This window comes from Poeciliopsis prolifica, unplaced genomic scaffold, assembly GCF_027474105.1.
Source record: "Poeciliopsis prolifica strain line A6 unplaced genomic scaffold, Auburn_PproV2 SCAFFOLD037, whole genome shotgun sequence".
In the NCBI taxonomy this organism is placed as follows: Eukaryota; Metazoa; Chordata; class Actinopteri; order Cyprinodontiformes; family Poeciliidae; genus Poeciliopsis; species Poeciliopsis prolifica.
The window spans coordinates 3,512,458-3,641,543 of record NW_026562412.1 but is presented as its reverse complement, the minus strand read 5'-3'; the positions used below and the strand labels follow the sequence as shown (position 1 = coordinate 3,641,543).

Genomic DNA, 129,086 nt, shown 5'->3' with positions numbered 1-129,086 from the left:
ATTGTAAATTATTTGTCATAATTGTGAAATGTTTAACATACATTTTAAATCTAGAGATTTTTTTTAGCTGAATTTGTGCATTTTTTCTGTCTCTAATCTGACAGATGCGTCTCTGAGGAAAATCTCCTCAGACCTCTCTTTTGGCAGTCGTCCCTGCAGCCTCGATTTAAACCCATCTGGATGTTACTTTACCCTGACCCGCAATCCGAAAGTCAGAATGATGAAATTCCAACCTGTCACTTACATAAGCAGCCGGCACAGGAAACCCATCAGGTTGCAGCCTGCTCTGTTCTGTCAGCACAGATAAGCTTCTCTCCCCATCAGGCCTGCGTGTGGCATGCATTGGTGCATGCAATATACACAAACAGCACTCATCTTAAAAGGTTCACTATTTTGCATTAAAGTATAAGATCTTTTTCTGAATTTCTGGGCTTATTTCCCTGCAGCAGAACTGCTGTAAATGTGTCAGGTCTTACACTCACACAAGCCTCTTTGTGACTAATTTGGTGGAATCCTTAGGATTATCGTCCATTTGGAAATCCCATTTTTCGCCTGCTAGATATTTTGAGATTTTTCACAGACTTCACTGTTTTCACTCTGACTTTTAGACATTACCAATTTTTCCTCACTTTTGTGTGAGGAAAAATTACCCAAAGGTGAGGAATTAAGACTAAACACTTAAGTTTTCTTAATTTTCATTCCAAAGATACATCACTTGTCCCTATTTTTTCTTGCCTTCAGTGTAATGACCTCTTCCTTCCTGAATGGCTTTTCCGCCTAATTTGGAACATGACTTGGAAAAGTGCACCACTTTTCCAGTGGCAGCTTTTTCTCAAGGTTTTTGCTCTTATTCTCAGGTTGGATCAGAGATTTATAACCAAAATTCATTCATCTCATCTGGTTCCTGGACAGTGTTTCCATAATATTTAGATTTTCATGTAATTGTTTGAATGCATAAAACAGCATTTAGGTAATTCTAACTAATCTAAAGATTTGAGTTCATTTTGATGTTTGTGTTTTCATAAAATGTGTGTAAATATCTTGGATTCAACTGTAAATTCCATGTAAATGCTAATGCTTCTTATGAAAAATGATATAATCATCGTAATGTAACATCATAAACCCTCACTTCCAACGAAAAGCTTTCAGAAGTGGGTAATAATATTAATTCTTTTATCAAACCCCTCCCTTTACCAAACAATCAGCTGAGAAAGGGATTTAATGGGCCAGCATTACAGTTTAAGACCTGCTAAATCTTTGTGGCTGATGCAGCTTTTACAGCTTGCTCCTTCTGGCATCTTGTTACGTCAAAGAGCTTTTTTCTGCTGACCATGTCCTGCAAGCTGCTGTGAAATGCTGCAAGGTGACCCAAATAGTCCTGAGACTTTCCCTTTCTCAAGCAATGCATGTGAAATTTAACCCTTCATGTTTGTCTTCTCCAAACATATTGACCTGAAACAAGATTCTCCCCCTCCACCCCCACACATTCAAGTCATTTAGTTAATTTATTTATTAATAAATTGTATCAATTTGCCAACAAATAGTCTTTCAAAAGATGAGCTTGAGAGGAGTCTTTTAATAATTGTGCAGAAATTTATAGTTGCAAACTAAACAAAGCAGGAACCCAAAGCAGAACATGAATTAACATTTTATCATAAAGCTTTTTTCATCAAAAACAGATGATGCTGAAGTGTGAAGCTCTAATTGTATTCACATAGTCATTAATAACTGAGGAAAAAAGCTATAGCTTTTAATCATACCATAAGAATATCACACATATTATAAAGCAATAAATAACTGGTATGCATAAGTAAACATGAATTATTCAAACGTTCAAGTGCTAAACATCATAAAGGTGGTTTTGAGCCTGTGGCTAGTCAGTGTTGATGTGAGTAAAGGGCTAAACACGCTAGAGCTGTGCTAACAGTTTCCAAATTCTTCAAAGTAAATGCTAGCCACAGGTTCAAAATGGAAATATTGCAATATTTCCATTTCCAGTGTTCAGAAAAAATACAAAAACACCCAACAATCAACATTACATTCATTCTGCAAGTGGGTCCCGAGATCTTTGGATGTTGTGTTTTGTTTAGTTTTTTCCATTCAGAAAATAAAAAGTGCAATTCCACATCAAAGAATGACTGAGTTATTTAGTCCCACTCAGGTTAAAAAAAGAAAGATCGTTCCCTGTCAACATGCATATGTGGGCCCTATAGAAAGTTTGCTTAGACTGAGTTGTGAGTCTGAACCCACTTGGAACCAGAGGCCATAAAATTCAGGCCCCCATGTGGGACTTAATAAAGAAAATCCACATTGATTCCAATATTCTTTTACAACAAAACATTAAAATGAAGTCAGTGTGTAACCTGGATACAATCCCACCTTTGACCCATTGTTCAGTCAATTTCTCCCCCTATGGGGCCCATATGTAAATGTTGTCTGGCTGTTTGTGTCAGTACCATCCTTTCTGTAAACACCAAAATAGAAATATCTCAAACAGCAAATCAGGCTAACTGTATGTACAGGTAGCTCTATATATACAGGAGCATAAATACATGTTTCAGACTTCTTTATTCAATAAAACCTTTCTACAATAATGTTTGGTATAGATGTGCACAAAGCCAGAAAGTTTTTTTTTTTCTTTTACTTTGGGCATGTGTAATGCTTCGCTAAATGGCGTTAATCAACATTCAAGGAGAAAGACGTCGTGGCTATCAGTAGGTCAAGAGAAACTTTTGGTCTGAGCAAGTTTCTTTGAATGAAGAGGCACTCCAGCTATTTCTCACAACAGTTCTCATGTTAAAACCACAAGTAACTTTTAAATTCTCTCTTATGCAGTCTTTGCTTCATATAGAAAAGTGAAGTGCAGTGGAGAATGTGAGTAACTTCCTGGTTCAAACTAATGAGGACAACCAGGCTACTTGTATACAAATCATCAGAACATTTCATCACTGCATCGAACACTGAAAAACTCTTTCAGCCAAACATCCCTGTAAGTATTTGAATGGCATCTGAGTTGCCAGATAAGATTTCTCACAGGTTACAGAGAAATTCTGAAATAGGTTTTATAAAAGGCAATTCTGGGGAAAAAAGTAGGACCCATGTAGATAATTGATTTTCTTTGTATTCATTTTGGACTAAGCGATAGCATGCATAGCATGTCCAACAGGATTGCCAATAAAAATGTATTTAAACGGTCCGTCCAACCAGAGTAAAACCCATAATAGGCAGACATGCACATGTTGGCTGGGATGCAGAACCAATTGATTTTTTTTAGCTGTTTTTGTCGTCATAAAACACATAACTAATTAAAATAAATACAAAATTTTGCTGTGTCATTGTTTTAAAATATCAGTCAGGATGGAAATACTTGTATCTTTTACTGTTGTTCTGAAAAAGTCTCAGATCTGCAATATGAATAAATTGTTTGACAGAATGCTCCTTTAAGTGTTTCCAAGCAACACAGACAAACTCCATTTTTAAGCCCTTCAAGTCAAAATTAGCAATGACCCAAATCCAGCTCCTACTGAAGTGAACCAGCCTCATGGAGTGAGTCTTCACATCCTTCAAATGCATCATAGGTTTCTTAGAAATGCATTTTGTCAAACACAGGCAACCTGGTCTCCCGTTAGTGTCTTCCTCTGTTATTCTTTACTCTATAAAAGTACATACAATGGATGCTTCTAATACATCCATTAAATCTGTGCAAGCAAGCAAAAAAAATCACAAACAGAGTGAATCATTTAGCGAAAGTGATGATACAATCAAAGTTTGTGTCTCCCTGCTGCTGGTTCTTTGTAACAAAGCACCATCAGGGATTGTGTTGTTGTAGAAAAAAGGGTGTTTGTCGGGACATTTTACCCTGACAAACAAACAGTGAACCTTGACTGAGTGTGGATCACTACCATAACCTGTTAATGCCCAAACGAGACATCCCTGATGTAATTAATACCTGTGCAGATCAAAGGAGAGAAACACAATGCAAAAAGTCATTAATCCAAAGACAAAACCATACATAGAAATTAAAATATATATATATTATGGGACAAATGTGTTGCGCTTAACAGATAATGCTGCAACATGATGTGAATAAACCCTTGAATAAATTGTTCAAACCTGCAATTACCACTATAATTTCATATCAGCGAGGTCTTTGTGCACTTAGAGTTATATTTGCGTTCTAATAAGCAAACCTGTAGCTCATAACATCGTCTTTTGTTCTTCATTAAGACAGCAGAGATAGCATAGCTAAGATTTACAAGCTGATGCATGCATGAGTAACTCAAATATAACCCCCGATCATCAGAAGCGGATATGATAATAATAATAATAATAAATCTTGATGTTTATCATTTGTTTTACTAAATCCCTGCCACAGTAGTGTAATCAGAGCTCTCAGCTGGATACATTCTGCATTTTTGTGGAAGAGGATTTAGGATGGAGGGATAAATGGCTGCTAGGTGACAGGATAAAAAGAGGCCACAGGTGGAAGTGTCCCAGCATGATTTGTTTCCCCTTATTAACTGTCTTTTCTTAATGCTGCTATGACAGTGGGATGAGCAGTCTCAGAGAAGCCAAGGCACTTTTTTTTCCCCCAGTCATTTCCCACAGTTACATTTTCTATTTCTGCATCTGTCTGCATCAGTTTTATGTAACAGTGCAGCAAACGTCTCATCTTACCTTCCTGTCCTTCACTTCGCCCTTAATGAGCTGCAGAGGCAGATAGTTCAGCGATCTACACTGTTGTGTTGCCACTTCTTCAATAAGCTTACCGGTTAAAGCCTCCTCACTGCTGCAGAAGTTAAAGTGCAGCAGAACCTCCTGACAGGAGAGCAGAGTGAAGCTCACCTCCCACATCCCCCTGACTTATCTGTGCATCATGAATTTGACATGAATCTCTCAAAAGCAAGCACTGACAATAACTGCAAGCAGCAAACAATCTGTGAGAACAACTAGGACACAACGACACTGGTGCCAGCTATAGCCAGGGAGTTTTTCCCAGAAATCTGCTGAACCGGAAGCTCCTCACTGGCCTCTGTGATGTCTAGGCACTCTAAGCCCTGAGGGACCAGCCTCAGGATTCAAGAGCAGTAAGGTGGAGAGCAGCCGTGTCACTGAGAGCTAATGGATGGAGCTCCATCCCTCACTATTTAATGTAAAGCACATTTCTAATGTCATGTGTGAAATGCAAGTATCTGACGTCTTATTTGAGCTTCACAGGCCAGGGGAGGCACGTGCGCAGTCCGAGCATGGAGGAAAACACGATGGTGGGTCGATGCTTCTTGAACTTCAAGCCTTTCTTCACCCGCTGGGTGTTCTCCGCCACGTACAGCTCACCCTGCTGGGCCGCTCCGGTTATCCGCGACACCAGCTCCCCGTGAACCACCACCTGCTGCTCGGAGCGCACAAACATCTCCCTGAGCTCCTCCAGCCGCCGCTCCATCTCCCGGATGACCCGCTGCCGCTCCTCCACCTCCAGCAGGCGCCGCCGCGCCGCCTCGAACTCCATGCTGGAGCTGGGGGTCACCAGTTTGGAGGAGGGCGCCGTGGCAGCAGTGGACGGGGGATCGGAACCGGCCAGGAGAGCCCCCGTCACCCTCCGAAAGTCTCCCATGGAGATGGACCGCCTGGTTGCTGGAGACGCCAGAGCCAGGAGAGCAGAGGCGGACACGGACGGAGGCATGGCGGGCAGAGGAAGAGGGGAGGAGGAGGACGGTGATGGAGACGATGAGCCCGACAGATGGAGATCAGGATGCGAGTCCGTCCCTTTAAAAGCTGCTGCCTCGTCCTCAGCCGAGCTTTCATCGGGGCTCTCTGGGTTTGCTCGCCGTCCTCTCACAGCCTTGGCGCCGTTTTTCCCTCCATCTTTGCTGATTTTCCTCTCCATCCTCCCGTTTCAGGCGAAAGAGCAGCAGAGACGTGCAGCGATGCAGCCCAGGAAGCGCTCCATTCATCAACAAGACATCAGATCGTGCAGCCTCTGCGTCCGAGTTGTTGTGCTGTGGAGGGGGCTTGCTGGCATTTCATTGGCTCCTGAATTTCTGAGCATGTCAGCTGGTGATTGGCCAGCCTTCCTCCGGGCTGCTGATGCTGGCAGGCTGAGTGTCCTCAGTCTGACTCTCCCTCGTCATCCTCCTGAGCTCCGCTGTCAGAATCTGACTTCAGTGTCCTTCTGACATGATGTCTCTTCCCTTCTGTTCTCTCAGCCTCTCTGTTGCCATCCTGCACACCAGGTGGTGCCTCCATTTTCCTCTCTTGCCCGAACGGTTGCCCATAGCAACCCAGTCTCGACATCAGCAGCCAAGAGCAGGAGGGAGGGGTGATGCTCCACTTAATCTCTCCCTCAATCAGTTGATTACACAGCATTACTGCTCATTGCCACTACTCCATCATGCTCAACAAAAAGCAGCCTCGCTTTCACTAAAAGAGTATAAAAGAATCATCTCAAACGAATAAAATGACTAAAACCCCATCTATGTTAACATTTTAACAGAATTGCACCATGTTCACCTAAACATGCTGCAGAGTTTTTGTTTGATCTGCTGCTTTATGTAACATCAGGATAATCTACATCAAAGTGTCTGGATGTGAACTTGAGCTGCTCAGATCAGGCTCCAGCTCGTTACATCATCTTCACTAAATTCATTTTTCAATTTACTGCCATAGGCTCTAAAAGCTGACCTGACCTTCAGTCTAGACATATTGACTGATTTGGCTGTAGGACACAGATGATGAATTAAGCAAGACAAAGCTCAGGTTCACAAAAAAACAAAAACAAAAGACTAATAAGAGGGGAAACGGCGCTGTGTTTTAAACCATGAATGTTTTTAATAAATGTCTTCTTTCAAGGTGAAGGGAAACAGATGAAGCTTTCAGCAGGTCAGAGGTGGGTGTGCATGTGTCTTCATGGACTCAGCTCTTTGCTTTTATCTCAGGATCAGCGATGCATTAGTCAGAGCTGCAGCTGCTCTCTTCTTGCTTTTAGCTTCACTAGAGTGACGAAGGAGCATTACAGAAAACAGCAAAAAATAGATGAGGCAAAGAAAGAGGCGAGGATGGACTGTGAGCATCTGAATGTACAGGAGGAAGAAATAAACTGGAAGAAAACACATACAGTAATGCAGAAACACATAAAATCAATTCAAATTTAATGCAATTGAAGCTTTTCATTCATTTTACAAATGCTTTGTTTTAAATGTTTTTATTTCAGGCCAAGGTGGCTGCACAGCACCGAGGAGTTAATAAATTAATGGCAATAGTTCAATAAAAATGATGAACACAAACCCGTATCAGAACCTTCCAGATTTAACTGCAGAACCTTTTATTATCCAGCATGATGTGCTGAACCTTCAGAATAAAAGCGTTTTGTAACCTTAAAGTATTCTTCTCTCTTGACGTCTAGCCTAGATGGAAGTCAGCATAGCAAAGTATATCTCATATAAACAATCTTATTTTGCTAACTTCTAAATATAGGAAAGATTCTAAAGTAATCCATAATTTATAATATCTTTAAACATAGATAAAGGCTTTATATCCTGCACTTTCTTCAACCACTAGCCAAACAGAGCTTAGAATGATTAACGTAATTTCCAAACTACTGAGCACACCCGAACACAAACTGCACTAATAACTTTGAAAAGAAAAAAATGTTAACATTTATAAGCTGCACTTTTCTGAAAGCTTCAGGTGTCATAAAATATTTATGCAGAAAGATTTCTTTAACTTTTAATGAAACACATAGACATGCACACACTTATTTTCTGAACACTGCCTGCAACACGCCTGCTGCAAAAGACAAAAATAAATAAAAAAAGAAGAAATACAGTAGTCCACAAGTAAAAATCATTGAGCACTGACTTCATCTTTTGGAGCATAAATTTAAACTCCCTGGAGAGCAGCAAACCTTTTTCAAGAGTAGAACTTGACCTGTTTAGATTTTACTGTAAAATTTCTATTTCCTACTTGCACAACCATCAAATTTTCTCTTGTAAAAGAGAAACTTTTACAACATTTCTTTTTCTGCTTTGTTTTTTACTTTCACATTGCAAGTCAATAAAGATGAATTAATAAAGCTCATAACTGATCATATTACAGAAATTAACTCTCATCAGCTTCTACCAGGTCAAAAATCTGTGTTAAGAATCCGTTTTCCTGCAAACCGCTGAAAGCTCCAGGAAAAACAATTACATGGTACATTTTCCATGATAAAGTGCAATTACTCTCATGTGCCAAATCCTTCTAAAAATACAATTATCTCCATCCCGTCTCACAAATCTCCCATTTATCCCCTCCTAACTAAAACTGACACAAAAGCCTCCGCTCCTCAAACCAAACTCTCTGTTCCCGATTGCTTTAATCTGTCATGTGTTTGTAAGTTGAGCATGCACGTGTGGGCATTAAAGTACTTTTTGCATTATCTGGTCCATCTCTGGCTCACACTGTTTTTTTCTTCTCTGTTGTCCATCTGAAACATCAGAAATGTGCTGCAGAGTACTTAGCAGTCTTGTAGTGAGTCTGTTACATAATCCAGTTTGATAAATAAGTAAGAAGCCTTCAGGGAAGAGGATAAGAAGAAGCGTAGCAGGAATATAGATACCAGATCAACTTATTTTTATTAATTCAACATATACGGTGCCTATACTATTCCTGTTTTGTTACATTGCAACTGTAAACGACTGTATTTTATTGGGAATTGTGAAGTGGATGGTAAATTGTACATCATTTCTGAATTAACAAAGTTGGACGTCTACCACAGAAGTTTAGTTGTCATGCTATGTGTAACAAGTAACTTGTTATATATCACAGGAATCTAGTTTGGGTACTGCAGGGACAAAAAAGTACTAGATGAGGTTTAGCTACACAGCGTTGTAATGTTTGTGCAGGTAAAGATGAATTATGGATAACAATTGCCAAGACTATAAACCTAATAAATTATCAAATAACTGTGTGCTGCAGTGGGATATCAAGCATAAATATTCAGCTTTATGTAGAGCATGTTGGAATCTTAACTTACATCAGCAAGAGAAAAATGTTTTAACTGGTGAGACGTCATTAAACAACGATAATGTCCTGAAGTTTTCCTTCAACAGCTTACAGCTTAACTGATAAGCTGGTAGGAAAACAGACAGTAATGATGAACAAAGGAGACAAGACAAGCAAAAAAATTAATTAATGCACCACTTTCCTATTCTTCCTGAAATGGCAGACAAACAATAGTGTTCCTGTTTTACTGCCCTGTAATCAATATCAGTTCTCTGTTCCTGCTGCAGCAGCAGGCTGAGTCAGTCAGCCTGCATGCACGTGTGTGAGTGGGAGCAGGCGTAAAAGAGCTGGAAGTCATTCATTGCAGTGCGAGTTACTGGCACAATGACGTCAGTGCTCAGAGAGCAGGGCCCAGCGGAGGCATATAAAGTGAGCATTGCTGTCTGAGGACAGACACAGGCATTTATTTCACAAAATGCCGCCTTACGTCTGCTCAGCACAAACGATTTCAAAACGCTCTATAGGAGCCCCAGCAATATGAGCAGCAGTTACTCAGATGCAGGTTACATAAGGAACTGCTGCTGTGCATACAGAGCAGGTAGAAATGAAAGCTAAAATACAGTGAAAACATGCTGAAAACATTATTATTACAAACTGCTTCCACTGTGCAAAAACAATGATTTTACACGATTCTACTCTAAACAACTGTGGGAGAATCCTAAAAACTCATCAGTAAGCTTAATAAATGATAAAACCACTCAAGGTGCTTTACAGTAAAGTCATGTTTGCTCATCCACACTCACAAGTAAGCACACATTCATACACTGATACACACAGCAAAAAGCAAATTGGGGTTAAGTGCCTTGCCAACAGGCACATCGACATCAAACTGGAGACAAACCTAAAACTTTTGGATTGCAAAATGACTTATCTTCCCACTGAGCCGCTATTTAATTAAACTAAATGTAACTGAGTTTGACGTCAACACAGTAGTTTCAGTTTTTGAAAGTTCTCTGTTCATCAAGAATTTGTTCAACCTCAAAAGCCTGGATTTTCAAAATTCAAGCACTGCCCTTTGTCTCCCTCTAGTGGTCATCAATGGAAAGACAGTTTGGCTCCTAAAAAATTACTAAAAAATACATAACTATTATATTTTAAGGCCTCTATCCAGATAGAGGCCTTAAAATATAAACATGAAATCATATCTTCAGATTTGGAATATATCTTGCTATCAGGATTATTTTAGTTTAATCCATTTTTTTACCTTACATTTTTCACATTGCAACCATAAAATTGTAAATTTCAGGCTACAAAACAAAACAAAAAACAAACAAAAAAATACTCCAAGGGTGCAGCGGTCATCCATGACAGGAACACTTCATATTTCTTAAAAGAAACTATGCTTTTTTTTTCTATGTGGAAATAAAGTAGATTTAAAGATAAAATAACAAAATAACCAAGTCACACAGTTTGTCATAGCAACTCTGCTTTTAATATTATAAGATATAAAAATCTTCATCTTTATCATACAATAACATGATCCCACAATGCCATCAGTCAAAACAATTTGCCAAACAAGAATTAGAACAGAACTTTGATCCCTTTTGAGGTAAGACAGCTTGTTCTTAACATATCTGGCCTTACAGGTCTGTCATTTAAAATCACATCATAATGCAAGACAGTCTCACCTGCAGGCACCGAGCTGAGAGCATGACCTGACACAGGAAGTAATTCAGGAAAGATCGACAGATTACTGATTTATTGTGATGAAAGTGGTAAAACGAAAAAAAAAAAAGAAAAAAGAATGAAATTCAAATATGATAAATGGAAAAGGTAAGGAGAAGGAGTGTTTGGCTTTAATAACCAGTTGTGTTTGAATGAATGAAGTGTGTCCCTTTTACATTCTTATAACATAAGTAGAGACCTGTAGGCTGTGATCTGCTCAGCATGTCTTTCACTATTTTAAACCATTTTGTTTCTTGAGACAAAGAGCAAAATAAAAAAAGCCAAAACACAAAAAAACAACAAAAGCAGCCAACACAATAAACAGATTTCAATATGCATTTTCCAAGAAACAGTAGAATAAACGAGAAACCAAAGCATTGAACAGATTTCAACATGCCACATTGTTCCGTGGGCAGATTTTCTTTCACAGAAAGCCAACTATTTCACTAGTTTATAGTCATAAAAATAGAAGACTTTTTTTAACCAAGCAGAGAGGGAAAGCGGCAAAACAAAGAAGCCACATGACATCTTCACATCACCATGCACATGACTCTGCAGACAGAACTGACACACACTGCAAGTCATGCAATTCACACTGACTCAAACACACACACAAACACACACACACCCACGCCGTCTGTAAAACCAAACAAATTGAGATCAACATCAACCAAAACATTTCGCAGAATCCACGATATTCTGGTTGAACCAGAGCCCCGCCAAAAAATACTTAACATTTTAATTCTGCTTTTTGAAGAAAAACAAACAAAAATAAACATTGTACAGCAGTTGGACAATACTGTGGCTCTGTGCTGTCGGCACATCGATTAGGCAGCACAACAAGGGATATAAAGCTTCAAAAGAAGAAGTAAAGCAGACAACTGAACAGGCCGACAGACAAGCGTGCAGCAGGAACTAATTACAGCAATGATCAGGAGAGAAAACTTTCATCGGCTGCATCCGCTCTGTCGCTGGTCATGCAAACGCGTTATTCCCAAAACGCCCCGCCTCCCCCGATGTTAAACACCCACCCCCACGCGTCCTCATTCACCATCCAGATCTTTTACCACTCCGAATCCACGGGCTCCCAGCAGCCGACGAGCCCACACACACGGAGGCGACAGTGAGAGCAGGACAACGTGATGTCACGAGACGAGGGCAGGACCACAGTCGGTGTTCCTTGGCTGGTTTTTGGCGGCTGGACGCTACGTCCCAGAGCAAGCTGACTGGGCTGGTTTGGAGCATTTGTAGTTGGTTTTAAGGATCAGGCTCCATTGAGCGGGATGGCTGGTTTTTTATTTATTATTTTTCTTATTTTTAAGTCGCTACAGGGAGGTGGAGGGCAGCTTCTTGACACGCCGCTGGGCGAGGAAGGAACTCTCGATGGGTTTGAGCTCTGGAGTGGGCTGGGAGTTCTTCAGGGCGGAGTAGGTGGCTGCCATCGCACCCTGAAAACAGTGGAGAGGTTACTAATGTTCTAAATGTGGGAATCAGATCTAAATCTATAATGTTCTGTTTGATAAACAAATACATAGAGAAGCACTAGTTCCACATATTTTTACTCCAGTAGAAGTAAAACGTAACCTCCAAGAAATTATCCAAAGTATTTGGTAAAATGTCTACTCAAATACCGAGTGACTGATCAAACCTAATTTATTTAGTCATTAAAAATTACACCATCCGACAGACCAAAATGTGAAGTTATATGAAAATATAACATCACATTTTACAGATGTGAAGTTATATTTCACATCTGAAAATGATGTGAAATATAAAGATGATAATGAAAATAATTCATATAAATAAATACAAAATTATAAAACCAGACAAAAGAAATGTTTTTCCAAATATTTTTGGGACTTATGAAACTTAACTGCAGATATGCATCAGTTTCTGGTGAATTTTTGGCTAAAACATGTTTGGTCTTCATTCAGAGAAGTTACTCAGTGGGTAGAGAATTCAGAAATTTTACTCAAGAGTATAAATACGTCAAAATTAGTACAGTGCAGTAAAAAGACTACTAAAAGTACATTTATTCCAAAACATTGGTCAAATAAATGCAACTGAGTAAATGTAACCACTTGCTATCCAATTCTGTTGATAAGTAGGATCAATTGGAGTGCATGCATGATTGAATAGAAATACTTTTTGCACCATAAAGAGCTGAAATGCTGCTGTGAATTGGAGCTACAAAAATAAACTGAACTGAATTGCTGTGGAAGTTTAAATGTAGGCAAAGCACTGAGTTGTTACCTTGACCAGTTTGGGGTCCTGATGAGGGAGCTGGCTGTTGGGCAGCTTGTCCCTCTGGACGATCCAGGGGTGTCTGAGGACCTGCTTAGCAGTCAGTCTCTGGTGCGGATCCACATGGAGCATCTTGGACACAAGGTCCTGGAAGAGTCCAAACAGATTGAGAATGGGCACTGCAGAGACTGAAATGTGCGACCAAATGTTTGAGGTCTGAACTCTACCTTGGCAGCATCAGACACAGTGTCCCAGTTCCCTCCAGCCAGGCTGAAGTGACCACTTCCTATCCTACTCAGGATCTCGTTAGGAGTGTCCTCCGGCCCGTTGGCAAACGGAGTGAAGCTGGTGGAAGTAAGAAAAAAAGGCAGGGTGAATAAAAAGAGCTGCAAAAGTAGAGAAAAACCGAGACAATAGAGTACTCACCCAGCCAGCATGGTGTACAGTAAGACTCCCAGACTCCAGATGTCACATCCTTCATCGTAGCCTTGACGCTTCAACACCTGGAAGCCCATATCATCATGCATCACAATTCAGATAAACCGCATTTAAAGGGCATGTTGTAGGTGTGATTCGCTCACTTCAGGAGCTACAAAGTTAGCGGTGTAGCACGGGGTCATCAGCAGGCCGTTGTTGGCGCGTAGCTGCTTCGCAAAGCCAAAGTCGCAAATCCTGATGGACTCAGGATTTCCTGATTCGTCAACGTAGAGGATGTTGCTGGGCTTCAGGTCTCTGTGCACGACCTGGAAAATAAGAGGATACAAGAGTGGAGAAATAATAATAATAATTTTAAAAAGCAGAGGAGAGACAGAAGGCAAGCTACAGAGGTCCAACTCAGCAGAATGGTTTACTCAAATTGATCATTTATCGTACTGATTTACATTATTGTGCATTTACTTAACAGCTTTTTATTTTTATTTTCTTTCTTTATTTCATTTTGGTTGAATTTGAGCCCTGACTCAGTGTGACTGGACGTAAAGGTCAGCTGTCAGGCCAGGCTCACCCCCTGGGAGTGGAGGTACTCCACAGTCTTTGTGATGGTATGAAGCACAGCGCTGGCCTCCCGCTCTGAGAAAGACTTCTGCTTCAGGATCCGATCCAGCAGCTCTCCGCCGCGCATCAGCTCCGTCACCATGAACACCTGCTTCCCATTGTCATACACCTGAAACAATAAGCAACAAGGTTTCACACACCAAGAAGATCTCCACTTTTAAAAAGGAGTAAGAGCATCGGGTGTTGATTTAGACCCACGTCTTTCAGTGTTATGATGTTGGGGTGCTGTCCATATCGAAGCAGGATCTCTATTTCCTCCGACGGATCTGTGCTGGTCTTGTCAATCACCTGAAGTAAACATTTACAGAATAAGATTCATCTTTTAGCAAACAGAAAAACATTTGGATCACATTCTTCTACTTTAGTTTAGTTTTGATGTGCTGTTAAAGGATAGGTATGAATCTGTTCATACCTTGACAGCATACTCGGTGTTGGTGGCTTTGTGGATGCAGCGCTTGCAGACGGAGAAGGAGCCCATGCCGATGTCCTCCTTGAGGACGTACCCATCGCTGAACAGAAGGTTTTTCCCGTGCAGCTGCTGCAGAGAGAGAGATGAAGCTTGAAGAGCAGCGGAGGAGTGACAGGCTGACAGAGCTGACAAGGGCGGAGGACGTTGATGGATCTGAGGAAGAGGTTTTTTTTTGGTAGCTACTCCAGCTGCTGCTCTGAACCCACTGCCTGCTGCTAATTAGTATTCATCAGGGATTAACTGATTATTATTAAAAATTATTAATTCTGCATCCAAGCACCAGGGTCTAAAATATTGATTTTAAAATATTAAAACTACAGTAATTGTTAAACAAATATTTTGGAAATGTATACAATAGATTTGCAGGAGAGGAATAAAACAAAAAAAAATATAGTTAAAAGCATAATTTTCCTTTAACATCACAATAATTTATTAGTTACTCTATTGCATGGAATTGAAATAAAGTATACTTGAAAACAGAGGACTGGGACTACTTTCTGTTCTAGTTTAGAATAGAAATACATTAAATTATTGTCCCGTAGAGGAAAAATTTTTGCAAGAGACCATATTTTAAGCTTCTTTCAAACACAGAATAAAGGAGAAGTTTGTTAATTTATTTGCAGAAGTGATGCACAACAGCACCAAAAATATAGTTTCATGTAATTTTTTCCCCAAAGTTAAGCACTTTTTAAGGCTGGTAACATCTATGCAGCCATGTTTAGATTGCTATTTTGTTTCATCACTATTTTAGCTGGAGAAGTTGGGATTCAGTTCAGGTAAAATATACAGACATTTATTTCTGCCATCTCTATCTGGGGGCAGAACGGTTCTGCAGGCATGTTGGCATCTCTACTTTTAGACAAAATATTCACCAAAGCTGTTCACTCATTCTTTCTCATGATTTCTCTCACAGCGTCACACAACGCTGAATAAAAATGTGTTTTTCCTGCTGACAGCTGACCTGGACTACTGGGTGTGGCGGCGGCTGCGGCGGCACTGCTGAGCCTTCCTCCTCCAACAGAGTGGATGCAACAAAGCTGAAGCCTCTGAACAGCTGGTGAGCTCCAGCACTGGGTGGCACACCAGGAGAGTCTGGAACATGATACGAACTCCGTCAAATAAAATTTATTACTTTACAGGCTGCCGCATCATGCTACAACTAAGTTCTGACCTTTGGGAGTGCGGGAAGTGAACTCTGAGTCGAAGTAGAAGGTGTCGTCTGGGCGGGCGACAGCTGGCCTGAACGGAGGCTTTACTTCCCTTCGGAAGAGTTTCTGAGGAGAATTGATATTTTTTGTTACCTCTGCTGATTGGAGAACCATTTTTAAAAATCTATGTGCAATTTAAATGTCCTCAGGAGCACAAACACTCACATTCCAGTCTATAGTGGAGAAGAAGCCGTGCCGCTTTATCTCCTCTGCACCGTCAGCGCCCGAGCCTAGAAGCACAACAGAACATTTTCGCAGCATCAAGCGACTGCAAATACAGATCTAAATAACCCTTTTCTCAAACTGTGTCAGAATTTCTGCCTTTGGTGAAAACCATGTTCTTGATCAACTAACCCAGTCTGTTGGCAGGATTTCTTTTGAACAAAGCCCTGAGCAGAGACTGGGCTTCTGCACTCAGGAACTGAGGCATTCCTAGGCGTGCCCTGCAGGAGAGAAGCATACGGAACAGCTTTAATTATTGCACTCGGAGGCGGACTGACAGTATGTGACAAAAGAACTGGTGCACAAATATTCCCGTCAACTGATTTTACTCACTTCAATATAAGATTCATTGTTTCTTTGCGGTCCTTCCCTTGAAACGGCAGAGATCCTGTCAGCATCTCAAACTAGCAGAAGAAACTTTCAGTCAGCATACATGAAGAAACGTTTAGAAAACAAAAAAAAACTTAAACACGTTTTTAATAACCCCAAGAACAATCTCTTTCAGTCTCCTCACCATCAGAACCCCAAACGACCACCAGTCAGCGCTGTGAATGTGGCCCTGCCTGTTTACAACCTCTGGTGCCATGTATTCGACAGTACCACAGAACGAATACGCCTTCTTCTCATGATCGATGGCCTCTTTGCACAAGCCAAAATCTGGAGTAAACAAAACAATTTTCATAACATTAATATGCTGCACAATGTAACTGATTAACAGCTGCATCTCAATGAATTAGAATATCTTCAGAAAGTTTCAATAATTAAATAATTTATTATTTTTCGAAATAATTCATTTCAATAAAGAGAAATATATATCTGACGGTTTTAATTTAGATTAAAACGCATTTTTCCAGACATAAAAAAAGGTTTAAAGATATGTTGGCCTAGTCAAAGATACGTCTGTGCCGTGTATGTCACTTCTTCAAAGCTTGATGGCAGCAGAACCCAGACTGACAATAAGATAAAGTGTAATAGTTAACAATGGAAACTGCATGCTGATAAATTTCCCACTGTACTGTGACTCCTGAAGGTCAGTGAGAGGAAAAGGAGCAGACAGGAGACTCACCTGTGAGTTTGATATGCCCTTCCTCATCCAGAAGGATACTAAAAACAACACACACAATAACCAGAATTAAAATGAGACGTTCAAAAACTGAGAAGAAAACAACTACAGAGGGAATAAGAAACACATCACTTAACAACTTGACAAGAATTGGTTTGGAAAGTTGTATACAGACAGGCCCCGATTTATCAAATATTAATAACGTAGAAAAATGTTTAGTGACATTTCTACACTTGATCTGGGATTTCTGAGTGAGCATAATGACATGCACAAATCCCATGCCAGGTCTCAGATCATGTATTTGGGTTTATGCCAAGGTGGACCAATAATGGAGGAGAGAAAAATCAACATGTGAAAATATTAGTTCACATACATATGCATAAATATGCCAGATAACAGGGGATGTGTTCACTGAGGGACATTTTTAATCAATGATTCTTAGTTTCCTTCAAAGATGAGAGAAGCTGGCTGCATAAATATTCAATAGGCTGGGCAAAGTTAAGTCACAGAAAATAATAAAGTAGCACTATGCTTACTTATTAGACAGGACTGAGAATAATTTAGTCTCAAATAGGATTTCAAGCTCAACTGCATCGTTACCAATGCAGTTGAGCAACGATGGGAATTTAGGCATTACAGCAAAACAAACACAAGTTTACAACAAATAAGAAAAAAAAAATCTTTATATAATGAATTTAAGTGTGATTAAGGTGTAGGGTCTGACAAGAGAAAGCGATCAGAAGTAGCATCGGTCATTATGTCTGAAAAGAGTTCTGTAAAGTTTGAATGAATATGAGTCTTGATAGGATCTCACTATTAAAAAAAGAGATGATTGCATGCCTACATTCCACTGGATGCTATTAAGATATTGCACAACATTTGCATAACCACTATTTGTGAGAAGAACTCCATCTCTGGTGCTTTTCAGTGTTAGTGATGTAATCATTTAAAAATTTGAGAGAAATTTGATTATAATTTTCCATCCATCCAGGTCCCACATTCTGTGTGGGAGGCCCCCGAAACTGAATAAAAAGAGCTGCAGTCTATGAACAATGATCGTTTAAAAAATTTGAACACTCAACTGATTGTAAATCATTAAAAATTTTATTCAGATCTCTCAAAAGTTAGATAATTTCTCTTAGATCCAGAGGCATCAAATTACAAAGTTGAAAAGAATGAAAAATCTCAGTTAGAAAGCAATAAAACGATTCATTCTGGTTTGACAAAAATACTAAAACTTCAAAGCCCTCTGGTGCCACATCAATGTTTAAATACTTCAATTTTCTAGAAAAGTCTGAAAACCGTAAAAGTACATGACATTTTTATTAGTGTGGATGTTTTGTCTGCTGGTTTGATGCAGAGAGTTTCTGCTTTTTGAGATGTTGCACTTACTTTTCAGGTTTGAGGTCTCTGTAAATGATGCCTAAGCTGTGAAGGTGGTCCAGTCCTAAAGCGAGCTCTGCTAGATAAAACTTCACATCCTCTTCTGTGAACATCACCTGGCGGCCACGAGACAGGAAGAACGTCACAAGAGAGGAACAGTACAAGGAAATGCTCAAAACGTATCAGCTGGATTCGCTAATGATTGAATAAAATCCCCTTTGGAAATAATTCTCAAGTTTCTCTCACCTCTTTAGAGAGTCTGGTGAAAAGATCTCCGCCTCGGAGGAAATCCAGGATCAAATACAACTTCCCTTCAGTCTGAAATGCTACAAAAGAACCCATTTTGTGGAAGAAAAACAAAAGTTAAGACTCCAGCTACGGTCCTCTGAGTCCTGAATGACCACTGGAGGCAGTGCTTCAAGCAAAGCACGATCACAACAAAGTCACCTGTGACCTTCCAGTGACCCAGGTGGCTCTACCGCCAGCAGGGGGTCCACAGGCACTGTCTACAGTGTCAATTTGGCTATTTGAGGGTTAAATATTTATAAATACACTCAGATAGTGGTGAAGAGGTGGAGGAACTCTGAAAAATAGTTGTTTTACACTGACATAATTTACAGGCCTGTACAGTAATGTCACGGATTATTATTATCAAAATCTGTGACCAGTGTGATTCTGGCTATTGGAGAGTTAAATACTGTAATAAGTGTGATATGACTATAATGAAGAGGTGGAAGAAACATCAAAATTTGTGTTCAAAACCACCCAAGCACTTGGAATCATTTCCTAATCGTTTAACAATTCATTAAACGGACACAGTTGGTTTACATATTTTAATATCACAGGTATTCTGTTCGATGGCCAGTCAAACAGTTTACAGAGTCAAATAGTTTATATTTTTCCTGTCAGTGCGATGACAGTAAAAGATCCGTGAAGTTCACAATCCCAGCTGTTTATCAGTATTTACGCAGATACTTTTCTTCTCGCTGATCTTCAAGACGTATCTGTGGTCTATCGCCCTCTACCGTCACAGAAAATGATTTTGATGCGACACCTGTTGTCAGGTGCAAGCGGACAGCATCATACTGCCGAGAAGCATGACCAGCCCGCCAAAAAACAGAACACCAGCAGAGAACATTGTGTTGTAGCCGACCCCATAGATGCTAACGGACTCAGCGGGAGGATAAACGCTGCTGGCTTTTAAGTTAAATAAACCACAACAATCAATGCAGCAAACTAAAGCGAACAGTAAATTACTGACATGGCAAAAAAAACAAAAACAAAACAAGATTGATCATCCAGTGCTTGAATCACAGCCTCTAGTGGTCAGTAATTATAACATCAAGGTTCAACAGTTACAGTGTCTTTAGTTTGGCTCACCGTAGTGCAGCTTGACAACAAATGGGTGGTTGACATCTGCAAGGATGTCCCTCTCCATCTTGGTCCTCACACGGTCTCTGACTGAAAGGAAGGAAGAAGAGTTCAGTGCATTCATAGTTTTAATACTTGATGCATGACTTGACAATGGGATACATTGGAAGACTAACAAGCAATAAACCCATTTGAAAGAAAATACATTTAACTAAGACTGTGTTCATCACAGTGCGAGCATTTAATACATACTGAAATTCAACACCACTGAAGTGCGAATCAGCACTATCGACTGTATTTTCTGCACATATTTCTATTTATGTATGATTAACATTATGAATTATAAATGTGTTTCAAGGGTCATTATTATTATGAGCAAATTGTATCTAAAACAAAACCCCAACACATTATTCTTGTTTTTAGCAAGCAATTATTTGGGGGAGATTTCCAAACTGACATAAAACACGAAACAATTAGTGTCAGAGTTAAAAAATATTTAGTTCCAACTGTTTTCAGTATTTATGCCTTTACCCTGAAACAAAATGTACTGAAGCTTTTCTTTTGAATTTGTTGGTGACTGTGAGAATCGTCTGCTTTGCATGTTGTTTATACAACTGATGAGACCACACCACCTGTGAAAAACCCACAGAAAGTTCATGTGGGCGGGGCAGGGTGGTGGTGGTCTTTGCTCAGTCACTAGTATGTGACTAACAGGAAAAGTAGATAACCTCTTACAAGAAAATGTGGCAAAAACCCACAACAACAAAAAAGGCATTCCACTGAAACCCATGTGAAACCTTTTCCTGTAGCTTGGGAAAGTACATCTCTGAATGATCAAACACTAAAATTAAAAAAAAAATTTTGCAAACATCTGTACCTTTAAGAGTTGCCTTCTTTAGGACCTTCATGGCATACAGCTGGTTGGCATCTGGTGGGGTCACCTTTCGTACAAGAAACACCTAAAAACACCAAGATGTTGGATGTTAAATGTTACATCTAATATTTGAAGTTAAGAAAGCAGCAAACAGGCATACAGAGGGGAGGTGAGTCATTACCTTGCCGAAGGATCCCTGTCCCAAAACCTTAAGCAGCTCAAACTGAGAGGCGTCAGCTTTCTCCGAGCCCTCTTTGACCACATGGGTGATGTTGATCTCCTTGATGTCTCCATCTTCCTAAAAAGAGAAAAGCCCAGGACTATAAAATTGGAGCTCTTTGCAACGTGCAGAAAAATGTGAGATGAGTTGATGTTTCCACATAAGTTTGTCTCTTGGTGTAAGTAGAACTACATCAAAATAAAACTTCTCAGAAAGAGGAAGCGACATTTAACAGAGAAACGTGCGGATCAGTGTGACAGATAACAGCCGGCAGCTTCTCGTCACTGACGCCGTCTTTGTGGAAAGCATGAAGCCTGCGATGCTAAATGGAAATGCACAGCCGATAGCAAAAAGGGAACAGTTGTGGTTCATCGTTTGTTTTTCTGACAAGCTGCTTAACCTTGGCGTCAACCTCTCGATCAAAGACCTTTGGAGGCAGGTCTGACAGGGCGGAGGGCCGCTGACTAAACACCAGCAGAAAGTCATCAAAGCATCAAAAGCAAAACAAGTTTGTGTCTTGTTTGTTTCTCAGCAAGCAACAATAAATCTACAATAAGGAAGCTTACCATCTAAATCTATTTACTCCAGCAATTAAATGTAAAATATCTAATTCAAGTATAGATTCATTGCAAAGAGCAAATGAACAACTTACAACACTGAAATGTTATGCTATGGACTTCACAAACTGACTGTTGTCCAGAAGATTTCACATAAGTAGAATAAGCCACAGAAAGTACATTTTCAAGAAGTTGGTGTTTTCTCATGGGACCCTGTCCTGCCATAGTGATGGGAAGTGAAGAGGAAGGAAAAAAACACGGCAGAAAAAAAACGTAAAATCAACAGAAATGTCCGTAGCCTGGAGAGGACAGGGACACAAAGTCCATTCAAAAGTCAGAGAGAAATTCACAATCAGAGTTTCATCAAAGCCAAACAAAGTGTTTTACAGCAGTTCATGATTCATGCAAAAGGAGCCACAACCAATTACTGAGTGCATTAACTATATAGTACATGGTCAAAGTTTTTGTTTTTTTGAAGATATTTAAATTTATTTATTTTTTATCAATGTAAAACTTTATGTAAAGTCTGAATCTTCTGATACACTTGATTTTTCATTATCTGTCAACCAGAATCACCAAAACTAACAGTAATAAACCTTTAAAATGCATCACTGTGTGTGTGTGTGTGTGGGTGGGTGGGTGGGTGGGTGGGTGGCTACGCGTGCGTGCGTGCGTGTGTGTGTGCGTGCGTGAGGAGTCTATAAAATAGATTTGAATTTTGAATTGCATTGCTAACAATATATTTTCATGATATTGTCATTTGTTAAATACTGTAGGCTTTGAATGCACGATTAAAAAAACAAGCCTAATTATTGCCTGCAAATGGAAGTGGAGAGTAAATGGTTAGTAATTAGTGGAGGTGGAAGAACTTCCAGTTGAAACAAAGTAATTAACAGGGTCACAACTAGCACAACTTTATGAAGATTATATTAAGCTCTGGTTCTAAATTAGGAACAAGTATCAATTTTAAAAGATTAAAACCGTTCATATAATTGTCGATTATCTCAAGCATAAAGCAATCGTTTATCAAGCATGAATTTAAAGCGTTAAAGATGGAAACATTCGACAGCTAGCGACCACTGTAGCTTGGAAATGTATTTGACAACAGGAAACCAGAATGGGTTGAACACCTCGGCGTTTCACCTCGTTTCTGATCAGATACTGATAACATGCAATGCTGCAAATAACAATAAATTAAACTTTACAAAGAGGTCATGACTTTACCGTCCACTCATTCCTGGGTTCAGGTGGGAGGTCAGTGGCAGCTGCAGCTGTGGATCTGCAGCTGCTGCAGTGAGCAGGGCTGCCAGTCAGGGACTTGCTCTTTCTGAACGGGTAAAGGGACAGCATGCGGCTCAGCTTGAACTTTCTCTTCTCCTTTTCCATCTCAGCATTTTCCAAGCTGTTGTGTAATCCTTCCCTCATCCATCACACAAAAAGCACTGCACTAACTCACACAACTCATCTCAAACTTCTCATCAGAGGACAAGCACACTTCAAACTCCTGTGTACTCATGTCAGGGGCTACACTGCAGGCTGCAGGTAAAAAACAAAAACCAACAAATAAAAAAAAAAAAAGAGAGTAATCTCCCCGCCTTCAGCCTTTATCTACTTTCCTGTAGCAGGGGTATCCTGCTATGATGTTTAGAAATCTTCTTCTTCTCTCCCATCATATCTCCTGTTGTGCCTTTCTGTCTGATTAGCGTTGTGTCCTCACAGCTGAAGTGAAAGGCAACTAAACAGAGCAGGAAGGAAGAAGCCTGCAGTTATTCTCACAGTCCTGCACCCAACTTGTGGAACGCAAACATCTGTGTCAGAGAGAGAGAGCGAAAAATGCACGAGGTGTAGATCTCACCACAAAGGCAATGAAAGAGAGGCGAAAAAACAAGAGAAGTACAAATAAAAAAGTAAGCGAAATATCTGCAAATCAGATGGGCTAAATTTAATTTGACGTGTTTATTTATGACTTCCTATTTAAAAGGTATATTTGTGTCCTTTCCCATAATTCAACACAGCAGAGGTAGGAGGCGGCAGAGAGAGGGTGATGTGAGCTCACAGTCTGCACAGCCAGTCACTTAAAAACAAGTCTTCTTACTCTCCTGCTCCTCCCTAACCTGCTTTCTTCATTGCTTCTAATATAGCTGCATCTCAGTTAATTAGAAATGTAATTTGTTTTATTAACTGAATAAAAAAAAAATCTAACTCATGTAGATGTATTACATAAACAGATTGAACCTCTTATTTCTGCTTATGATGATTACAGAGGTGGATAATTAATTACATTTACTGTTTCACTTCAGTAGCATTTTGTTTTACTTTTAATTGAGTAAAATTATAATGAAGTATTATAATTTTGACTTGAGTAACAAAAAGTTGGTTTTCTTCACACAGTGAGAAACTTTATAAAATGAAAATAAAGCATGTTAATCAAAAATTCACCAGCCACAGACATAAGCCTACATAAAGTCTGGTGAAATGTTTGTTTTTTGCTTTTAATTGTTGCAAAACAGAAACAATACACTTTTTCTAACTCTGACTCATTGGCCTTGATCTAGGTAATTTTCTATTAACATAATTCAGAAAACATTTAGACTGTTTTTCCATTTATACTGAAATCTATTGTTTGGATTTGAGTGTGAACTAAGTTTTCATTAAGGTTTACTTATATATTGAATCAAAATGTTTATTTCTTTTTAGGTTACATGTTTTTGTCATATAGCAAACATGAAACAGTACTACTTCTTTCTTCAAATGCTTCTTTCAAGGCCAAAAGGCAAAAATCAACCATATCTGCTGTTTATTTCAATATTATCAAAGTTATCAATATTTTGAATTTCAAACAATAAACTGCAGAGGGTCCAGCAGACCCACAAACATTGGCTGAGAAACAAAAATATGAACCATTTAACAATTTTACTCATGCTTTACTGTTCTGATGGTCAGTGTAGCATGTTGGAGCAGCAGCGTATCTGCAGCCGTTAGAAGGCCAGCTCTGTGCTGTGATCGGCCCTGGACTCAAAGCAGGTGATGGACGACATCAGTGTTGGACAAAGTGTCCTACTCCAGGCATGAAGCTATGAGCTTCATTGCTGCATCCTCAGTGTGGAGATCCTTCCTCCCTGCAATCATCACTCTTCCCAAACTCAGTGTTTACATCCCTGCTGGTATTTGCGATTTTTAGCAAATAGCAATATAGACTAATATATACCTGTGTTTCAGTCTGAGTGCCTGTCTGAGCATCCAGCTAAAGAACATGACGGTGAATCAGGAAGGCTTAGTAGCAACATGTCTCTTTGTGGACTTGGACAAACAGGACTTAAATCAAAAAAGAAAACTTAGATTCACTTAGAGATTCTTTTTTGCCACAAATCAAGGTGAGGTGCAAAAGAAAGAAAATTACAACACATTCAATCTCTGAGGGTCTTTGAGAAATAATGATTGCTGGAAGGACATCCAATTCAGATTGTGAATAGCAAAAACTAGTGAACTACATAAAGTTGAAGTCAGACACAGATGATGCAGAGAATGAGTCAACATTTCTCTGACTGGTCAGTTTCAGAGTAGGCCCTCTGCAATGCAGTGTATGCAATAAAAACTTCAAGTATGTTTTTATTATTTCTGATTAGTGGATTAAACATCCTGAGGGCAGAGGAATGAACAAAGTGTGTGAAGTGGATGAAAAGCTGCAGAAACATTGCAGTGAGGTAAGAGCTGCGTTCAGACATTGGTGAGAGCTTACCTGGTCTCTAATATTGGCAAACTCCCTCTCTATCCAGGTGATCTGAGACTGGTTCTATAAGAAGTGATTTAACGCAGCAGTTAGCAGCAGTTACAGGAAGCTTCACAACACAGGCTTCCTCTCATTTACAGACACACTAATGAAAACTTTTGCACAAACACACAGTCACACTGGGGTGGAAGGAAGTGATGGAGGGCACAAGGGCTGTAAGATCAGCAACAGGAAACTTCTCTTCCCTCCCTGTTCTCACTTCCTCTTTTCTTGAACCAATCTCACTTCCTTCCTGCTTAATACCTTCAACACGCTAGAGCTCAGCTTCCCGGTACAACATGTCGGACCAGCCGCATGTTAACAGCAGGATCTTGACAGGGGTCTAAAACCAGGTTCCTGTGTGGTTTTATGGACTTTAATCGTACGGTGTAAACCAAAGAGTTGGTGTGTTTCCGAATTATCAGAAACTCCTGAACAAGACCGAAAGGAGGGAAGTCTCTGTTTTTTCTAATCAAAGAGGCAGAATATCATCTCATTCAGATGGAAATCCTCACAAGCGACCACAGACAAAACACCCCCCCCCGCTCTCCTCCTAAAAATATCACACCTCACACACAGCTGCCTGAAGCTTTGGGCACCCACACGCTCACACACACATGCACACACACACAGATTTCTCATCAGATGAAGGTTATCAATAAGTCCACTCGGAAAGAAAAAGTGACCACTTGCCTCCTGGTTGTGAGGTTTGGTGCGAAATATGAACCTCCACATGTCTGGGTCCTGATATGTCCATGTCACAGATGCTGTCACTAGTGACTAGCGCTCGACTATCTTACGCATACGCAGCCTTTGTGTCAGCTAACCCTTTCTGTATGCAATACCACAACAGATAAAATCGTCACGCACACTAAAATGGGAAGTTATAAAAGCGGGCAAGAGCAGCAGACTGATTTGTTGGGGCCAGTGAGGGAGGAACAGCAATAAGTATTTTATCTCGAATTATAATTATTTTTTTTTTTAGGACTAATGAAGCATAGACAAAAAGCGACAAAGCCAATTTCTCAGTTTAAAAAACATAAGTTCACAGAAGTGATGAAAAAGAAGAACATCATGTAGGTCAGACTAAATCTACGGAAAGTGATCGTTCTGTTCAAGTTTCCTTCCTTATTCTCTCCATTTCACCTCGACTAACAGATCAAATGAAGTTATTTGGTACCAAGGCAAGAGAATAATCAGATGGAGCTCTTTTGCCCTCATCATTTGCAACAATTACTCATGGAGTCCCACAGGGTTTGGTGCTTAGACCATTTAGTTTTACCTTGCAAATACTCGATTTATTTGACCCCTTTAGGAAATTCAGTTCAAAAGGTTGATTCATATCTTGGCCCCAGTCTACATACTGCAATGAGTTATCATCCAGATGTACTAAAAGCTCCTTGAGTAATCTTCAGCTCATCCAAAATGCTGCAAATAAATTCAAGACGTTATGTTTCTCTAATGTTCTATAATGTTGGGATACACTGAACTTTACTGGTTCCCAATAAATTTAACATTGAACTCATCATGCATCCTCCATCTTCCTGAAAAAGCTCAGAGTGCAGGTCTACTTGTGGTTCGGCTTTCAGGGCCCTTTATGGTGTTACTTGCAGAGTTAAGACACTTTCAATGTTTAAAGTTAGAATAAAATATTTTCTTTATGAAAATAATTTACTTGAGAGTTTTAATATCTGAATTCTTGGCAAAATATTTGAATCAGATTTTAATTTTAAGCTAAACTTTTACAGAAGAATTGTATTCTTTGTTCACTTTTCCTTGTGTAATATTCAATCTAAATGCTTGTAAGAAAGGGACAACAGAGATAAATATTGATTAATCAATTTTAGTAATCAGCCAGTCGACTGACAGAAAGTGGATGTATTAAATGGAAATGCGAGTGACAGACGTGGTGCAATGCTCTCTGTGCAACACAAGGGGCCAGTGCAGGTTTGCAGCCAATCCAGCGGACAGTGCACCAAACCAGGATCTGAGGTTTAGCCAAGTAGGGGCATGCTTACCCGTACATTGCAAACCCATGGCTCATCCCAATCCCAGAATTGCCTTTGACATCAGCAAACAGAAAGTGGGACATAAAGAATGACAGATCGGAAGTATGTGGGTGATTATGCAAGCCAAAGTGCCAAACCAATGACCCGTCACAATGGAAAAGGTCAGACAGGGATATGGCCCTCAGCAACATCTTAAAAAATTTTTTTTTTAAATTGACTACTTGATTTAATTAGCTCATTTTGATTGTGAAGTGCAAAAAAGGAAGTCAGACAAATACAAAAATAGGTCTGAGAGCTGCTCTGTCTGATAATCACAAGACGATGATGGAATATGCGCCTCTTCAAGAAGCTGCTCCTCCTTCCTGGAAAAAAACAGGAGCACCTGCAGCCTTTCAAATACATGACAGCTCTGACTCCTCCAACAGACACAAGCATGCTGGGAAAAAGATGGCGTGAAGGAAGAGTGTCTGCAGAACAGGACACTGAAGTTTAGACATCCAACCCAGACAGCCATGGTTCAGTCTCATTGCTATGAAAATAAATCTCTCTCACCACTCTTTGTAAAAGGAAACACACACACACACACACACACACACACACCACACACACACACACACACACAAGCATAACAGAGAGAGAAGGTGGTTAAAATGCTGAGAGTAAAACTCAGACAACTGAACGTACTGCAGGTGCTATGAACTATTCCAAGATCATATCATTTTCCTTTTTATATTCATGCAATTAATCTTTAGAAGCTGCAATTAATATTTTAAAAAATCAAGGTCTTTGTAATATTATAGAAAAAAAAAATATCAAAACAGAATAAAGGAGCTATCAGAAGAGTTATTTAATGCTGATCAAATTACCCATAAACCATCTTGTCACTTAAATTTTATAACATTGTGTTGAGAAAAAAAAATGTGACGCTTTATTTAGCATCTATATATCAAAATGAAATGATTTCAGCCTCATTGATTTTTTTCCATTCAGTCGTGTCCAACAGCATCGCTCATTCAGGGAAAATTTCAGCTACTTTTAAGGTAACCAGTCTGAGTGTTACTGGGAATGGGGCCAAGATACAAAACTCTCAGCAGAGCTGAACTGCAATTACTGTAAACTTTTATCAGTGATGCTGGTGTTAGTTTGAAGCAACATTGAGTGTTTAAAAGGCAATAAGTAACGAGATAAAACTCTTGAAGGTTATTTTATATTCATCCATTCAGGAAGAGCAGCAGCTCTTCTGAGCTTCTCACCCTGAGAGAACAGACGCACTGCAGCTTTTGAGATCCAACATAGATAAAGAAAATGCATTTTGCTTCTCGCTGCTCACTCAAATTTAAATATGATCCACATTTTCAGTTGAAGAATGAGAATATTTTATACTTTCTTCGACTGAATTATCAGACATCCTGCAACTATTTTCTATATTGTGTTGGCAGAAATGAACTGCAGTTTAAAGTAGGTACTCACTTGCACAAGAAGTTTTTATTAGGAAACTGTGCTGCTTGGTACAGTCATAACATTGATGCAAATTTAAAAAAATACTCATAGCGTAAGCACTGTTAAAGTGAAACTCACTTCACTTTTACTTTCAAATAATGCATGAGGACATGCAAATAGCCTGTCAGTAAATTCAACTGAGCATTTTACAACTTACTTTCCCATTATAAACCTTACTTTCCCATTATAAACCTGCTTTTATGTCACTTCGTAAAACTGGAGTCAATCCAAAACGCCACAGAAATCCTCCAGGGTTCCCAGTTGCACAGTTAATCAGGGAGTATCTGGAACCATTTCGTCTAAAGGAGCATTAAACATCACAGTCCACTAATTACCACACTACCTTCATATAAAGGGTTAACCTATACTTTAAATATTTGCAATTTCTAATACCCTGAGGTGTTTGTGACTATGAGGGTCCCTGAATAAATATTTTGTATTTAAAAGGAAACTACAAGTCCACAGCATGCCTAACCAAACATAATTATATGAGACTTTCTGGAGCTCTGAAACAGGTTTTGTGTTTTTGTTCCTTTGTGTCAAAGTAGGAAAGTCCAGACATGCCCACACAGAAGATCCCACATCTGTCAGGTGGGAGACAAAAATGTCTCCTTCTGTTTCATCCTGTTTTCTTTACACAGATGGTTGAACAAAGTGACCTCTCTTATTTATATACAGGAGCATCTTAATAAAACTGAATATCATCAGAAAATTTTTTTATTTCAGTTGCTCAAGTGAAAAAAATAAAACTCAATTGATTACACATATTAATTTATGCAAATAGTTTTCAAACAACTGAAATCAAACATTTAGATAACATCCTGATTTAACGTGGTGCACATCTTAATGCTTTTATATTCTCTTTTCGATTTGCAAAATGTTTCCATTTGTGATTCCTCACTTTTTTTTCTTTCCCCTGCTTTAGTTCTCTTGCTCTTGTTTCACCCCCAGGCAGCACCTGTTCCCTCAGCACAGCCTGACCAGGCCGACACACAAACACAAAGATGTTTCAGGGGGGAAGCTGGCAGGACTGTTGAGCCAGATGGGCTTTCACCAGGTCCCCATGTAATCCTCAAACATGTCAAGCTTTGGTACTTCAATTCCAGTTCCAAGAAACTCGCCGAATAAAATGTATACATGTAGAAAACCAAAGTCCTGTTTCAGGATGACAGATTACTTAAAGGCTTGCAAAGAGCACAGAGGCCTAATCCGCGGCTCTTAACCTGATTATTCCGTCTTTACCAGTGTGCCTGCTGTTATCTATAGAAAGACAGAAGACAAGAGTGCTGTTGTTATTACGGCCTTCAGGAAACTTACAAAACTTGGCAAATCAAAATGAATGTTTAAAAAAAATCCCAAATCTGGACGATATTGTTATATAATGGTTTGCATATCATGGATGCCATTGCATTTGCTCATTCTTCAGCGGACGGTGCCATCTGTCACATCTTCTCCCACAGCAAAACACAAAAATAAACGCATATAGGCCTAATCAGTCAAAACTAATTACATGAGCAAGAGGACGGTAGAAGGTACAGGAAGAGTCCCAGAGGTGGTGTGGGATTAGCAGGGAAGCTACAGGAAATCCTGTGTTGGCATCTGTATTATTAATAGAAGCAGGAAGGATGGCAGTAAGATGACAGGCAGCTCAGCCTGCTGACAAGGGTCCTAATGGCCTCAGATGAAATGCAACAAACAGAAATGACAGGAAGAAGCATAAAACAGCAGACATAATAAGAGCATGGTGCTGCTGATACAAACAATGAGGTCACCAGGTGTTAAAGCAGAGCTGGCTGATTGCAGAGGTAACTCGTAGTTCTCTAGCTTGTTGCATGCAGAGAAACACCTGCAGGTACACCGTGGGCACGATTATTATAAAACTTTTTTAGGGATTAGTTTTATTCTGAAATGACTACAGTGCTCTAAATTTAATCCAAAAATGTTGATAAACATCAAACCTGAATATTTAAAGAAGTAAAAGTGACTCGATGACGTGAACATTCTCTCAGGACATATAGTTAACAGTGAATAAAAAACACAGTTTTCCAATTTTTTTCTACATTTACAATAAACTTTTCTTAACTTTCAGTCTCTAGGAGTGCAGAAAGTTCAGTTTAGTCTCTCATTGTGCTATGTAAATATCTACACACTGTTTGGGAGATATTTTTCAATCTATTCAGTTTTCTACATTTTCCAGCAAGACTTTTGAACCATTATGTCACAGTATTTGTTGCAGAACTACATTGTGCTGCATGTTTTGAAAAGTGTCTTTACATAAACAGTTTGGCATTGTTTTTGCCATCCATGTCTTGGTGGACATGATATCCAAGTTCATTCAGAGTCATTTCTGCACTGCTGAATAGTCCAATCTCTGCTATGGAACTACAAAAATGGCCGACCTCGAGAGGGGGTGGGGTGAAATGCCTCAGTTGCATTTAAAGAGACGGCACCAAAATCAGATGTGCTCAGATGAAGTTCAGAACAGGGGTACAAGAAAAAAAAATAAAATTCAGTATTTTAGGACTACATTTGAATAATTTAACTGTGAAGTGGAAGGATCAAAAACTATGATATGTTCACTTTAAAGCTTAGTACGACATAAAGTTCAACTGATGACACTTTAAGGGAATGCTGTATGGTTTTCATATTATTTTGGAATATGAAGTGTCTGAATAAAATCCTACACTTCCTGTCCTGCAAATGTCTATGCAGTTACGGCAAAAGGGGTCAAAGGTTTCCTACCCTTGGGTGTGACACTCAAAACTGCTGAGAAACAGAAAAAGAGCAAACAGGGATCGGGAGCAACACAGTAACAGGAACCTACAAAAGAAATACGAATATAAAAAATTAAGACGTGAAAGAGTAAAGCATCAACATGATCTGCATCACTGAGATCTATGAATGATGAGATGAAATGGTTGCAGCATTTCCTTCAATCAAACTTAAGAGAGAAAATCGTGACGCTATGGCAACTGCACTCTCTCTCTGTCTCCCGTCTGCCAGTTTCCTCTTTACAAGGCAGGAGGTGATACACGAGACAAGGCCGTACACACAGAGGGAACCTTTTTCACTTGCTGCTTCCAGGTAACATGCGCCAGCCTCCGTTTTCACAAATAGAGTGCTCATGTATCGCCTCACTCTTCTTCAGTGTGGAGTAAAATGCCAAACCTTCTTCACGCCATGCAGCAGAACAGAGCTTTCCATATTTATACAGAGGCTAATATATTATGATGGCCTTTATTAGGCTGGTGGGAGGTGTTAATATCAGAGATCCTTCTGAGTGCACGCACTTATCTATAATACAAAGCACGCAGACAGGCCGGGTGATTAATCATCACGGCGTGAGGAGAACCCGAGTGTCTGCACTTCTCTAAGCAGAGACATCTATGAATGAAAGGCCGTTGTAAAGTTGATCCATAAAGATCAATAAGAATCCCGATAGTGAGAGTCTGCCTATTAGAGTGACTGTAAATCTCTTTGATCCAGGAAGAGCGAGTCAGAACCAGGGCTTAGAGACGCCGACTGTACAGTAACCATGACGACCAGGCCAACAGCAACTACGAATGGTCAGAAGGAGGAGATTAAGAGGATGGATGGGACGATATATCCCCCAACTGAGGGGGTCGAGCCGCGTCGTTTTTAATCAAATACAGAAAAAAGAAACAGGAGCAGCTTTAAATCGATGCAGACATATTCTGTTACATATATCTCTCTGAGGAAGAGAATTTGTATTAATTCAGCATCAACTCATTTGTCAGACATGTGTGACTTTTGTATATGCATGTATTTATCTCTGTATGTTACATCGACATCACAGTAGAGTGAAATATACACAAAAGGCCAGAGGCTGAGACACCTTGAGTCAGACTCTACTGCCACATCTGTTAAAAGTAAAATCATAAAAATGGATGCGATAGTTGCACTTCGAAAATCAGGAAACTAGTTCCATATATGGAAGACAAAATGTTATCTGGATGCACAGCGAGCAAGACAAAATAAAATACATGAAATGAATGGTGAGATACTGAGTAGAAGTAGTTTCAGCAACAAAGGACAAGAATGTTCTCAGCACTTTTGCTACAAATGTCATCAATGTGGGGAGCGTGGATGAGTAAAGAAGTGAAGAATGGAGTTCATCTCGTTTTTCTGCCAGGAAAAGGATTACGAAACAACAGTAATCTGTAGTTTGCAGCTGACTGAACAGCAGGAAAAGTTTCTGCAAGTAGTTTGAGTGAGAGTTATCAACCAGACAATCAACTTCAGAGATTTTCAGACATGGAGTTTAGCTGGGAGGAAAGTTTCTTTTATACTGGTGCTTACTTTCTTCTTGTGACTGAAAATATTTATTGATGCCTGAAAATAACGGTAAATCAATAACTGCTGTCCACAAACCATTCTTGCTTCAGCTGCAGCTTTTCTTTTCTTTGTGCCAAAGCCAAATGAAAGTAAGAATGTTAAACTACGGTCAGCTTGTATACATTTTTATTCCCTCACATGAGCAGCAAAAGCTTAAGCAAACTTATTATGGGTGAATAACATGTCGTAATAATCACAGTGTTTGATTATTATGACAAAAGTCAAATCTACATTATTTTAGTCAAGTCCTCATAAAATACAGACTGTTTATGTAAAAAATGTGAATTAAACAATCGCTACATACATTGCTGATGTGAAACAGTTATTCTGGTTTATATTTTACTTTTACTTTTCAACGGAAAAGGAAAAGTTTTTAAAATAATTATTCCAATTCTTGAGGAGACTATTTATTCAACAGTTTCATCACAATTTAAAATGAAGCACAAACTTCTCAAATCCTCAGTCTAACTTTTACAGTTTCTTGCACAAATGTAAACTTCTGAAATGATCTAAAAAGCAACAGATTGAGAGACAAAACGTCAGTTTTAACAGCATCCTGTAGAAACTGCAGATCAGATTTCTGGATCATTGGCAAGTAAAGGGAGCAGTTTTACTTTGTACAAAAGGATCTGAAGATTTAGAGCTCCCTTTTATCAAAGAGGCAGGCTGGGTAATTGGACAATAAACCATATCTCCCCGGCCCTGTGTGTGTATGCAAGAGTGTGTGTCCATCAGGAATCTAGAACTCCTAAACAGCTACTGCCATTAAAGCTGGGTTTACTGAGGACAAGCTTAAAACACAAATACTTTGAATAGAAATATAAATTCTGGTTTACTGTTGTTGAGCTCTGCGGCATATTTAAAAAAAAAAAAACATGCAACACTTGCGTCCCTCCTGGGTCTGCAGGGGAATTGTAAACTGGGCTGTTGGTGTTGCAAAGAAGAGAGCCATTTTAATTTACACTGGCGAGTTTCAATTAACCTGCCGCATAAACACAACTCTGACTCAGCCGGTAAGACGTGATTCACGGTGCGTAGCTGCAGGTGTGCGAGCCGCCGTAGTAGATTTCTCCCAATTGTTCTTGAAAGATTACATTGAGAGCATTTATGCGCGTAAGTCCAACGTCCGACTTGCGTAATGAGTCCGATTTTCTATTGAGAACTTTTGTTAACCAGACTGAAGTTCATACATAATTGATTACCTTCAAATATTCACAAGAAGCTAATGATTCTCTCAACACCGTTCAGTCAGACGCCCTTATGTCAGACATCTTTTTCTGTGAGACTATAAAAGACCTTGTTGAAAATAAGAGAGAAGAATCAAACAAAAAGATCTTTTGGAGGTGGCCTTGCTTGAGTAAATAACTTTATTTTTTATAAAAGTGAGCAAAGTTTGGCTCAGAAACTTGGAAATAACATCAGCAAGAACAGTTTAATCGTCAAGGACACCTGCTCACCAAAGTGTTAAATACCCCACGCTTATCTGGACTGTAAGACATAATGATGAATAAGGCTTTAGAGGAGAGTGCTGATGAAAGATAGGGTGTGAGGCAGAATAAGGGCATCTTCAAGCCTCAGCGGCTTTTATCATTTGGTTATGTTCATGTGTGCATCATCAGAGTTCCCTGGCTGTCATCATCCAGCAATCTCCTCCAAGTCCACTTACAAAGCAGTAACTGGGAGGTCTGGTTGTTAATTGTCTGCCTGCTGGAGTAATAATCGAATGAGCCAGACCATGCAGAATTTGAAACTGACGCATTCAATCCCATTACTGCGTGTAATGTTAGAAGATTGAGCGACCAACAGGGAGAGATTAACGTAAAACAGATTGAGGAAAAGAGACTGAGCAAACGTGCAAAGTCATAAAAACACTGCTCAAAATTTCAGTCAAAAATTGTTTGCAGAGCAGGCAACTTCCAAAAAGCTCTAAAGCGTCTAACAAACGTTAGCAACTGGGTAAAACTTAAAACATCAGTCCACACCTCCAGCGACAAAACATTTCTCAATAGCTGAGGGACCAGACCTTCTGTATGAAGCAAAGCGCAGAACAACTGTCTGGTTTTTACCGGGATAAACAATAAAACACAGTCGTCTACTTAAACCGACAGGCCTGTGGCAATTCTAGAGGAGCTGCAGATATCCAGAGCCAGAGTTGATCATGCATCATTTGTCTACTTTAAATTTATACACTACTTTGTGTTGCTCCATCAATGAAACAGAGTTGAGTGTGTAACATGATGAAACTGCCGTCTTTCATCATGTGTTTCGCAGGGACAGAAATAAATAATAAATGAGGCTTTTTTGTGCCACATGCTGACAAAAACAATGATGGGTAATCTCAATGTGTCACTGACATTATTACAAATCTGAGGCTGAAAACCAGAATCAGCAGCCGCACTTCATATTTCAGGCTGTATTGTCATTTGGGGAGCTTTCACACAGCTAAACGTCATCCGCTGCAGTTTCATAAAGTGTAGTTCACTTTCTGAAATGTAATGTGTTCCAGATAAACATTGGCACCAGATAAGGAACATCACTCTGCAGTGTGCAAAAACAAAAAGGTTTGAGGTACATTTTTTTTCTCCTTTGACATTTCAAGTCTTTATCAGTATTGCTCACGCACAGTACATCTGCTGCTCCAAGTTGTGCACATCAACATTTTCAATCATTTTTAGCTCAGCTAAGCAAATTAAATACTAAAAAGAATAGAACATATTTTTACATGCTGCTTTAACTAAATATGACCAACTACTTCCATCTGCTTCTCTTTAAATCATAAAAAGTCAGTTGCTTTGAACCAACCAGTCTCGCTTTTCATCCAAACCGTCTTCCTGAAGCTTATCAGCTCGCAGACGAACAGCTTCAGCGTCGCGCTGTGAGATGAGCTTTCAGGATGTGGCGCTGCTGCTTCAGAGGCGGCCATCTTTAAACCGCTGATCTTTAAAGATGATGTTGGAGCACAGCACCGTTAACTAGTTATGCAACCCAACCACAGTTAATTATCATCTCTGTGCTTTTCTAAAAGACAATATGAAAGTTCCTGCAACTGTTGGTGTCTCTTATCATTATGCTGCGAGAATAGATTAGATGTTTAAAGCTTAATATGTTATCTTCCTAGTGTGGTAACTGTAGGAAGGAACAGCAGTAAAAAAAAAAAACCTTTGATTGGTAAAACATGTTAGAAATTTCTCATAATTCTGGCCTGCAAACAAAAATATTCGTAGTAATCCAAAATCACCTAAAAGAGGATCTGAAATCAGATGGACAGGATGTAGAACCCAAAATTATCCAAACCTCAGGCAGATTTAGCCCCAACATGTTTATTCTGACTAAGATTTGGAGTTTCCCAGCAGGTTTGTATCTGACAAAGCATCTGTGCAGCTGAACATTAGGGTGATGGCAAGGAGAGCTTCCCAACTTCCAAAGACTTGGAGCTCATCACTGAGGATCAGCTGTCTAAAAATCAACTGAAACATGCAAAAAAAGAGAATTGTTTAATTGCTGTAATGCAAATGTTCACTATGATATTTCCACTGATTACTGCAGTTGATGAATAATTGCTTTTTAAAAATTTGATTCAATGAAAATAATTTTAAATCATTTTTATCATATTTACTTATTATTTTCCCAACACTTCTGTCCATAATTGTGAGAACAAGAATAAGCAAAGCATTAGTGTCTTTTAAAATAATAGATTTTCTGATATCCAACTATTTTATTTAATGGCTTGTTGGCATAATTCTGACTGATGTAGTTTATGACCCACTTATCTGAACTACAGGGAGCACAAAGCCTGGTGGAAACAACATAATCATGTTCAAACGGCTCATTTGTGTGAGTCAGGTATGTGTCAGAAAGCAACTCTGCAACACAGAGGATGAGCTGATTAGCAAACAAATAAATGAAATATTCATTCTTCAGAGGCACACTCAGCACACTGACTGATTTATCCAGGCCACGTTCGTGTTAATGTGGAGCCGGAGGCGGCCCTTCCCTGAGGTGTCCAACCACAAACTGGGGACCAAGAACATGCAAACCAGATGTGTCTCCAGGTCAAAGCTACATAAAAAAATTGAAAGTCCTACTCCACTATAGCAGCCAGGGTGTGTATTTCTGCTTGCATGTCGTGTACAAGCAGGGTCGCCACTCAGCAGACGCCACGGTGCTGACTCAAACTCGCAACAAGGATAACAGACTAAGGTTTTATTTAAATCCATGCAAATGTTCACAGAGTTCAGGATGTCAAAGTAGCAAGAGAAAAACAAACTATATTTGCTTGTGTGGGCTCTGACTAGACAAGAGGTTTTAACATCCTGGAGAGCTACAATCAGTTTTAGATGGCTCTGTTCACTCTGCTGCTGCAGTGGAATGTGAAGTGTTAAGCTCGACGGTGCTCCAAGGCGTGTGCAAACCTTGTTAATACAGGCCTCCGCTCACTCGGGATCATGGCCAAGAAGATACCGACATAATGCATTACTCCTCTGGCAAGAACCCCTGCTCTTTTCTCAATTTCCAGGATGGTTGGCTTTTTTACCTAGAAAATGTTTCACTCTTTCCAGCTTTGAAAAAGGTTTGAGGACGGTGTGAAGATCAGGAAGCAGCTCTCCAACCATCATCATCATCATCATTCCTTCTGTATTGTAGTTGCTTAACCTTTATTGAGCTCAGGAGGGCCAGTGGAGCATGCATGCCCTTTTCCAGTAATATCCTGCTGCACAGTCATCCACTTATTCATACTGACATGTTAAAGGTGTTGTGTGAAAACGTGTTCCTCAATTCTCGATTGTAAATTCTGCAGCTGGAGGGGAATTTGTTGCTCAAGTATAGAAAAAATAACTTTAAATCAGAATAATAGTGTTTGTGGGGATGAACTGTTCTTATCACTAATATAAGCAACTTTTTCCATGTGAAGTTGTTCAAAGTCAGCCGTGCTTATGTAACCAAATTCAAGTCACGGCCTGCATGTGCAAAGAGATCCAGGAATTTAGTCAAAACTTGGCAAACAAGAGCACAGAAACAGATGGTCGAGGAATGAAATTTAAGACAAAATATTTTAAAAATATGTTTGACAAGATTAAATATTTTTTGCCAAAAAGCGTCATCGCACAATTCACATTTATCGCATCTAACATTTTAGGCACCAGCTGGATCTGGAAATAAGAGATATGCCAAGAAAGGAAAGAATGTCAATATCTCAGTAGAGACTGCAACGTTCTGATAGAAAACAGTGTTTTATCAATGTTTTTCTTTCATTGAGTGATGAATTGCATAAACTCTGACTGCAACTTTTGCCACATTTGTTCATGTAAGCAAAGTCCACTGCGGAGAAACAGTGGAAACCTTTTCAGCGTCTTCAGCTTTTTCGTCAACTCTATGGCCACAACAAGAAAAATCGCTACAGAAAAATACAAATTAATTCAGCATTGATTTGAAGTTTTCTATGCTTTCAAACTCATTAGGAGTAGATTAGTTCAGTATTTTACTATTTTTAGGAGGTAATATCTTGAAATAGTTGAAAATGCAATTAGGGATAAAAAGACCAGAATGTCACGCAATAATGATTCTTACTGATCAGAAATCATTTCTGAAAGCTAATCTCTTTGTAAGGAGCTGATGTGTCACCTCTGGTGATCCGAGAAGGAATCGGGGAATTTTACTGGCTGATTTAAATTTGGATTCTTTAACCCCATTCCTCTTGTTTCCTCGTCTGTCTGTGACCGATGGTAAACATCCCACTGATTGCAGAAGCACTTTGGTTTCCCAGTGCAATCCATTGCATGTTAATCATACACCAGCTAAAACCACAGCTTCGGGTTCATCTAATTAAAGGTGCAGCTGCAAACAGCACAACATGTAGGTATGACTGGGCACATCCAAGCTTTGGAAGGATGCCTGAGCTAAAAAAGGACACATCCTGGGTGTGTGATTACCGAAACAGACCAAAAAAAATTTTAAAAAAGGAAGAAATGGAACTAAAACACAACTTTAAAAATACATGATTAGACACCCAAACTACTTTACTAGATGGAGCATTGTCACTGAATGCACCATCACCAGGCAGCTCTAAAATGCAACAAATTCACTATTCTAAGAGTTGGCACAAATAATGTCAACACAACCGTTTAATGATCCATTTAAGTGTTCATTTATGACTAAAATGTAGGCGTTGCTGACTTCATTACCAGCTGCACAAAAGAAACTGCTGACAGGGTTAAAGGTCAGTTTAAGTACGGAGAGAAAATCTGTTCGTCAATAAGTTTGGTCTGAGTTCGATTAAGGAGAGTTAGTGTTCAGGATGGATCCTGTATGCTCTCACATACGGCAACAAGAAATATTCACCAACCAACACAGCTGTTCTGTAATGCTAGCTGTGCTAATAGCTAACATAAGCAGGTTTAAAGTGTAAATTCTGTAATAATTGCATAACCTTTTGAAAACGCAAGATAAAATCCTTTTTCTTTATACAGGAAGGTTTGAGAAATGTTTTCAATGCCGCTGTATTGTCTTATATTAGTTTTCTTAAAGAGAAAAGAAAAATGGCTAAAATTGACATCAGCAGGTTAAAGAGAAATTGCCCAGTCTGTAAAAGCTGGATCTCCATTACAAACATAAATCATATGGTAGCTGAAAAGATGTAGTTGATGTAAAAATATAGCATGCTTCAGGAAATGCCTGAATCCAAACCACATGATTATTGCACAACTGCTGGGTTTGCGTAGCCAGTTTAGCCCATTAAGGCTGGTTAAAGAATAACAGTTAGCATTTTTGAGGTCACCTCGGATTTGAGAGGGTTAAGTTGGTAGAATGCATCTCGTAAAAGATGAAAAATGCAAACAGTCCCTGCAGGAAAGCATGTAAAAAGAGGCTGATGTAAGAAATGAACTGAGAGCGTAAAAAAGGAGGACTTTGGGGCCATTTTCTCTCTATCTGTGTGTCCATGCAGAGATCCTTTCAATAAATTTACCTGAGTGAAAGACATCAGAATAGCAGCACTGCAGTGTTCCTGGAAAGAATAATGTTCCAACAACAGAAAACAGCGTAGACAGGTCGGGGCAGCTCTTTCAAGGCAGCTGACAACATTTCACATTTTGGAAATTCTGATTTTCTTGTAATCATTTCCCTATTTGGTCCAGGAGTTTCCCTGCACTGCACCAAGAAAGGTGATAACAACTGATTGATGGAGTAAAAGGTTCCTGGAGAGCTCAGTTATACAGCACTATGCAAACATGTATTTAAAGAAGTTTCTTAAAAAGGCTTATTTAAGCAAAGAAATTTAAGGTTCCAAAGTAGTTTATCCATTCCTGAAGGAATTGCACCCAGCAGCTTTTATTTTTTTATTTGCTCAGTAGCATCACTCCCTACATTGCGGTTCTGGATGAGGAGTTTTTGAGTTATACAGCTGCTGAAAAACTACAAGAAAATACCTTTTTTTTATTATTTGATATAAATGTAGAAAATACAAGGTGATACGTTGGATTAAAGAAATGAGAACAAAATCACAGAACTGACAAAGAAAAAGAAACAGAAGGTATTGTGTTTTAAAGAATAAGTATTATTCTTTCTCTCTTGCTACTTTGTTTTGCACATTCAGCCCAAAACCGAAACTCAGTGGAGGGAGTGTAGGTGCCTTCCTTCCTGGGAACGCCTTGTGATCCACATGAATGAGTGCAGAATGTCTGGCATTCCCGTCTGGAACTTTAGCCACTGTGATTCGGTCTTCAATAAGCAAGAAGCAATACATAGATGGATAGATCTATGACTGTCAGATAAGATGACTGAACATGTTTTAAGCCAGGGTTGTTTAAAGTGTGACCCAGGGGACATTTGTGGTCCTAAAAGTGATGTTGTGCAGACCTTGAACACAAAATTGGTTTTCCAGTTTAAAGTTGGACTTTTTGCTAAAGAAAATAATCTTGGTTAAACTCGGCTTAATGGAGAAAGATGTTTTATGAAGAACAAGAGAGATACATCCCGCTCTTCTCACTGAGATTGCAAAAAATCCAGACAAAGTCATAAGAAAACACTTAGTACTTAGGATGTTGCAGATATTTATGTTTTGTACAGAAATCAGACTTCTTTATTTTATTAGAATATTGTGTTTTGTCTATTGTTGGAAAAATGCTTGCAAAAATATAAATTCATATATGGCATTTTTAATTCAAATAGAAAGAAATATGAACATTTTGTGGCTTTCATTAGGAGCGTTTTGGGCCATGTGGGGAAATGTTTGAACTCTGCTTTTTAAGCAGTTGATTCAGGCTTAAAACTTAAATAATAAATGTCCTAAGTAGGTCTTAAATGTGCTAAGTGTTTATTTTCTGCAACTGGCACATTTGCCAGTTGCTTCCTGAACATTATGGAATCCAAACAAACAAATACATTTCATAGACAAAATTATTACAACTGTAAATTTACAAATAATACACTTGTAAATTTATTAGCAGCAATATAACACTGTGGGACGTAAACCAGGCGGTTGTACATTCTGTACCAGAGAATACACCAGATGTTCTTACTGGTGCTGTAACTGAAAAACAAACAAAATAACCACAGAACAAACCTTTGCTCGCTGGTCTGTGTTGCATCATGAAGGGCAACTTCTTTATGACATGGTTGAGTGTTTTATGATTCCACTGGAATTAAAGCTCTGTATTGAATGAGTCTATCTCTGTATTATGTGAACATAATTTCTGAAACAGGAGGGTCATAAAAAGGCCACGTAAATCAAGTGCAAGACCAGAGCTGTGGAAGTAAAGACAGCAGTTGCCATGCCTACAACATGCATGTGAAAAACAGAGTCTTGCATTTACATAAGCTACAAGGCTGCATGGCTTGCACCTTCCTATTTCCTGATTTACCAGGCCAGAGAGCAGTCTATAGTAACCGGAGGTTACAAAGCTGCTCTGCGAACTGCAGTACCAACCCACACATTGTCTCTGTAGCTAAAGACATTATTTAAGTGAAGCACTTTAAATCACAGCTCAGTCGTTACGATAAAAACTGCATTCCCCTCGCCACCCCACCATCCTCTCTCTTCTTACTCTCTAGACAGCTACGTCACTCCCGGTTTTGCTCTGCAGTGCCCTTTAGTGCCTCGGCCACTGAAGCACAAATACCACTCACTCAGCACCAGAGCTGCAGTGAAAAAGCCATTATCTACATTAGGGAGCAGAAAAATGTCACCGACACCAGTGGAAAAGGCATTACCTTGCACAGCTTGCTGCCCTCAGGCCTAGAAGGTTGGAGTTCACAGTGAAGTGCAAACCGCATAGAAATGGGACAGAAAGAGTACAAACAAACAGAACATGCTTTGTCCTGCAGCGGTGCGCTCCTGCAGATAAAAAAACCATTTACTGGAAATTAATTTGAGTTGCGCTGCAAACCTCAGATGCAACTTTTACTGTTATTTAGCACATAAATAAAACAACCAATTTCACTGCTTCCACTTTTATCTTTACAGCGTATGACAGCTATACGCTGCAGTGGTCCGAACACAGAAATTCATTTAAATTTCAATTATAACCAGGCTGGCTTTTGTGAGAATAGCTCCTGCTTGCATTAACAAAAGCACTGAGGCATTATTACAACACTTTGAGGTGAGACTCTAGTCTTATGTTGCAATTTGTGGTAATCAAGCATGAGGCCTCAATCACTTCCTTCATTACTGGTCACTGTAAACACCAGCCTTCTGTAAAGCTCCACAGGGTAATTTCTCTAACTACTTCAGATTAGGAGTCCATTCTGTTAGTTCTCTCAGAATGATGGAGAGAATCTGTCATTTTGGACTGTTTTCCAATATTATTCTGAAAGCACTTCTATGAATTAGGAAAGATTTAAAAATAAACCTCCTTATTAGGAGAATTGTTGTGGTTTCACATGAAAGCTACCATAAAGCAAACATGTATTTTTTTTGTGCAAAGGAGATTATCTGGAATCAACAATAGAGCCAGATGGTAAGATGCTTTGTGAATTATTGGTTTAAAAAAAATTCTGATCTTTTAACAGACTGGTGTATTTTTAAAAGGACAGAAACCAAACAGTTGATTGGCTCTCCACAAAGCTTTATGCTTACAAGATTAACTGCATCATATGCAACAGAGAGCCAGTTTAGTATCATGCAAGTAGTCAAACTATTCTCCATTTAATTGTTTTTGCAGCAGAAAATAAACTATATTGACATTAAAAAGTGGAATATTTGCAAAATATTCAATTTCGCCAGCAAAATTAAATAAAGCTTTAGTTGTAATCTTTCTGTGATCCAAGATTTAATAAGTTTACAATCTGACACAGTTCGTGTCAAACCCAATAAAATATGTAGGTTGCTGCTCTGGTCAGACGAGACCAAAACGCAACTTCTTCACCTACATACATAATGCTATATATTGATGAACATGGTGGTGGCGGCATCATGCTATGGAGATTCTGGTAATCTGGTTAGAGCTTAAAGGAACGTACGGAGAAAAATGCCAAACAATCCTGAAATAAACCTGTAAGATTTGAAAGTATAATAACGTGTCAGAATGGCCCAGTCAAAGTTCAAAACAAAATCCCATTGAGAATTTGAAGCAGGGCATGAAAACTGTTCATGTTTATTGATGCTTTCCATCAATCTGAACTTTATCAGTCTGTTTTTGCAAAGATAATAAACATCCACAATTATTTCCTATAACCACTTGAATTGCAGCTTGATATAAAGTAAAATACACTTTGTAAGATGAAATGGTGAAGCACACCATACTTAAACAGATGCTTTTTATTTCTCCTTAAAATAATCATTTAAAATAATGCAAAATAATTAATAATTTCTTACTTTTAAAGTGTCAAATTTTGATTTTATGGCCGTACACAAGGTTTAAATAGAGCAGCTATATTTACCTGCAAGCAACAAATCAAGATAATTATGTGCATCTGTAAATTCACAAACAGGTTTTCCTCAATGACTGAAGTGGAGAACATTATGCATTTAATTTGGTGAAGCACAATTGACTTCCAGGCTCATCAGACAGACAGACAATGCACATCACATCCTGTCAGAGTGCAAATCTCTCCAGCTTCGACACATTTTCAGCTTCAAAAGAAACTGAAGCAAAACCAGATGCTTGAAGACAGAAAATGAGAGATCAGAGTTTCAGTTTATCTTGTATTTAGTAGATAATTTAATACTTTTAGTCTTTTTATTGTGTTGTTTTTCCACTTTTAGCATCTCCTTCCTGCCCTTTACACTGCAATCTTTTGTTGATTTTGACTAGCCTTTGCATTGCTGATAGAAAAATTAATCCCTCACAAAAATGGTAAAACAAACAAAAATCAGGCAAAATTTTCCAAAACATCTACTTCTGTCACAGCTCTCCCTATGTTTGAGATTACATCTTCCTTGTTTCAGCTTAGTGGATCAATGCATCATCAAGGGCAATGGGCCTGATGTGATCTGATGCTAGAAATAGGACAAAGGCCTCACTTTTCCTTTGAGAGCAAATCACTGCAATCCTGGCCTCCTGCCAGGGAGTAAATTGCTGGGTAATATCATCCCACTGTGGCGAGACTGCTCCACTGAGGTTACCGAGTACTGCTGTCGGGTCACACTGTCAGAACCTCTCACCAGAATCAATTTGTTAACTATTGTACAGTCACATCAGGATGTATACAGCTATGCCAAAAAACAGAGGTATATGTTTGGATTTTTGGAAACCAGATAAAACAATACACATTGGAAGGAAAGTTCAGATAATTTATGCTCTATATTTAATATGTGATCTCATTTTAATTTATAAAGAACATCCCAAAGTCTCACAGGAGCAGCATCTTCTGGAAAGAAAAAAACAATTTTTTTTCTTACTAAAGAAAGTCATGTTTGCAAGGTCTAACTTCCAGTTCATAATCTGGGTTGAATAATCTGGGGCACAATCTATTTTCGCTAGTCTCAAACTGCAGTTGAGGGATGACAGCTGACCTTCAGCTAAGCGTTGAACTCATCTCACACTTTTGATGTCATGAAGCGGCAGACAGGATGAAGCTAGCTCACTAGCTCTGCAGCATCTTGGACCTGGACCACAGAGCTAACCTCACTGGCCTTAAAAATCCTCAAACACAGACTCACTGCACTGTGATGCTCCAGAAACATCAGTTGGATCACCAAGGACTGACTCTGCTGCCCTCTGTGCTCTCCTGCAAAAGTTGCTGCTCTCTCTCCACCATCAGGTCAGGTATCTCCCTTGGCTGAAGTAGATAACAGCAGCCATTATCAGATTCCTAGCATTTAAGTAGGAGCTTGATATTGATCGCTGCAGCGCCTGGTTACAACTGCCCTCCTAGCGTGGTGTCTGGGGACAAGGTCTTCTGATACGCACACACACCTCAACAGCAACACCATCATTAATCCCAGCATCATATTCTGATTATAAACTTGAACTGATTACAAAAACATCTAACAACGATTGACACAAATTTAACTCCAATGACCAGAATTTTTTATGTTTTGTCAAGTTATAACCAAAACCTTTAATGTATTTTATTAAAGGGGAGGCATTATGCATTAGTTTTAGCTTTACATCATGTTAAAAGGTTACTCCATCATCAAAAACATACCTGGAGTGTTGATTTGATTCTGTTACGCATGTTTGAGAAATCCTTGAGTCTCCCATGGGAACCATTTGAGGGTGTCTAACACTTACTCTCACAAAGCACCGCCCATTTCCACAAAGCTCCTCCAGACTAGCGGCAGCAGCAATTAGCAAACACCTGGTGGAACTGTGTTTCTACCTTGTTCATCAAATAAATATGTAACATATGCAGCATTTTTGTAACAACTGGAGATAACGTGATAGAGCCATTTTATAGCACAAACTGCCTGGAAAATACATGATATTACAAGTTTAAGACAAGCCATTCTAACACACAATTGTGTTTTTTCCTAAACCATACCATTATAAGCTTTGGCTGAGTGTTTGTGTTCACTTTCCTGCTGCTTGGTGACATTTTTCCAGCCTCAAACAGGTTTTCCCTCCAAGATTGCATCTAAGTTGATCTATTTTTTCACCTGCTCTGAAAAGCTTCCCATTTGTTGTGTTCCTTTGTCTTCAAGATGCTGTTTATTCTCAGATTCGTCTAATTCTTCTGAGTTCCCTACTTTTGAGTGCACTGGAGTAGCCTTCAGAGTTTCACCAACTCAAAATTAATCAAACATTTTTATTAAGAGAAATAAATGGTCCATGATAACCAAATAAAAAAAACAATTTCAGAAAATTATTTTAAAAAACAACTACAAAATAAATATGTTTATGAAGCAAGAAAGCATGCTCACATGCAAAAGAACCATAGAAACTCTGCATACTGCACTTCTTTCTAATGCTGCGCTGGAAAATACATCTGTTTACTAGTTACTCCTGCTTTCTATTTACAGATAGATCAGCTTTATTTTACCATCAGATTTTACCATCTTTGCCCATTCTGGTCCCTTTTCAAAGAAACGCCGTCTTAAATCTGCTCTCAGCCGGAGCACATTGTTCTGAGCTGAAAGAAGAAACTACATGCTCTTACAACACTTGTCCCTAAAGAACCAGGCCAGATAAAAGGAGATGCTACATGAGAAGGAACATTTCCTGGTCCTCTGCCACATGATAGGAAAGTAACAGAGAGGAGGAAACAGGATCGTGTTTCAGGCCTGAACAAAGAAACGCAGAGCGGGAGGGGAGGGTGGCTGACGCAGTGATTTTGAGGGAGTGTTTTTGGATGTACCAGCCTGTGGGTATTTTTGTTGATATATAAGCATATCCGATGGCGACAGGCACTATTTGCATTGCTAATGCTTTCTTGTTTTGACATAGACAAATTACTGTATAGAGTGGCCAGACATTAAACGTGGCCGGCCAATAAACTCAACAAGCTGTCATTGCAAATCTTACTAAAATAAACCAGCTGAGAGATGATTCACAGAGCACAACTCTCTCTGTTTGACCTAAACCCCAAAAATTACTCAGAATTTACATTAACAGATAAATTCTGATTTAATTTCATGTTCAGATGTTAAGGGCTGTGAATAATTTGCTTATTTGTTGGATATTTAACTATAATGTGAACATTTAACATTTGTTTTCTTACCTCCAAAAACACGTTGTTTTTACCCTCACTGTAACTAAATGAATTTAAGTATTTTTAATGATCTTGGTTGGAATTAACCCTGAGAATATTTCTTAAAACATTAAGTTAGTATCAAGATTTTGGCATCTTCTCTGCATTACAAGCTGATATTGTATTTTTCTGCTTATATCCAAAGTATAAGAGACAAAACAAGGACTTATTTCCCTACAAATAAATAATTCATCACCCATCACTCTAGACATCCAGACATACAAATGTGGATTGGAAAAAGCAAAAACAGAAACATCTTAAAATGACCACATCTGGTCAACAGAAGCAGTGCTGTCATCTGATACGTCTTTAAGCCTAAGAGTCAGAGGGAAAGTGAAATTCAACACGATTTGATTGTGATAACTAGTAAAATTGGTTGCATTCTGCATGTTAAAGTCTCTTAAAGAGTCACATCCATGTGCTGTTTTTTCTGTCTTTGCTGTGTCTCTGTTTGTGTCTCTGTTCCACAGATGTCACCTACCTTGACAGCAGCTGTGACTCCGTCCTCAGTCGTGCTCTGCCCGTTCTGTCAAAGAAAGCAGACGTGAGAAGAATCAGTGTGTTTGTCAGAGCATGAATCACACGAGTGTGCAAAAATACTAGAGAGGGGGCAAGAAGGAGATACTAGGGAATATTTACAAGACTGTGTGGGTGGCAACAGTCCACTTTCCACCTCTGCACGCAAACCTAATAATCTGAGGCTCACGCACAAGCGCACCCCTTTGCCCATCCCCAGCAGGTAGGACTTTTTGAAAGGTGTAATGGCTGTTATTTGCAAAAATGATGCAGTATTTATAGCTTTGGTTGATTTTTGGAATGAAATCACACTTCAAATGGGATAAATAGATTGCATTTTACTCTGGAACAACAAGATGAAGCTTGGAAAAAGTTTTTTTTTTTATGTAGATTTTAAATTCAAAACCCAAAGTAGCAACTCTCTTGATACATTTAGGGACAGTCCAAAGTATAAGGTTTTTAAAGTACAAGGTGTGCAAGATGCATACCAGTTTAAGAAGATTGTCATGACAAAATGATCATTTAAGCTAATCTTCTTCAAAGCACAAACATAAGTATACAAACATATCTTCAGTCGTGAAATTCTACCCTGAAAAGACCATGAAACAGATGACCTTCATATTCGGTTCATATAAAGTTTTTGACACGAACTTAATATCTGAACATCTCGTCATAAAACTGGAAACCATTTTTAAATATAGAATTTCCTACCCCACACGTCAAGGCTTCCCAGTTTTGCTGCATGGACCTTTTGTTACAAATTGGAAGCCATCAAACTATTCTGAAACTGTTTCCACAAGCTGACAGTCGCGCTGTCACTCATCATCAGTGTACAAAAAACAAATACAATATGATAGACACTTAAATCTACATATGTCTTTGTTTTTAACGGAGGATCGGTCCAGAGTCCACAGGAATGTGGCTAAATGTCAGGACAAGCCGAGTGACCTCCCAGTCCCCTTTCCGCCTTGGCTTTGTTTCCCACTGGAGCGTCCGTTGAGCTGGTTTCCTCTTCCTTCACATGGCACAGAATGAGAGGCAGTCGGAGCAAAAACGACCAGAAGTTCTCAACATAAAATAGGAAATTCAAACGGTTTGCCAGGCGTGTGCAGTGGCACCGCTTCGTTGGAATGAGGGTCCAAATCAAATTTAATCAAATTCCAGCCACTTTACTTAACTTTCAAACGTCCAACTTAGAAGAAAACAAACAGCATTGGAATCATCAGTCCAGCGGTGGAGATCCTGAAGTGTTTGTATATTTATCCAGCATCATCATCTTCACTTTACTGCACAACACATTTCATCCTCATTAGCTCTGCATGGTTGATCTAAATGGCCCAGTTAGTGATGCTTCCCTCCCCAGTGGACTTTGTCAACAAGCTCAAATGCATGAGCACACACAAACAAGCAGCCACCAAAATACGCTCAAAGTCAAATGCGTTAACAAACAACTGGGATTTATGCTTCAGTGCTGCTGTCAGATGAGACAGAGAGAACTCCTCGTCCGTCTCCCAAATTATCCGGGAGTAAATTTCAGGTCAGTGATGGCTTCTGTGTAATAGACTGATCAACCCATGTTTGATGATCAGAGAGGCGCTGCATTGTAACTAGGAAACCAGGAAAACACAACAACCCCCTTGTTTTACTCCCTCCTCTATCTGCAACTCTAGCTGACTAAATTTCTCATAATCTTATATGGCGGTCACTGTATCGACAGCTGCTGGTCGGTGCCAAAAAAAGACAAATAGCCAATGATTGTCTTTTCTCAGACCAACTGAGTGCTTTCTCACAGACAGAGAGAGCAACAGAGGTCGAACTAATTCGTCTCTGCACCACCTCAAAGAAACATGAATGCACAGGGAGGAGAAATCCTTCTTTAAGACGTTCGTCAGTGAGTGAGCTGCGTTATCGGACACCTTGCCAACCCTCCTCCTCCATTATCGCCGCCCTGTGTGGGTGTTCCGCGGCTGGTTCACACCCAGATTAGCTGAAGCAAAGAGTGAACACACTCATCAAGCGAAAACTCGCACTCCAGTACTTTATGGTTACCTGCTGACCACGCCTAATCAGCAAACACACTACACATTCCAACCACTAACTTTACTTTCTCTTATTTTTCTCTTTGCAGACTTGTTGGGATTTGCACCTTACGGACTTGTGCAGTCCTGCTTTACAAATTCACTTTTACTTTGAGAGTTTAGCAGATCGTTTCAATTCAGAAAATGTTCTCTATTCAAAATGTAAACAAATTCGAAGATAACATTGTTTATCTTAACTTGCAGATTTAAAAAATCTATTAGTTTTTGACCTAAAATTTTAATTAAAAGTGAAAGATAGCTCTCTTTTTTGCTAGAGCTAAAGCGAACTTCAAAAACAAGCCGACATGTCATCTAAACACCCGAATGCAGGCGGTCCATTGCTATAAAATGACCACAAACTGAAGACTCACTCACAGGTCTGCACAATGTCCGGGCTGACAGAAGCACATATGAAAGGGAAGCAGCTGAACTGCTCAAGGCTGGTTTGCACAGAGGAAACAGAACCATGAAAATTAATCCCAGTCATTGCATAACAGTGTATCTACAGCTGGTGAAGCTATAAACTGTTGACTCTTGTTCTACAGCATCAACAATTTGTGCACCCACTAAAAAAAAAAAAACTTAATTTGGAAATACAAACTGATGCTCCTTTACCTGCATGAGACACATTGTGAATGCAGTTCAGACCAAATCCCACAACAACATGAGAGTAGATAGACTGGAACTGCGTGGTATGCCAATTGCTCAGATCTTACCACATAGATGATGAATCTGCCTTCTTATTTAGCAGCACTAAATGGAGAAATGGAATTCTTCAAGGATCCATTCTTGAACACTTTTATTTAACGCCTACATGGCCAATTCACCTCAGAATACGAAGGAGTACTACAACATTTCGCTGATAAGATTGAGAAAACAGAGTAGTTTCAGTCAGAGGCTTCTTTGGATCCGCTGTAATACAGACTGCTACAGGAGGCATTTTCTGCCAACAGCCATCACCATCTTCAATAACTCTGAAAAATCAGAATTAATGAGCTGGAACAACATTTAATGTCCCTTTGGGATCAATAAAGTGTGTTTGAATTGAATTAAATTGAATTGATGACACACATCTCTAAATGTCTCCATCACCACATGACTACAACTCCTGTAAGTCAGTGAGTGAGTGTGCTACAATATGAATTTAATGAACAAAATACAAAAATCATCATTTTAAACTCAAGAAATGCAGAAATTGAACATGCAGGATACCTAAGTGTTGTTAGGTAAGTAGAAAATAAGTTTCAACCTGGAAACTAGACTTTACAGACAACAAGCAAAGAACGAGTGTTACAGTCGGCTTCGTTACTGTGATGCACAGCATGATTATTCATGATGCTCTTCAGGCTCTCTTTGTGAACAGGCTGATTGCTTTGTCATCCATGTGAACCTTTTGCATTAAGGTTTTGGTGAGCAGGTAGGAGTGTGAAGGTGACCAGTGGCCCTCTGACTCTTGGATTTGCCTGTCAGTGAGGTGAAGCAGCAGTGTGTCTGTTGCAGCCAATGAATCTGTCTGGTGTTGAACAATCAGGAGAACAGAATGACTCAGGAATGGAGCTCGACTCAGAACGAACTCATAAATTACCCAAAACAAGCTGATGAGTTCAAAATATGCTAATAATATACAGATGGTTGTACTTTTTGAAGAAATGATTGAATGATCAATAAGAATTTGATGCAGCAAGACAGAGCATTCAGTTATTTAGAAACTGTGCCATCCGGAGTTGAATCGTCTATTTAGAGTTGAGTAGCATGTGAGTTGTGCGAGTAGCATGTGGCAGCAGAGCAGATGGTAGTGGAGAGCCTGTGAAGAATGCTAAGTTTAATGCTGTGAAAATACCAGGCCTTCGCCTGGGGCCAATAATTACGACTCACTGATCCATATTTGTGCGGCTCTTGTTGAAAAAACTGTATGTTTACATTCAACACATGCATGAATAAGATGCTGTTTCTCCAACATAAAGCATTTGCTTTGCGATTTTCAGCTTCTGTAATTTATTTGATGAAACAAATCAGTGCCTGGCAGCATGGAGTGTTTGCCATTTATCTCCGTCTTCAGCCTACCAGCCAGCTGCACGTTCTGGGTCCTGATGGCAGCAAGAGACAGCCCAGGGCTCATATTGATAGAGAAGACTTAGGAGAAGTGAGACTGCAGGCCATGCCAGGCAACATGTTGGGGGGAGTGAAAAGGAGGGCTGAGCCCAACTCCTCATATGGACAGATGGAACAAGCAGGGACGCACTTTTGGATTAATTTGCGAGAAGATGATGAAGGATAAAACCAACCATGTGCACTAAAGCACAATTACCTAGAGGAACCCTGGACATATGCACATAAAGTTGATCAGGATCCGACAGCAAATGAAGAGCCTTTTTTCCCCGATTATCAACAGTGTGAGTGGTTTTGCTTGGAAGCCAAACATGTTGCACAAATGGAAATTAGCTAAATTACCTTTTGTGCTTTATTCTGGAGCAAAGCGAGCAAGAGAAATCACACACAAATAGATTAGCCCACAGCCCAATTATTGATCGCTCAGCTACATCTGCTCTGAATTAACATATTCCCACAAATAACCTCTGATAAAAGCGAGCAGCAGTTAGGCTGTTCCTATTTGAATTGAGGTGAAAGGCCCTCTAACATCTATGGCAGCCATAATCTTTCCCAATGTTAAGTGAAATCCTTAGAACTAATGAATTGAGCTGATTCAACCTGCTATACTCTTCCATCTGAAAGCAATAGCCATACCTAAAATTATTGCTGTATTATTACAAACACAAGATTTTCCAATATTTACAAATAAATGTGAAATAAAAACGTGCAATGTGAGCTAAAATGATGGCTGGCTGCAACAGGTGGGAGAAAGCCATATTGCTTTAAAAAGCCTGACAGAAGATCATATCTGTGTGAAAAGGGAAATCTTTCTAAACTTCTATAAGTCTCTTGCAGAGTGAAGACCTCTCAGCTGCAATGATGCAATTAAAAGAACATCAAATTTCATTAAAAATTTGGCTTTCATTCCATGTTCAATTCAGCCAAATACAAGACTGTTTCTGATGTTTGTCTCCTAAAAAAATAAATCCCATGAATGTGTGTGCATATTATTTATTTATTTGAATTCCAGTAAATGTGCCAGGATTTGCCTAAACTATGCACCATTTGGGTTCTATAGTTACGATCTCCCAAAAGCAGAAAAACATCAACACTACAGACTTCAGCATTTATTTATCACAAGACATACTGTCATTGTGACTTTCTCCAGCTTATTCTCCAGATTTTGTAATCTGTCAGCAAATTAAAAAAAATCTAAATGTTAATGAGTTGGAAAACTTGTGTTAAATCAAATCCCAGCCTAAATGCAAAATTTATGTAAAAATCCCACATTTTGAGAAATTTTCAAAATACATTTGATGACATTTAAGTCACAATTCATTCTGAGAAAATATCCTGCAGCCTCAGTATCAGCTACATTAATCAGGCATAACATTATGACCGTGGACGGGTAGCCTGGTGAAATCCATCATGGCTCCTGTTAGTGAAGAGTTAGAAGCAGGAAAAAGAGCAGGCTTAATGGTTTGAGCGAGTTTCACGATGGCCAAATTGTTCTGACTGTGTCAGAACAACCTGTTCAGCAGAGGTCAATGTCTATTTGAAATGGTCAAGTCAAAGGAAGGAACTCTGGTAAACTCAAGGCTAAATGATGCACAAGATAACCAGAGTGGTCCGAGTCAACAGATGAGCAACTTCAGCCTGAAATGTTGAAGAAGCAAATGGAGGCTCTGAAAGAAATGTGTCAGCATGGGGCTTCTGTATTCTTTATTCAGCTCTAATCTAATTTTAGCCTCCGTTAAGAAAGAGCAAGTCAGAAAAATATAATGAAAGTTAGTCTAAAGTTATGTAGAACAGCAAACACTTCATTCCATCCATAATATTTAATCAAGGTGTAAAGAAAAAGATTTCCTTGAAGATTTAGGAGGCCATTGACAAGCATTCCTCTGAGATTATGTATTAATTTATTGATTAAAATGTAGAAACTAAAACAATACAAAATACATGGAAACCATAGGGGATTGCTGATTGGCTGATCAACACGTAATTAGAGCAGGAAGTCATAATAATATGCCTGATCTGTACATAAATGTGAACATGAACAGGAAGTTTTTTTTGGGTGAATTCACACCCAAAGTCCTAGAAACCGACCAGGAACCAACATGAGCTCAGAAATATTAGTTTCTGAGGTGGAGAATCTCTGCAGTCTCATTCCAGTGAGCCGAGAAGCTGCAGGTTTAAATTTGGTCCTGAGATGAACAATATGACCGGGAAACGCGTCCTTTTATAAAAACAGGGCAGAATATCTGTGAAACTTTTGTGTCAGCTTCACTCAGCTTAACCTCACCCGGTTTATTTCAACTTTCCTTCACAGCTGAGCAGCAAAAGGCGCAACTTCACTCAACACTGAGACCACTTTCTGGACTGAATGAAATGAGTTCACGGTCTTTAAACGGAACCACGTGATTTGGACTAAAACTGGCCACACATGTGCAAAACAAACCATGCATTTCACATTTCCTCACCTCTGTATCCAGCTGCACCAGCTCCATTGTGGGCCATGGCTCCGCGATTTGTGCAAGAGGCATTTTGGCAGGAATTTGATTCTTTACTCTTAGTTCCCCCTGAGCTGCTGGAGTGTGGCTGCGCTCTTGTCAGAGTTGTCCGTGTCGCTCTTGTCAAGTGCAAGTTCCAGAATCTCCTGGTTCAGATCCCAAGTCCCAGCAGAGCGCAGATTTAACAGCTCAGCGCGGGAGAGGAAGGGACGCGCTGCAGCAAGAAGCTTTCCTAAACACAAATCTGATCTAATTTTGGAGCCTGTTGGTCTGCTTAGTTGCCTTGTTGGGAGCGCAAACAGTTTTTCCTTCCAGGCGAGCGCGTCCGGGGAGCTGAGGCGTTGCAGGAGAGGAGCGCAGCGGCAAGCAGGGGGCTAATCCAGGCTCCTTTAATTACCAGCGCGGCGCACTGAGCCTAATGTCACACCGAGGAATCACAGTCAGCCTCTCTCTGTCTCTGCGGTCGACGTCGTCTCGGATCTTTGCGTCCTTCTTGGTGCGCGCGTGTGAGCTTTCTCCCGGTCAGGAAAGGAAGGAAGGCAGGAAGGAAAGAAGGAGGGAAGGCTTCCCGGCAGGACGCGCAGCGCTCGCAGACCTCGGTGTGTATGGCTCCGTAGTACGAGCACTCTCCCAACTCGAGCTGTCATTGGCAGATCCAACCCCTTATTTCTTGCGCCCGTTCCGCACCGGCCCGTCAGCGCCACCCTCTGGTGGACAGGAGAACTGTAAATACGTAATGCAGGGTGGAGAATGCAGTTGATGAACGACCTGCTGCCGCTCAGGCTCCATCCATGTCACTGAATATATCGAGTCCCTTCAATCAGTTCAAGTGAAACTCGTAAATCCAAAGCTTTTATTTTGGTGACTGTGTCTCACAACTAATTAAAGCCCGAAAATAAATTAAACAGGACCAGTAAAGATAAATGATTCTTCAAGTCACATTCAACTCTGCTGATTTTATAGATAGCTTTTGACATCATAAAGGCATCATAAAGGCAGATCAAGCTGTCTGCTCAAAGTACGCTGTATCCAATCACATTAACTCAAAGCTTAGTGGAAGGAAAAACGTGAGGATGAAAAATGAACTGCTAAAAAATATATCAACACACACAAAAAAACTTATTGTCTTTTTCCAAAAAGAAACAAACCTCGTTGTTCTTGTTGTAAAAGGACTTTGTGAAGTATGTTCAGTGACCAATCTTAGTCTTCAGTTGTAAAATACTCTGCAAGGTCAAAAAACAAATTGACACCTTTATTAATTTGCCCTGTTATAAAAAAAAAGCGTTTCAAAGGCTGATCATTTCAAACTTCTGGATTTTCTCATTGTAATTTCAACAATATTTTCAGAAATAATTATTGACAAGTCATATAAACAAAGCATCATAAGATGCTTTGTTAAGATCTTCCCAACGTGTGACTGGCTTTCATCTAACAATAAGTTATTTAACCCCAGCTGAGGTCCTGCAAATGCCCGGACAACAGATTCAACTAAACCACAGAAAAACATCAGAAATGTCTTACTGCATTAGAATAAAATATAATGTGTCACTGTGTCCAGTATGAGCTTAATTTCTTATTTTTTGTGACACACCTGCACAGAGAACACATAATGATTATGTAAAAGGTTAGAGAAACCAAAAAAACCTGAAATATCTTTTGTGAAGTGATCACAGAGCAGTGCTGAGTGAAACTGACTTTTCTCAGGAGCTGCTGCTTCGCCCCAAACTGTATTTTTGTTTTTTTGCACAGATATATTTAGTGCACAATGCCTTTTGACTCCCATCTCCAAAAATGCTCCATGAGGTTGCGAAAATTACATAACATTCTTGATTACACAAAAACCGTGATGTAAAGGAAGTTAAGAGAAACGGGTCGTGATCGGTGCTGTTCTGATCCGGCTCTGCTCTTTTCATTCACAACAGCTCTCGTGGAAGTCCTTGTAATCTCTGCTGACATAACGCGTCCCATCCACCTTCATCACTTCCCTGCTTCATTCACCACCAAGTGGATTCTGCTCCTGGCCATCTTTGGTTACTATTGGCAACTGAAGGCCATTCAGCTGCCTTGCTTTGTCGCTCTGATGAATTTTTGATTCAGATTCAGATGAAAACAGTATTTCAGGCACAAAAGGGGAACATGAATTGGAGTAATATAATATGTGATGATTGGCATCTAGATGAGCCGAAGGTGTAAATGCAAACTGTGGCTGCTGTTTTCACTGAGTCTGTGTATTATTGCCAAGCCACTGATTCCTGTCTGACATTGCCGTTGCAGGTGAATCACACTTACTGTCTACACTAGAGGAGGTGTGAAACACTTCCTTTATTATGTAACACTAGCGTTTGCTGTGGGTTTTGGACTTTGCATCCAAGCTGCTATGAAACCTTATCTTTACACTTCGGAGACCGAATGCCACATTCATTCATGCATGAATGCCCACACAACGGCATGCAGCTGACAAAAAGACAGCATGTAATTCTGTGACTTCTGGAACAGAGCCGTGTAACGGTAACATGAACAGAAGGTTTGATCACCGTTCTTCCCTGCCAACACATCATGTTCGGATAACTGTAATTCCCAAAGCCACATCAATCTTAAACATCATTTTTCAGGCATCAGTTTTTTTCTCCATGATGGATTATCAGCTGCAGGGAGCTTTGATGGCACCTCCAAATGTAATGTGTTTTTTATTTAGTGCAGCCACACCACCGTTATCCACACCTCTCTCTCATCCCTCATCCTCTCCATCGTCTCTTTTCTATTTCCATTATTCAGGACAATCGCTGTTTTCTCCTCTGTCATCCACATAGAGAATATAAGCAGACTGATATTAAATGTTTATGACTCCTACCAGCACCCCCACTAAAGAACTGTCTAAGCAAAACATAAATTAAATAAAATAGTCATCCTTCACTGGAATACAATATGATATGCCAATAAAAATGTTTTGAAAAATCCAACATTTAGTTTGAGTAAATTTATTCAGTAAGGAAAAAAGTTCAAAGTTAAGATAGTTCTTGTTGAAAAACCGCTCAAATTTATCTTGCTACCCTTGCAAGTGGGCGGTGGACCTTTTCTCTAGCAGACACTGGAGACATAGGAGAGAATGGAATCCATTCAATAAAACAACAGAAATATGTAAAACTAGCTTCATATGGAGACTTTCCCAAATTGGAAGTCAGACAGATCATTACAGTGTTTATAACAGCACCAGTATATACAGCTTTCCGATTTATATTCAATCACATTTACAAATGTGATTGTATTTATAGACCAAGCTCAGAATGGTAAGTGCCTTGCCCAAGAGCACATGTGATGTGACAGGAGGAAGCTAAAATCAAACCTACAACCTGAATGAAGACCCAAGTTTAAGTTTGCACTTCAGGTCACCAACTGAAATAGGAAACCATTTACTCCTATACAATTCGTTTTGATTCTCATCTCCCGTCACTTTCCCATCTGGGATTTCACTCATTGAGTTGGATTTCTCCAGTAGAATTTTTAACTGAGCTAATTATTAAAAGTGAGCAGAAGTTTTGAACAATGACATCGATTTTCCAAGCTGTTTTTATCATTTTAGTCTGGGAATGTCAGAAAATGAACGAAGCCTTTCAGTCCACGTTGGCCACACTTCCAAATTAGATTAGCAGCCATTTTGTTCGGTCCAACACTTCTCTCTTCGCAGTGGAGGACGGTTGTCCTCGCCCCTAGTGTATGCATGTGTGTATGATTTTTAAAGGTTGAGGCTGGAGGCAGCGTTTTGGAGCCCCACAGCCCTGGTGTCAGATTGAGCTATTAAGCAACAAACAGTCCAGATGGGTTTTGATTCCAGTTCACTTCCTGCTTTAAGGAATCTCCTCTGTTCATAATGCTGTCTGACATCACAGGTGACATTACTGACTCAGAGATGTCCCACTTCCACCCACTCCAGGGATGCCCAAACTCTACCTGCAGCTGCATGAACAATCCTGGAAAAACATGAGTCAGTCTGTTTTAACACGCGGGTGCAACAAAGCTGGACCGCTCCCTCATATTTGTCACCATGGAACCGAAACATGTTCCCTGTCTCGCTGTGGGACGTGAAACTTAACTCAGCCGTGGAGAAACGGATGGCCGGTTTGTTCCCTGAGCCTGCAGCTCACAAATCAGATGAACTGTTGTGACAATGACTGTTGATTAACCTCGTTTTATTTCAGTTGGCCTGAAACCGGCGGATGAAGAGAAGAGGGTGAGTGATGTTGAGCGAACTCAGGGGGAAACAATGAATCATAACATGGAGCTCCCTGTATCGATGTAAAAAATGCCATTAAAATGCAAATACATGCACACTCCAGTTGTAAAGAGGCTGTCAGATTTGAAACAGGTTGTCAGAAATTATCCATATGATAATTATTTTTACTTTTCTAATATTCACTGAAAAGGAAAGAACAGAAAAGAAAGGATAAGGAAAGAAAAGAGGAGTTTTTATTGAAGCACCTTTGCTCTGTAGTTTGGAGATGCTAAAACCTGACATGCTGGTAGCAGCATCAAGCTGGAGGGGTAACTGGGAAGTTGGCCAAAGTTAAACCAAACGCAGGACAATGCTAGAAGAAAAGCTTAAACTGCAACAGACTTGAAACTGTGGCTTAGAGTCGATGTTCCAGCAGAGAAGAATGCATATCCACTTAATATCTCATTCAGTCAGCTTTCATTTCAGTATCTTTACTGTCATCAAGGTTATAATTTGTAGTTTCAACACTTTTAATTACCAATTTGTAGCCACCCAACAGTGCAGATGATCTAAACAGAATTTATTTCAGTGTTCAACCTGTTATGATAAAGCAGGCATTAATATGGGCGAGGGGTGGAAGGCTGATTTCACCTTGAAATGAGGCACCCAGGGCGTGCCAGATTTCTGCTGAAGGACTTTGAGAATGGTGGTGATAACTCCTGCTTATCTGAGCTGAAAGGACACGCGTAAAAGAGTGAAAGAAGCCAATTATCTGCTCCACATTGAAGGAGCAGTAATTATCCAATCTGTGCTGAATGGTGACAGAAGGAGGTAATGTAATTATAAAAAGCATGGCTCTTTGCCATTAAGGCTTCAGATGCAAGCAGTTTCTTTGCATTCCAAACATCAGTGCAAACATCACTCACACAGAAAGTGCAAAGAGGCTGCAGATGCATCGAGATGGTGGGCTTACAATTTTATATAAAAATAAAGAGAAGCAAAAGCTGGTAAAGAAATAATATTCTTGCACTGAAAAAAAAGTTTTCCAGTGTCTGTGTGTGTGTTTGTCATCACGACCAGATCTTTTGTAGAAAGAGAACAAGAAGCAACAAAAAAAATCTGACTCAGAGAGCGTCGTCGAGCAAAAACAGCATGTCGAGGCTTGACTGTGTTCTTCGGGTATTTGGGTTAGGCAACAAAAAAAAGAAAAAAAAAAAAGGAAGCCAGGAGTATTGTCCTGTGATACAAACTCAACTCTGTACAGACAAACAACAGTAACATATTCTCCGGTTACTGATTATCCTGTACAGGAGTAGAGAAGCTAAATGCTATCTGTCAGCAAGTCAGTTCCAGAAACTCACTCATCCCATCACTCATTTATCACACACTTTGTTAACTGCAGCATAAAACCACAATGTGTCACTTACTGATGTATAAATATGGCTTCTGCCCTGATCAGGCCTCTAGAGCTTTGTTCTAAAACAACAACAACAGCAGGGGGTGCCAGATATCTGAGGGCAGCACTTTGATGAATACGGGTTTTTGATCAGGCCATGCCCTTTACTGCCATAAGAGAAACTGTGCACTGAAAACGTTGTGCTGCGAAATTTATCACATGACTCTAAGACAGCATGCAGATATTCACTAAATCCCCTTCATAGCCTTGAAACCAAAAAGCTCAGGAACAGAGCAGCTGACAGTTTGAAGGTGTTAGAAAACAGTACTTAGATGCTTTCCATAACTTTCTAAGATTTCACCTGCAAATGTAAAATCAATCAATTAATGTTTACTTTTAAATAAATGAATGAACAAATAAATAAATACAACAATAAAAAAATCAAACATCCTGAGCAAAAACAAACTGTCATTCTGAAAAGATCAAATTCACATGATCAAACATGCAAGAGTTAAAAGAAAGATATCTATGCATTATAATAATAATTATTATTATTATCATACAAATTATTATTATTAAAAACTAGACTAGACAATCGTTCAGCAATACTGATAGCTTAGTATAAATTCTCAACAAAAATAAATGAACTGTTAAATATAAGCATAGATCAAAATAAAATAATAAAACTGTATTACTGTCATAACTCACCATGTGAAAAGTCAGAAAATTACAAATTTAAACTTATATAAACTTAAGAAACATGAAGATAAATAAAATAAGGCAAAAAAAACTAAATCGAAGTCAAATTAAAAATTTATTATGCAGAAAGAATATTTCAAAATCAGAGACTGAACCACAAGTTTTAGTTTTTCATATTATAATATAGATACCTGCCGAGTTCATGTATTAAAGGTTTTATGGTAACCATCACAATATTATCAAGTAAAATTAAACTTCTTTTAAGTAGTAATAAAATGTTGAGTCAAGAATTAAATATTCATTAACTTTGGGAAAAAGTTTGTCATCTTACGAGCCAAAACGTCAACAGAATTCAAAGAGTGAATTTAGCAACATTTCTGGATATTTCTCAGGAGAGCAGACTGATTGGGTAAGAGGATTAGATCAGCTGGTACTTTTATCTTTTTTTTGTGATTATTTATCAATAGAGAATCTGTGCTCTGTGAGATAATATGCTGAGGATTCACACTGAACAAAGTTCCTGCATTAGAGAGCAACAGCACAGGTGCATCTCAGTAACGAATCTGCTGCACCATTTGGAGGAAGAACTGGCAAATACCTGATAGCGTCATTTCCGGAGGAGGTAATGAAGTAAAGAGGACTTCTTATACAGAAATGTTATGTTATGGCACTCATGGAAAAGCTTGCTGACTTGACAGTTGCCCACCAACACAGTTCCTTACACTCACCACAAAAAACTACACCACAAAAATAAAGAGTGCTTTAATACACATGGCAAGTTCTGAGGAAAAAAAGTAGAGAAGCAGAGAAAAGGTGTGCAAGAAACATGGATAACTGCAATGTAAGCCACAAAACAGACTGTTTCTCAACAGCTGAATCAAAGCTGACTGATGGAAAGTTAAGTGGAAGAAAAGAGCATGATAAATAAAAATGAACAAACCACAAAGTCAATCACAGTCCGTCAGAAACTGTCAAGAAAAGTAATTTCAAGAGATCTGTGGGGAATTGAATGGAAAGAAACAACATCACATATGAAGGTCAGTATTAAAGCAAACTGGACTTCCTGGACATATCAGCAGAACCACACTGAGGGAAAACGCTGCACAGCACATGGACAATACAGTTCAGTACTTGTTTTCTATTTTAAATTATTGATCTGCTCTTTGATTATATTTTAACAATCTTAGAAAGTTGATTTTAGGTTTTCATTTATGTATAACCCCCCCCCGCCCCCCCACCACCACCAAATTATGAACTAAACACATAAAATATATCACTCTGTCAATATGTAACCACAATTTTAGAAGATTTTAGCAAATTTATGGACACGTAAAGAATTTTTTATGTACCTGGTAGTTTTTAATAAATCAACATGGAAACAGGGTTAAGATTTTTTTTTTCGCAATAATTCCGCTGCTCATGTACTGCTGTTGTGCGTCATCTGCTCACAGGCCGCAGATCTGCGCCGTTCTTTCTCACGCAGATTCCTCAGCCTGAACGCAGCGTGATTATGAAGGCAGTTATGAAGTTATGCAGGTAGGCGGGGGTGATAGGTCCCGGAGGGAGGGGTCCTGCGCCCGGCGGGGCTTGACAGCTCCGCACTATTGGCTGACACTAGAGGGGGGAACTCTACCTGTTACCTGAGAGAAGGAGTGCCATTCGTCATCATCCGATTCCAAATCAGGATCAAGTTTTCCTTCCTCCAGCAGTCCGGAGAGGTAGAAGTCGGCCAGGACCGCGGGGAGCTGAACCAGCGACTGGAGCAGGACTCCGAGCATGGAGCCTATCGCGGCGTGGAGCGAGCAGAGAGTCACCGAGTGGCTCCAAGGTGAGGGACATGCCCGCTTCTTCTTTTTTAAACACTTGATCCCCTCGCAGGTACTTTGGTTCGGGGCGGTTACGTCGAAAATAGAAGCAGCACGCAAATCCTATTGGAAGTGAAAGGTGGAGGTGGAATGAGGAAGTGAGAGAGAGAAGCCACAACAGTGCAGCTCTGATCAGTGTCAACAACTGAACGTTTCAACCGGGTAAACAATGGCCTTCTGTTGTTTTCCTGCTTATTTTGTTTGATACACTGAAACTAAACAAAGTTCTGCAAAAGGAAAAAGGGGAAAAATGAAGGAGAAGAGATTTAACCACAAAGCTCAGCCTGGATTAATGCTTTCCAACACAGTTGCAACACAGCAGAGTCCTCTGCTGCTCTATCACGCTTTGTAGAAAAGTTCTATGTTCACAACAAAAGTTTTTCTGAGCATTTTCAAATAAATGCGTCAGCCGTATTCGTTTATTTTAAAAAAATATACATTTTGGTTTTACTTCAACTTGAGCAAAAATGGGAATTGAAAATAATTTCTGCACTTTTCCGCTGTTATTTTGACAATTCACCTTTTGAGATGAACTCCAACTCTTTGAGGCTGGAAGCCCTCCGTGTCATCACCCTAAGCTTTACCTCCCTAAACAGATGTTGTCATCACTCCCAGTCAGAGGAAACATGCTGCCAAAATTAGGAGATTACTGGTGGAAAAAAATCTGTGCTTTTTGGCTCAGCTCTTTCTTCTTTGTAAAAAAATTAAAAACAATAAACTTCAAGTGATTCACAGAAAACGCAAGTTAGTCAAAAAGTCAAAGCACAATTTGTTTTAAATGACCTCTAGCACACAAGTGATTGTTGAATGATTTTTTTTTTCTAAAATGTTGCAGATGTGTTTGGGCCGGATGTTCCAGAGTTCAGGTAGCTCCTGGGAAGCCCATTCAGCTCCCTATTTTAATCTGGGTACATCCAGGAGGATCTGCTCACCTCACCTTACTGACCTCCCTGTGGGGGGCAGAATTAGGAGCTCTCTGTCCGTTTAACACATTAAAAAAACTGTAAAATCTTGAAAGTCAATTTAAAATAGAAAGGGAGCCAGAGGAGAAGCTAAAACCTAAAACCGTCATGATGAAATTATTACATATACCTATTAGATGTCATGATGCAGCATTTTCAACCATTTGGAAAGAATTAAAAATTGTTAATGACAAATATAACACAAATATTATATCAGTTTATATTTAGTTAGTTTGAGAGGACTGGGTGACATCTGCTCTTTTTCTTTTTAGCTTGTAGCTGTAACTATGCCATCAGAAAATAAAGTGGACCATGGACGAACCCCTGGGGGATCCCACAAGTTAGGAGTGTAATAAGAGTATGAACAAGAATGACTCAGCATGTTGCAAAACACCAATATGTATTGAAAGATACAATTTCAATACATATTGGTGAAAAAATATATCTAATTATTCAACTGAGTTGATTTAAACTCAGTTTAAATGAAGCAGCTAACTTTATTTAAACTTTAAACATATTCAATAATGCTACACTTCCGTAAATCAAAACTCAAGTCAAGTTAATTAAATCCTCCAGTGTTTTTTTTTTTAAATAGTGCGTGATTTTGCATTTATTTTTTTGCTGTTCATTTCATATATTGTATGTGAAAACCCAGCTTTGCTTTCAATGTGACTTTTTCAGTCCTAACCTCGGTACAGAAACCAGAGCGAGAGGCATTTGTCATGCTGGTACATGCATGAGATTTCCTGACACTGGAGAATTTCCATTTATGTCCTGGATCCGTTTGTAGTAAAAAGTAAAAAGCTTTCATGACTTCCAGGACTGGATGCTCCCGTTGATCAGTACCAGGTGTCGGAGTGGCACCTGTCGGGTCTGGACCTGCTCCAGTTGACGTCCCAGGACCTGGAGGCGCTGGGAGTTCAGAAGATCGGACACCAGGAGCTGATTCTGGAGGCTGTGGAGAAACTCTGCTCCCTGGTGAGTGAGAATACACACCGGCGTGTGTGTGTGTGTGTGTGTGTGTGTGTGTGTGTGTGTGTGTGTGTGTGTGTGTGTGTGTGTGTGTGTGTGTGTGTGTGTGTGTGTGTGTGTGTGTGTGTGTGTGTGTGTGTGTGTGTGTGTTTGTTTACAGTGCATATCTGCAGCAGCATCATCTGTCTCCGGTGTGTGAAGTGAGCAGGATATTACCTGAGTGGTCATATCCATGTTTGGTGAGGGTGTTGTATATTTTGTGACATGACAGCATGCTGATTTCCATCTCTGTAATGTTTTCAGATCCTGCTGTTGTTTACACTGTCGTACCAGGAACTGTAGGATAATCTCTTAGAAATCTGGCCAGCACACCCAGAACCACAGAACCTCCTGACATCTTGGCCTTGCCTCAGTGAAATATGTGATGTTTTTACTCAGTGTGATTTCTTAGTACTTCGATCTGACATTCCAGCTCCAGCTTTTCAAGCACTTTGTAGTAAAAACATTAACTGTATTATTCATGCCAACATCAGATAAGCACTTATGCTGAATCGTTTGCCAAAGCATAGCTAGAGAACTGCTGTGTGTCCTGGACAATATGTGGGAATAGTTTTTGTGCCTTTTGCATGATTTACTGCATCAGTGCAGCATGGCCTGGAGGTGGTGAGTGTGTGGCTCTGATGAAGTGTTGATGAAACCCATTGTGCTTTACAAACAGCCTCTACATTGTTGACTTGGTCAAACATGTAAAAAAAACTTTCAAATGGTTCAGAAAGTGCAATTAGGAATTCTAAGTATAATATAAAATATATAATAAAGCTTGTTGTCGTTCAGAGCACAAAGCATAGAAGTGAAATAATAGATCTGCTCTCAGAGATCGGTTATATTGTCATCAATACCCAATCTATTCTTTGTAGATACAGATATTAATATTGGATCAGTATATATCTATGAACTAATTACTGAATCAAATTACATTTTCAATTATATTCCAATTTAATCCAATATATGCACAATGAGCCACATTCACTCTTCCTTTGAATCTTTATCTTTTTTCTTTATCTTGCTGCATAAATACAATCTTTAGGAAATTTGGATGGAGGCTTAACAAATGAGCTGTTTTGTGGGGAGAATTGTGGTCTTCCATAACAGTCTTTGCTTCAGTCTAACCTCTGATTCAGCAGCTCTGGTGACGTAACCGCCTGTAAACATCAGACTAAGATGGCTTAAACTCCTTGTTGCTGAGTTCTTTAATTAACTGTGATACAGACTGAACCTGTAAGCCTGGAATCTGTGAATGAGGAAAGCTGCTCCTCTAGTAATTTCTTTTTTTCCCCCCCTCAAACAGACCTTGTGTGTGGGTGCTTGTGTCTGTCGTGATGCTCCATGAAGCTCTTAACACTGCGCTCATTCATAAAACCTCCCCATCAGATGCTCACATGGCACAGACAGAAACACTTTCAAGTGCACAGCTACATAATTAACAGCTCCATAAAAGATTCATGGCCACTTGTTGACCAGCTTGTACTGGTGGCTGGATGATGTGTACCAACAAAGCCTGACCAGTATGAAGCACTTGACCCCGAGATGAGTGGCCTGTAACAATCAAACACTCTGTTTTAGCAGCTCTCAAGAGCCATGTTTCATGATGGGATGCAGAAAAATGGAGCGACATTCAAACGAATAAAGGCTGTTGTCTTTCTGAAAGACTTTGATTTGATAACAGGGATAATATAAAGTCTGAACTTATGTTTGAATGATATTTTACTAGATATAAATCAGTCCTGGGTTCTGACCTGGGGATTTTCTGGATGGTCTTGCTGTGCATGCAAGGATCCTCCCCTGGTACTCTGACTTCCTCCCACAGTATGAAAACATGATTGTTAGGTTAACTGGCCTGTGCCTGCAGGTGTGAGTGTGTGCATTTGTTATTGTTTGTCCTGTGTGATGCCTTGTGATGGGCCTGTGATCTGTCGCCTGTTTTGCATTAGCTGGGGGCAAAAGAATATTTATCAACACCACCATTGTTATCACAAACATCTTTCTGGAAGAAATATGAACATTTAAGAGGCGGTGGAATCCCACCACAATCTGATCCAGAATCTGTGGAGGGAGATAAAGATTAAGGTGATGGAGATGAGGCCTTCCTTTTGCAAAGCTCATTACCAAAGATAAACCATCAAAATATCACTGGACACATGCAAACTGTTGACAGTTATAGGAGCAGTTTATTATTCAAATACCAATAAGTAATTTTTGAGAGTTGTATAGATAATTTATTTTATGATATTTAAAAAAAATTACAAGCAAAGATTTTGTATTTATTTGTAGTAAATGAGAAAATGGTCAAAATAATGAAAAAGATGCAAACATTGCAAAGAAAACAAGTTTATATTCATTTAGAAACAACAATACTAAAGTTTTAACCCAGGAAAAGTTCAGAAATCAATATTTGGTGGAAGAACTACGAGGTTTTAACCCTTTACATTGATAAATTGATTTATAGCATCTTAACTTTCTTTATTTCAGAATTTCTCTGTTGCTCAAAAGTTACTGAACTGTCCTTTGTAGCTCATTGCTGAGGTTTTCAGTGTTGTATGCAGTTGCATAAAAGCTGCAATATGAAAATGTTTGTTGGACTGAAATGCGGAATAATACTCTGATATTTAAGCTTTCTGTGGATTTATTCAAACCAGACAGCAGAAAAGACACAGGAAATGAGGAAAAGTTGGGAGATTTGTTTTCCACATATGGAACTTGGCCTGAAACAAACCACAGCGCATGAAAATGTGACCCAAAAAAACAATTACTGTCCTCTTCTGGAGGGGCTGATGACAGCAGGGGGTAGAACGTCCTGCCCGGTTGTTACGTGTGTGTGTTTTTGTGTGTGTTGTCTTCAGACTTATGGCATGGGAGGAGAGACCCTGCGCGGTCTGACAGAAAAGCTGCGTGTCGTTGCCCACTCCCTAACGATGGCCATCCAGGGCAGCTGGCGCGACAACAACTACGACGGACGGAGCGCCACCAAGCTGTCAGCTGGCGCTCTGAAGAACGTCATAGAGCTCATCACTTCAGCCAGGGGCCTCTTCTGCTTGCTCAACAGGTTTGTAAAGTGGACGTCCTGAGTGCAACATTGTGAAAGGTGTTTTATTTAACTTAGATCAATGTGTTGGTTGTGGATTAAACGATTTAGCAGAGTTACCTCAGTGGGATTCTCCCCTCAGTTTAATTCTGACTGAATGTTTTTGCTTAAAATACTTTGTTTCCTCTCGCTCCCAATCTGTCTGAACTGATTTACATCATAATCTGTTTTTTCCAGATATCAGTTATCCCAGCTCAGCAGATACACCTCAACTCAGAGCATATTCACCCATTGTAAAAGTCTCGGAGACATCGTCCACAAGGTGGGTGTGTTCCTGTGTTTCCCACATCAGTTCAGCTCAAATCAGATATTTCCAAATCCTTCCGTACAAAATTCAAAGCTAAAAAGACAAAACTCTACTGTGTGCTTGAGGCTGGCAGACTTTTACAGCGAGTTTGTTCCTAAACCCTCCATCAGTTTTATCTTAAAAGGAACTGCTACGTTTTCAGTCGTAATGTCACGCATGATAAATATCCAAAGAGGAACCACAATCGGTTGGGTGTGCGCCAGTTTGCTTTTTAATTCTCCCAATTAGACTAAACGAGAAAAACAGAAGCACATGCAGGAACAGACGGGTATGCATGACTTTACTTTTGTAGTTTTAGTTTTTTTTTCATCTGTAAATTCCTGACATATTTGAAGGGAGGTTGCACCTCCATGAAGCTTTGGTAAGAAAATAAAGACATTTAGATGTGTTTGGTTTTGTTTCCTCCATTGTGGAGTTGTGAAATGCTTGAAGGAAACAGGTGAGGAAGGAATAATCATAAGAGGGTTCATGAGAAGAGGGTGGAAAGTGCTTAGTGGTTGTTGTAGCAAACAGGACAGGCCTGGATATGTAATGCTGGCCGCCGGAGGGAGGGAGTCAGAGAGCAAGGGAGGAGACTGAGAGAGGGATTGCACTGCCTCTATCAATGACTTCAAGCTCTTAGGGGAGTGAACACCAAACACCGAGCAACAGGCAGCGAGAGGCTGTATTCTCAGAACTACAACAGGAAAGGAAAAACAAGCTGACGGAGGTGAAGGAGAGAAGAAAACAGACAAGACAAAACCTGAAAGAGAGTCTGGAGCTGAGATACGGTTTTTAGAGGACTTTAAATATATCCGGCTCTGGAAACCTGCCCAGCATGGCAGGTACTGTTCTCACCACTCTGATTGGATAATTCGACACAAGGTGATCCTTCCTTTTCTGCTTTTTGATGCAACACTTGTTTTCTGTGTCATTAAGTTTAAAGAGAAGTGATTTTAAATAAGAAACTGTATCTCTGAAAATGACAAACGAGCTGCTGTCTGTGTGGCAGAAGCATTGGCTCTGAGCTGCGGGGGTTGATCAGATCAGAAGTTAAACTCTGTCGGTGTGTTTTAACTGTGAAAATATCCTAACGAACCTTAAGAAACAACAAGAATGAAAGGAAGTGTGGATAGCTGAGTGATGCAGTGTGTTGACTCTGAGAAGATTGTTTTTTTTTCTGTTTTGCTCCTACGCGATGAGCTGGCCTTGTTGACGGCTGTTTTCATTCATTATTGGCTATCAGCACACGAGGAAGAGTGCTTAGTCAGTGAAAAGTATGTTAACAAGCTCACCATTTTTGGCGTGCAGGTTGTCAACTATATTTATTTATAGGTGATTGTTTGACTGGTTCCCTTTTTCGAGGCGCCACTTATGTCCTGAAAGCTCGAGAGCATAGAGGATATTTTATTGTTTGGATGCCAATGCAGTCAATAAAAAACTGGCATTGATTGTGTAATTTCAGATTTGACGCGTCGCTTATTTTGTAGGAAAAATTTAACACATTCTAAAAAGTTCCTCAGAGGCAACTTAATAGCTTCACACTTATTTACTGTGCCTTGCAAATGTTTTCATACGAAGGTGATTGGAAAGGAAAGGTTTGTTGTTGGAGGATATTAGAAAACAAACAGAATCATAAAAACAAAATACTGTAGCTGACAGGTCGGGGAAAAAGCTGTGGAGATAACAGGCTGAGTGAGGAGAACATTTAACCTGAGAAGCAGCCAAGGTACCTCTGGAGGAGCTGCAGGGAGCAGCAGCTCAGGTGTGGAGATAAATCGACTTGCTAGATATTTGCAAAACTTAAGTTAGCTCAACTAGGTAAGGTGATGCAGGTTTGTGGCTGTAAACAAATAGCATTTAGTATAACAGGGAGACGACTAATGGAATTGTAAAATTTTCTGACTCAAGGTTTAGATCAAATCATTTTCCTGTGACAAAAGGGCCTAGTCAAAGTTCAGACCTTAGTCCAAACTGAAAATCTGTTGTAAGACTTGAAAGTTGTTATGCACAGATCTGATCTGATAGAGCTTGAGCTTGTTTTGCTCAGCAGTTTGGTGGAAAACCTCAGTTTCTAGATATGCAAATTTGGTGGAACCATGACCCAAAACACCTGACACTGGAACGAATGGTTCAACTGAGCGCTAACAGAATATGGCCGACTTTTACTTTTTCGATTATTATCTGTGTCATTGTCCTTCCACTTCACAATTATGCACCACTTCATATCGGTCTGTCACATTAGACTCCAGTAATGCCTGGAATATAAGATGTGAAATATTTTTATGCCTCCTCCTCACCAGTCTATAAGTAAGAACTGTACAGCTGAGTGTCTTTGCATACTCGTGTGCATTTCCTTTCACCACACAGACAAGTAAAGTCATGGTTGCTTAAACCTTTGCTTGTGGCTAATTGAATCTGGTGTCATCCCCCGCGTGACATTTGTGTTGTCAGGGGGCCAGGCCTTCAGCGTGACGTCTCCCACTGAAGCCGCACCACATCCTTCACAAAAGAAAGGACTCTTATTGCTCCTTTCTCCATGAGTGTGTGTGCCTTTCAGAGTGTATTTCCTTCTCCCACCCTGGGGGCGATCTGGGTCAGCAGTCAGCTGGCGTTGCCAGGACCAACACTTAACTTGTCAGGTCTGCGTTTCACGGCGGCACAGCTTCAGGCAGCAGCCAAAGTTAAAGAGATTGAGGGCAAGTAGAGAAAGAGGTGAACTCTCAGGTATGTGAGATTTATTTGGTTTCTAGAAGAGAAAGTAAATGATGTCTGTTATTGCATCTTTGGCAAACGCAGCTCCAGATAAAAGCAACAAATTTTATGAAGGTCTAAATACTTCTAAAACAAAACAGCTATGACAGCTTTGCTTTTAGTGTGCAGTTTGGGTTACATATTGCTTCAGCTTGACAGGAAATGCATAATAATGCACTAAAACACAATATAGCTGTCACTGGCTAGCAAATATTAACATGCTTCACCAAAGCGGATAACTTATTAAGAGGACAAAAAGGAGAAAATCCTCATAAAGAGGTTTAAAAATTTGAGCAAGACTGACAGTTTAAAAGCTGAGCTGTTTGAATGTTATTTAAGATGAAGAAAAAGAAGGGAGTTCACACCAGGAGAGACAGAGGCTGTAATTTCAAATGATCGCAGCAGGTGTATTTATGTTTCCTAATCTTTTTATAGCAAGTCTGGCTAGCAATATGAAACGTCAACAGAGCTCAAACTGTGTTGGTTGGTCGAGATCTTTGACTTTCCTGTTTGACCTCCACCAATCAGCAGGAACAGTTTTTTATCGTTTAGATATATTTATTATCTTTGAGTTTAGGGCTGTGCATGTTCAAGTTGTTCTCTTAGTTTTGCTTTCTCAGAACGTTTCTCCAACACAATGCAGCATGAAAGGGATTGTAAACACATCAAAATGAGCCACAGAAGTGGCCTGATGCAGCTGTTTGTCAATCCACCACACAACTCCTATCCCATGCTTTGCATTTCTCATCTGCACTTTTTATGTTAGCTTAGTATTTTTGATTACCTCTGGGGATGAAGAGTAAAATGTTGTGCAAAACTTAAATATTATTTAGTAAAATTTTAAATTATTCTCTTAACATTTAACTTCATACTTTGTTTGCACTGATGCACTGCAAAAAAAACCTAAATCTTACAAAGTATTTTTGCCTAGTTTCCACTGCAAATATCTTAGTACATTTGAAATAAGACAAAACTAACATAAAAGTAACTTTTCATCAACATATATCAGCAGTTTTTAAGTAATTAAATCTTAAATATACATAAAAACACATTAGTTTCACTTATAATGAAACATTTTTCCTGTTTTGAGCGAAAAAAAAATCTCCCAGTTGGACTAGTACTGTTTGTATCTGTATTCAAGAATTACTGACTTCACAGCTTATTCATCTTGTTGAAAAGTTACTTTTAAGTTATTGATTTAAATGTACTAAAATAGCGGTGCCAGAAACATTTCTGACAAAGGTTTTGCATCTTTGCAGTGTGAGAGCCTGATTCCTATGAGAAGTTATTACGCTTGTTATCAAAGCTAAAATAATCATGCGCGATCTTCTAATGGTAGATTTAATTGGAGGTACATAAACATTAAAGTAGAATGTTAACAGATCAGAAAGAACCTGGCTTGTTCTTGCCACCTCAAGTAAATTAACTAATTTCTTTGTTATTGTGGAATATAAATTGGAGCCAAGGGAAGATTTGATGACCAACACAAAACAGAAGAAAAAATATACCAAGAAATACTTGATCACTGATTATATTTAGCAAAACCAAAACCCTGGAAAACCTCCCCTCTGCTCAGTATCAATTAATCACTCAACTGATATTACAGGCCCAATCTGAAACCGTATTTTATTTTAGACACATTAACTCAGAAGACATCAGGAACTTCTGTGACTCGCTTGATGACTGTGAAGTTTTTGTTTCCAATGTAGAGATGAGTTTATGTGTAACTAATCATGGCTCAGCTGTGGAGTTCCTGTACCCTTATGATACAACTTACATTTTTAGGTATGTGTCCTATAAAAAGTTCAGATGTGGTTTCTTTCTTATAATCCCTTTGACGTCAGATAACTGGAAAATGGAGCATCAAAATGCTGGAGGCCGTTGAAAAAATGAAACAGATCTTCACCACACCTCATCTCTTTTAATGCCTGATACACTTTGTCTTTTTCCACTCAAAGCTTTTTGTAGACCTCAGACTTTTTCCAACAACCTTCATTTTTAAAAAAAATTATATTTTGTGTTAGTTTCTTGGAGGTACAAACTGATATATGTTTTTTTAAGATATGTGTTGCAGTGTAGATGTAAAAATATTAAATTTTGTCTGTAATTTGTGATGGTGAGCATCTGCTCTCTATTCTATCCAGTAATACATCAGTTTGATTTGATCCATGTACATAAATGCATGAAAATTTTTTCTCACCTACTTCACAATGAGCCTTTGACCATTTTCATGGTCACCTGTAGTTTTTGACACTCGCAGATGCTTTACTTGTAAATATCTCTAAAAGTCACTGGTTTACTCCGTTTGATTCTCCAGCCCAGCTTTCTGACAGAACAGAACATTCTGCATACCTTGTATTCTTTTAAATCTGCCACTTCCTGTTCTTCCAGTGTTAAAATAAAATGCAGAACAGGTTGCACTGTTATGGGAAAGTCTCCTGTGACAAATATGCTACTAACAGCAGAGTTACGCAATTTATAAAATGAAAAAGGCGTCGCTTGGTGAGAATGGAAGTGATACTCTGCTGGTTGGGAGACGGTGCAACCTCGTCTGAACTTGACCTCCAGACAAGTTAAGAGTTTATGTTCTTGATTTTATGCCTTGTTGCTGTTTTAATATCCGTGTTAGTGTAAGACTTGAGCTGGTTACAGATATAAAGACTTGACAGACTAAAATATCCAGTTTCCTTCATGTTTTTTTAATATTTCTCAGCTTCAACACGTGATTTGACTCACTGAGTGATCAACAGTCTGATTATTTAAATCGTCTAAACAACTTTTTGTAGCAGGAAAATATGTGAAAACTTTCACAGCAGCAGGGCTGAGGATCTGGGTTGGGCCGCTCAGTGCTACATCACAGACAGAAATGAAAGCAGAAGAAGTTCACGCATGTGAAGGATTTACACCTAAAACAATTTGAGCTGCACAATAATTTACTAAACGTCACAACTTTGCAGGTAGTGCTTCTTGAATGATACAGAATGTACTGAGTACACGCCGATATTGTCCACATTCTTCCTCTAGATGTTTAGGTGCAGCTTGGTTTGCCACAGATATCTCTTCTCTACCCACAACTTCTGACATTTTCATTTTTTAGATATCTTTGGCAGATTGTCAAAAATGCGTGTTTTTCTCAATCAGAAAGTTTTCAACTTCAGGAATGTTTACTGTGTTATTTACTGGGCTTAGAATGAGAGGCTGCAGCAACAAATGCTTGTTTTGTTATTTGCCTCCAATATGGCTGCACCAGTTTGATGACATCATGTGAAAACACAGTTTAGCAAATTGTTGGTTGCTCTAACAAGCAGATTGAGTATGCTAACAGAGCGAATATGACGTTTTGTCTGGATTAACTGAGGCTTCTTTAGCCTTTTGGTGGCAGTTTTTGGTTGCAACAAACGAGGCCATTATAAATTATGATTAATTACAGAAAATATTTATTTTATATGAAAGAAAATTTTAAAAATGATGTTACACTTTTCAGAGCCCAGATCTTAGCTCAAGATGCTAATATGTATTCATGACTCCCTCCATTGTACCTTTTTTTTTTTAACTCAGATTGGTTACTGCTCTATTTTTAGACGTTCCTACGTTGTGAAAAGTGTCTGACTAATCAAGCAGCTGAGCTGAGTAAGCCTAACAATTAGCCTGACTGTCATAATGAGATTAGTTTTCTCAAATAGGCATCAAGTTTAAATAGCTATTTTCATCTATTCTATTACTTTTAAAGTGCCAATTATTGTCACAGGTGCACAAGTTTCCCCACTAGAGTAAAAGCATAACTGGGCTGATAAAGATACTCCTTTTCATAGTCTTGTGTCATATGACTTCTCAATTAGCCCAATCCGTTTGTGTTCAGTGTTGATCCCTCGGTACATTTCACAGGGATTAGTTTTACCATTCGGACCTCTGTGCAACTCGTCACCCGGCCCCTCAGATTAGCTCTGGGCATTAATATTATCTGGTGTGTTATGCTTTGTAAACATCTTTGAATTTCTCATCTTTCTCCATTATATGAAGCTGCTTCTTCATTTGTTCGGCTCTCTTTCTGAAGCCGCTTCTCTGCCTGCTGGACCATTATCGTCACTCACATCCCAGAAACCAGACATGAAGGCAATTTAGTTCCACTGTAATGGTTTTAATAACTGTATCATTCAACACTGCCGCCTTCCGAGTGAAACATTGTTTATCAATGTGAGATAGATGGAGTATGTATACTGCAGATTAAGTGTGTGTGTGTGTCTTGGAGGCCGTCCTGTAAATGTAGGAGTGCTCCATCTTTGCTCTGACGCTGATTTTAATGAATTTCTTTGCTGTTTAGTACCAGAACCTCTCTGAATTTTCAGTTCTCCTTATAAATTATTCACTCCTTATAAATAAATTGCAATGCTGTTGAGCATTTCTTATCCATTTGACTGGTTCTAAAGAAACTATTCCTCTATATATTAATAATCATAAGCCGAAAGGCTCCAATAAAAGCTTAACCGTGCCTCCAGAAGTTACCATACAACTTGATCTTTTCCACATTTTGTCACTTTACACAGAATTTAACATTTTTTTACTTTGAGAGTAGTAGAAGAAGAAAAGTAGCAGAGTGAGGAAGAGCAGGTCTGTTTGCTTCATTCACGTTTTCATGCGTGTCAGAGTAAGATTTTTTTTTCTTTCATTTTTATCAGTAACAATATGTCAGTTTGCCTCCACTGCACCAGCTTGCCCTCTTTTGTTTTGGTCCATCTAATAAAAGGTTTAAAGATGCATTGCTGTTTATGGTTCTAACATGACAAAATGTAAAAAGCTGCAGACAGAGTAACTCGAATCAGTCCAATCAAAAACATGTTTGAAACATTACAATTGACTTCATCAGACAGCTTTCAACTGGTGTGTGGCTTTTTCCTTCCTGACTCAAGCTGTGAAGAGGAAATGGGACATGGGTTTTGACTCAGTTTGTCCCATTTCCACAAATCAATAGCTTTAGCATATAGACCGATGTGTCATTTTGTGACCCCTCTGCTTAAATCCTGCTGTTTCACTTTTCCAACAGGATTCCACGGTCTACGAAAAGGAGAAGGACATCATATCTGTTGTGAGTTTGTCTCAGTTATGCTTTTTCAAATTTCAGCTGGTGAAACTTTTGTTTCTTTGTGCTTTAAATGTGGTATTTTTAGCTGTGTGAACCGGCGTGTTTTTCCCGTTTTAGTGCCGTCAGCTGGTGGAGGTTTGTGATGAGATCCTGACCTCCAGCTCCGACTCGCTTCTGACCCACACGACTCAGCTGGAGAGCGTCAACCTGGTCCCTGCTGCACCCGGTGATCATCTGGTAACGTTCTGCTTCCTTATTATCCTCATGAGTGTAAAAAAGGTTTTTTTCCATGTTAAATTTGCGTCAGCCACAATGAGCTCTCATGGGTTTTATTTTAATTTTAGTTTTTACTAAGGCTTCAAAGTTTTACTTTATATTTTTAATATTTTTACTTTAAATTTCAATATTCCTTCTTTTTTCTTTACTTTTCTTGACCTTCATTTGTTTTACACTTCACCTGGCTTATCAGTTGACTCACCCTCATATTCTTTTTTTTTTCCCTCCAAGTGATTATGCTGATGCTTTATTTAAACACTGACTTGTTTAAAGCTTATTTTCACCCCTGACCTCTGCTGGGGGTTTCCAGTTCAGATCCTGTCAACCGATCCTTCATCCAGCTCAACGTTCTTCTCCTTGTACCAACTTTTATTTCTGTTCCTAAAGCCTTCCCTGATGACTGGTAGCTAAAGCACAATGTTCTTTTTGTGCTGCCTGTCCTGATTTTGCCATAAAGTCTGCACATTTGGTTCAGCACTCACAGCTCTCCTCTGTTCCTCCATGCTGGTTATCCCACTAATCTAGTATCCTTTTCGGATTCATTTCTAAAGAGTTATTTCTTTCATGCATTTCCCTCTTTCTTTGCCTTTGTGGACTCAAACCATTAAGTAAAAGTCTCATTAGATGGTGGATGCATTTTCCCCATCTCGTCTTGTCTTTTTAAACATTTTATTTATTTATTTTTTATACATTACACCACTTTTGATGTTGCGCCTGCAAATTGTTTACATGTCCGTGCTTCTGAATGCTAAGTTCATTTTTCTGCTAATCCACTGCTCCTACAAAAGAAGGACTTTTACAAATGTACTTAGCTAGAGGAGACGGTTTGTTAATTACAGCTGACAGCAGGTAATTGATTAGAGTACATCACCGATAATGAAGTCGGCGCTCTGACAGATTAAGAGTAATGGGAACTAAAGGCAGGGGGAAAAGGAAGTGAGAAGCAGAAGGCATTATGGTTCTTACGAAGGGGGTTTACCGTACAGGACGTGCCTCCGACACAATGTGTAAATCTAAAAATTAAAAGCACTGAATCTTTTTTCACATTTTCTCTAAATATAGTTGTAGAAATTTTAAGATTTTAAGAAAAACAATAAAATTATCTCAATACTTTAGTATTAGTGCTTAATTTTCTGGATTTTATGATTCACTCATATATGTTTGTCACAAAGTTTTGACATAATATTTAACAAAATGTTATTCTGAAGATATTAACTGAGTAACAAGAAAAACTATCCCAATGTCTGTATCTGTAGAAAATGAAACAGTTTTAAATTAAAAAGCTAGTATCTAAAATAAACTTAAAGAACAAATTAGAATAAGTAATAATAGTATTTACTTTCTGAGTTTCTCATAAGCTAACACTGGATCCCATTAACATTTGCAGGACTTTATGGATTAATATAGACTCTTTACCTAATCAGTAATATATTAACATATAAATCCCATCTTTAAAAGTGAAAACATGCTTGGTAGCAGCCAAAAGGTAATGCAAATCTAATTTCACATTATTGTTTGTAAAAATGCCTAAACACTGGAGATGCCACATACTGTCAGATCTCAGCTGTCCTAATAAACTCTAAAGCCTTTTTCATTACTATATGTCATATTTCTTAATTAGTTATTGAGTTGTTATATTACCCAGCATTAAACTGAACCTCCATAAATTGCATTTTGATTAATTAATATATGTTTGATAGATTGCTCAATATACATCACAATCATTCTGAGGTCATTTGATATTTGTTTTTGTTGATTTGTTCTTTCAGACATTTTCTGTTGATAAAATCCTCATAAAATCCATTGAAGTTCTGTGTTGTATAAAGCAATGAGGATAGATGAGTTTATATACTGAGGAAGAGGAGTAACTGAACAGCGGTGCAGAAAATCAGGCTGGCAGGCTGAGGAAGACTGGAAGAGGAGCAGCACAGAAAACTAATAGAACAAAAACTAAACAAAGGGAGAAACTACAAAATCTAATCTAAAGAAACAAGTCCAAAGCCACAAATGTTGAATGAATAAATGAACAAACAAAGTAATAACCAAGAACGCAAGATCCAAAGAAATGAAACACAAATGAAACTTAAAGTTCAAACACATTTTAGTCTTAACAAGTTAAAGATTGTTACAAACTGTGGAAAAAAATAACAGGAAAAGTGTTTATGTAGTGCTGTTTTTTAAAATCATAAATACAGGAATGAAACACTTTTTATCCATTGATATTTCCGTCGCCGTTAGATATGTATTGATTGTGTAATTTAACTTGTGTTTAGTGATGACAAGTTGATGAACAAACATCAATATTTCCACAGAATCCAATTATAACAGCAGCATCATCGTTATGCTGCTTCCGTCCAAGCTGTTTGTCAAATTCACACTGCAGACTCACAAGTCATTTTATCTTTCTGAATTATGCACAGCATTATTATTATTTTTTTGTTTGTTTCCATTTCTCTCAGGGGATCGAGATAACATCCACCAGCTCCAGCAACCACTACGTGACGGGAACGGCTGCAGAGGTCAGGTTCACACGTTTGCTTTTCCTCCCATTTGGATGTTGATGCAGCCGGCTAACGGTGTGACTCACTGGTCCTCCTGAACTCTGGGCCGGTGGGGTCAACTGCAGCTAGAGACGTGTTCAGAGGGGTCTTCCCCACATTGAACTACCCAGCTGCTTTGCTAAAAAAGCCTCTGATGGAGGAGAAGAAGATAACCAAACTGTTACTCAGTTTTTGCTTCAAAAGAACACGTTTGTTCTTTTTTTTCTGCTAGTGTTTGGTTAGTTGTTGTTGTTGTTTTGCCAAACACTTGTCATTTTTGTTATGAAAAGTGAAAATTAACAACAACACTTCATTCTCTGGCCTCTGTGACGATAAAAACAAAAAAAAGGCAAAGTGACAGCACAGTTTTCTCTGTTCTGTTAAAGACGGTGAAGCATGACACATTATTTTCAGCCAAAGGCTCTTCTGTCTGCTCCAAACTATACAACCTGCAGGCACTTGGTGCATTGCATTTGTAAACTTTACTGCTCATTTTAAATGTTGCGTAATAAATCCAAGCTGGGAATATGAATTCTGTCAGATAATGATTTATATCGTTGTTGGGATTGTTCTGTGATACATTTAGCTGTTTTTGTGTTGCTCCATGTTTACGCTGCTTGTTCCTCCTTTTGCAGCCTTCCACTGATGCCTATTTGCGAGTCCTGTCTGGTGATGAAGTGATCCAAGTCAACGACCAGATAGTGGTGAGTGATGCAGCACATGGAGAATGATCCAAATGCCTATATTTATATTAGACTAAGACCTGTGCACGCTGAAATAACCTGTGCTGCTGCATCAGGTCGGTTGGAGCAGAGCCAAACTTATTGAGAAGCTGCAGGAGAATCCCGGTGGAGTGACTCTGGTCATAAAGAGGATCCCGGGTTCGCTGCGGCGCAAGCATTCCATCCAGATCACGCCTGTGCAGGTTAGTCAGGTTAGCTTCACACCAACTTCAAGTCCAAATTTGATTTGTCCACATATTTCAGCAGCAGTTCAGTTTCCTTTGCATCATAAAAACACAAAAATAAAAACAAGGTCACAGAAGATACAGTCAACAAAGTTACATTTTGCTGTCATTACACATTAAAACGTTGATTAATGTTTCATTGATTATGTTTCAAAAGCAGCTATAAACAGGATGGTTTTAGTCTGGATTTAAAGGCTCTCAGTGTTTTGGCTGTTTTGCAGTTTTCTGCAAGTTTGTTCCAGATTTATGGTGCATAAAAGCAGAATGTTGCTTCTCCACATCCAACTCTGGTTCTGGGGATGCAGAACAGAACCAGAAGACCTGAGGGGTCTGTAAGGCTGCATCAGTGCATCTCTAATATTGATATGCATCAAACCCAAACCAGATGTCACATATTTGAGGACATATTTATTTTTTCTCTTATCACTGCTGATATTTTGCTGCTCTAGTATTTCATTTATGAGATTCATCTTTGGATAAAGTCTCATCACCACTCGGGATCCGTTTCCACCAACACTTACACTCGTCACCATGTCGACTGTTGTTTGTTTATGATCATCACAGTGAAACGCTGCATCAGTGAACGAGTTCACGCGCACACACTGTGCACTTCACACCCCCTTGTGACCATCGCCATGATAATCTGGGATCTAGCTGGCGGCTCAGGCTGAGAGAAAGATGTGAATCAGCTCCGTGTTTCAGCCCATATTGCCCCGAGACGACGCTCGGCTTTCAGCGAGACTTTCACAGACTTTGTGTTTGTGTGACCGTGTTCCTCTCTCATCTGCTCGACCGCAGTGTGTGCAGACAGAACCTGCCATCGCAGTCCACATGACATCCGCTTTGTTAACCCTGTGCTAAGCTCTAGACACACACAGGCTTTAATGTGCACACTCACATGTTTGGATTTCATTTGTTCGTAGAAGGAAGAGGAGAGACGAGTGAGTTCGGAGGGAGAAGAACCGGAGGACAAAGAGGAGAGTCAGAGGCACTCCATATTTGAGAGAGTAGCAGCTTCTGTCAGATCCCTGTCATTTAGGTAGGACTTTTAATAAATTAGTTTGTAAAAATGTTCACACACATTCACCCTTCAGCATGTCAAATGCAAGGCTCAGGCCAAATCTGGCCGGCCACAACTCTGTTAATGGCCCTCTAGACTCAAGATGCCAAATTTCTGCAATCAGTTCCTTCAAATTTTCACAATTCTATATTCGCGGAAAAGTATGCAAAATCAACATAAATTTAAACTGTGAGTTTATTTCAAATTTTCTGCAAAAATGGTATAAATGATTGAGTTTAATTGATACCAATTAACACCTGCTGGGGGCGATATTTCTTATTTGATGTAAAGTTATAATTTGTGATCAATATGAGAAGTTACAAAAAGTCTCATTAAATATTATGAAATTTCTTGCAACTATTCCTACATTAGCACCATTAAATCAGTGATTCTGACTGCAAAAAAATCACAAAAACAATCCTGGACGGACTGATCAATGAGAAACGTTTTATGATGTACTTATCGGATGCAGAAACAGCTATTTATCAATATTTTAAGAGTTTGTTAATTGGTTTTATCAATAAATTCTGGCACAACCAGCCTTGTAGAACATGAAAATGAGTTTGTGACCCAAGAGGCCATTCATGCGTAGTTGAATAAATCCAACTAATCTGTGAAGGCCTCAAAAGTTTCTTAGAGGAAGAAACCGTATCATGAAGACCATCAAATCCAACAGTAAGTTCTGTAGAAGTTTAAATCAGAGTTCGGTTATAAACCTTTGAACACAGAGCTCTTTTTAATCCATCATCTGAAATTGGAAAGTGCCGAGACAGGGCAATTCTGCTAAATCTGACAGGATCAATCAGAGAAGCAGCCAAGAAGTCCAAAGTAACTGGGAAAGCAGTGAGATCCGCAGCTCAAGCGTAAAATTCTGGCAACGATTGTCATGCTGGATTTGAGTTTCTTTACCCACATGCAGGTTTAGACATCAGACCGGAAGGTTTTTGGTTCAAAGATTTATTTACAGTTATTATAGAATATGTTGAGCCTAAGTTGTCCTCTGGTTTCGGGAGCGGCTGGGCGGCTCAGGTACTGCTTAGAGAGGGGAGAGGTTAGTAGGAGCGGGAGTGAGAGGATCTTGACAGGGAAGTGGAGGGAAGGGCTTACAGATCATCTGATGGAGGATTGCCGAGGAGGAGGTAGGATCCGTTGGTGCAAAGGCTCCGAGAAGGTTGCGGGCTCAGGCGGCAGACGAGAGCGTTTAGTCCGGAGGGCGATCGGTGTCAGTGTTCGGGTGGGCGTGGTTACTTAGCTGGATCCAGGCAGAGCATCCAAAATCTGAGAAAAAACAATAAAGATTAACTTAGTCCTTAGACAACGTGAGGCTTGGCAAACCTTGGGATTGACTCTGACCAACAAGTGGGACCATCGAGCGATGAATGGCTGCTCCACCGCTTCTTAAGAATCCTGCAGCCGATTTCAGAAATCCGCTTCAGGTGCGTCAGCCTGCCGGAACGCTCCCACGAAGATTGTCTATTCGGAGGAGCACTCACACCAACTTGAATCCTAACATTACCCCTCCCTCAATGACCGCCACCCGGCGGTCCCGAGGAACCCGAAGCTCTGGTGGCATGAAACCTCCTCAGAACCGACTTGTCCAGAATAAAAGACCTGGGAACCCAGGAGCGTTCCTCCGGGCCGTAACCTTTCCAATCCACCAGATATTGAAAACCCCTGCCCCTCCGACGTACGTCAAGGATTTTATTAATAGTATAGGCCGGACCCCCATCAATATAGCGGACGGGAGGAGGGGAGCCAACTGGAGGGCAAAGCGGGCTAGACCTCACAGGCTTCAGTAGGGAAACATGAAACACGGGATGAACCCTGAGAGAAGGTGGGAGCCTGAGTCTGACCGCAGCGGGGTTCACAATAGCCTGGATCTCAAACGGACCTAAATACTTAGGAGATAATTTCTTAGATGCAGCTTTTAGGGGAATGTCTTTGGCCGACAGCCAAACCCTCTGACCCGGCCTGTAAACAGGAGCTTGACGTCTCTTCCTGTCCGCAAAGCGGCGATTCTGGGCAGCGGTGCGATTCAATGCTGCAGTAGCATCCCTCCAAATGCGCTGGCACTTCCGAATGTGGTGTTGAGCTGACGTGACGGCATTCCGGGATTCGTCCGATGGGAGGAGAGGAGGCTGATAACCTAGTGAACATTCAAATGGGGACAAACCAGAAGCGGAAGAAACGTGGCTGTTATGTGCATACTCAACCCAGGGCAGCTGGGAGGACCATGAGGAGGGGTTGGAGGAGCACAGGCAGCGAAGTGTAGATTCCATCTCCTGATTCATGCGCTCCGTTTGCCCATTGGTCTGAGGATGAAACCCAGAAGATAAAGATACCTTGGCCCCAAGCGCGCCACAAAAGTCTTTCCATACCTTCGAGATAAACTGGGGTCCCCTGTCAGATAGAATTTCCCTCGGAATCCCATGGAGCCTAAAAACATGCTTAATAAGCAAAAGAGCAGTTTCCGCAGCAGACGGCAATTTTTTAAGGGGCACAAGGTGACACGCCTTGGAAAAACGGTCTACGATGGTAAGTATGACTGTGAACCCCTTAGAAGGGGGCAGGCCGGTGACAAAATCAAGAGCAATATGGGACCAAGGACGTCCCGGAACGGGTAAGGGCTGCAAAAGCCCACTGGGAAGTTGATGGCTGGACTTGTTCTTAGCGCAGGAGGGGCAGGCCGAAACATACTCTTTCACATCCTTATGAAGGGACGGCCACCAAAAGGAGCGCCTGATTAATGCCGCGGTCCGACTGGCGCCCGGGTGACCAGAAAAACGGGAAGCGTGAGCCCAATGGATCAGACGGGAGCGAACAGAAGAAGGAGCGTAAATTCGACCCGGAGGACCAGTACCTGGATCAGGATCCGACTGCTGAGCTTTGAGGACCTGGTCAGAGATGTCCCAGGAAACCCCCCCCATTATGCATGAGCGAGGAACTATGGTGTCCACAATAGGGTCCTCATCATCAGAGGAGAATTGTCGGGAGAGAGCATCTGGTTTCACATTCTCAGAACCTGGTCTATATGAAATGATAAAGTTGAATCTGGAAAAAAAAAGAGACCATCTTGACTGTCGCGGATTCAACCGTTTAGCCGTCTGCAGATAGGATAAATTTTTGTGATCGGTCCAAACCACAATCGGAAGCTCAGCCCCCTCCAACCAGTGGCGCCACTCTTCAAAAGCCATTTTAATCGCCAACAACTCCCGGTCCCCCACGTCATAGTTTCTTTCTGAAGGAGAAAGTCGGCGAGAAAAAAAGGCGCACGGATGCATCTTGTGATCAGAAGGCGAGGTTTGAGATAACACCGCCCCACCCCTGAATCGGAAGCATCCACTTCCAACGTGAATTGCCTAGTGGGGTCTGGCTGGATCAGGACCGGGCATTAGCGAATTTCTTTTTCAGAGCCGAAAACGCTGCGTCAGCTTCCGGAGTCCATGAGAACTGGACCTTGGTGGACGTAAGACTGGTCATGGGGGCCGCAGTCTGACTGTAATTACGGACAAACCTTCGATAAAAATTAGCAAACCCCAAAAAAACGTTGTAGTTGCTTGCGAGAAGATGGGGTCGGCCAATCCAAAACTGCGCGAATTCTCCCGGGATCCGGCTTCACCTGCCCACTCTCCAAAATGAACCCCAGGAACGAGATGGAAGGCACATGAAACTCGCATTTTTCCGCTTTAACATACAAACTATTTTCTAAAAGACGCTGTAGGACCAACCTTACATGCCGTTTATGTTCCGCCAGGGTCTCAGAAAAAATCAGGATGTCGTCCAGGTAAACAAACACAAATTGATCCAGAAAATCACGCAACACGTCATTGATAAGGGACTGGAAAACGGCCGGGGCATTCGTCAGACCGAAAGGCATGACCAGATATTCGAAATGGCCCAGCGGGGTTTTGAACGCCGTTTTCCATTCATCACCTTCACGGATGCGCACCAGATGGTAAGCGTTTCGTAGGTCCAATTTAGTAAACACGGTGGCACCCTGTACCGGTTCAAAAGCTGATGTGAGAAGGGGAAGGGGATACTTATTTTTAACCGTGATCTGATTAAGACACTTATAATCAATACATGGTCTGAGAGAGCCGTCTTTCTTAGACACAAAAAAAATCCCGCCCCCAGCGGAGACGTGGAGGGGCGAATAATGCCTGCAGCGCGGGACTCGTTAATATATTTTAGCATGCTCTCCCTCTCTGGCTTAGAAATGTTATAAAGTCGACTGGAGGGCAACGGAGCACCGGGAAGGAGATCAATAGCACAGTCATAGGGGCGGTGGGGGGGAAGTGACAGTGCTTTATTTTTCTGAAAAACCATTTTCAAATCATGATATTCAGGGGGAATCTTGGACAGGTCCAGAATGTCCTCCTCATCCTCCCGGGTGATGTCCAATTGTGGAGTCGTCTGGGCGGCCTGTAGACAGGTTGAGTGGCAGGTTCTGCTCCATGATTCCACTCTCCCCTCATTCCAATTAAGGTGAGGATTGTGCTGTCTCAGCCAAGGGAAACCCAGCACCAGAGGGGTCTGCGGAGAGGGAAACACATAGAAGATCAAAATCTCACGATGATTTCCTGAAACCAGAAGTTCAATGGGTTTAGTCTGTTGTGAAATGACGGGCAAGACTCCTCCATCCAGGGCGGAAACTTGGACCGGAACGGGGAGAGAAATTGTAGGAATATTTAGTTTCTTTACCAAATTTTCATCGATCAGGTTCTGCTCACATCCAGAATCAATTAGAGCCGATACGTTAACTGACCTTTGGTTGATGAAAAGGGATGCAGAAAGAGAAAGTCGGGAGATCAAACTGGAACAGCCACCCACCAGGACTCCCGTTATCACTGGTGGGCTCCGCCTTTTAACCGAGCCGGGCATACGGCGACGAAGTGGCCAGTAAGACCGCAATAGAAGCAGGCACGAGCTTCTAGTCGTCGTTGTCGTTCTGTGGGGGAAATTCTGGTGCGGCCGATCTGCATGGGCTCCTCGGAACAAGGCGTGTTCGGGATGGTTTCCATAGCAACCTCTGGTGCGAGTTTGTCTGAAAAAGGCACAGGTTTAAATGCTCTCTTCTCTCGGGACCTTCCTCTAAGTCTATTATCGACCTTAATAGCCAAAGCTATCAGGTTCTCCAAACTGGCTGGTTCATCCCTGCATGCCAGTTCATCTTTGAGAGTCTCATTGAGAGCCTGCATGAAAGCCCCTTTGAGAGCTTCGTCATTCCAACCAGACGTGGCTGCTAGAGTGCGAAAATCAATGGCAAATTCAGCTACAGAACGGGACCCCTGCTTCAGGTTCCAAAGCTGATGCGAGATTTCTGAACTGGACTCTGCATAACCAAAAGTTTGCTTTAGCTCGTTCAAGAAGGTAGCAAAAGGTGTTTGTGAAAGAGATGAGAGGCTAAATTTAGCTTCTGCCCATCTCAGGGCTCTTCCCTTCAAAAGTCCGATCATGTAAGCTATCTTGGCGGGGTCATCCGGAAATGAGCCTGGAGCTCTGCAAAATACAATAGAACACTGCAGAATGAATCCTCCACACTTTCCAATCTCTCCCGAATAATGTTCTGGTGTCGGGGGTGAAATCTCACGAGCTCGGAGCGACCCACCTGAAGCCGCTACCGCTATCTGCTCCACCCCCGGAGGAAGGACTGGGGCCGCTGCTCCGGCTGTAATTTGAGGCTGAGGGTTTTGCTCCAGCCTGTGTGATAGTTCCGAGACTGTGGTTCTCAACTGATCCATCAGCTGGCCCTGGAAACTCTGCTGGTCTAATAAAGTGCGAAGCATAGCGTCATGGCGGGCTAGGAGTTCTGCTGAACTTAAACCGGGTCTTGTGTGAGAACCTGCTGGGTCAACAGGGCTCGATGGTTCTGTCATGCTGGATTTGAGTTTCTTTACCCACATGCAGGTTTAGACATCAGACCGGAAGGTTTTTGGTTCAAAGATTTATTTACAGTTTATAGAATATGTTGAGCCTAAGTTGTCCTCTGGTTTCGGGAGCGGCTGGGCGGCTCAGGTACTGCTTAGAGAGGGGAGAGGTTAGTAGGAGCGGGAGTGAGAGGATCTTGACAGGGAAGTGGAGGGAAGGGCTTACAGATCATCTGATGGAGGATTGCCGAGGAGGAGGTAGGATCCGTTGGTGCAAAGGCTCCGAGAAGGTTGCGGGCTCAGGCGGCAGACGAGAGCGTTTAGTCCGGAGGGCGATCGGTGTCAGTGTTCGGGTGGGCGTGGTTACTTAGCTGGATCCAGGCAGAGCATCCAAAATCTGAGAAAAAACAATAAAGATTAACTTAGTCCTTAGACAACGTGAGGCTTGGCAAACCTTGGGATTGACTCTGACCAACAAGTGGGACCATCGAGCGATGAATGGCTGCTCCACCGCTTCTTAAGAATCCTGCAGCCGATTTCAGAAATCCGCTTCAGGTGCGTCAGCCTGCCGGAACGCTCCCACGAAGATTGTCTATTCGGAGGAGCACTCACACCAACTTGAATCCTAACAACGATACTCTGGTCAAATAAGCCAGAAAACTACCATTTGTGTTTCATCTTTGTAAAACTCTGACATGTTTGAGTCAAAAAAAGCATAAAACCTCTTAATTATGTGAGGGATCTTATAAACACTTGTTGCCAAAACAAAAAAACCTTAATGAATCTGTGGGAAATGACATAAATATTATTTCATTTCCAAATCCAGGTTTGTTTAAAGTTTGTTTCAGTAAGTGATCACAGATTTACTGAGTTGAACAGAACCTCCCACAGCCTCTGCTGACCTTTTTAATCTGCCTGAACCCAAAAGGTTTAAAGTGATGTCACTTACAAATGCCATAAATTCCACCGACAAGCCGACGTTTTGCTGGAAACGGGAGCGAAATAATAGATGAAGATGCCAGCCAGCATCTGAGTGAGTTTCAGAACGGTGATTAAAAATCTAAAGAAGAAAAATCATAGGAAAAAGTGAGAAGAAGCAAACATGAGAAGTGATGGCTGAGGAGCTCAGGCAGATAAATGGTGGGTGTGGGAGGTGATGCACTGCAGATCCACATTTCAGACTGCAGGCGTGTAAAGTCATATCTGATCTCTGCAGAGGTTCTGGCTTTGTATCAGTGTCTGTTTAAACACAGCTTCCTTCAATCAGTGTTAAATCAGTATCACATGACACCTGACTGCGGTCAGTCCTTCTGAGAGCTGTCATCACATGGTACCCACTGTTTTATTTACTTTTTTTTTTTTTGGTTTTTTTTTTTTTTTTGGTTTTTGGAAAAGTCTCAGAATTTGCAAATTCTTGGAAGTTTCCAGAATTCTCGTCTGGTTTCTAAGAATGCTTCTTGTTGCGTTGTGCTGCAGGCGGGCCGTTCATGGGCCGGAGGTTCGGCATCAGCCTATGGGACAGGAAGAGTCTGAGTTACCTTCTGACAGGGAGCAGGAGAGAACCGTGACGTTAGCTGCATTTCAGAACCATCCGGGCAGGTTGTCTCCTCTGCCGGCGTCAGGTATTTGAAAAATCCCTCTGGATGTCGGGGATTATTTTTTTATTATCTTACTTTCAGGAATAAGTCAGGATGAATCATCTTCAACACAAACTATCCCAACAACAATTGGTTCATCCTGTCATTCCTTGTGGCATTTCCAATACTCTGCAGGTTGTAGCCAATCAAAACAGAGGAAAAGTGTCAGCTGAGCTCAGTTTTATGTCTGAACTATTTTTTTAAACCAGAAACCAAGATGGTGTGATTAGCAAACGCGGCTGGGCATGGAACAGTGCAAATCTCTCCTTTGGTTACTAAAGCATAACAGAAACAAAATTTTGAATAAATATATTTCTTCTTAAAGACATTCAGTAGAATAATGTAAACTAAAATAGACTCAGACTGACTGCACACCTGTAAATATCGCAGGTGTGCAGTTCCTACCACATGTATTTGTAATTTAACTCGACTCAAAAATACTTTATACATCTCAAAGAAAAATTAAATATATTCATAACTCACATCCAAATATCTTGGATTTTGATGTTGTGGGCAGGAAGGACCTCCAGTAGCAGGCAGTCTTAGCCTCTGACTGAAGAAAGCTGCTGTGTGACTGTCTTTTCATGACTCTGATGACATGCTAACAGCAGCAACACCACCAGTTGTTGACAAACTCTGCTTATCCACCGCGTTTGCTTTTGCCACTCCTCTTTAAACCTCTGCCTGGTCGCATGGTTAGAAAGCTGAGCGGAGACGGTTTTAACTTCTTTGATCCTGCTCTGCATCCATGAAGCCTCCGTTTTAAATCCTCCTGTTAAAAAAAAAACCATGCCATGTTCCCATGGGTACACATCGTAACAACTGTGCAAAAGTTAAAGAAAAAAGAAAAGTAAGACTGAAAAGCATTCCAGCTCAAAAGCAGAGGGAATCATGCAATGCCTCAACCAATAAAAATAAAGAACAAATAAGAATAAATAAGAAATGAGTTTAAAACACTGAGGAAAAGTAAAAAAACAGGATTGTTTTAAATATTATGCTTTTGAGGATGATCCTCCCTGTTGATGATTCTCACTGAATTCAAGAGATTATTTAAAAGTGTAATAACTCAGGTTATTGATTGTGAACTCAAACTAATTATTGCAGTGGCTGAGAGTTCGGATGGTTCGAGGCTTTCTCCAAATCTCAGCAAAGACCGAACGCCGTCACCCAGAAGTCCTTCGCCTTTTGAGTTTAGCCTAGAAAGAAGCAGCGTCAGCTCCTGCCCAGACATGGTGGGACACACGGTGAGAGGATGGAAAGTCAAAGATCTAGTGAGAAAACATTAAGATCTCTGTAACCTTCCTGATTATTCTTTTCCAGTCGAATAAGGAAACCAAGAAGAGCTCTACGAAAGGTAACAGGACACAAACACAAAACAAAGTATTCGTACCTTTCAAAGCACCCAAACCAGTGTAAATGCACCAAAGCTGTATAAAGTTTCTCCCATTTTAAAGTTATGCACTAAGTTTGTAGTTTTTATGTGACATGTGAAAACACTGTAGCAGTATGAATTCTTCTGCACTGCACTGAATATTAATAGTGTTAAAAGATTGCTTTATTTCACTACAAAATAAACATTTAAGGATTATTTCAGTAAATAGATCTTTTGGAACATCTATTTACTGAATTACTATTAGATTAAAAAAATGGATGAAAAGTAACATTAAAGGTGAAAATAAATGTTTTTTTAGGGCTTTAATGGTGAATTTACTCATCTTTCATTTTGTGTTTGTGGTGGATTCCCAGGAATGTCGACAGCTCTGAGCCGGCGCCGAGTGTCCTGTCGAGATTTGGCTCATCCCGACTGCGACGGCTGGCTCTGGAAAAAGAGGAAGGAGAGCAGCGTCTTCATCACCCAGAAGTGGCAGCGCTTCTGGTTTGTTCTGCAAGGACCCAATCTGTACTGGTATAACACACAACAGGTAGGGAAAAAAATAAAAAAATAATTCACTTTTTGCACATTTAAGATTGTTGATGTGATTTTTGTATTTTCTTCAGGATGAAAAAGCTGAGGGTTTCCTAAATATATCCAGCTACAACTTAGAGAGCGGTGGAGAGCACAAGAGAAAACAGTGAGATTTCCTTTCATGATGGATCGTATTGCAAACCTGTAACATTTTCTTTGACATTGATAGATTTGTGGTCTAAGCATTTAATGTTCCAGAATACAAGCGAGGTTTTATAATCTCAGGTTCTTCTTGCTATTTTGGACAAACTGAAATGTTTCATCATCTTACAGAGGCAAATAATTAGGATTTGTGTGGAGCTGCACTGTGTGTTTCATGTGACTCGGACCCTCATCCATCCATCTTTCTTCTGCAGCGTTTTCCAAATGACCCATAAGAAATTTCAAAACTTCTTCTTCTCCGTTGACTCTGCCACCGATCTGAGCAAGTAAGTTGGAAACAGAACATTCAACACGACTTACTTGTGTTTATTGATAGGGTAATGTCAACAAGTTGAAAAATTAAATACATTTTTCATGCATACACCTTATTTTATTCATTCACAACAGCGTTTGATCATATTGTTTTGGGTGCAGATGCACACTGCCCCCTGCCGTTGGAATTAATTGATTCTCCTCCTGCAAAAACAGTTTCAGTTTTTTAACAGCCCCTGCAGGTGTGACAATAATATTTCAACCTACAGTGCCTTGCAAAAGTATGAATATCTGCTGTTTTGGTAATTTGTCAATATTACAATCAGTAAATTCACTGTATTTAGTGGGATTTTGTGTCACAGTCCAAACAAACAAAGCAGCGTATAATCATAAAATTATAAGAAAGTACTACATTGTTTTTACACTAAAGCTAATTGTCCTGTCAACACATTCACTAAATACAAATGCACAACACAATTTTCAGATTTTTTGTTAAATTGTATAAAATCTCAGGCTGATTTCCTTCCACCTCCCACTGTTCATCTTTGTGTTGGTTTGTTAAATAAAATCTCAATAAAATCCACCGATGTTTAAGGCTGCAGCATGACGAATGTTAAGGGAATGTGAATATTTCTCCAGTGCACCGTAACGTCTGAAATAAAAATATTTATTGTTCTTCAGGTGGATCAACAGTCTGATTATAGCCATACAGAAACACAAGAGGCTCCAGAAAGGTCCAGACAATGAAGAAGGTATGCCAAAGCTTTTCTATTTACTTTTCTAAAAAAAAGCTTTTTTATTCCATTTTCTAAATGTTTGTCTGTAGCTGAAATGCTTGTTGAGGCTACAGTGTCAGCACCAGTGGGAAAACACATAATCGTGTTTCTGAATTATGAAATGTTAACCGTTAGCAGTGAAAGGAGCATAATTGCTGTTGCTGTAGTTGCCAGGCAGCTGGTTGATAACAATAATGGAAAAACAGCGCACACTTAAGGTAATGTCATGATTCTAACAGCCTTGTTAATGTTTTCATAGAATGTTACAGCGAAACTGAATCGGAGAGCGAATCGTCTCCTTCATCTCGCAGGAAAAACAAGGTGGGTGCAATTAAAAAGAGTCAAAGCCGTGAAAATAAATGCGGTTCAACCTGCTGATGGTGTTAATGTGTGTTTCTGTGTGTGCAGCAGAAAGTTCAGTCTCACACTCTGCCTCGACCGAAGGGGAAAATAAACAAGGCGCCATTACCAACTTCATCAACAGAGGGCAGCAAAGGTACAAATATGGCCTGACAGGACCTGCAAAACCTCACACAATATTTTTAGTCTAGTTTCTTGTTCAAATAAATTCGTACACTTGAAATAAGACAAAAGTACTTTGTAAGTAACTTCCCAACAAGATGTAGGAACTTGTTTCAAGTCAATAGATTCTTACTATTGATGAAACTGTAATAGTGCAATTAACAGATAATTTCACTTATAATATGACATTTTGCCCAGAATATAAGTGAAATAATCTGCCAATGTGATCAGTGATATTTCATCCATATCAAGGAATTACTTACTCAAAGCAAACTCCTATAGCTTGTTGAAAAGTTACTTACAAATTATTTTTGTGTTATTTCAAGAGTACTAAGATATTTACAATAGAAACGACAACAAAAGCACTCTGTAAGGTTTTGTGTTTTTGTAGTCATTTCACTTTCTTTCTTGGTTCCTTAATAATAAAAAGTTAGATGTTTGCAAGTCATATTTTGTGTCTTTTTTTTTAAGATGGTGGCACCGTGGATGAGATGGGGATGATGTTTAACAACCTGAAGGAAGGAGGCGTTTCTCTGATTGGCCATGAGCAGCCGTTCACGCAGGACCACTTCAGGAAGTCGTTCATCCGGCGCAACAAGAACCCGGTCATCAACGAGAAGGTGCACACGCTGCGGGCCCTGCAGAGCACGCTGAAGGTGAGACAGGACGGTCCCTCCGGTTTGGAGAACAACGATTCCATCAAATGTACTTTACTTCATGTCAGAGCTTGAATTTACTTCTAGAGATGCACCGATCCAATAACAATATCTGTATCTGTTCCGATATTGGAAAAAAAAAAGGCAAATTTTCTTTGGTAGTGTCCTGGCAGGTTGATGGTAAAAAATAAAAAAAAACAAGTCACACATGAATGGGTAAACATACATAACATATTATTAAAAGTAAATTATAAGAATCTGTTTATACCACTTCCTTTCGGTTGAGCTTGGGGTGGAAAAACGTCTGCGTGTTTCTTGCAGACATGTTTGCATTTCAGCTCAGAGCTGCATGAAAGCTGAAGCCGCTTTCCTTTGCAGGCGAAAGAAGCCGAGTTGCTGCAGATCAGCAAGCTCCTGGACGAGCCGGACCTGACCGCGTCCAAGTACCGGCGGTGGAAGGATCAGAACGAGGAGCTGCTTTCAGAAATCGAGAAGCTGGCCTCGGCGGCGGGCGGCAGAGACGTCGCTCCGGCGGAGCGCAGCGAGGACGTCGCTCCGGCGTGGGACACGCCTGCTGAGGACATCGCCTCGGAAACGGTTGCCACAGAAACAGCCGCTGCAGAGACGGAGGGCGCGTACAGACTGAGGCTGAGCGAAGGTGAGCAGCTCGTCGACACGGAGCCGTCTGATGTTCTCCTGGAGATCCCTGGGGAATCTTCGAGTCCCGAGTCGAGCCCGGTGCTGGAACTCTCTCTGGGATCGCTGTCGGACTCCATAAACAGTCAACTGCGCAAAAACGCAGAAAGCAGAGACGCTGATGATCATTACTTCTACATCTAGAACCTCAGCGGCTCAGTAAAGCCCGTTTATTGTTGCCCAGTGTTTCCCACGGAGCTGTCGAACAGGAACGCATGTTCTGATAATTACACTCAAGGTTCTCTAAGCATTGCCTCTCAATCAAAGGCTGCATCCTTAAAGACTTTATTCTCTTGTTATATGAAAAAAGAAATCTGCCAAGTGTTCAGTACATATTTATGAAATTCTGAAATATATTAGATTTTGCATTATTTTAAATTTTTCTTGTAGGTCATGTCTTTTTTTGATATGTTGTGTAAATATTTTCCCATAATTGCTGTTTTTACTGGTTAACTCAGAGTGAATGAAATAAATGAAAAACATTTGATGGAACGTTCCCAGCAGAGTTGCAGCTGCTGCTCCTGCTGGTCGAAGCTTTTTCAGCTCTTTTGTCTGTCTGTGCTTCACTTCACCTCTTCTGAGCGCCTGCTGATGAACTCTTCATCAGACTCACTGTCTGGATGAGCAGTGAGTGAAGCAGTGAAGGTCTCTCCATGCTGGCTTGAAAGAATAAAGAGAATTTAGATCCAATATATATGCAAGCATATTTCAGTAAATTGAAATATGATGAAGATGAAAGGAAAAGTGAAACTTGTACCCAGATGGATGCATTTTAAGGGTTTATTTGTGTTAATTTTGGCACACAGATGATAAAAAACAAAAATTCTGTCTCTCATAAACTTGAATATTACAAAAGACCAATGAAAATGGACTCGTGAAATGTTAAGATTTTCTGAGAACAAAAATATTGAGTTTTCTTTTGCTGTGCAAAAATAAACATTTATCAGTCATTGTTTGATGAATTGATATCATAGTTTTAAAATATTATTTAAATTACTGAAAAAAATGCAAGCTGCATATTATCAATGTGACTCAGAGGATTATGACTGACAATCACTAGTAAATGTTTTGTTTTTTCAATTTCAATGTTAATTGCTTTGCTTCCTTCAACTGTCGTCTAACAACAAAAATAAAATGTTTTCAATTCTCTGTTTAGCTTTTCTTGACCAGAACACAACAAAACCTTCATCACTGTAATGTCAATCAGATTTATGTTCTACATTGGCTTCAAATTTAAAACTATTTAATCCAGTAAACAGTAATCACATCTGGTCTCATAAAACCTGTATCTAGTCAGCGCCTCCGGCTTGTTTTCTGCACAGCATTGTCTCCAACGATGTCTGCAGCTCAAATTAGTGTGCACAGAGAAACACTGGTAGCAAAGACCTGCACATATATAATCCCAGCTTGTCAATATCTTTAGTTGAAATAATGATGGAGGATCATGTCATTTCAATTAAAATGTCATCAAAAAGAGAAAACAGACTCATGACATACAGAGAGGAATTTATTTCTGTTAATATTGAGAATTGTGTCTAACAGCTCAAGAAATCACCAATTCTCTAATAAGTGATATTTCAATTTCCAACATTTAAATTAACTTTTTGATGTTATTCTAATTTGCTAATATTGACATTTTTTTTTCTCCATGAATGTCTTCATTACCCAAACAAACTTCACAATGTATTTACTTTTTGTATCATTCAAATGTTTTATTGAACTCACAATATACAAACAAAAACACAACTAAACAATCTTGATCACCACTTAATCTCATCACTGATGACAGTGATAGAAGACCAACATTTAAAGAAACACAAGCACATCATCAGATCGTCTCGTTTGTTTTCTGTCCATTTTTGCTAATAAATAACACACAGAAACTCCAGTGTCTAAAACCATTTAGCATCCAACAGCCTCATCTACAAGCTGCTAACACTGGTTCTCTGACATGGCTACAGCCTTTTTCTGACTCAAACTAATGTACAGAAAGACAAAAAGCTTCACAAATCCATATCTCAGCATCTTTCTTGCTGCAACATTTCTTACTGATTTATATTTACAGTAAATTTTGTTTTGTCAGGATTATTTTACAGACATTTTCCAGACTCCAATGGATCAGCAATAATATTTACTCCAAATTTTACTTCCTTCATTGGCAGATTTGTGCACATTTATGGACTTTGCTGACAGCCTGTGCGCCAATCAGACCCAAAGACATTAATGCCAAGGAGGAATCTGAATCAACACTGGATTTTCACAGCCCTAGAGAAACACAACTCTTTTGGCTCTTGCTGAATAATACAACATTTTAGAGCCATTTTAGATAGAAAAAAATGTAAATTTGAAAAAAAAAGTGAGAAATTTTTTAATGAATCTCAAAATTTTTAAAAATAAAATAAAATTTCTAAGCTCCTAAAATCAAAAATTTGCCAGAAATAAATCAGAAATTAAGAAAGATTTTTCATACCAAACGTGGAAATTTCGGAGACCCGAAAGGCAAAAACTTGTGAGAAATGAAAATCTGACATTTTCAGATGAATCGCAGAAACTCGGTTCGGTTTGATTCTGACGAGTATCGAAAGAAATCTTGGGGGGGGTTTGCTCACATTCTAACAGCTGACTTCATATTCGTCCACGTCGGTCTTGCTGGTCATTTCTGGACACGAGTGGCACGCAGGACAGACGGCTTGCTCCTGGCGGGACGGGCAGGTCGGACACCTGAAGCTGAACAGCAGCGCGCCGCCTCCCAGCACCTGGAAACAAGAACCCAGCCACCCGAAGTACAGCGACCCGCCCGGACTCAGGCTGAGCTGGGGGAACTTGAGGTTGAGTCCTTGACTGGGATCCACGCCCAGCCTCCTGAGGTTGTGGGTGTAAATCCCCAACCCGGTCAGGCTCAGCAGGCCGGCGGCCACCACCAGGAGTCCGCCTGAAGCCGCCACCCTCCTCAGAGGCAGATCTGTCCAGCACCGGACCCCGATGCAGGCCAGGACGATCCCGATCCCGCACAGGAACAAGGACGTGAGCACCAGGCCTTGCACCAGCCGAACCCGGGCGTCCCTCTGGTACGGGCCGGCGATGGGCCAGCACTGCTTTAGCTCGGACTGCTCCACCTGCAAGCAGCTCTCCCACAAGCCGTCGGAGCGCAGCAGGAGCAGGGCCTCCACCGAGCCGGACCTGACACCCACACCTTGACCCTTTGCTCCGGACCGAAGGAGAGATCCAGTGCCCCCGATGTGCAGGCGAGCCTGTCCCTCCCGCCACTGAGGGGTGATGGCGGCAGTGAAGACAAGGACAAGTCCCAGAGGAGCGAAGACGATCCCCATCACCATGGAGACTGGAGTTTGCATCATTTGTGCTGAAACTGATTTTCTTGCAAATCTCTCAAGAGGATTAAACGGGTTCTGGGAACTAAAGCAGACGGTCTGGTTGGTAGTTCATTGGGATACAGCTTGACTGGGAGAAACAACTCTGGAAAAGGAAAACAACGAAATCATGATGATTTGAAACCAGATGTTCACATACAGAGTAATAAAACAAAACAGCAAATGATTTATTATGGGATTAAGCAAAGGGTTGCTATGAATTAATCGCAGTTAATTAATTGCTAAGAAACGAACTGAGTTAATGACTTCTAAATGTTTTATTAGGGCTGATAACGGGATTATTACTCATGTCTTTCCTTTTGGTATTTATCATTGTTTATGCTTTTTATTGGTTCACAGCTGCATGTAAAATCTGCTTTGCTTTGTTGTTTTGTTTAGTGCACACATAATGTAAATTAGCACAGCAGTAAATGTTAATTTTCACAATCCTGATAAAAATCACAACCTTTTCTATGTCTTTTGGCAAGTCAAGTGGTTGAAAGATTGAATTTTGCACCAACTGTCATGACGGTTGTTCTCAGAAGCTCCTGTCATGAAACAGTGAAGATTGTTTTAGTGCACATCAGGACTCGGCTGATTCAACAGCATTACACGATCTGACAGCCGCAGGCGCAGGAGGCAGGGAAAGAACTCGAGGTACCAAGAAACAAAAGAAAGAAAACAGAAGAAGAGAAAATTAAAGAAAATTAAGGGGAAGGGAGCAACTTTCCAAGTCATTAGCAAACAGTCTGTATTAATATTAGCAGCAGTTGCATCAAGGTAAATGCAGAACTTAATTTTAACAACATGGATTAATTGCTATCATAAATTTGCAGAATCAAAAATGCTGCTGACAATCGTTTGACATTTGCATGTCATGGATCTCACAGTGAAACAGTTTCATTCATTTCCATTAACATAATAGATCTCATGGTTGCAAAATGTCTGAAAAAGTTATTAAAACATCGTTAATGCCTGAAAATCTCCCCATTATTTTACAGCAGATAGAACTGATCATAGGAAACGATGAGGCAAAATCTGATGACATCTTTGACCTACTGTAAGTGAATTTCAGTGAGAATTATTGCCTGGCTGGGATCATTTGTTTTAAACAAAACAGGGCTGTATTGTAATCACTACATAATTATTCAGTGAAATGCTTTAACTGAAAACAATCTAAGGGAGTGGCATAAATCCAAAGGCTCCCAACCCGAATGGGATCATGAAAGAAAGCAGAATACTTCTTACAGCAAGGCAGCAAATACAATAGATGACTTTTGTGCTTTAGATATAACCTTAAAAATACTTAACTGCATCACAAACACATGTATTGAACCTTTTAGCATCAATAAAAGATAATAATAGATCAGTCTCAGCAGCAGATCCCTCATTGACAGTGGAGAGTCGATGTTGGTTTGAACATGTAGGAAGGAGATAAAGTTATGATTTTTAAATGAAAAGTGGAAAAGTTGAGTTTATTTAGCCCATGTGTCAAACACCAGGTCAAATCCATAACTATTCAATATAACAATATTTTTATACTGACTATTTTATCAGTGAAATTCAATATGTTTTAATTTGGCTAATTAATAATTATAATTGGTTACTTCATAATTAATGGATTCGTCATTGCTTGCATAATTGCTATACCGACAGTCTCTGACAGAAGCTGTTTCCTTCCTCCTGCCTGAATGTTTTTGTTGTATTTATGGTTTGAACAGATGAAGGTGGTACCTTCAGGTAACTGGAAATCACACCCAAACATGAATCAGTTATGAAAATCAAACATTTCCTTCCTGATATCCTGAATTCTTCTGATTCACTTCTTCTTCTTCACTAGGAAGGAACATCAAATACTTAAATACTCAGGAGTATTTAAAATACATTCACCTTTGACCTTTGTCACATGCTCACACACTCATGACATCATCATCTGGATTTTCCATCTGGACTTTCCGCTATTGTTTAAAGACATCGTAAACAATGTTCTCATTTTGATTGAAGTGATAAAAGCAAAGTATCTCTTTCGTTATTCTGGCATTTAGTAAATAAAAACGAATTGTATGATTTAACGTCAGAAAGTAATGCAGTATAAGCAAAGTTCTTTCGTAAACTGTTTTTTTAAAAATGAACAATGTCAAACACCACCAGCACAATGTTTACAAAAAGAAATGGCTTGTCTCATACCTCTTTATGAAAACTCTTTGCTTTATCTACCTGCAGACTCTTCAGTCTAAGAGTCAGAGTGGGAGAGAAAGACTCAGTTAGACAAAGAGGATAGAAAATGAGAAGTGGAGAAACTAAAGAGATCTGAAGCAAAAACAAGCAGATAGAGAAAGCAAAGGGACGACTTTGCTTCAGTGCTCCTGTTTAAAAAAAAAAAAGATTGATGCCTTGAATCAGTTGCTAGGATACAATAACCTGTGCAGTCTCAATGTGACAGCTGTGTATGTGGATCTCTAATGATGAGACGACCTTGCTGGACCTCAGTCTGCGCGGCCGAGCTCACGTCCTGGCCGTGTTTCTGAGTGCATGCACAGGAGGGAGCTGTTTTCTACAAGTCTGACGCCTGAGAACCAGGCGTGACCTTGAAGGAAATCTGTTGGTTTAGTCATCACGTCAGGTCTGAGTTCGCTTTAACCTCCAGACAAGGCAACCTGAGGCTGCAGACATGGCCAATATGGTTTTATGTCAAACAAATGCAGTTATCAGAAATATCAAGACAGCAGGGCTTGGTGGGTTTCTGCTGAGACCTCTTGGTAACGTTAAACAGTAGGCTGCAGATGTTCCTCTAAACTATTTACTGTAACGTTGGCTCCATAGACAAGGAAATATTTTGCTTAGAGTTTGATATGAAGCCCTTCACAGATGTTTTAAAGTTTAAGATTCATCACTCTGTAGTTACACAGGCTGCGCAGCTAAAACATTTCAGTGTAACAATAGCAGTCATGAAATACAAGACAAGACAAACTGACTCACCATCTGGTTCCAGGGGCTCACAGAATCCACATTTTGTTACACAACAAGCACAAACTTTAATATCTTTTAAAGGGATTGCATGTGGTTGGCCAACACAAAATGTATTCAGAAGTCAAATAATAGAGTCCAAAGTGGGCGGAAAGTTTAAAGCACGATTAGATTATGAGAGAGAATTAATCAGAGATGCAGCCAAGATGCTCTGGAGGAGCTGCAGAGACCCTCAGCTCAGCTGGTTGGATCTGTTGACAGAAGTATTAAAATCTGTGTTGGGAACAGTGAAAAGATGGAAGAGGTGACTTGGTCAGATGAGACCAAAATTACAAAATGTTTCTTTCTACGTCGGTGGGTTTAGGTACTGCATAAAGTTTGTGGTTGTAATAAGGTAGCAAAATGTGAAAAATTTGATGTTGCTTCTGCAAGCTACTGTAATTTACAAATAATCTAGACCGAAAATGTATTTAAACTGAAGAGCGACTGCTGTTTCTACTGCGCAGCGTGTTCTGGCTGTTGAAGTGTTTGGGTTTTCATGTCAGCACATCATATTTAGACTTTTTTACATTAATTATTTTTTTCTGAAATATGCAGCTTTGCGACTTTTTGCTGGCACAGGCTGTAGTGTTTATCTATCATGAGATGTCACATTTTCCATGGAAACACATGTCTGCATGTTGAGGAGGTGGAAACATCCACCGCAGCTGAACCGGAGAATACTGAGCCTGGATGAATTCGATCTTTCAACACGATTATTATTTATTAAACATGGCAGACTGGAAAAACGTTGCTCTTGAAAATGAAACAGAAGATGTCCTGACGAATAGAAGAAGACAGACAAAACTGTTTGCTAGTATATGGGGACAGAAATGGTGACAGTCACATGCAAGTGTGCTGTGTTGAGACTCAGACAGGCAAATAAAAACATGTTTAATATTTTTAATGTTTCGTTTTTGCCAGGGAGACATTTTCCAGCTCAAAGTGAAAGAATGCATCATTATCTCCTCTGATCTTTTGCCAAAGCTGCAAAGCAAAGAGAATGAGCTTGTACATTTTGTTATTCTAGATGACGGTTGGTTGTTCACACTATCCATTTCTCAATGTTAACTGAAGCTGATGCTGCAAAAAAAAATTTAATTATAATCTTTTAATGTGATCTCGCATGAGCAAAAGATTTTTAAAGGCCGTCTGCATAATCTGAAAACAGCAGAGAAACAATAAAGAATTGAAGCTTTTGGAGTTGATATTTGTTGTAGCGAAGGCCAGAATATATCAGACAGATTGTGTCTAAAATATGAATCAACACAATTTATATACAGCTGAATGACATGAAGATATTTTAGAATGGAACTTTAATCTTTTACTTTGTGAAAGCTGCACACTCTGCTCTACAGTTAGTTCTAGGAAATGTTATTTGTGTAAGACATTAACAAATGCACCAATTACAAGCACAATCTGTTAAAATACAGTTTCAATTCAAGGCAGCCTAAAACCACAGCTGAGGTCTGCAGGAACACCAAATAATCCAGAGAACAGAAAATGTTCTATTCCTGTTGCTCCTGCTAGAAGATGAGAGATCTCCTTATTAGCTTTTACTGTAATTTTTAGCTGATATTAGTAGGTTATAGAGTCTGTGTTTTTGCTTTCATCTTTCTTTGTTTATGTTTTCCTTCAATGTACTTAAATGTATACAATAATCAACAATTCTTACAGAAATATTTGCAATTTATTATTATTATTGTGGAACTAAATGGCTTCTTTAAAATAAGACTCATTATTTATGCATCTGCATGCTTTTAAGTTTTCCATCATATTTAATTGAATGCATTTTTCTTTTTCGTGAGTTTTGATGTTTGCATAGCAGCATGAACGCATACCTGCAGCCCTGTGTCATGCTCACTCCATCCTGTTTTGCAGGTTTGTCTTCAGTGAGCTGACATGGTGGCAAAGACAGAAAATGACAGACATGCTGTAATTTGCATCAAGAGTTTCCACAAGTTTTTCTTTTGTTGTTGTTGTAACTAATATGTCTGATAGAGCAAAGCCTGATTTTGTTTGTGAAAGTTTGAATTTTTTCATTCTCAACAACTCGACTGATATTAGGTCCTTCTGATAAATCAGAAAATGCTGCCCTGAAAATGCTGCAACTTTGCTGGATTCTAAGGTTCTCGTTTGCTTTAATGTAGAAACGACAAAAGGAGAAATCTCCATAGAAACTGGTGATGAGCTGAGAACCATCAGTACCATTATTGATCCTCTCACTGCTTTGTCTGAAAACGGGCAAGCTTAGAGCAGTTTACAGACACGATTACCCAAATGCTGCCAGGGGAGTCAGGCACTTACCATTCAGGAGAGGTTTTGTGCATCTCACTGCAGGCTGCAGGCTGCATCGCTGCTCTGGTCTGAATCGCTAACATGCTTCTCTCTTTGGCAACAGATGCTGCAGCCACCTTCCAGTTATCCCCATTGTTTCTTCCTTCTCTTCTACCCAAGCCTCCAGTTTCGCTCCTGCCTCCGTTTGTTTTATTTCATCCGTTTTCTGTTCTGTCCTTGTGTGTGTTCCCCTTTTCCCTGCTCCTTCCTTCCCTGCCTAACTGCTCTTTCACATCTCACGCTCTCTCTCTTTCTCTCTGTGCCCCTGTCTCGCCAGCTGAAGTAATGTCTCTGTTATACGCAGGGCAGAGAGACTATTGCCATTACATTTTAGTTTCTCTGAGGTTATAGAGCTCTGACTTGAGTCTGCAAAGGCTCGCAAAAGTATTCATCCCTCTTCAACCTTTGCTTAAAGATCTGGAAAGTGTGGCATACATATGCAATAATCCCCCTTTAATTCAACTAAATAAAATCCAAATTAACCGCCTTCAGTCGTCACCTCATTGAGTTTACCTGTGTGTAATTTATTCTCACTTTAACTTGAATTGTTCCGTAATTTCATTTGATCACTGGTGTCCAAATCAGACATATTAGAGCAGAGACACATCTAGAACTGGCAGCAAGTCGTCCTTTCAGGAATGTTTAAACCAAGGTTGGGTCTTAAAAAATACTTCAAGCTTTGAACTTCTTTAAAACGTGGTTTGACCCGTCAAAACAGAAAGACTGGTGCAACTCTGAACCTCCCATGAAATGGTCATTCACCTTAAGCAACAGATATTAATCACAGAGGCAGCCAGGAGGGGGGAGGAGCTGCAAAATATGTCAAGAGGGTCAGCATTAGATGAAAACTCTTCCTTTATGGAAGAGAAGCAAGAAGAAAGACACTGCTAAAAGAAACACAAATAATCACAGTTGAGGTCTGTTACAAGCTGCGTTGCATTTAGCCAAAATGCAGCAAAGTATTTTAAGGAATATCGACACTGAGCTATCTGAATATATATGCACAATGACGAAACATGGTGGTGGTAGCATCATGCTTTGGGTAAGCTGGTAAGAGATGAAAGAAAACTTGTGAGAAGCTGCAGAAGTCAAGAGACTGGGGTCAAAGTTCACCTTCCATCAGGTCAACAACCCTGGACGTATGAGACGGATGGATGGACCAGTTAAAGTCTGCACCTAACCAAAATGAGAATTTAAAAACTGATTTTCATAAAACATCGTCTTTGACAAAATTGAGCAGAAATGTCATCTGCAAAGCTGGATCATAAAAAACTAGAAGCTGTAATTATAGCAAAATTATGTGGTGAAATGAAAATATATGCTGCTCTTCAGATTTGCAAAGATTAAAAATCATTTAAATATTCACCACTTTGTGAATATTTTCATCTATCACATAAAATTCTAATAATGTGGGTATTGCGTTTGCAGAGTAGGAGGGAAGCATCATCCATACTTGCTCAAAAACAATCATTATGCAAATTTACAGAAATAATCCCCCCTCTCCTGCAGACTGGGTTTGTGCTTTCATGTAGTTTCATCTTTTTCAATATGCACTTGACCTCCAAAGTCCTTTGATTGTCATATTGGTTGGAACTTCTGAAGCAGACAAAACAAAAGTTTTTTTTTTCATTTTTTTATTTTCTTTGAAAAAAAAGAGGAAAGATGTATCAAATTTGAATGAGTCGCCATGTTGCTATTATGAAATAATTCAGGGATACATGGTTGCTTTGAAATGATGCACTATGTAAAAATATATATTTTTTCTTTTCCTCATACACACACACACGCATGACTTGAAAGTCTCCTCTTCAACCTGAATGTTTTTTGGGGGGATTCGGGATCAGCTCTTTCAACGAGGTTACACCGTAAAGTAGAGAAATGTCTGAAGATTTGGGCGAGAAAAAAAATGGCCAATACTAAACCTCGGTGGAAATGTCTGACTTTACGTTACGACTCCAAACTGACTTTTTCCTGGCAATTTTTAGGTGGGAAAACAAATAGAAAGAGACTTGGCGGTAAAAAAACAAAACGAAAGAAAAGTCAGATTGTGGGTAAGCAAAACGCTCCAGTGGGTATGCAGAAGAAATGATGGACAGACTGAAAGCAGCAAAATTTACATCGTTTAAAAATGCGTAAAAAAGGTCACTGAGCACAAATGATGTTTAGAGCTCTGAAAATTGAAATTCAAAGCAAATTGTTTCAAGCTGACAAAAACACTGAAATATTAAATCTATTTACATCTTATGTACACTGCAACTCATAAATGTTTTACATTAAAAATATTTTAGTCAAATAAACAAACCATAAAAACTGGGCAGACCGGGATTAAGAAATTCAAGAAATGGTTTTAACATTAAAGTCTGAAAATCTGGAGGGCTCCGTTCAGTCCGGTTCCAGCTCTTTGGGTTTTTCAGTCCACAGCTCTATTGTGGCTTCAAAGGTGGCTTCAAACACCGGCTGTGTTTCTCCGTCCTTCAGGGGAGTTTATACTTCAACGAGCGTAACTTGGAACTGACCGGCTGCCACCTCAGACATCTCGATGAGGAAAGCCGACTGGTTGCTGTAGTGTTCGATGATGTTGTCGTCCATGTTGACTAATATTCTACAAGATAATGACCAAAAAAATTTTTAAAAAGCGTTACTTCAGAGGTATTTAAAATAAAATAACATCTAGTTTTTTCCAATCACCACACAGTGCCAGTTCCTATGAATTTTTATTGAAACCAACTTCTGTTTGAGTTCTGGGTAAGAAACAAGAACTCTGTCAGCCTTTAAGTGTTTGACGCTTTAATGCTCTAGTTACCCTGCGGCTCACACACAGCGCCTGCAGGGACTGCGCTGATTGAAGGTAGGAGTAACAAAAAAGGGCGTGAGCGGCTGGGAGAATGTAACCCAACCTGTTAGCTTGGCTGCTTCCCCCACTGATAGCTGCCAGCAAGAGGCAGGAAAAAAACCCAGAGGTGTTCCAGCTCATCTAAGCAGGTCACAAGTTAAGGACTTTATATCTGCCCTGGTGTCACGCAGGAAAACAACCCAGATCAACATAAGTTTAAAACTGATGAGTTTCTGTTTTTCTGACTCGGCTCAGTGTGAAAGACGTTGGAAGCAGGTTTTTATATTTATTCGCAGGGTTCGGTAAAAACGACGTGATCTTTGTCAGATGTGTGGCAGTCGATAACGTGATAGGCAACATTTAGCTTGTGACTGGAAGCCCTGAGGCCTTCATCGGGAAAATGATCGCTTCAAATAGTACTTCCTGATGTTCCAGCGAGATACAGTTGTGAAAACATCAATAAGTCAAACAACTGCTGATGACTCATTTGCACTACCTGTGAAATCTATTCATCTGCTGCCATTTTGTAAAGGAGCGACAATTAAAACATTCCACAGGCTAAGCCAAACCTCCCGACCCGGTCTGTCGACATGAGGAGGATAAAGCTAGAAACGAAGCCCTGAGCATATGCATCCATGTCAGTTTCTTTCACATCACCCAAGATTCAGCAACTCACCCTCGTTTGCATTTTTTGCAGATTCTCCCAATGGTGTCTCTTTGCAAGCCGTACTTTTCGGAAATCTGAGGAGAGAAAGGTGTAGAGATGAAAGCTCTTGCTCAGAGAAAGATAATACACTTGTGAAATGAGGAAGACATAAACAGACGTCTTCATTTGATACTTACAGCTTCTCGCAGGCCTGACAGCGTCGGCGAGCTGAGCATGAGCGCGTCGAACACTTCCTCAACGCCGGTTCTCACGTACAGCAGGACTGACAGAGCAAGAGAGACACAATCAGCACCAAGAAAAACAAAAAGTACTTTTTTATTGAGCGTAGGAATGGGCTGGTTCAGAAAAAACAACTGTTTCAACAAAAGGCAAATCAGCATGGAAATAAAACTGCCCCTCCTGCACCTGTTGCTGGCTTAAAGAAGGGTGCAACACCTTTCCTTAGCTTTTAAAAGAAGAACTAATAGTTGTTTAGAAATACCTCTGACTTTGAAAAACCGAAAGCCATGGTGTCAAAAACAAAAAGAGGTATGACAGCGTGCCAAACATAACTTATTAAGATTTCACTTTTAAGATCTACCACTAGCAAGTCCTGAGCTAACCAATGAAATAACTGGATAGAATAAAATGTTCTATTGAAACTTTTATGCCATTGGTGCAAATTATACACTGCCACCATTTAAATAAATTTTAAATGAATTTCAACAGAATAAATTAGCATTGCTATGTTTGGCTGTTTTAAAAAAACATTTTATTGGCTCTAGTCGCCCGTATTTGACAGATAATTGACAGGAAAGTGGGAAAGCATGCAGCAAAGGTTGCCAGGCCAGGAGTCGAACCTGCAACAGCCGCGTTGAGGCTCGGGCCTCCATCTGTGGGTTATGCTTAACCCCTGTGCCGCCACAGCACAGCCCCGCCCAATAATCTATCTTATGTGGGAAAATCCATGTATCATGATCAAAATAAAGTGTTCCTAATTACATTAATGTGGCAGCATTAACAGGTGTTTTTTCTTAAGGTCATCCCAGCGTGAGAACCTGAGCCAGCCCATGCCTGCATTAGGGTTGTTTTTAATGTTCCACCTCTTTGTGGGTCTTCTCTGCGTGTCTGTTTGTTGGGTGGAGAGCCGTTCTGCTCTCTGTCTGGATACAGCCTCTTCAGACAACTCCTGCCAGCACAAAACCAACAGCCACGTCAGACAAAAGCAACCGGCTGATGGAAAGGTGACAGACATTCACAGGATAATGTTTTTTTTTTTTCTTTTTTGGGGGGGAAAGGTTGTTTTTGCGCTTACCTTTCAATGTCATCCATAGGAGTGGCCTGGTGAGACAATGGAGAAGAAAAGAAAAATCTGATTAGATGCGGCTCCACTGATAAAGACATTTTATCATTGCTCGAAGTGTTTATTTCCCATAACTTCTAGCAGAGCCACTCTGACGTGGACACTGATGAGGAGAGGCAGATAGCACCATCATACCCCTAATCACACCATTCAATCAGATATCCGTTTCTTTTCATGAGTTACTCTAACTTTAGTTATTCTGAATCTAAAATGTTTTGCATTTTAAATGCATTTAGCATGCTAATAACCTGACATTTACTGGCTCCTATGTAAACTCTACAACGTGTCCATGTAAAGCTTAGAGACTGTGGGAAAGCTGGCCTGTCTGAACAGCTCTCTAACCACACTGTTGTTGCAGCACTGATGAGTGAAGGACATGCAAAAAAAAAAAAAAAAAAAAGAAAGATGAGGGCGGCGTGCGGCGGATCGACATGTGGATGTTACCCTGGCTGTCTGCGTGCTTTCGTGCAAGCCCCCATGGCTCAGACGCCACATGTTCAGGCTGCAGATGCTTGAACTTGTGCCTGGTTTCGACTCCAATTAGCTTATCTGATGCAAAGCCTGTGTTTAGCTTCACTTTCACTGGTATTATTAACATCACCATCCCACTTCCTCCAGTTTCCCAAACCCAACCCCGTCCTCGCATACTTTCCCACAGTTTTTCCCCTGCTCCGCTCGTGCCTATCCCATCACCTGCATGGCTGTGCACGCAGACAAGGCAGGTCATTACCATGCGCTGTAAGCTGGTGAGGTGTGCCTCTGGGATGAAGAGGACTGGCTGAGTGACGAGGTCGTCTAGAGTCTTGAAGAAGGTGCACTCAGAGCCGATGGAGCTGCTCACAACAGCCTTGACTGCAAACAGACCAAGATATTCAACAAAGTGAGCTTATCATTCATTGGCTAGTGTAATAACCTGTCACAATATCAAATTTTGCAAATTGTCCCACAAGTTACTCTGATAATATTGTACTTTTGAGTAACATAATTGTTAGCTTTAAATTCTAATGAATATTTTACACTGGAACTGGAAGACATTTTAAATATCCAAAACAAATAAAGAAAACAACAAATAAAATTAACTATAAGACTTTTATCATCCAGTTTTTGGTATAAAAAAAAAAACGAGAAAAACAATGTATTATGCAACTGGAAATTATTGCACTTGTTTTACTTTATTATGCAATTAATCAATTTATTGCAACATAACTAGTCATAAAAATACTCACAATGTGCATCATTAGTGTTCTTTCCCCTCCTCTTGGATCTCTTCTTCTCTTCATCACGCATTTTTCTCTCTGCACCCTGCAGACACGCAAACAGGAGGTTACAATAATGGCACGAATCCCACAAATACCTGTTTTACATTGCTTATTGAAAAACAGTGACTGAATCTGAGTGGATTACCTTATCACAGAAAATCTTGACCTGGCAGGCAGCTCTGTGGATGAGCTGGTTGTTTCCTGAACTGAAGTCGTAGGTGTCGATCTGCAGGTTCAGAGGCAAACCCTTCACACCTTTCTGAGAGGAGAAGTCGGTGCTCAGGGAGTTTATACCAATGTAAATCTGAGGAAAAAGAAGACAAAAAGATTTTAAATCCCTATTTTATTATTCATGTGCTTTATTTAGAGTTAAATTGAGGGGACTTCAGTTCGAATGAAAACAGGATCACCTGCAGCACTTTTTTTTTTAATTTCTAAGTAGTTATTTTTTCGTCTCCCACACTAATACCCAATTGGAGCAGGTTTACTGGCCCCACCTAACACCTCAGGGCCCAGCAGAAAGGCTAGGTCTGCCGGAGATTCACAAGGAAAAGGCATATTTTACATTCCTGCTGTGCCTCTTCAGCCGCTCCTTTTTCTGTTTTCTGTTTTGTTTTACTGCCAGCGTTTCCGTTGCTCTGCCGTTCAACACGTCAGCTAACGCATCTCACGACAGCAGAGAAATCTTGCATGCATTAAGACAAGGTACTGTCTTTACCTTTGCCTCCTCGTTGGGGTTCCACACGAAGGAGAACGCGTTGAAGGCCACCTCCTCCACGTTGCTGATGCCGCTGAACACTTCTTTGTAGTCGGCTGTGTGAAGTTAAGAGATACCAATATTTTAAATCCTTACAAGGTAACATTTTCTCAAAATTAGAGACAAATAAGGCCTCTAACTCGTATTTTAAAATGGTCCATGCATGTTTTGGTAACTGGATGTTCTCATCAGAAAAAAAATTTGAAAGCAAATGGTTCTTTTTTTTGCAAACTGTTATCTTCCTAAAATAATGTCATTATTTGCAAAAAGATGATTTAAGCAAAAAAAGTGTCTTGGAATATTATTTTATGAAGGTGAAAATAAAGTGCATGTAGCTCCATTTAAATACACGATAGTCACAGAATTTGCACACTTTCTTTGTGCTACATAAGTTTTCAACAGGAAAAAGATCATTTTTGATTGTTGTTGGTAGTTGTTTCTTTTAGAGGAGAAATTTCAGAAACCAAAAACAAGCACAGACTCATAAATCACTCATTTCATCATATTTCCAAAAGATGACAAAACACTTTGGCCAAAAAGTGACTTCGGCACAATTTACACTGCTTTTCTTTGCTAGCAGTTTTATTTCACATACCTTCTGAAAATAAAGGCCCGAGTCATTTTTTGCCAAATGATAAATTAGGCATAAAATAAAACATTTTTTAAAAACGACTTTTATTTTCGGTGACGATTTGTAAAAAGGAAACTGCTAGCACAGAAGAAAAGACAGAGTAAATAGCTCCCCCTATAGGTCAAAGTACAAAGTATTGTCACAGAATTTGCACACTTCCTCTTTGCCACTTATTTTTTCAACAAGGAAAGAAAGTATATTTTTTTACCCCAAGAAATGTGAAAATTATTTATAATTTAACTTTTTTATTTTGGTTGTTATTGCTTGTTTTTGAGGAGAAAGTTCAGAAACCAGAAACATGAAACTGATCACGCATTCGTGTGGAAAAGAAAACATACCGATGTCAATCACCCTCTGCTTGACAGTTGGCTGACGCCCGTGCCAGTGGTTCCAGAAGCGGAGCTGCATTTCTGGGCTCTTGTCGTTCTCAAACACCGCCATCACCACCGTCTGCAGAGGAGAAAACAGAAAGGTCAATGGCAGTGAGTAGGCCACATTTCTCTAATGAGGATCTCTGTTTTTACTGAACAACAATACATTTCATTCATGACGGGAAATCCTTCTTTTCTCCTCTGATTTTCCTGACAAACAAAAGAGCAGTGAGAACACCACACCTTCTCCCCTCCTTGTTCTGTCTTTTTATTAACGCAGCTGAGCTGAGCTGTCCTCCACTCTGGCCCCATTTAACTGCCACAGAAACAAAATGTATGGCACAAGACCTGTCCGCAAGCTGTTAGCAGGGCATTAGTCACCGATGGAGCTGGCTTCCAGGGAGGGACTAACATTTGGGAAGGGCTCGTTTGGCGACAGAAATAAAACAAGAATAATATCTGCTCCTCAAACCCTTAGGGAAAAAATACTACAGTAGTTCCAAATGACTTTACGTCAAGCTGATCAAGACTTTGAGGAGATCTTTTTTAACACAATGACTCACTCACCTTTACTTTGGTGGCGGTGAGGCAGGCGCTGCTGTCGACTCCCTGCAGAGTGATGGGGTAGAACTGGCCTTTGTTCAGGTAAACCATCGGCAACTCGCTGGACTTGTGAGGCAACGCAGCAGGAGATCCGAGGGCAAACTGGAAGTCGTTCCTGGGCCTCTCCGGAGAGGAGCTGGCGTATGAGCCCGAGTAGACGGGGCTGGAGTGGCTTTCTGGAAACTGATCGCTATAGGGAAGAGTCTGAACCCCACACAGCGCAGATATGTTAGTAAAAACACATAAAGATTCAACCTTTAGACAGTGGCGGTGGGCTTACCTCAGCGCTAGGGTCAGCGAACCCAGCGTTCTCTGGCCACTTCTGCATCAGGTCAAAGATGTTGTTGAGATCCTGCTTGTCGTACGTGTCTGCGACGACGCTGCTCAGGGTGGCGTACGTGTCCGAGGAGCCGGGAGCGGAAATGATGGGCTGGGAGGAGATCTGCTTCAGTCCCAGAACCTCCTGAGAGTGGGAGGGAACGATCTCGGAGAGGATCTTTAAGACCGGGTCGTTGACGTTGGTCAGGGTCCTGCCGGGTCAGAAAGAGGCAAAAGTTCAACAGAGAAGCCAACAACTGTGAGCTAAACATAATATCTATATATATATATATATATATATATATATATGGGCATAATACAAAATACACAGGTCAAATCGTTTTTGTTTTCACACAGTAAAGCTTTTACAAATTGCACAATAACTTGATCCAGTTTTGTCTAAATGTGGAAGTTTTTCACAATTTAGTGGAAAAAAGTCCTCAGAAATAATTTTTTATCAATAAATTTAAAGTTTCATAAATTGTATTCATTAGAGAATAATCTGTTCTCAACATAACTAAAGATAATCAAACATTTCCCTGTAATTTACCATGTGACAACTTGTGGTTTGCCATCTTGATGAAGGATTAAATGAATAATTTCTGATACTTTTTACAATAATTTTGTTGTATTGTCTTTTGTTTTGCATTTAATGTTTAATATTTGTCTAGCTTCACCATTTTAACCTTGTTTTATATAATCTGATTGGTTTTAGCTAGATAAATTACTAATTGTTCTGGGCAACAGATGAAAAATGGCATTTTGAACAGAAATTTTAATTTTTGGACTCCATTTCTGCCAAATAAATTTCAGATTCAGTGCAAAAAATAAACTTCTGCACTGTTAGCCAGCAGTGGTCCATTTTTTTTTAACATTTGCTTGGAAGGGTCACATTCCCACTTAGCTGGAAACACAAATAATTTATGGAAACCTTGAACTGACTGATAAAACCTTTGCCACCCCCTGTTAGCATAAAGCCCTGAGCGGAGAGCCACATCTCCTACATCAAAAAGCACCACTGAATGCGACTGAAGATGGCGACGCGTGCAGCAGCTAAAGCGCCAAAAGCTGCCTGCAGAACAGCAGGCTTTGCGTGTGGGTGGGAACTATTTGTTTCTTAATCCGGGCCTTCTTTCCCCGGCTCTGTGTTTGCATTTCTCCATTGAAAACGTTTGAGGGGACAACACTGTGCCCCGGCACTGGCCTTTTCTCTGCCACCTCAGGAGGAACAAGGAGCAGCAGCAACGTGTTGTGAAACTGTCAGAAAGGGAGACGATGATGGAGAAAGCTCTGTTGTGCTCTGTTTGGCCACGGGATTACCCACTCATTAGTTTATGACCTCCTAAAGCCCTGCCATTTTTCCTTCATGAATTATGACCGTCATAAGTTTCATCAAGTGAGAAGAGAATAAATACGCGGATTAAATTTCTGAACGTGACACGAAGAACATCTGTTTCTCAAGTTTCTCACAGTCAATGTATTTTTTTTTATGATTTAATTTGGACTTTAGGGAATTCTGGGGGAAAACTTGGGAATTCTGTAAAAATTCAGCTGACCTGTCTGTTGGCTTGCAGATGTTGTTGCGGTTGAAGGCAGCAACTTTCTGCCCTTTCTGGTTGTGGAAAAGAACAAAATTCAAAAATATTAAATAAAAACATCAAAATAAACAAGAAATTAATTTGTTAAGGAGTGAAAATTGAACATTTTTTTACCCTGCACTGTTCCTGAAGCATTGTTATGGCTGTCATGGTTTCTCCAGGGTTGAGTCCAAGCTTCTGCTCCTGGTTGGGGGTGTCCAGGTAGGGCCAGGAGTCCATTACGTAGTTTGTACAATGGTTATAGTTGAAGTTCTCGCTCTGAAAGACCAGTCCCAGAGTCCTGCAGCAGGAATCAAAGAGTTTAGATTGACTTATTTGAACAAAACAAATGAAAAAGCATGTTTTTTCTGGGAGTGAGAGGCTTTGACAGAGCCGTAGTGAGCTGCAGACGAGCTGCGGAGGTTCCTGAGCCTTGGAGCACTGTACATACTTGTCCTGGAGCATGGAGGGTTTCGATTGCAAAACCACAGTGCTGAGTAAGAACCCTCAGGATCTCCAGCGTCAAAAGGGTTCAGCAACACATAAACAAGCACACACATACACAGGTGTAGCGCTTTGTGGTTTCAAGCGTAAACAGGGGGAAACCACATGCTTAAATCCTATATAAACCTCCTTATTTGCACGAATGCAATCTGATGTATTTTCTGCTAAAAAGAAGACAGCATCTACAACCAAGAAGCTTGCTCTGCTTTTCCGTCTCAGTTGTAAAATAACTAACGGTTGGGATTGTGAGGATGCAACTTGTTTAGAAAGACTCACAGTGACATTGGATTGTGAACAGGCTCCCTGCCAGGATAAGCCCCCTGCCCTCCCCTTCTTTAGTGTGAGTCTGGAGCCACTAATGAACAAACAGCAGAAGTTTAGCTTGGATAAACAGTTAATAAAATGTGCTGACAGACACACGAGACCACAGCTATTCACAGCCGCATCTGAGTCAATGCACAGGGAGAAGAAATCCCATGTATGTTGTGACTCCCAGTTAAATTCCAAGTTTGGAAACTGAACTTCTTAACTTAAATTTCTCCCCAACTCGCCTGCCCTCCAAATGCTCAGAGATGCCCCTGCAACAGATAAAATAAATTCCTGCTTAGACTTATTCTACATTTCACTCAGAAACCAGGACTTTATTTCAGATAAGGTGGGCTCCTGTCTAACGTTTCACCACCGTGTAACTCAATGCATCACATGCTTACTGTCACTGCGCTCCAACACCTCCAGAGGAGATTCTCATTTCCCACAATCCCTTTGTGCTCCGTGGCCCCTGGGTTAGAGACAACACAAGCTGAAACAGACCCACTGCTGCCTCGGATCCTGAAAGTGTGTGTCAGCCTCTGCGCTTTTAATACAACTTGTCCGTATCAATTTTCCCGGTAGAAATCCCAGATAAAAAGCAGCAGGGATTTTCACATGGGGGTCCCATTGCACACAAAAAATTTAAAATGAAAATAAAAGGAAATTATACAAAAAACCATTAACAGGACTATCATACTTCTACTTACAAGTACAGTTTTATAAATGAACATTTTGAGGGAAAATATTTAAAAAAAGAAAACTTACTCAGTCTCTTTGGTCATCTCTCCCGTACCAGTTAATCTGAACAGGCTCCTTTAGGTATTCACTGTATATATGAACTCTTCTCTCTGTGTCAGTCTGGCAGAGATCACACACAGATTAGTCAACTGCAGTGATTTTCTCTGAACAAGGCCCAGTTTTATGTCATGCCAGAACAGAGTCTGCTTCTCTCATCTGATTGGCTCAGAGCTCTGCAACAGGTGTCTGATAGGACAGGTGGAGGGGGGCCTGCATGCTTGCACAGGAGAGCAGTTGCCGCAGTTAGCAGCTTGTTTTGCATAACAATCTCAGGTGGGCGGGTCTTGCATCTCATCAGGTGAATCAGAAAAATAGAGATTGGGAGTCATCAAGTGTGAAAGGTTTGATAACGACTGAGAGAAGGAAACAAAGGGAAGGAGCCTGCCTTTAACATGTCAATAGTTTTCACCTCTACTCTGGTTTTGGCTTCTTTTATTTCTTTTTCTGTTTTGGGAATTGTTAATTGGGGGAAAAATTTGCATGTTTTTCTGAGTTAATCTAGTCTTTGTTCTTAAGTTCTACTCCAAACGATCCTCACTGAGGTGGAGATAGTAAATTATAACGACCATTAAAAACAAGCAGGTCTATGTTTAGGCAAAATATCCACCTCTGTTGGATTATTGGGTTTAGCCTGTAATTAAAGTCAGTGTGACACTTTGGTTTTAAATTCGCACACTTGGAATGAAAGAGGAAGCTTTCAGAATGTCTCCAGAAAAACTTCAAACTATACGCAAGCCGGAAAGCTTTATCCTGCATTCCTGGTCGTCAGCAAACCAAACTTTGCCGATATTTAATTTGTCATAACTCTCCGCTTTAACACAATTGGCTGGGAGCCCCAACACCTGGAGGAATTTGATGTGGCAATACTTCAATATCCTACCCACACATACACTCGCCCACTCTTACTTGCTCAACAAGTAAATGCATAGAGAAAAAGTATCTTTTCTTTGGGAGTGAAAGAGAAAGAAAAAAATTGTGCAATCATTGTTCTGCAGGACATACCTTTCAACAAGACATAAGTGACTCATCTTGATCATAATTATTACTCTCCTTTGGCAAAAGGCGTCTTTGTTTTTGCTTACAGCATTTTCTAATTTTTGCTGCAAAATGCTGCCTAATCTGGGTTTAATTTTCCAGCACTCATCCAGGGGTGCTACCAGAAATCTTGGGCCCCATGACAGCTGCTGTTACAATTTTTTGAGTCCATCTGACCTTTCAAAAGCGTCACAATTTTAAAGGCTTTTTTCTGAACTGCTATTACTGGTTAACGTCATGCATCATTCCGGCCAAAACAACCAATCAGAGCCAGGAGGAGGGTCCTAGTGCTGTCAATCACCCTCATTCACTCACTGCTAAACGTGCTATAGTGGAAAAACAAATATGAGCTTTTTGGTCATATTTGCCCAAACTTAACATTTAATTTTCACAACTAAAATCTAGTTTAGAAAACACAATATAATTAATTTTGTAATTGACAGAGGACCATTTTTTACATGTCTATGATCAAAAATAAACAAATTGTGCAGAGCCCCCTGTTGGTCAGGGTCCTTGGAACTGTCATAACCTTTCCCCCCTATAAGGCATCCCTGATGAAACCACAACATAAACTATGTCTGTATGAAGATCCGTCATGCAAAGGATTTGTTTTCCAATTTTCTCCAAGTCAAACAAATACTAATATTTCAGGGTCAATGCCCAGTCTTGTATTAAAAATTTAAACTGGAGGCTGAAAACAAACAATTAACAGTCTTTTGTACAAGAACTATGAGGTGTTTTGGCATAACTTTTGGACTTTAGCAATTTCCATTCTAAAGCTGTGGTTCTTAATTAATCCTGCATAGATTCAGCATGGAGTTCCTCAGAGATTTTGGCCCATATTTAGATGAGAACATCATGGATTTGCAGCAGATTGAAATGCATTAACCACCTACAACCCTCCCACATTTACTATCTTAATGCTCACTTTGACCATCAGCTCTCCTTGATACATAAATGCATTTGCCACCTAAAAGTGGTTCTGATGCAGCGACAGAACCAAACGCTGATTCTGGTTCATTTGGTCCCGTAATGCTTGGTTGAAGATTGGCCGTACAGGCCTTTATTAATGTGTGCCTTTATTAGGCACACATTAAATTGTGTGCCTAATAAAGTGGCCAGTGAACGTACATGAAACGTAAGATTGTGGTTTAATTGTGCATTCAGATTTTAGTCAAAAGCCAAAACTTTCAAGTTCCAAGTTGAGAAACCTGCAACACGCCACTCTGCTTTCCTGAGAACAGCTCGTCTTTTCAAGCAAAATAAAAATAGTGCCACATTTAAAAGCTCTGACCCTTCCCTGTAACTGAATCACTAGCTTTAAGTTAGTCACACATCGCGTGACGCTTCAGGACGTCTTGGTGCTTCGTTTAAGTTATAAGCAGAAGTTTGGCTGTCATCCCAAATCAAATTAAAATCACCGCTGTGCCTTTCGGTTAAAAGAGTGGGCGATGAAAATAGTCACACCTGAAGAGCCAAGAGCATTTCTGAAAGCTAAACAACAAATGCACATAACACTTCAGATGACTGAAACGAATAAAAAGCTAAATTAATGCAGTGGAAAAGATTATCTGATCAAACTCTTGGCCTTAATATCATCAAAGCTGAATTAACAAATCCTTAAGTCATCTCTAAAATCAACAACACACCAGAGATTTTAGGTCAAATCTGACGCCTGAGAATGACAGGTGAGGTAAGAATGGATGACCATCAACCTGTTTGACTGAGGCCTAGAAAATTGAGTCCTAAGCTGCCAGAGTCCACTGTGTGGCAGTTTGCGTGCATTTTCCACCACGCTCTGCTGCACACAAACAGACGTCGGCATCGGCTCCACGCACGACTGCTGCTGAGACGTCTTTGCTCTCATCGCCTTTATCTTTTCCAAACCATTGTCTCCTTTTTCCTCACTCTCCTACATCCCACTTACTCTTCCTTTCACCCTCTCCCCACCAACTCATTCCCTTGCATCTGTTTAAACATGGGTCAAAATTAAACACTGTTACCTTATTATTTTTTTTTACACCACAGTTTCACACAAGACAAAAAAAAAGACAAAAAATCCAAACAAAAGAAAGTTTAAAAGAAATGTTTTTGTTCTTTTATGTATGGCTGATTTTCAGTGTTCACTCCTACATACTAACCATATCTTGGCATCTCTTACTCTAGTGTTATCTTTCCATTTGAACCGACTCCTTGTTTTGTCATGAAGGAATTTGTGTTGGAGATTTAAGACAACAAAATTATCCCAAAGCATGTTGTGTTCTCTTATTCCACAAACTGGGAAACTTTGCTTCATGCTAATAAATCTGCACCTGTTCCGGTGAAGACCTGTCACGTCTTTAACCTTTCCTTTCTTCTGTGCTGCTCATAATAAACTCCTTCAGTCCTTGAACTGTTAATTCTTCGCATGGCTTTGGAAAAACAGAAATCACAAGATTGACAGTTTCTTCAAATAGTAACATTTAGGAGGCCACATGCAACATGCGGGTCTGGAGCCAGACATCACTCCTGCCATCAACTCCTCATCCGTGATAAACATCAGCAGAACCGTGAGGCTTTTATTGTGAAATATCACACCGTGAATGTTACTCTACATCCATGGAAACGTAAGAGAAACAACAATACAAGCATTGTTTTGAAGATTAACTTCCTGCACTGGCACAAGTGTATGGAGCAGATAACCTATCATATCTCCCATTTTGTTAAATTAAGGTGAGATTTGCAGCAATAGTTTATATAACTATAAAGTTGCAGGTTTTGGTGAGGCAGAAGCTAACCTTTTCCACCTCTAATGACACATATCAAGCATCATTCAAAAGAAAGACATATAAAAATAAAAGAGTGGTAATGCTTGCTCATATGTACGCATCCTTAAGCTAATAGACAATTAAATCATCTTTTTATTAAATTCCAGTTTTTAGGAATTAACATTTAGCAGCATTTATTATTAGGACTTGAATTAAAAGTTCAGTGGTTCTTGCAGGATTTCCTTCCTGTTTGCGCTTCTGCATTCCTGAGATGAAGCCATAATCTGCAAAGATCCTGAAAAGGATCAAGTTATTGTATTAAGGCAAGAATCAGGAGAAGAGTTCAAAACTCATATCTGTCAAATTGTACAGAAAAAGTCACTTTGAAAATGATAAATCAAAGTTCTTGTGATAAGAAATCTATCATACAGCAAAAATAAATGATCACAAAAAATGAAACAACAAAAACACAAACATTAGCAGGCCATCTTATGAATTTTCGTTTTAAAAAACAGCTTTGTTGGCTCATTTAAGATAAATCTCCCAGTGTGTTGTAATGTGAGCTGTGTGAAGATGTTTGAATGATTTGTTGATCTACCGAGCTGAGGAGAAAGTGCAGGCCTCATCGCTGTTGTCGCTTCGTTTGCGCTACACCAGAAAGGCTCCAGGAGTCTTCTGACATTCAAATACCCCCATCCCACTCCCTGTCCATTAACTGCCCCCTCTTCTTTGTTACTCCCCCCCAGATAGGAGGCTGCAGCCACTCCCAGAAACTCTGCATTGCCCCGAGAAAGGGATAAGAGTTGGCGGTGGGCAGGAGATGAGGAACTGCAGAGAATCCAGAGAAGCTATAAAACATAAATGTTAGGGAGAAAAGAGGAGATCCATCAGCATCTGAGGGATTCAGAGTGAAGTAGATCGTTTTAGTGGAGTGATGTGAATGTGAATGGCTATGCAGAGGATAAAACATGCCTGAGGCCTCGAGTCGTTCCACAGAAACGACGGCGGCATTGCTCAATGGGTTTTTTTAAGCAATGCAGCTCAATGGTTTTTTGTTTTTTTTCTCAGCTCTGCTTCAGGCAGAGGAAAACAAACAGTTTCCGGCTGCTTCATCCAATGGCCGTAAAATAAAAAAGCAGCATGTAACCTACAAAGGAAACATGTTTTTCAAGCGTAAAAGTATTGCCTCTGCATTGTGCAGAAGGTTTGCTGTGCAGTTAGAGCCAATTTGGGAAGGATTGTTGACATCTGTGCTGCATTTACAGCCATTGCTTTTGGATTCCCAGCATTTTCTTTGGGCTGTCGGTTTGACCACAATCAACAGGAGTTTGCAGAAAGACATGCAACACAACCGCCTTCACACCCGTAGGCTTGTGTTTAAGACCTGCCGTCTCTATTGGATGAAAGCAAAAACACTTAGAGCTAAAGACACCAAAGCAGAAAGATTACCACGTCTAAATCTTCTTCATTTTATATGCGAGACATTTCACTGAGGCAATCAGAATCAGCTGCTCATCATCAAACTAACTCCAGCAAGTAGAAAATAATGCAGAGACAGCCGGTACATCTAATTTAAATATCATGCATTACCACCACTAGAATGATCTTTTTTTATACAAAGCAGCTGTTGAGACTCATCTCCATATCAGGTTTCTTCCTGAGCCCAGAGGCCAGTTAAATACAACCGATCTTAAATACTGACCTGTGAAGACTTGTCTGCAGAAAGCTGCAGCAATTACAACCCCTTGAGACATTCCCACGCCTGTTAAATAAGGACAATATTTATAAAAGCATACATAACCAGAGTGAACCATTTACTGCCTGAAGATACAGATAAGATAAGGAGCTTTTGCAGAGATGCTTCTCCTGCCCTAATGTATCGTTATTATTCCAGCACAATGCAAAAGGTTGAAGAGAGAATGGTGACTCTAGTCTTGTTCATTCTAATATGAAAAATACCAGTCTGGTTTTTCTACCAAAGCTATTTTCCTCCAAAGAACTGCATTCTGAATCACTAGAGTCTATTTTCTGTAAATGTGAGAGACAGTTTACTAAAATACTTGGCCTGGCCTGTCTGGCAACAACAACTATGCCACATTTAAAGGGACTTGAACATTGGAAATATGCTTGAAACCTCCATGATGGTAAATACATTTTGTAGTTGGATTGTGGATTAACTGTAACAGCTATTATGTGTGCCTCAGTGTTTTACATTGAATAAACTAAGCCTAAATTTGTTTAAATCACAGTTTTTGAAGTCAGTGTTTGTGAAAAACAGACTTTCCCACCTGGAGCTCTGACTGCAGTCATTTTCATTCCAGCTTTGAATTTTGAATTCATATTGAGTAAATTTGTGTTTTTAAACTGCATTTTTAAACCAAACTTGTAGCACCAAGAGAGGTTTTTCTTTTCTGAAGAAGTGTAAGCTTTGTGCTACTCTTTAGAAATATCGGTCCATATGTTAGTACTCCATACCTGTTTCTTTTTTTTTTTTTAATGGTTAGCACCATCAGTCTTCACCCAGGAACAAGTGCTTGTTGTAGCTCTGACAGCCTCAATCAGGTAACATATGTCTGTACAAATCATAGAAAGAAGTCAGGCAGAGTTAGACCTGTTTCTGGTTTCTAAGACAAACTCCAGCAGCAGGACAATGCAAACAAAGTACACAAGCAGACAGAACCTCTATTAAGGAGTGGTGTGTCATTTCTGAGATAAAGCACAGAAACCGAAGCTAACTGTTGCTTAAATTACTACAAAAACAAACTGTGAAACTGTGGTTTGCCTTTGCAACGTTTGGGAACAAAGTGACATTTCTCACCTCATAAACAGAGTTTTGTTCCTTTTATAGTTAGAGGATTGGGACATGTAGCTGGAAAATGGTTCAACGCAACATTGCATGAACCAGAAACTTCTTCACATGAATCAAAAGGAATATCATCTCACTGATAATATCAGTATTATATTCTTAACATTAAATTATCTCAGTTGACTGAGTTAATATGCTCAGTCTACTTCTATTTTACATCACCAAACATATCTGTCTTCTGCAGTTTAAAATAATGTCAGTCTGCATGGTAAATATTATGTAACTTTCACTCGTCTGTAAGCATAGCTTTAAAAAGTGGAAACAACCTGCTGGTCTTGCTTTGCTTCACATCTATTATTACAAACTTGTGCAAAAAGAAAACAAGTTGATAATGAGTGGAGCTTGTGTATTTAACTGAACATGGTAAATTTTTGTCATCTTTAAGACTTCTTCTGTTTTACGTCACGGAGACGTTCTTCCACTTTTCTTTTTCACTGTTTCTGAACGGTTAAAAAATAAAAGGACTTTGTTGTAGAATGACTCAAGTTGTGTGCCATTTTCATACAGTGCAAAAGAACAAAGTATTTTCTGAGGCTTTAATCTGATAAAACCAACAGATTACTTAAATGCACTTTACATTTGTTTCGGTATTATTTCACTTTTTTTGATGCACATCTCTGGCAGGTTAGATAAATAAAAAGTAAAGAGTTTGTGTTCAGTGGCTAAACCTCGGTCAGATTGACAATTTTCAAGAGTTGGCAAAAAATTTTCACTTGGATTTAGGTCTGTACTTTGACTAGGGCGTTCCTGAACAGGCTTTGATCTAAGCCATTCCTTTGTAATTCTGACTGTATGTTTGCGCTTGATTTCCCGTTATGTCCCAGTTACCAGGATTTTTGTTTCGGGATTGCCCTTATTTTAGCTCTGCAAATATTCCCAGCCATTCTGATCCATTTCCAAGAGGTAATTCCCACAGCATGCTACAGCCAACACCATGTTTTACCATGTCTTACAGTGGGCATGTGCAATTACCTCCCAAGCAGTGTTTTATAATGCAGTCAAAAAGTTCATTTTTCGTCTTATCTAACCAGAGCGTCTTCTAATCACTTCCTTTTGGGAATTTTTTCCATAAAGTCCACCACTTTTTAATTAACAAAACATTTTGTTTTGTTAATTTAGTGATGATATGAAGGCCAATGGTTGCACTGGACTTTACCTATGTGCATGAATACTTTTGCAAAGCAAAGTCATGCTAATTTGCAGTATGAAGAACAGCTTTTAGTTAAAGGTGAACTAACCGAATGTTTAATGTTTCTCGGGGCAGCCTATTTTCTGTCAGCCATCACCGTAAATATACTAGTTATTAGGAAGCGCGTGTCTGCACCTGCTTTTCTTTCCCCGAAGATAAACATCTCTCCACCGCTCTCCCATCACCATCTTTTTTTTCTCCTCCTCATCCTTTTCCCAATCCACCCATTGCTCTGCGTCCCTTTTTTTCTATGGATGGCTGCTGATATTCCCGTGGGATAGTGGAGGAGGAGAGTTTTCCAGGCGCTGTTGCTTCATCATCCCAAATAAATCAAGGAACATGTTCAGGCCACTTTACATTGGGTTCACAGGTGAAACACACAGACAGAAACTCTTTTTTCCCCCTGCTTGCATGTCCTTCTCATGCACTCTGCACTATTTACAATGTGAACGTTGTAATGTTCTCTTTTGTACTCTTTGCTGACTTTACCCAATTGTCTTTTTATGCTATTTCTAATCTTACAACCTACTTATACAATTAAAAAAAGGTAAAAATCTCAAATATGATTAATTTAATGCTTTTCCCTATTGGTTTATCTTTATATTCTTAAAAAAAAATAAACATTTTTGAATCAATTAAAGATTCAAAAGTGACTTCCAGCTAAGAAAAGACACCTGTGATACTTTTCCATAATCCGTTTCTCTCTCTCCCCGCCTCCTTTTGCCTTTTCTTCGTCTCGCACCCAGTTTCAGTCTACATGTCCTGGCTTGTACGTTTCCTCCAAGACTTGGAGGAAAAGTACACTCCTCATCTGCTGAAACAATCGCAGTGCCCTGCTCATGGGCCGCAGCAGGGTGCGCCTTGTTGCAGACAGGGAACACGAGAGGCTGACGTATGTGCAATCTTTGTGACCTCTACTTTTGATCAACGTCCAACTTTCTGCTGCCATAGAGATCTTTGTATTGTTTTACACAGTTAAACAAAGAGAACCGTTGTTTGGGGGTTGGATTTTCCCCAGCTTGTTTCTCTCTCTGAAAAACAAACAAACAAAACAAAAAAATAAAAACTTAATTTGAAGGCCGGAAAATGTCCTTGTGAATTGCGGGAATTCGTAAGGTAAATCTGAGGATTTAACAGTGTTTTTCTTTTTAATTGCTTAATTTAAGCCTCTCCGTCAGTTTTCACAGAACCATTAAAAATGATATAACAGCGAGGCTTATTGAGGTTTGGCTGCAGACTAAAAACATTTGGATTTCGCATACAAGAGAAACAAGAGATCTATGTAGTTCTGCTAGACATCTGGAGAGATAACAACAAGATATTTAATCAGAGAAGCAGCCAAGATGCTTAAAGGGGTAAACAAGCTGGAAAAAATACCAATGATAGTTTATACTCCATGTTTGACTGTTAAAAACATAAGATCACTGCAGTCTGCAAAGAAATAAGTACATTTTCATGAATACTAAGAAATTTTTTACTTTCAAAAAGCTCCTATTTCTTGCCTAAAAGTTACCTTTAAGTAATTTTTGTCTAATTTCAAGTGTACTGAGATTTTTGCACTGCAAACTGGATCAAAACTATTTGGTAAAATTTATGTTTTTGCAGTAATTACAGCAAAGCTGCTTCAATGAAGCCTTGATTTAGTGTAACTGAATACAAATTTAAACCTCTTTTCTGTTTTTTTGTTATTATTATTATTGTTTTAAAAAAAACACTTAAGATTACCATTTATTACTTTTCTTCCACTTCCGATTTATGTGGTCTTTTGTGATGAATTATCATACAAATATCTCAATAAAATACAATGCGGCTCAGTATTTCATGTTTTTTTTCTGCAAATATCTATGGAAAATTTGTCTATTCTCCAATTTTTTAGAGCATAAAATATTTGAAGTAAAATGCAGGTCTGAAAATAAAAATATCAAGTTGCAGCACTATTAAGCTATTGGCTGGAGTTTAAAGCAGCCAAGGGATTATCAAGTATTTTAAACATTTTAGCAAATCACATTCTGCTGCTGCCCCAACAACTGCAAATGCTGGGCGTCTGCTGTGTTTTACAGGTAAAAAAAATATTTTATTGTAACTTGTTTCATTTGCTAACATTGTGTTTTTAGGGTGTAGATTCATTCAACACCCTAAAGGTATTGCTTCTTAGACAATGCCAAGAAAATACCTCACAATATTGCATTTTATATCATTAGATTTATTACTATGCTAGATTAAGTTGGGGATCTGACAGCTTTATGTTGCAATATCTAGTGACATTATCTAGTAAAATAACAAGTGGAACATGTGAATTTTACTAGGAACACCCTGTGGCTCGTACTCAGAGCACAGACCAGATGCAGGGAGACCGTTTTAATTAAAGAGAATTAAATAAATTACTTTCTCAGGAGTGTCTGTCACAGCTTGAGAACTGAATACAGCAAACAGGCTGAATGAATTAGCAAGAATTTTAAAATATACAAGCAAGAACATATTTCAAAGCCAACCTATAAGTCTTTCCAAAAACAGGAACTGAGAGCCATATATGGATGTGCCAAATTCTCAAATAAGCATGACTGGATGTTGTGAGCTCTTCCTCTTAAGAAAATGATTATTAAGGGAAGACCTTCGAGGAAGTCATCTCAGGATTTTAAAAAACTAGAAATCTCAGGTGCGAAGGGAAGAAGAGCCCAAACCTGAGCCAAGATGATGCAACTCAGTTCATGCCACTGCTAACCCAGCTAACCCAGCTACAACAACCAGACCGTCGAGGGAACGGATCACAATCCTCCTGCATGTTTAGCAACAAAAATCAAGTTCAGCTGCAGCACATTTTTTCTGTGTGCCTGAGCAAAATGAGGACGATGGTGTTGGACTGGAAATACAAACTGCTCATTCATAAACTTCCCACCACCCTACTGTGTTTTATAGGTTTGAACAAGCAGAGTTTGAGTTGCATGACATTGTTCTGGCATTAACATTAACATTAAGCTACATGCTACAAGATTACTCTAGTTAAAGCTATTTGGCTCTAAGGACTAGAGAAGAAATTACAATGTTGAACCAAATACGGCGATACATTTATAAGTATAATTTCAAAACATACCATCATTTCAAACATCCACTAAAGTCGTGATGGTTTTTAGCTCCACGTTCCTCATGACTTCCAGCATCTCACTGAATAAACCATGATCACAAACTACATAAATCTTCATTTTATTAACCTAAATTAACCATCTCTATTTTTCACTGAAGCATTTAAACAAGATTATGGACAATTCATCAAATCAAAACATTTTAGTTCATACAAACACACCCCAAAGCTGAGGCTGATGGACATAAAGGTCAAAATAATATAGAAAGCAGTTACATAGATTGGAGATACTGCAAGAAAATACTTATCTATGGTTTAATCTGCAACCATGCAGGAACCATGAGGAAATTTCTGAAACTGAAATGAACCAGGTCTGGGTTTTTGGTCATTATATTATTACAATTGCCTTCTTTTTATCAAATATACTTTTATTTTATCGTTTATCTATCTATGATGTCACAGCCACCGTGAAGCACTTTGGTCAGCTGAGAAACCGAGATTGTTTAGACGACCTGCACATTTTCAAATAAAAAAAGATCTAAGTTATTCCGATTCTTTCTAAAACAAAAAAAATAAAATAAAATGTGTATCCGGCAGACATGCACCTGCTCGTGTGAGGTTTAAGAGTCTTTGGGACAGCAAGTCACCTGCCAGTGCAAAGACGGGGAGGGGAGGCAGTGAAGCGGAGAAGGAAGAGGAGAAAACAAAAGACAGAGAGGGACGCTTATGCCTTCAAGACAAATGCGGCTCATCTGCGGTTTAAAAGAAATGCAATTTAAATCTTAGGTGTGAATGGACGACCGGGAGGAGGAAGGGAAAGAGGATGGTGTGTGTGTGAGTGTGTGTGTGTGCGTGTGCACGTGTATTGTGGGGGTGTTAGATAGGAAAGGGAGTTGTCTGCTGCAACAAGTCTAACCTGAACCAAAGCTAACAAGGTGCTGTGATTGCAGGGTGCTGAAAATATGAAGTAACCACCAAGAAGAAAAAAAAGAGGAGATAATTAAACACTAGCTTTTGTTCAGTCTCCTCTGTTCAGGTTTCAGAACGATTTCTCTCTCCTTCCTGCCTGTCTTCCTTTTCAACACACAATCTCAAAACGGATAAAGAAATGTGCAGCGTATCCAACCGTGCAGCACAAAACATAAGAAACAACCAGAAAATGTAAGGTCAAGCTGCCAGACGGATTAAATTGTGCGTAAAAAATAAAAAATAATGCAAGTCTGGGCATTTCTTAGACGTGAACTTGACTGGTAAAAAGATTTCCCTGCACAAGCATGAAGAAGAAACATGCCGTGTGAACAATGGGGGATACATTTATACAGAAGAGCATTTAGAATGAGACACATTTTAAAAATTAAAGTAGCAGCCATTTATAAATAGTAACGAATCATTTGGTAAATTAAAGCAAATAAAATCTCATTCATGAGAGATATGGAGATAAGAAATGGATAAAAATAAAACATTTGACTGCATAACACCATCATATGTACAGGTGCATCTCAGATTAGAATATAATCAAAAAGATTTATGACCTGCAAAGTGATTGTTCTTTTTGATGATCATGATCTAAAACCACAATAGATAAACAAAAAAGGAAAAATAATGTTTGATACAAAAATATGTATCAATGCATCGTGTTTCATCATGTTCAAAATCAGTACAACCAACAAGGAGACTTTACAGTATCAGCCCCATCGCTTGGGCACAAGGTTTCCTCCTTCCACTTAACTTTCCATTTATATGCTTACATATGCATATGGTTACAGGCAACACTTGGGTCAGCTAGGTTTTTTTTTTTTTTTTAAATCTGTAAAATCTAATCTCACCTACCTGCTCAGTAGTTTACACTAAGCAGGTAGGTAAGGTAATTTATTTATATAGCAAAATTTCAGCAACAAAGCAGTTCAAAATGCTTTTTATGAATTAGAAAAAAATACAAACAAAACAACAAAACCAAAAGAAAGGTAAGAAGATTAGAGAGGTGTAAAACTAAAAGTTGGTTCTCCATGTTTGATTCTTGTTCTGGGTTTTAATCCACAATTTAAAAATGAACAGCTGTTGATCAAAAGTAATATAGTGGGGGAAAAAAGTATTTAGTGAGCAGTGGCGGAGCTAGACTTTTTTTCAAGAGGTGGCCAAAGGGTGAGCAAGGCTTTATCAGAGGGTCCATATACAAATGGACCGTTCCATGGAACGAAAGGAAAAAATATTTGTTTCCTTTCGTGCAAAATTAATTAATATAACTAGTTAGGTTATAATTTATAATTTGTAGCCTACTTACATTTCAGTCATTATAAAACTTAATGGTTTTTCACATATTCTTACCACACATTTCAAGCAAGAGCTGGGAGATATAAAACATTACAGGGCAGCATGTGCACTAAAACATATGTTAAAATAATCTGTGCCGCCTCTCATTAGGAAGGTAACAGCGGTTACCGCTGAGCGGTAAAATGTTGTAAATACCTGCAAAACTCCTGACGGTGTAACTCTAATGCCGCGGATGAGTTTTGGATCAAGCAGGAACCACATGTCAGTTTAACCAATGAACAGCGTCGGGCATCGGGCTGCCTTCAGGGACAGTCGGAAATTACAGTTTTCCTGGCAAATCTTTGCAGATCTCATAAGTATTAAAATGACCATTTCCAGTTGGGTGGCAGTAGGGGTGGCCAGGGCTCTGTTGGGGGTGGCAAGTGCCACCCCGGCCACCCCTCTGGCTCCGCCACTGTTAGTGAGCCACCAATTGTGCAAGTTCTCCCACTTAAAAAGATGAGAGAGGTCTGTAACTGACATCGTAGGTCGACCTCAAATGAGAGACAAAATAAGAAAACATGCCTAGAAAATCACATTTTTAGAATTTTTGATGCATAAAGTGACTTTGCAGGTCAAGAGGGAATTAAAGCATCTTTATATGAATTTACATGTTGAGCTTCACGTTTAAAGGAATTAAATTATTTTGACCATCTTGTTTATTGAGAAGCTCCTGCATGCAAGTTGTTGAGGTCAACAGTTGAGGTGACGCAACCTTGTCAAAGCCTCACAACTACAGATAGAAAAAAGAAAACACTGCAACGCATGAGTTATGCACAGTGTGGGTTTTCATAACACTTTCTTATCTTGTGCTCATTTTTTTTTTTTCATACTCATTTCATTCAGTTGCCAGTTTGTGCAAACTAACAAATGCTCATTTTTAGCCCACTTGAACACCACAAACTCAAATTAGCAAAGTAATGTAAAACATTTCATGGCCTCCTTTAGTTCTAATGAAAACCTAATTGCATCATGAGCCATTTAGCAGGATGAGGTTTCCATGACAGCGTTCACGGTGATCCAGCAGTAATCCCCAGCCTGAGTCAGAATGACTGTTTGATGGCTCAAATATGTTTGTGGTTTCAGACATTCTGTAGAAATGAATCCTCCCAGCAGTGTTGTGTTAGTTGAAGAATTTGGGATCAGGAAAGATTATCTAATCAAGCAACAATGGGTTATATTATTTTCAGAATTTTTGCCACAGATTACAGGAATCCCACTAAATAAATGCTGCACGTTTTTAGCAGGGTTTCCTTAAAGCTAGAAGATCCTGACTGTGAATTCCAACTTTGGGTCTTTCTGCATGGAGTTTGCATTTTCTCCCAAAGTTAATAGTTAATTGGTCTCTTTATGTGTGTGTGTGTGTGTGTGTGTGTGTGTGTGTGTGGTGTGTGTGTGTGTGTGTGTGTGTGTGTGTGTGTGTGTGTGTGTGTGTGTGGGGGTGTGTGTGTGTGTGTGTGTTATGATTAACTGGAAACCTGTCCAGGGTTTTGAAGCTTGGCAACATCTCCCTGACACAGATCAGGATGAATGATATTTGAGGGGACAGTGACAGTGTCTTATGATTACAAACAATCATTTATAAATTGATAATGCTTACTGACAGGTTGATTGTCAGTTTATTGAGTTTAAAACCTTTACAGCTGTGTTTTTGCCAAAAGAAGAAAATAAAATCATCCCTTATTGCGTGCGTCCTGCACACCGACACCAGGATGAGGACGACTACAGCCTGGTTTAGTTATTGCTTCATTTATTTTCCAAAATGTCATTTCACAGTTTATAAGGCCATCAAGCTGGCTTGAGGCAATAATAACCCCGTTAAAAGGATCCATCTCAAATTACAGGCAGACGAGATTAAAACCTATTAAATTGAACTCTGGCTCCGGCCTTAGAAACCCAGAAGTCTCTCTGGTGTAATAATCATCCAAGAAATTGTATTCTACAGTGATCTCAGCCATAAAATAAAAAAAAGAATAAAACTCTGCAGGTCTTTATAATCAGTTTGCTTAAAAGAGGTCAAAAAAGCAACATCTCCGGCTATTCTATAGAAGAAACGTTTGAATCCCTGCAACAGCATGAAAAATCTCACAATCTCAGGTGGTGACCATGTTAA

The 129,086-nt window shown here is 39.8% G+C and overlaps 5 protein-coding genes and 1 long non-coding RNA gene across 19 annotated transcripts; 1 reads left to right on the top strand and 5 right to left on the bottom strand.

Annotated features, from left to right (window-relative positions):
- Window positions 1-1,556: 1,556 nt before the first annotated feature.
- LOC129374862 (TMF-regulated nuclear protein 1-like) lies at window positions 1,557-6,106 on the bottom strand. The gene has a single exon (XM_055053526.1). The coding sequence runs from the start codon at window positions 5,882-5,884 to the stop codon at window positions 5,201-5,203; it is 684 nt and encodes a 227-aa protein (XP_054909501.1). The 5' UTR covers window positions 5,885-6,106; the 3' UTR covers window positions 1,557-5,200.
- Window positions 6,107-10,448: 4,342 nt separating this feature from the next.
- On the bottom strand, window positions 10,449-54,941 carry rps6ka1 (ribosomal protein S6 kinase a, polypeptide 1). Of its 5 annotated transcripts, none has more exons than XM_055053311.1 (22): window positions 54,295-54,941; window positions 47,611-47,655; window positions 20,773-20,889; window positions 20,595-20,676; window positions 19,727-19,807; window positions 18,593-18,672; window positions 18,356-18,462; window positions 16,967-17,004; window positions 16,415-16,557; window positions 16,234-16,304; window positions 16,033-16,121; window positions 15,844-15,908; window positions 15,642-15,744; window positions 15,432-15,562; window positions 14,414-14,539; window positions 14,200-14,289; window positions 13,952-14,110; window positions 13,530-13,691; window positions 13,375-13,451; window positions 13,176-13,293; window positions 12,958-13,095; window positions 10,449-12,152 (listed from the first exon to the last, which is right to left on the bottom strand). In XM_055053311.1, exons 1-22 carry the CDS (start codon window positions 54,355-54,357, stop codon window positions 12,030-12,032), a joined length of 2,208 nt encoding a protein of 735 aa, XP_054909286.1. In that variant the 5' UTR covers window positions 54,358-54,941; the 3' UTR covers window positions 10,449-12,029. The 5 variants fall into 5 exon arrangements, with proteins under 5 accessions (XP_054909286.1, XP_054909287.1, XP_054909284.1 ...); XM_055053312.1 differs by lacking the exons at window positions 47,611-47,655; window positions 54,295-54,941 and adding exons at window positions 25,108-25,161; window positions 25,831-25,979; XM_055053309.1 differs by lacking the exons at window positions 47,611-47,655; window positions 54,295-54,941 and adding exons at window positions 22,593-23,103; window positions 25,108-25,132.
- A 7,321-nt stretch (window positions 54,942-62,262) lies between these two features.
- On the top strand, window positions 62,263-94,216 carry cnksr1 (connector enhancer of kinase suppressor of Ras 1). 2 transcript variants are annotated; one of them, XM_055053286.1, is made up of 21 exons: window positions 62,263-62,457; window positions 64,277-64,434; window positions 67,329-67,531; window positions 67,748-67,832; window positions 75,652-75,693; window positions 75,808-75,927; window positions 78,426-78,485; window positions 79,142-79,210; window positions 79,306-79,431; window positions 80,397-80,512; window positions 87,877-88,022; window positions 89,142-89,281; window positions 89,358-89,391; window positions 89,784-89,959; window positions 90,036-90,109; window positions 90,360-90,431; window positions 91,099-91,169; window positions 91,453-91,514; window positions 91,605-91,689; window positions 92,187-92,371; window positions 92,750-94,216. In XM_055053286.1, the coding sequence occupies exons 1-21, from the start codon at window positions 62,406-62,408 to the stop codon at window positions 93,209-93,211; spliced, it is 2,538 nt and encodes an 845-aa protein (XP_054909261.1). In that variant the 5' UTR covers window positions 62,263-62,405; the 3' UTR covers window positions 93,212-94,216. The 2 variants fall into 2 exon arrangements, with proteins under 2 accessions (XP_054909261.1, XP_054909260.1); XM_055053285.1 differs by having other exon boundaries at window positions 91,602-91,689.
- On the bottom strand, window positions 86,497-87,721 carry LOC129374713 (uncharacterized). 2 transcript variants are annotated; one of them, XR_008607537.1, is made up of 3 exons: window positions 86,873-87,721; window positions 86,627-86,797; window positions 86,497-86,551 (listed from the first exon to the last, which is right to left on the bottom strand). It is a non-coding gene; the product is annotated as an uncharacterized LOC129374713 (long non-coding RNA). The 2 variants fall into 2 exon arrangements; XR_008607536.1 differs by having other exon boundaries at window positions 86,507-86,797; window positions 86,873-87,025; window positions 87,350-87,721.
- Window positions 94,217-94,586: 370 nt separating the features above from the next.
- Window positions 94,587-102,004, bottom strand: cldn23l (claudin 23-like). Of its 6 annotated transcripts, none has more exons than XM_055053546.1 (4): window positions 101,749-102,004; window positions 98,623-101,338; window positions 96,902-96,983; window positions 94,587-96,541 (listed from the first exon to the last, which is right to left on the bottom strand). In XM_055053546.1, the coding sequence occupies exon 4, from the start codon at window positions 96,421-96,423 to the stop codon at window positions 95,680-95,682; it is 744 nt and encodes a 247-aa protein (XP_054909521.1). In that variant the 5' UTR covers window positions 96,424-96,541; window positions 96,902-96,983; window positions 98,623-101,338; window positions 101,749-102,004; the 3' UTR covers window positions 94,587-95,679. The 6 variants fall into 6 exon arrangements, with proteins under 6 accessions (XP_054909521.1, XP_054909519.1, XP_054909516.1 ...); XM_055053544.1 differs by having other exon boundaries at window positions 98,623-98,668; XM_055053541.1 differs by having other exon boundaries at window positions 96,902-101,338.
- A 1,390-nt stretch (window positions 102,005-103,394) lies between these two features.
- grhl3 (grainyhead-like transcription factor 3) lies at window positions 103,395-113,857 on the bottom strand. Of its 3 annotated transcripts, XM_055053503.1 has the most exons (17): window positions 113,715-113,844; window positions 113,351-113,418; window positions 112,917-113,218; window positions 112,272-112,437; window positions 112,116-112,171; window positions 110,522-110,771; window positions 110,206-110,445; window positions 109,606-109,717; window positions 108,598-108,692; window positions 108,025-108,183; window positions 107,847-107,922; window positions 107,351-107,472; window positions 106,573-106,598; window positions 106,361-106,446; window positions 105,455-105,540; window positions 105,288-105,352; window positions 103,395-104,380 (listed from the first exon to the last, which is right to left on the bottom strand). In XM_055053503.1, the coding sequence occupies exons 3-17, from the start codon at window positions 112,922-112,924 to the stop codon at window positions 104,263-104,265; spliced, it is 1,665 nt and encodes a 554-aa protein (XP_054909478.1). In that variant the 5' UTR covers window positions 112,925-113,218; window positions 113,351-113,418; window positions 113,715-113,844; the 3' UTR covers window positions 103,395-104,262. The 3 variants fall into 3 exon arrangements, with proteins under 3 accessions (XP_054909478.1, XP_054909479.1, XP_054909477.1); XM_055053504.1 differs by lacking the exon at window positions 112,917-113,218; XM_055053502.1 differs by lacking the exons at window positions 112,917-113,218; window positions 113,351-113,418 and having other exon boundaries at window positions 113,715-113,857.
- Window positions 113,858-129,086: the final 15,229 nt, after the last annotated feature.

Coding starts and splice junctions, on each gene's coding strand:
- LOC129374862 (XM_055053526.1), bottom strand. CDS start 5,884: ATGGAGAGGAAAATCAGCAAAGATGGAGGGAAAAACGGCGCCAAGGCT.
- cldn23l (XM_055053541.1), bottom strand. CDS start 96,423: ATGATGCAAACTCCAGTCTCCATGGTGATGGGGATCGTCTTCGCTCCT.
- rps6ka1 (XM_055053309.1), bottom strand. CDS start 22,793: ATGAGGGAAGGATTACACAACAGCTTGGAAAATGCTGAGATGGAAAAG. Junction 16,122..16,233: donor ACAATGAATCTTATATTGAA/GTGAGTAAAATC, acceptor TCTCTCCTGCAG/GGCACGCCTAGGAATGCCTC. Junction 13,294..13,374: donor CTGTACACCATGCTGGCTGG/GTGAGTACTCTA, acceptor TACTTCCACCAG/CTTCACTCCGTTTGCCAACG.
- grhl3 (XM_055053502.1), bottom strand. Junction 112,172..112,271: donor TGCTTCAGGAACAGTGCAGG/GTAAAAAAATGT, acceptor TTCCACAACCAG/AAAGGGCAGAAAGTTGCTGC. Junction 106,447..106,572: donor CCTATGGATGACATTGAAAG/GTAAGCGCAAAA, acceptor TTGTGCTGGCAG/GAGTTGTCTGAAGAGGCTGT.
- cnksr1 (XM_055053285.1), top strand. CDS start 62,406: ATGGAGCCTATCGCGGCGTGGAGCGAGCAGAGAGTCACCGAGTGGCTC. Junction 78,486..79,141: donor TGACGGGAACGGCTGCAGAG/GTCAGGTTCACA, acceptor CTCCTTTTGCAG/CCTTCCACTGATGCCTATTT. Junction 91,690..92,186: donor ATCAACAGAGGGCAGCAAAG/GTACAAATATGG, acceptor TTTTTTTTTAAG/ATGGTGGCACCGTGGATGAG.